At 37.2% G+C, this 125591-nt stretch overlaps 4 protein-coding genes and 1 non-coding gene across 5 annotated transcripts; 2 read left to right on the forward strand and 3 right to left on the reverse strand.

Moving 5' to 3' along the window:
- Window positions 1–36291: 36291 nt before the first annotated feature.
- On the forward strand, window positions 36292–42675 carry LOC116125421 (KH domain-containing protein At1g09660/At1g09670). Its single transcript, XM_031411155.1, has 8 exons — window positions 36292–36428; window positions 36544–36656; window positions 38005–38090; window positions 38766–38902; window positions 40552–40686; window positions 40775–40894; window positions 41852–41995; window positions 42080–42675. Exons 2-8 carry the CDS (start codon window positions 36553–36555, stop codon window positions 42224–42226), a joined length of 873 nt encoding a protein of 290 aa, XP_031267015.1. The 5' UTR covers window positions 36292–36428; window positions 36544–36552; the 3' UTR covers window positions 42227–42675.
- Window positions 42676–43662: 987 nt separating this feature from the next.
- LOC116125395 (receptor-like protein 7) lies at window positions 43663–46020 on the reverse strand. Its single transcript, XM_031411133.1, has one exon. It carries the CDS (start codon window positions 46018–46020, stop codon window positions 43663–43665), a length of 2358 nt encoding a protein of 785 aa, XP_031266993.1.
- A 21730-nt stretch (window positions 46021–67750) lies between these two features.
- Window positions 67751–70624, reverse strand: LOC116125397 (receptor-like protein 7). Its single transcript, XM_031411134.1, has one exon. It carries the CDS (start codon window positions 70622–70624, stop codon window positions 67751–67753), a length of 2874 nt encoding a protein of 957 aa, XP_031266994.1.
- A 34799-nt stretch (window positions 70625–105423) lies between these two features.
- LOC116125398 (primary amine oxidase-like) lies at window positions 105424–121363 on the forward strand. The gene is made up of 5 exons (XM_031411135.1): window positions 105424–106805; window positions 108426–108539; window positions 108605–109054; window positions 109348–109445; window positions 121171–121363. Exons 1-5 carry the CDS (start codon window positions 105504–105506, stop codon window positions 121361–121363), a joined length of 2157 nt encoding a protein of 718 aa, XP_031266995.1. The 5' UTR covers window positions 105424–105503.
- On the reverse strand, window positions 114904–115010 carry LOC116125431. Its single transcript, XR_004127342.1, has one exon. It is a non-coding gene; the product is annotated as a small nucleolar RNA R71 (small nucleolar RNA).
- Window positions 121364–125591: the final 4228 nt, after the last annotated feature.

A 125591-nucleotide genomic window follows, 5' to 3' on the forward strand; every position in this document is an offset into this window, starting at 1 on the left:
TTGGTCTTCATGTGCTTAAGATGATTGGGCATATAGATAGGCTTGAGACTTTGGGATTTGGGTTGGATGTAGAATTAGAAATGGCTTTAATTGTGCAATCCTTACCTAATTCTTTTGCACCATCCATTATGAATTTCAATATGAACACGATGGTGAAATCCCTGTCAGAGCTTCTGTACATACTGAGGACTGCGGAGCAGGACATGTGAAAGTTCAAGCCTGTTTTACTAGTTGTTGCTAGTAAAGAAAAGGGTAAAAGCAAGGGAAAGGCCAAGGCCAATCCCAAAGGATAGGATGCTCTCAAGCCCGAGGGTGGCATTGGGAAAGGTGGGAAGGTAGTCTGCTTCTATTGTGGTAAGCCTGGCTACTGGAGGAAACACTGCAAGGCTTTCCTTGCGAACAAGAAGAAGTCAGATGTTTCGACTTCAGGTATCTACATGATTGAGATTAACTTCTCTCCTTCAACATTTTGGATCATTGACACAAGGTATGGTACTCACATTTGTATTGATGTCTAGGGACTAAGGCAGAGTAGATTGCTCTCCAAGGGAGAAGTGCACCTACTAGTTGGAAATGGAGCACGTGTTGCTACTTAGCTGTAGGGACTTATTGTTTATCTTTGCCTAGGGCTTATTATTGGAACTCAAAGATTGTTATTTTGTACTTGCAATTTCTAGAAAAATTATTTCAGTATCTGCTTTGTATAATATAGGATATCGTTTTGAGATTTCTAATGGATTGTTGTCCTTTAGTTTGAATGGTATTCTATTTGGAATTGCAAGCTCATATAACGGATTATATGTTCTTGATTTAAACAATAAGGATATTCTCAACGTTGAAACTAAGAAAGCTAAACATAGTGATCAAAACCATATATACATCTAGCATTGTAGATTGGGTCATGTTAATCAGACTTGCATTGCAAAACTTCAAAGGGATGGAGTTTTGGACCCTTTTGACTTCCAGTCATTTGAGGTATGCAAGTCATGGCTTTTAGGTAAGATGACCAAGTCACCTTTCATAGGACAAAGTGAAAGGGCTACTGAACTGTTAGACATCATCAATAGTGATGTATGTGGTCCACTAACAGTTAAAGCCAGAGGTGGATATTCCTACTTCATCACATTTACTGATGATTTCAGTAGATATGGTTATGTCTACCTTATGAGACATAAATCTGAAACCTTCGTTAAGTTCAAAGAATTTAGGAATGAAGTACATAATATGTTGGGCAGAAGTATTAAGGCTTTTCAGTTGGATCGAAGAGGTGAATACTTGAGCTCAGGGTTTTCTGAATACCTGAAGAAGTGTGGGATAGTATCACAACTCACCCCTTCGTATACACCCCAACACAATGGAGTGTCTGAAAGGAGGATTAGGACCTTACTTGATATGGTTAGGTCCATGATGAGTTTTAGTGATCTACCCGCATCATTCTAGGGTTATGCACTAGAGACTACGACTCACATACTGAACCGTGTGCCGTCAAAGTCTGTCGATAAGACTCCATTTGAACTATAGAGTGGGCGAAATCCCAACTTGTCTTATCTAAGGATTTGGGGTTGTGAAGCTTATGTCAAGATATTGACTTTGAACAAGTTGGGCCTAAAATCCTATAAGTGTATATTTGTGGGGTATTTGAAGGAGACCAAAGGATACTATTTCTACCACCCAGAAGAGCGCAAAATTTTTGTCGCTCGTACTGGTGTCTTCCTAGAAAATGAATTTTTCCTAAAAAGTACTAGTGGGAGAAAAGTAGAACTCGATAAAGTTCTAAAACCACAACATAAATCAGAACAAGGACGGGAAGATATGCCACAAGAGGTGGTTGAACATCGTGAGGAGGTTACTCTATAATCCATGGATCAAAGTGAACAACCTTAAGTAGCATGGGAGCTGCATAAGTCTGGGAGAGTACGGCATGAGCCTGAGAGATATGGTTTTCTCGTGACTCAACATGGTGACGTACTGGTCTACCAAGACAATGAGCCTAGAACCTATGAAGACACTATTTCATATCCAGATTCTGTTAAATGGCTTAAAGCCATGAAATGTGAGATGGACTCCATGTACCAAAACCAATTATGGTTTCTGGTGGATCCACTTTAAGGAGTAAAACCCATAGGGTGTAAATGGGTCTTCAAGAAGAAGACTAACATGGATGGCAAGATGCATACCCATAAGGCATGACTGGTTGCCAAAGGTTTCAAACAAATTCATGGTATTAACTATGAAGAAACCTTTTCACTGGTTTCCATGATTAAGTCTATCTAGATTATGCTTGCGATTGTTGCATATCACAACTATGAAATTTGGCAAACGGATGTCAAAATGGCTTTCCTGAATGGAAACCTTGAAAATGATGTGTATACGAAACAACCCGATGGTTTTGTTCTTGATGGATAAGCTGATAAGGTATGCAAGTTGCAGAGGTCCATTTATGGACTCAAGCAAGCTTCAAGGAGCTGGAACATTCATTTTGATGAAGCCGTAAAAGAATTCGGTTTTATCAAGAACGAAGATAAGCCCTTTGTTTACAAGAAAGTAAATGGGAGCATAGTGGCATTCTTGGTGTTGTATGTCGACGACATACTTCTCATCGAGAATGATATACCAAACCTGTAGTCAGTAAAGACTTGGTTATCCAAGTGGTTCTCATTTAAAGACTTAGGAGAAACAGCCTACATCCTCGGAATAAAGATCAACCATGATAGATCACGTAGGTTGCTTTGCCTAAGTCAGAGTACATACATTGATAAAGTACTGAAGAGATTCAGTATGGAAGAATCCAAGAAGGGATTTCTTCCGATGTCACATGGTGTCCATCTCTCTAAGGATATGTGTCCTAAAACACACGATGAGAGAGATAGAATGAAAAGGATCCCATATGTGTTAGCAATTGGATCCATCATGTATGCCATGTTGTGTACTCGAATTGATGTCTTGTATGCATTAAGTACTTGTAGTAGATATCAATCAGATCCAGGTGAGCGTCCTGTTTCAATGACCCAATATGTTGAAGGAGAGAAGTTAATCTCAATCATGTATATACCAAAAGTCGAAGCGTCTAACTTCTTCTTGTTTGTGAGGAAATTCTTGCAATGCTTCCTTAAGTGGCCAGGCTTGCCACAATAAAAAACCCCTTCCTACCTTTCCTAATGCCACCTTTAGGCTTAAGAGCATCCCATCCTTTGGGTTTGAGCTTGGGCTTAGGATTGGCCTTGGCCTTGGCCTTTCCCTTTCTCTTACCATTTCCTTTACTGGTAGCAACTAGTAAAACAGGCTTGGACTTCTTCATGTCCTGCTCCACAATCCTAAGCATGTTCAGAAGTTCCGACAGGGATTTCATGTAGTAACTCTTTCTAACTAGTATACTTGGGAAATGTAATATGATGAAAACATATAAGCATATAAGTTAAAGATAATGGGCCCGAAAATTTTTCTTTACTTTATATATTAAATTCTTTACAATAACTAAAGTATCATATACATAAACTCAAAAATAGTAGACAGTGATGCCATTTCCCTCCACTTCTCGACATCCATCCGACCGCTTCTCACCTATTCCCTACAAAAACAAAGAAATCAATGGAGTGAACACTAATTGCTCAGTAAGTAAACCCACTATGCTACCCTTCACTCTCCGTTGCTCAATTTCTGAGTTTCTTTCCTTAGATTACAGTTTTATGTTCTCTCTCCATTCTTTCTCTATTCTAAACTCTCTGTTCTTTCTTTCTTTCTAATTTCTCTCTACTCTTGATAGTAGGCATAGTGCCATGCATAAATATGATGCAAGTGCACAAATGCAAGAAGTATGCATTTTCTTTTCTGTTTTTCTATTCTTGTTCTGTTTTTCTTTCTTTTTCTGTTTTTCTTTCTTTCCTCTATTTCTTTCTATTCTTTCTTTTCTTTTCTTCTCTTATTCTTTCTTTTCTTTTCTTCTCTTATTCTTTCTTTCTTTCTTATTCTCTATTTCTTTCTTATTCTTTTGCCGATCGGACTTGGTTGAGGCATGGATTTGGAACCCTGGTCGTGTGAGTGTATTCTTCTTTCTTGGGTACAGCCCTCATCCACATGCACTCTTAAAGACTGTACCAATTCTTCTTTCTTATTCTTAGGCCACTCACTGAAGGCGGCTTGCATGCGGGGAAATTCTTCTTATCACTCACAAGTTCCCCATCGCAACAACCTTCTTTTCTCTTTTATCTTTTAGAACTTAATGTTCATTTTATTTTCTTTTATTTCTTTTCTTTTCTTTTCTTTTTTTTCCTTTTTTGATGTTCTTAATGTTCTTGAATGCATATATGCATGTCGACGACTCTTCTTAGTATTCTTTCTAAATTCAAATCGTTAAATGCAAAGATGCAATATGGCATGGGAAACATGTCATTCTCTACTTTCTCTACCATCTACCAACTCATATCAAGATAATAAATCAATAAACTCATACATGTACTTCTCTATGAAATTTCATTAAACACTTTATCTACACAAATAAGGCATTGAGGTGATTACACTACCATAATAATCTCTAACCACCAAAATTTTGGAGCAAAGCTCCCTAACTTCAAAATCAAACTTGGCCAGCAAAATACACTCCGTAAATCTACTTAAATTCTTTCTCAACTAACTCAAAATTCCATCAATTTCTATGAACACAACCATCACTTCTCATGGTGGAAATCCAATCATGGATCATCATCAAATTCATCAATGTGGGTGTTACATTTCACCATCGTGTTCATATTGAAATTCAATATGAACAGTGAAAAGGAATTAGGTAGTTACTGCAGAATTAAATCCACTTGCAAGTCTGCATCCACACCAAACCCCAAAGTCTCAAGCCTCTTTATGTACCCAATCATCTTGAACACACAAGGACCAACTTGGGCTCCCTCAGTCACACGACTCCTAAACAATGCGCCTGACACCTTATACCTTTCATGATGAGCATTTCCTTCAAAAAGCTCCTTAAGGTGCAGAATCACGGCAGCAGCATCCATATTCTCATGCTGCTTTTGCAGCTCAGGTGTCATCGATGTTAGCATAATGCATTGAACATTATCAACATCATCAAGGAACTTTTAGTAAGTGTCCTTTACTTCCTGAGTGGCATCAAGATCAGGCTCAGCCATATAAGGCTTGTCAAGGATATACAATCTCTTTTTGGACTTCATTACAATTCAAAGATTTCAATACCAGTCCAAGAAATTATATCCATCCAGCCTTTTTTCTTTCTCAATTATCGATCACAGGTTGGTATTGGTCATTTTGGTGAACCTACAAATGCAGAAATGTAAAAGTCATTATAATGTCTATTATTATTTAGTAAGGTCTTTTATTAAAAACGCTCCCACTATTTTCCTCAAGCCAATAGCCTTCACTACTAACTCGGGAAAGCCCGTTGGCTTTTCTAGTGGATTGAGATCCCATCTAGCTCATTTCAAACCTTTGCTTTGGCGAAAAAGCCAAAATGGGTTGATTAGGTATGCCAACAAACTTAATCCAAATAAGTTGATAGCTCCCACTACCAACCTCAAATGCAAAGTAAGCCAACAAGCCAATCATACAATATAATGACTAAAGCCATTGTCCTCAAGTGTGATTCTCAGTGTCAATAGAGTGGACACTACACGTCACCAACAAGTGTACTTCTCTATTATGCCTATGATATGCTTATCAACCTTCACTTTGGTGAACAAGCAAAACTCTTCATTTAAGTCGACCCATCACCATTAAGGAAAACTCCAATGAGCTTTAACCTCCCACTAGTAAAAGTGTACCCTTTGCTTTGGCGAACAAGGCTCCAACGAACAATGGTTTGATTAAATTCAAGGCGATGGAAGGCGTTTTAATTACTAACTCAATATCCTTTATTTGAGAGTTTTATTTTATGTCTCACCAATTTATTATCTTTGTTAGAATGACATTGATCGGCATGTTATTAAAACATTCAACATTTGCATGCATTCTAAGCAAACGTGCCAGTACATGGCCCACTAAAATCGATTTCCTCGAGCCTAGAGGAATTGGTAGGTCATGTTAGAGTAGGTGCCCTAGAGCCAATCAACTATTGTAGAATTTACTCTTTGAAATAATGTTTATTAATCAATAAAAGGCAATTTTCTTCTATATCATGTAAATCATAGTTGCGTGTAATGATATATGTCCGTAGGATGGTAGAACTGTGACGAGGGTATCAAGTGTTTCAAATCCTGATAGTGAGAACCCTATGATCACATATGGTGGCCATTCTAGAAATTTCCGTAGCCCCAATATTATTTTGACCAAAGACACAGATAATACAGTAAGTCTATCATAGTGTTCCTGTTGAAAGATAGTGACTGATCTCACTTGCCAAGGTTATTTGTCGACAACCTAGTGCGAGACATGGGTGCTTCCTGTAGGCAAGTTCACTGACTGACCCACCAGAAGATTCCATATAGATGGTAACCCCAGTGTTTATGGAATAAATCCTCTAACGAATGGTGGTGCATGTGATCCTTAAACTTAAGATCATCGGAGAGCCTTGTGCACTGATTGGTGTAGTTTGACACCAGCCTAACATAGTTATATTCAGAGCTATCAATACGGTAATGATTGGCTGCATTAAGAAGCGTATCAAGACTATGGTGGATCAACAAAAGATTCATCACTCCCTGGTATGGGAGAAATTATCTCACGACGCAGTTCAGTGAATGGCAATGACAATAAAGTTGTGGCCACAGTGGGATTGAGGTTTTGCTCAATCCAATTTATTATTCTGGTCATTGGTCCAGTAATTGAATACAAAGATATCAAAGATAACTGAGGTTGACACTATTTCTGTACCTTAGCCTCGATGAGATAACATATGGTGAAAGGATCGGTTTGCACGGTAACCATATCGTTGATAGGCAAGCTGTTTCACGGAATCCAAATTTATTGGGTGGCTATGATGTCTTGCTAGAGGCCAATCGTGCTCTGTGTTTAGTGAGACGATTGATTGGTGTCAATCGTGAGACTACTCACTGCCGATATGATGAGGAGCCTTCGGGTCACATACATAAAAGACAAATTAAGGATGAATTGGTGAGAAAGGGTATTTTCGTCATTTGTGATGAAAGGGTATTTTCGTCATTTATGATGGAAAGGATATTTTCATCTTTTGAGATGAAAGGACTTTTTGGTAATCTCACAGTGTAATTAAATTTGCTGAGGTCGTTGCCTACATTTAATTTCATATTGAAATTAAAATTAGTGAGATTATATATTTAAATATATTCATATATTTAAGTATTATTTATATATTATTTAATATTAATATTTGATGATATTAATATTGGTGAAGATAATATTTATGAAATATGAAATTCATATTTGAATTTAAATATATATATATTCAATATTAATATTCGATGATATTTGTTAGAGTAGATGCCCTAGAGCCAATCAATTATTGTAAAATTGACTCTTTGTAATAATGTTCATTGATCAATAAAAGGCATTTTATTCTATATAGCGTAAATCATTATTATTGCAATATGTATTGATATATGTCCTTAGAATGGTAGAACCGTGACAGGGGTATCAAGTGTTTCAAATCTTGATAGTGAGAACCCTATGAGCACATATGGTGGTCATTCTAGAAACATCCGTAGCCCCAGTATTATTCTGAAGTAAGGGCACAGATAATATGGTAAGGCTATCATAGTGTTGAATGACCCTGTCGAAAGGCAGTGACTGATCTCACTTGTCAAGGTTGTTTGGTGACAACCTGGTGCAACACATGGTTGCTTTCTGAGGCTTTACACCACAGCAAGTTCACTGGACTGACCCACCAAGGATTCTATGGATGGTAACCCCCGTGTCTATGGAACAAATCCTCTAACGAATGGTGGTGCATGTGATCCTTAGACTTGAGATCACCAAGAGCCTTGTGCACCGATTGTGTAGTTTGACACTAGCCTAACGCAGTTCTTTTCAGAGCTTCATACGGTGGTGATTGGCTGCATCAAGGAGTGTATCAAGACTAGGGGTGATTGACAGAGGATTCATCACTCCGGGTATGGAGAAAGTTATCTCACGGTACAATTCAGTATATGGCAATGACATTAAAACTGTGGCCACAGTGGGATGAGTTGTTGCTCTATCCAGTTTATAACGGGTCTGGTCTAGAAACTGAATAATAATATCGAGAGTAACCGAAGTTGACACTATGTCCATGCCTTCGTCTCGTCGAGATAATGTATATGAAAGGATTGAATTGCCACGGTAACCATATCGTTGACAGGTAGCTACTTTGCTGATCCGAATCTATCGGGTGGCCATGATGCCTTGCTAGGGGCCAATCTGGTCTGTGTATTAGTGAGACGATTAATTGGTGTTAATCGCGATACTATACACTGCCGATATGAGGGGAGCCATGGGTCACACACATAGAAACAATTTAAGATCCAAGAAGAAAGAAGGGCGTTTTCGTCTTTAAGGTGAAAGGTATTTTGTAATTTCACATGCAATTAAATTTGCTGAGGTCGTAGCCTTATTTAATTTGTTAGAAAAATTAAATAAGTGAAATTACGTTTAAATGTGTGTTCGCACATATTTAAATATATATCATTATTGTTATGTTAATATATATTTAAATATATTATTATTTTTTAATTGAGATAATGATGGAAAATAAATAATCAAATTGGGAGTGTTTGGCAACATGGGGTGTTTGGGTTGGAGCCCAAGCCTATTCCGTATGGATTAGGGCAACTTGATTATTTTATTATAAAAAGAAAAGTGTGTGTTAATTAAAATTGATGAATTGATTTTTCTTTGAAAATAACACATACACGCAGCCCTCTCTTTTCACTCCCACGCGAAACACTCTTAGCCTAAAATCAATTTCAATTGATTTGTTTTTCTTCTTAATCTTGAAGCCAAAGAGGATCTAGCAAATCCCTCTTGGTCTTTTGAGATTGTCTTCGTGTGACTACGCAGGTTCGATCCTACACTTGGATCGGTAGCAAAACGTTCAAAGACAATCATGGTGAGCCTCCAACTGCGTTTGTTTCTCTTAACTCATGTTGATATTCTGCAGATTTATTTTATAAATTGTAAATCATACCTTTGATCTTGGCACGTAAACGATCCTGTTATATTATATTTTTGTTTCCACTGCATATACGGGACCGTTTACTAACTATTAATAAAGATAATATATGAATATGAAAATCATATTTGAATTTGAATAAGATGCCATGTGGATTATTACCTTGTTTGGTAATGAGGATTACTATTCTAGTCCCGGAATAAATTTATTCCTAACTAGATTAGGGTTTTAATTTTTGTTGCATATAAAAGGCAACTTGAAATTAAAAAAAAAAAAATGTGAGAACACATTAATTAAATCCAAGCCACTCACCTCACTCTCTCTCACGTTTTTCTCTTGGTGGAGAAGAGAATTTTTCTTGAAGAAAAATTCGCATCCTTTTTGCTTGTGTGTCTTGCTAGCACTTGAGACCGCAAGTCGATCGCCATCCTATCTTCTGTGGATACTGAGAGTTCACTCTTATCTTAGAGTGGGAGCGTTCGTATCGATTGAAGAAGCCTCCAAACCTGGTATAATTCTGAAATTTTATATTCAATACATTTCATATGTAAATAATCTAAATCGGTAATGATTCTTGGATTCAATGTTGTTGGGGATTTTAGTTTTAATTTCGCTGTGCAAACCCCATCAGCAACTAACAGGTCAACCAAGGGTTTAAAAAATAAAACTTGGGTCTTCGTTATTCATCTCATTGCTCATCGTTTCATCATTACAAAGATTTTACAAATAAAATTCTATTTTAATTTACATTAATAAATAGAAACCTCGTTTACATACGGGAGGATGAGAAAAAGAAATACATGGAAATATTAGAGAAGGTAGGACACACATGTCCTATTTATTTAAAAAAATTACAAACAAGCCCAAAATAAAAATAAATAATAGGTCTAAGGCTCATGCACCGGGCACCATGCAATTATCAAACAAGAACATTGCACACATTCGAAATAATCAATTTTTAATTGGGTGGGTAAAATTATTAAATTACCCTCTTAAATGTGCTAAATAATTATTGGCTTTAAATGTTTTGAAAAACTGTAGTTTTGTCCCTGCGCAAAAAACACAAACTAGTCCAGCAACTATCTAGCCACAGCAGAGAAAAATCTTTGCTGTGGTGAAGTTCAAATACCACACGGTCGCCATAGCAAAGTTTGATTTCACCGTAGCAAGATTCAACCACTAGATAGCTCCAGGATTCCAGAATGCATCTTGTTGCTGCGAGATCTACCTTTTCATTGTTCGCCGCGACGAAGTGTTATTTTGCCACGACCAGAAGCTATGATCTCGCGGTCGCTATGGCGAAGCTTTATTTCACCGCAGCGAGAGCTACAGATCTTTGAATGTACTGTTCACGTTTTGCAGTTTTTTGCGATTCCAAATTGAATCGAATCGAATTGATTGCATCAGCATACGACCAGGATATCAACCAACAAAAAATTCATCCATCAGAACATTGATTATCATTTGATCAATTAAATCATGGAATTAACACAGATTTTAAAAAACAGTTTATACAATAACATGTTATCAACCAAATCTCATGTTATCAAACATCAAATAAAATACTATAATCATTTACTTGAGGCTCTGATACCACTGAAAGTAAATGACCAGATTTGCATAGCAGAAAAACGAACAATTGAAACGAATCGATCATTTACTCTCAACCAAAATCCAGGTAAAGACTTATAGCATTTTGCATGTTAAAACAAATCTGTATAAAACAAAATTAATCCATTCAAGGATTAGAACAGTTACATACGTTTGGAGGCTCCTTCAAATGTCTCTGATTTGATTTCGCTTCCGATTCAATATAGATTTGCATGAACGTTGATCCACACAAAGACAATCTATAGAACTGACAATTGTTTTGCTAGAACAATTTGTAGGCTTCAAGAATCAAGTAAAGAATCAAAGAAAAATTCTTTGAGTAAACGTGAGAGGGAGTGAGGGTGGCTAGGGTTTTTCTTTATTGAATAACGTGTTATTAGTTTTAATTTTAAGTTGCACTTATATAGTGCGTTTTAATTAAAACCCTATTCCGCTAAGGAATGGCCATGGGCTCCAACCCTAATAATCAAGAAAATGACTACCAAATACCATGATTGGCATGAGAGGCTGCCCTATGCACTTCTCAAGACTTGAATTGTCATGTGATCTTTTACCCTTCTCATTGTATGTCCACCCTTTAATTGGTATTTTAAATTTAATTAATTATTATTATTAAAATTAATTAATGTATATATATATTAACATTTAATTAATAATAATTCATTTAAATATATGCACACATATATTTAAATATAATCTCACTAATTTTAATTTCAATATTAAAATTGAATGCAGGCAACAACCTCAGAAAATTTAATTGCATTGTGAGATTACCAAAATACCCTTTTGTCCTAAAAGACGAAAATACCCCTTCCACAAACTGATTCTTAAATTATCTTCTAAGTGTGTGACCTGTAGGCTCCATATCATATCAACAGTGAGTAGTATAGCGATTGACACCAATTAATCATCTTACTACACACAAACCAAGATTGGCCCCTAGCAAGGCATCATGGCCACTTGATAGATTCAGATTCAGCGAAATAGCTACCTATCAATAATATGGTTACCGTGCAATCAAATCCTTTCATCATGCATTGTCTCATCAAGGCTGAGGTACAGAAATAGTGTCAACCTCAGTTATCTCGATATCTTTGTATTTAGTTACTAGACCAATGACCGAATTAATAAATTGGATTAACTAGCAACTCAATCCCACTATGCCTATAGATTTAGTGTTATTGTCATTTACTGAATTGCTTAGTGAGATAACTTCTCCCATACCTAGGAGTGATGAATTCTTTGTCAATCCACCATAGTCTTGATACACTCCTTGATACAGCCAATCACAACTGTATTGATAGCTCTAAATAAAACTACATCGGGCTAATGTCAAACTACACCAATCGATGCAAAAAAGGCGCTCCGATGATCTCAAGTCTAAGGATCACATGCACCACCATTCGTTAAAGGATTTATTCCATAGACACTAGGGTTACCATCCATATGGAATCATTTGATGGGTCTGTCTAGTGAACTTGCCTCTAGCAAGCACCCATGCGTTGCAATAGGCTCTTGGCAAACAACCTTGATAAGTGAGATCAGTCACTGTCTTTCCACAAGGTCGTTCAACACTATGATAGCCTTACCATATTATATATGTCCTTGGTCAGGATAATACTAAGTCTACAGACATTTCTAGAATGGCCACCATACGTGATCATAGGGTTCTCACTATCAAGATTTGAAACACTTGATACCTTCTGTTAGAGTAGATGCCCTAGAGCCAATCAATTATTGTAGAATTGACTCTTTGTGATAATGTTCATTGATCAATAAAAGGCATTTTATTCTATATCGCGTAAATCATTATTATTGCAATATGTATTGATATATGTCCTTAGAATGGTAGAACCGTGACGAGGGTATCAAGTGTTTCAAATCTTGATAGTGAGAACCCTATGAGCACATATGGTGGCCATTCTAGAAACGTCCGTAGCCCCAGTATTATTCTGAACTAAGGGCACAGATAATACGGTAAGGCTATCATAGTGTTGAACGACCCTGTCGAAAGGCAGTGACTGATCTCACTTGTCAAGGTTGTTTGGTGACAACCTGGTGCAACACATGGGTGTTTGTTGTAGGCGATTACACCACAGCAAGTTCACTGGACTGACCCACCAGAGGATTCCATATGGATGGTAACCCCAGTGTCTATGGAACAAATCCTCTAACGAATGGTGGTGCATGTGATCCTTAGACTTGAGATCACCGGAGCGCCTTGTGCACCGATTGGTGTAGTTTGACACTAGCCTAACGCAGTTCTTTTCAGAGCTGTCAATACGGTGGTGATTGGCTGCATCAAGGAGTGTATCAAGACTATGGTGGATTGACAGAGGATTTATCACTCCCGGGTACGGGAGAAAGTTATCTCACGGCGCAATTCAGTATATGGCAATGACACTAAAACTGTGGCCACAGTGGGATTGAGTTGTTGCTCTATCCAGTTTATAATACGGGTCATTGGTCCAGAAACTGAATAAATAATATCGAGAGTAACCGAAGGTTGACACTATTTCTATGCCTTCGTCTCGTCGAGATAACGTATGATGAAAGGATCGAATTGCACGGTAACCATATCGTTGACAGGTAGCTACTTTGCTGAATCCGAATCTATCGGGTGGCCATGATGCCTTGCTAGGGGCCAATCTTGGTCTGTGTATTAGTGAGACGATTAATTGGTGTTAATCGCGATACTATACACTGCCGATATGATGAGGAGCCTATGGGTCACACACATAGAAGACAATTTAAGATCCAAGAAGAAAGAAGGGCGTTTTCGTCTTTTAAGGCGAAAGGGTATTTTGGTAATTTCACAGTGCAATTAAATTTGCTGAGGTCGTAGCCTTTATTTAATTTGTTAGAAAAATTAAATAAGTGAAATTACGTTTAAATGTGTGTTCGCACATATTTAAATATATTATCATTATTGTTAAATGTTAATATATATTTAAATATATATATTAATTGATTTTAATTGAGATAATGATGGAAATTAAAATAAATCAAATTGGGAGTGTTTGGCAACATGGGGCGTTTGGGTTGGAGCCCAAGCCTATTCCGTATGGGATTAGGGCAAATTGTTTTTAAGTATAAAAGGAAAAGTGTGTGATTTTTTAATTAATGATTTTTCTTTGTAAAACACAAAAATACACACAGCAGCCCTTTTGCTTCTCCCACGGCAGTAACATCTTAAGCCTAAAAATCAATTCAATTGATTTTTGTTTTCTTCTTAATCTTGAAGCCAAAGAGGATCTAGCAAATCCCTCTTTGGTTCTTTTAAGATTGTCTTCGTGTGGACTACGCAGGTTCGATCCTACACTTGGATCGGTAGCAAAACGTTCGACGACAAATTTGGAGGAGCCTTCAACGTGCGTTTGTTTCTCTTAACTCATGTTGTATATTTATGCAGATTTTATTTAATATAAATTGTTAAAATCATACCCTTGATCTTGGCTCTTGTAAACGATCCTGTTATATTAATTTTTCGTTTCCGCTGCGTATTCGGGACCGTTTACTAACACCTTCATCACGGTTCTACCATCCTAAGAACATATATCAATACACACAATTATGATTTACATGATATGGAAGAATATGTCTTTTATTGATAAATAAACAATATTAAAAAGAGTGAATTTTATAATAATTGATTGGCTCTAGGGCACCTACTCTAACAGTCAGTAACCACAAGCATGTAGACTTGTTGTCCAAGTATGGTTGGAAGCTTTCCCATTATGTCCATCCCCCACTTCATGAATGCCCAAGGAGTGAGGATGGAGTTGAGTCGTTTTGAGGGAAGGTGTGATACTTGGGAAAAAATGTTGGTAGTTATCAGAATGCTTAGCGAATTTGACCGAGTTGGGGTGCATTGTGGCCAATAATAGCCAGCCGTGAGTGCCCAGTTGGTGAGGTTATGTCCTCTAGTGTGGTTGCCACACTCACCTTCCTGGAGCTTAACGAGCCCATATTTTGCTTTTTCGAGGGTAATGCACTTGAGGTATGGATTCGAGAAGGATCTCTTGAGTAGGCGACCATCATGGATCGTGAACCAAGCTGTTTTGGCTTTTAGTCAAAAGGTCATCATTCTCCAAGTAATAGAGGATGGGAGTCATCCATGAGTTGTCCGAGCCGACTGGAGATACTTCAGTCGAACTCGTCCCAATTGCTGGTGATTGGAGATGGACCAAAGGAATTGATGTTGGTGACGATGTTTGAAGAGTCGAGCCAAGGTTTGACAAAGCATATGCATGTGTGTTCTTGGTCATTAGGGCTTGGGTGATAGTGATCTCTTCAAATGCTGATTGGAGCTTCTTGGCTAGGTTAAGGTATGAGGTCATCTTGGTGTCTCGAGCTTGGTAGGAACCTTGGAGCTAATTCAGGACAAACTGTGAATCATGTTAGAGTAGATGCCCTAGAGCCAATCAATTATTGTAAAATTGACTCTTTGTAATAATGTTCATTAATCAATAAAAGGCATTTTATTCTATATCGCGTAAATCATTATTATTGCAATATGTATTGATATATGTCCTTAGAATGGTAGAACCGTGACGAGGGTATCAAGTGTTTCAAATCTTGATAGTGAGAACCCTATGAGCACATATGGTGGCCATTCTAGAAACGTCCGTAGCCCCAGTATTATTCTGAAGTAAGGGCACAGATAATACGGTAAGGCTATCATAGTGTTGAACGACCCTGTCGAAAGGCAGTGACTGATCTCACTTGTCAAGGTTGTTTGGTGACAACCTGGTGCAACACATGGGTGCTTGTTGTAGGCGATTACACCACAGCAAGTTCACTGGACTGACCCACCAGAGGATTCCATATGGATGGTAACCCCAGTGTCTATGGAACAAATCCTCTAACGAATGGTGGTGCATGTGATCCTTAGACTTGAGATCACCGGAGCGCCTTGTGCACCGATTGGTGTAGTTTGACACTAGCCTAACGCAGTTCTTTTCAGAGCTGTCAATACGGTGGTGATTGGCTGCATCAAGGAGTGTATCAAGACTATGGTGGATTGACAGAGGATTTATCACTCCCGGGTACGGGAGAAAGTTATCTCACGGCGCAATTCAGTATATGGCAATGACACTAAAACTGTGGCCACAGTGGGATTGAGTTGTTGCTCTATCCAGTTTATAATACGGGTCATTGGTCCAGAAACTGAATAAATAATATCGAGAGTAACCGAAGGTTGACACTATTTCTATGCCTTCGTCTCGTCGAGATAACGTATGATGAAAGGATCGAATTGCACGGTAACCATATCGTTGACAGGTAGCTACTTTGCTGAATCCAAATCTATCGGGTGGCCATGATGCCTTGCTAGGGGCCAATCTTGGTCTGTGTATTAGTGAGACGATTAATTGGTGTTAATCGCGATACTATACACTGCCGATATGATGAGGAGCCTATGGGTCACACACATAGAAGACAATTTAAGATCCAAGAAGAAAGAAGGGCGTTTTCGTGTTTTAAGGCAAAAGGGTATTTTGGTAATTTCACAATGCAATTAAATTTGCTGAGGTCGTAGCCTTTATTTAATTTGTTAGAAAAATTAAATAAGTGAAATTACGTTTAAATGTGTGTTCACACTTATTTAAATATATATTATCATTATTGTTAAATGTTAATATATATATATATTAATTGATTTTAATTGAGATAATGATGGAAAAATAAAATATTAAATTGGGAGTGTTTGGCAACATGGGACGTTTGGGTTGGAGCCCAAGCCTATTCCGTATGGGATTAGGGCAAATTAATTAACTATAAAAAGAAAAGTGTGTGTGTTAATTTTTAATTAATTGATTTCTTCTTGAAATTAAAACACATAGCAGCCACTCCAAAACACTCCCACGTCAAAAACATCCTTTGCCTAAAATCAATTCAATTGATTTGCTTTCTTCTTAATCTTGAAGCCAAAGAGGATCTAGCAAATCCCTCTTTGGTTCTTTTTGAGATTGTCTTCGTGTTGATTATTTAGGTTCGATCCTACACTTGGATCGGTAGCAAAACATTCGTCGACAAATTTGGAGGAGCCTCCAACGTGCGTTTGGATTTTTTTTAAACTCAGATTTATTTTTTTTCTGCAGATTTTATTTAATATGAATTGTAAAATTATACCCTTGATCTTGGCTCATGTAAACGATCCCTGAATTATATTTTTGTTTCCGCTCCGTGTATGGGACCGTTTACTAACAATGGTATCAGAGCCTAGGATACTGAATTTTACAATTTTTATTTGGATGGTTGATAACATGTATTCGATGATATAATGTTGCCTTATAAAATCTGCCTTAAATCATGTTTTTGAGAAATTGATTAATCAATTAATCTGATTTGTTGATGAACTGCACGTTTGGTTTAATGCATGATGGGTTTTTGATTGAAAACAGTGTGTTTGATTGATTGAAAATCCGTTTGAGTGTGTATGGTTACTGTATGAACAGATCTATGTGAAAGAGCTACCTTGTTTGTAGTGTGAAAGTCATACTTGAGTAATTTTCTAGGATGTAGAGACCTCTATATCCTTGGAAAATCTACCATTTAGAGGACTACCTATTAGCAAGTGTAAAAGCTACACTTGGTTACCTCTTGAGTGTTATGCCCATTTATCTGTGTTGATATGAAAAAGAATACAAGATGTTGAGATTATGTTCAAAAAGAATTATGAAAAAAAAAGGGGCATGAGGGAAAGGGGAGTTGCTTTTATTTCAAAATTGACCAATGAGTGATACTCATCTCTTTAAGACACTACACACATATATGATAAAGAATGCTTGCTTTTGTTGCTCATATATGACTTAAAGGAGTGATTACTTTAAGTTGTTGAATTTTTATTGGATGAGATACTCCTTATGCATTTCTTTCAAAGGTTGAGAAATGATTTTTTGTGTCTTCTAATCAAATCAGTATGACTTGTCTCTTTAAATCTTGTAAAAATTTTGATTGATCTCATGACCATCTTGTCTTTATTTTTAAATTTTAAGTGTTTATAGTATGCTACCTCTGTGTCTTTGTCACCACCTTGAGTATTCATGTGATAACCTGTTTGTTTCACGATGCTCACATGAGTTTTGATAGTCATCACTCACTAATTTGTTGATTTGATTTGTGAAAATGATCCTCGTATGCTCACACTGACATTTGTGTCACCACCTGATGGATGAGTTTTTTCCAAGCTGAATCTTTCCTTGTTGGTTGTTACTTCTGATGTGATCACTCTAAGTAGAAGTGATCACTTGCTGGATATTTTTTTTTATTGAACTTTTATAATCTGCTTTTGTTGGTACTAATACAGTTTTTGTTCTTATGGTTTATGGTTTTAGCAGTAACGTTTTTTAGTTGTTATATTTTTTAAACTGTATGTTTGATATTGATTAAATTATCATTACTAATGTTGTTCTTTCATGTGCAGAGAACAAAGTCTTTGTTTTTTTAACTAAACTAACCCTTCCTTTTGCCATTAATTGATAAATCATTTGAATGTGACTTGGTTTAGTTACTCAGGAGGAGTATACTAATTGAGGAGGAGTTTTTTAGTTCAATTTTTGATCTTGCAAAACTGTTTTTTAATTGAACCATATTGATTATGTTTTGCTTGTTCTCTTTGGTTCATACTTATCTCTATGCCTTGATGATTAAGTCCTTACGAGATACGTTTTTGTGTTGTTTTTATTCCTGTCTCTTGTTGATTGATTGTTGATATGTATTGAGACAGGTTTATGGATGAAAAGATTGTGCTTTGTTCATAAGTTTGACAAAGGGGGAGAATGTAAGTTATTTTTTCAAACTTATGATTCTAGTGGTGTAACACTAAGTCATGGTATGAACACCTCACCTTGTCTTAGCACAATCGTTTTGTTTAAATTTCTAGTGTGACCACCTTGTGTTAAAGTGACCACCTTCTATTAAGTTGTTTGTTTGCTATATCGGGTGAGCACCTTGGAGTCAAAGTGATCACAATGCATTTGGCAGATTTTTTGGTTAACATGTATTGTATTTCTAAATTTCAATGAGCTGTCTTGTTCTCTTATGAGATATTTATGTGGTTAATAACATTTGTCAAATTGACACTCAATGTGCTGAAAAGTTTATTCTCTTTGATAGGTGGCATCAAGATAATGGAATAAACTTTTTCATAAAGTTAAAATCATAAAGTATCATTTTGGCCACCTGTCCCCTTGCATTGGAGCCCAAGTTTTCTATATATTCATCTTCTCCAATGCAATTCTCCTTAAGCTTGATTATTCCTCTGATATTACTCGAAAAATTCCTTGAGGTTTCTTTTGTTTTGAATCAGGTTTCATATGGCCTAGGTAGGCTTACAAATACCTTTGATAAACTTTGTTTATTTGTTCATGGCTGGAACGTGGGTTTCCATTGGTGTTGCTTGATGGGATTTCAAGCTTTTGGAGCTGAAGTGCATCTTCGTTGTTGTACCTTGAGAGGAGCTAAAGGCTGACCAGGTGGTCTTATGAACATGGAGCTTGCAATGGTAGTTCGAAGTTTGACCAAATGGTGGAGTTTGAAGCATTGCAAAACAGGGAGTGTTCTTGCAACTAATGCTTAACTTTGGCTTTGTAATTGAACTATAAATGTTTACCGTAGTGGATTGGCTTCATCTGGACTTGGTCCCATAGATGTAGGCATTTTATCGAACCATGTAAAACCCTTGGTGTTCTTTATTTTGTTTCATGGTTGGTTGTTTTGTAATGATGAAGAATGAACACTAAAATCAACTTAGCAACCCATTCTGCTTAAGGTTTAATTCACTTGGTAAAGGAATTAAAACTTTCATCTATTGAGCTTCCACACCCAAAATTGAGGCTTAATAGTTCAAGGCCTCTTAAGCGATGTGGAATCCTATCAAGATTACAAAGGTCGCATTTGTCTATCTCTAGTTTTTGCTCAACCTAAGGTATCTATCCCTAGAAGCCCACATGAATCGCCTCTCGGCCTCAACATGTTCAATAGGTCGTTTGAATGAAAAACCAACATCCAAACACAATAAAAACGGAGATAAATACTCACAACAATAGAACTTAAGAACAATAAGAAATTCATAGATAAAGTAAGTAATAACGAAGATCCATCAAAACCCTAACTAAAACAAGTTAGTTCATGATAAAAACGAAATTTAACATAAACAAAATAAAAATATCTAAGTTCAACATAGAAGCAATTGAAAAGAGAGAGAAATCTTCTCTAATTTGAAGCCCAAATCTTGAAAATCCTTTCTTCTCTTCCAAATCCTTACAAAAATGGTGAACTCTCTAACAAAATGACTAACTTTTTCTTATATACTAACCTAAAACCTTAGGGCAAACCGCCACTTAGCCAAAACACGCCGTTCAAAAAAATAGAATTTTTCCAGTTTCGCCACAGCAAAGTTACTTTGCCTGATATTCTAGGAGAAACATTGCCATAGCAAAGGAAAAACCTTGCTACAACGAAGTGTTGTTTTTCTAGCTATATTTACTGAACTATCCTCGGCTTGCTTTTTCGCTCAAATCTTCAATCTTCTTATTTTCTGGTCTAACCAAGAGCCAAGGGTGATTCCAATCAACCTTAGAACTTCTCTAATCTTCTGAATTATGATCAAATCTAGGTCAGCGATCTCATACTTGCTCTGTTTCTCTCCAAAAGCATGTTTAGGCCTGAAACATAAAACACACTGAATTAAGTAACAATTCAGGCCAAAATCCAATGAGAAGTATTCAAAAACCCTAATAAAATCAATTAGAAAACAGTATAATCCTAGGATTATCAGTGCTTCTTCGCAGTGCTGGCGTACTCTATATAGATCGCCTGAGAGTTTCTCAAGTCTCTTGCTGCTAGCGAATTACTCGACGAAAGTGTTCGTGAACTGAGTGTAATAGGCGATATAGTTGTTAGGTAGGTTGGTGTACCATTGTAGGGCTGGTCCCATTAGGCTTGAGCCGAAGCTCTTACACATGCATGCTTAACATTCTCTGTTTTTAAGAGGCTATATGGTCATCCGAGTCGGTGGTTCCATCATAGAGCTTCATGTTGGGAAATGTGACCTTAAGAGGCATCTTTGTAAGGGCTATGGTGTTTACGAAGGGTGAGTCAGCACAGCTTTGGGGTTGACTCCTCTTGAGAGGTGTAGACATGCCTGGGATGTGTTGGATCATGGCTTCCATCTCAGATAGTTTTTTGGTCAAGGCTTGCTCAAGGGGGGTTTCCATGAGGGTGTAGAGGCTAGTGTTTTGTAGGTGGGGGAGCACGTTGGGGTTGATGTGTGTGGCCGAGCCGAGCGGGATTGTTTGATGAGAGGTGTAGGCTACTGAATGCAAGGGATGTGTTTGTGGAAGGGTGAAGGGGGTGTTTAGTTGGTATTGTTGGAGCGAGGTAGTTTGGGTGAGTGCTTCGGTGGCCGAGAGAGTGATGGGTGGAGTGGCATCTACTAGGGTTGCTCGGGTCGGCTAGGGGCATTGTGGTGGTTGGAGCCGAGTAGAAATGGGATTGGTTTGTCAAGGTTTCATCATCTAGTGTGGTGAATAGTTGTCTAGGATGAACAAGGAGGCGAGAGGAGGAAGCATGTTGCTGACTCAATGTCCAATCTAAGTAGTAGAATTGGGTTACCTTGTCTTAAAGGGCTTGGTTCTCCGCACGGATGGTGGCATTTTGAGCTTCCAAGGCTTAGTATTTGTCGTTGCTCTCTTGCACAAGTGCAGTAAGAGCTGCAATCTGAGCCGCGACATTAGGCGTAGGCATTTCCATGCTTTCAGTCATGATGGCTGATAGGAGGGGGTGAGAGCAAAGGGAACACGTCGTTTTGAGTTGAATAATTGTCAAGGCCCCATGGTGGGCGCCAAACTGTAAATGGTAAAATCTACAGTTGATTCGAAAGGGATAAATCTTATGATAAGCAAGCCACTAACAATCTAATGGACCTGCACAAAAAGAGAAAGGAAGCGTGAAGGCTTGGGTGACACTAGTATGGTGTTTGCCATAGGCACTCCGACGCTCAAGTCAGCGAGATTGAAGGTATTTTAGTGAGGGTTGAGAACAGGAAGGGTTTACCGGAATAATGCGGCTACTCAAAGTGGTCGGAGCTTGGCTTTGCGATGGTTGAGGGTGGTAAAGTTAGTCGAAACTAAGCTTTACGGTGGGAGAGATGACGGTTCTTGAAAGCAATAGCTTTAAGAGCTGTGGGTTATTTCTAAATGCTTAATAAAAGGTTTGACCTTTGTTTATATAGTAAACCAAAGGGGTTGGAGTCCTAGTAGAACTTTGAGTCCTACTTGATAGATGAGCCTCAATTAGGAAGGAAGCATTATCACTTGCCTTTATCAGATTAGGCTCACCACTTCAAGTAAAATTCAGGATCTTAACTAAAGTGGAAAGTAAATAGGATTCTGATTCCTATTCTGGACTGTTGTGGGCTCATGGGCTGGAACCCGATTTAGCTTAGCTTGTGGGGTAGCCTAACTCATTGAGTAGTCAGTTCGCAAGATGGATTTAAGCATAGACCCAACTAGAATTAGGCTAAGACACTGGACCGTAATATGTTTATTTCGTTATTAGACCTCGTCAGACCCAATACGATTTTTGCCTCATACAAAAGCTAATGATGTTATAATTTAAAATAAAATATAAGAAAATAAATAGAGTAAAATCATATTAAATAGAAAAATGGCATATTTTTGTTTATTTATGTGTTTTGGATTTTAGTTGAAAATGAAGTTCATTCACCAAAATTGATGATCTGTCTGCCGATGAAAATATTAAAGAAGCAGACATCATTTGAGGCAACAACAAGAATGCCACCAAATTTTCAACTCAACAACAAACTACCGTATTCCTTTTCATTAATTTCCTTTTCATTTTTTCAATATAAATTGAATTATGGCTGTTTTTATAAAATATTTTTTTATATTTTTGACATGAGATATCGTTCAATTTTAATATAAGATACCACGATGAATATAAATAACATTACACTAGTAAAAAATAATGACTCATAATATTTCAGATTTAACCTGACATGTTAACTCCGAATTTTTGGAAACGTTTGAGAGGTGATTGATTTAAATGGTGAATGATTTTTCCTAGGATAAATAAGATGTTATATGTTATAAATATTAGGGGTGTACAGCAAAATTCGATATCTGATATCCTTTTCGTATCCAATCCGAAAAATTTAAATATCCCGATCCAATATCAGATCAAAAGAATGGCTGATCTGAAAATTCAGATCGGATACCGGATCAGATGTGCCAAGAAACTGGATATCCGGATCCGATCTGGATTTAACTTATCAGAGTTAAAACGACGCCATTTTGATTTAAAATACAAAAACCCAAATTTCCAATGTTTACTCACTGTCTCACTCGAACTGTTACTCTCATTTTCTCAAATTTCAAGTCTCCATCAGAGATAAACGCAAAGACTCAGAAACCAGTCACCGTCAACGAAGATTGAATGATTTCTCTTCTTTTGATTTGGTGTTCCAATGAAGATAAAGTGCTCTTTTATTTTTAGCCTTCAATTCACTTTGCTTTGTTATGTTTCTTTGCCCGAACTTTTAATTCTCCTGATCCGCCTAATTTTTCTCTGTTTGTTTCTCCTCAAAATCTTGAAACAATATCTCAAATGGGTTTATTGAATTTATCGAACCAATCAAATCCATTGATTGGGTGCAAGAATCGTACCCATCGTATGAGGATTTCACTCTTCTTCCTTTTTCCTCTATTTTCTTTCCCTCTGTTCGATTTCTCCTCGAAAGATTTGTATTTGAGGTACTGGTTTTCTTTTCTTTAATTCTTTTATTATAATGCTTGTGTATATTTCATTAGGGTTTAACTTTAGCTTATTGGGTCATTGGTGAAGTCGTTATTGAATATTGAGGTATTTAATTGACCCAGATTGAGATAGGGATTTGAGTTTTCCCAAATTTTATATTTATTCATAGTAAATTTTCTATATTTAATTATTTATCACGATTTGGAAATCGGTTTGCTAGTTTTTGGAATATTATTTTTCTTTGGGATTATTATCATTTGCCTCCCTCAGATATTGCTTACTTTATGGCACCCATAATATTTTGGATTTGAAATTCGGATCAAATCTGGTTATCTGGTTTATCCGATTCGAATTTTTGGATTGGATCAAAATCGAATCAAAGAAAATCAGGATCGGATTTGGATCAGGTTTTATCTTTATCTGAATTTTTAAATCGGATCAGAAAAGTGTCAAATGGGATCGGATATCCGATTTTGCACACCCTCATTCACGCTATAAAAGATCCATTATTAATGTTGGAGTTACTAAATTTTACCTTCGATAACATTATTTAGATGTATGATCTCACAATAGTTTAGTAATATGTAGCAATATCCTCTATCATATAATTGTTATTAGCATTCAAAACATTGTTATATGTTATCAAAATTTATTTTTATATTATTATCGAAACAAGACCATGGTCCATGGTATAATGGTAAAAATCATAAATAATGGCGGTGTTTCACTACTTTTCAATAATATTACAGAAAAAAAAACCATATAGCATATAGTTAGTTTTAATAACATTCCAAATATATAATCAAATTTTTTGTTCAATAATGTTTTTATATTGATGTTGTATACACAACGGGTAAAAATCACGACAGATTAAAACAAAATATTGACATTGCTAGAATAAACTAGATATCATACTTTATGTTATGCTTAAAAAATATAAGGGCGGACGTTAGGTCCATTTAGCCCACAAAAGTCAGATCATTAGAACAACCACCGCCTGCTTCCGTCAGGATAGTGGGTGCGTGTCAGGCCAGCCAGGAGCTGTGGTGCTCCCACGTGTCCAATCCCTGCTCTAAATCGCGCAAATCACTCTGGAAGGTGGGCAATGTGACATAAAGAAGGATTTGCATGGATAATCCCACCAACTTACAGATTTAGTGATCATTGCCTCAATGCATCCTAGTATAAATTGGGAGCTCCTCTCTCATTAAAGGGGGTTGTTACATTTTACGCTTGATTAATTATTCTCTCTTTCCCTAGAATTCTTAGCATTTGATACCTTGTAATATTATTGTAAAGTCGGTCAACTAAAAGCGACCTGACCATTGTCATCAATATAAGCATCAGTGGACGTAGGACTTGCTACCTTAGCATCCGAACCACTTTAAAAATTGTCCCCATTGCATTTACTATCTCATTATCCTTCACATTCACGTGTGTCTTCTAGGTCAGCTCAACATTTCACACGTGCGTTTCGTTGGTGTAAAAATCACGCATCAACAGTTTGGCGCTAGAAGGAGGGCTGATTTAGTGATTCACCCTTCATCAGGAGAATCTCCAACTTACCGGTCCTACAACAACAAATGGTCCGTCAACCAGAACCTGAGCAAACCAACCAGGGTGCTGAGGGGCTCCCCCAAGTTCAAGGGGATACTTCTTACAAAAAATCTTCAGCCCCGCAAAATGCTGCAGGAGATATCCCGTCAAGTTCACAGCTTGACCCCGCTATAAGAAGCTACTTGGAAAGATTTGACAATACTTTCTAGACGGTCAACCAGAGGTTGGACCGTTTGGACCAAGGCGTGCCATCCAAGTCAGCTGCGGCGGTGCAACCGCCAAAAATGCCTGCGGGTCACGCGAAAGCGAGACAAAGGGAAATAGCACGTGCCGCGAGCACTGTAGCGCGTAGACGAAAGGGTAAGCAAGTGGCAAAAAGCAAGCCCACGGGCTCCAAAGGGCCAGCAAACACTGACCATGTCTAAAACAGAATACCAGTCTCGTTGAGACTCGGTGAAAAGACGCAGCCCGAGCTATCCCATGCCACGTCGCAGGTACACACCCATAAAAGTGCTGGACAGGGCGATTCTTATCACCGCCAACAAAGCAATCCTGATCGTCACTGTGCGAGAGGGTCCCACACTTCGCAGGGCAGTTCTTACCACCGCAAAGGTTGTGAAAATACCCCGCACCTTTCATCGCCATCACACGCCTCTAGTCAGCGTGTGTCGAGAGTGGCTGAAACCGTCGGCCGAGGCGAAGAGGAACCCGACCTTCGGACATTCCTCAATCTCGCATGGGTGAAAGCAACCCCCAAGCGGCTCCATTGCCGCAAATTGAGGAGCTGCAGCGAGCTCTAGACAGACTAAAAGCTCAACAAAATGAGCAGGAGCAGGTCAGATCTACGTCCCCCTTCTCTCCCGAAGTGTTAGCCACTCCACTCCCACCGGGATTCAGAATGCCCGACATGCGGGCATTTGATAGGAATTCTGATTCGCATGATCATTTATATGAATTTAACGACGTGATGGAGCTTCACCAGGTCTCAGATTTGGCAAAATGCCGCTGTTTGGCAGTAACGTTGACCTCCCATGCCAAACGGTGGTTCAGGTCGCTCCCGGCGGGATCAATCAGTTTGTGGCCTCAGATAAGCGCGACGTTCCTGAGGCATTTTCAAGCGAATCGAAAGTTTTCAATGCCTTTGAGCTACCTCAGCAATATAAGGCAAGAAAAGGATGAATCCCTCTAGTCCTATATTGATCGTTTCCACAGAGAACTCAACAAGGTGGCTCATACTCCCGAAGAGTTTGTTCGGACTCTCATCATAGCTGGAGTTCGCCCACAAATCGACCTGTGGAAAGAATTACAGGCTGAGGACGATATTTCCCTAACAGGATTCTACAACCTTGCGGAGAAGTACCTCCGAATAGAAAATTCATTGGCGGCACTTCGCCGTCGTGACCCTGGCGTTTCGGGCAGCATGTCTGGTCGAGGGGAAAGCAAAAGAGCTAATGGCAGAGGGGACACTGACGATCAGCGAAAAGGAAAGAAACCTCGCTACGAGCACAAAAAGTCTTATGCTCCTGTTCCTCGTCGCGATCGCGACAGAAACCAATATACTCCACTGAATGTGTCTGTATCAGCCATTCTTGATAAATCTGAAGAGGCTAGTCTGCTCGGTGAGCCCAATCCCATGAAAACTCCTACGACAGCCAGAAATAATAAAAAATACTGTCGCTTCCATCGGGACAACGGGCATCATATCGATGAGTGCCTAGCTCTAAAACAAGCAATCGAAGAGCTAATCAAGAAAGGGCACTTCAAGGAGTATATTGATGACTCCGCTCCCGCAAAAGAGAAGAGCCAGTGGGAGCAAGGGAAAAAGCGTCGTGATCGCAAAGGGTTTAGTAGTGTTAACATAATCTTTGGAGGACCGCACCTCACGGGAAACACACGAGGTGCGCAGGAAAGATATGCTCGCGAAGCTCATCACGACCCAATCAGGGTGATGAACACATCGCAGCGACCGCAAAAGGTTCGCAAGGAGGAGCCGATCACCTTCTACGAGAAAGAGGCGGCTCGTTTGCATCATCCCCACGACGACGCCCTTGTGATCACACTCCTCATAGGGCACCATAACGTCCGCAGAATGCTAGTGGACAACGGAAGCGCTGTGAACATCCTGTTCCAGACCGCTTTCGAAAGAATGAACTCGGACGAGGCCAACCTGAAGCCCGCCTCGATCCCTCTTTACGGCTTTACAGGGGACCACTTGATCCCCAAAGGAACGATCCAACTTCCAGTCACTCTGGGTGACTATGACGAAGTGACTAAGGTTACTGAATTCTTGGTCGTGGATTGCCCATCTACCTTCAATGGAATCTTGGGGCAACCTCTACTGAGAAGCTTCAAGGCAGTCACTTCCATATACCATCTCAAGATGAAGTTCCCCACCCCAACGGGGATAGGGGAAGTAAGCGGATCGCAAAGTGCATCTCGCGACTGCTACATAAAAGCGGTGCAGATGGCGTGTAAGGGGAAGGGCATTTCGCGAGGTATTCCCTGACAGGCTATGGCGATTAGCCGAATCGAGCCACAGCCTGGCCCGATAGGGGATAATATGGATCCTCGAATTCAGGAAAGCCTTTCCAACGGCCCAGTTAGGAAATTGTCCGAAGTATCGGTCGACTTGAAGGAGTCGAGTCGAGCCGAGTGTTAAGGATTGGGAGCAGTCTCAACCCCCAACTCGCCTCCGAGCTGATCAACTTCCTGAAAGAAAATATCGATGTGTTCGCCTGGTCGCACGCAGATATGGTCGAGATCAGCCCGGACATAATTTGCCATGCGTTAAACATTGACAACGAAGCCAAACCAGTTCGCCTGAAAAGAAGAGCAATGGATCCGGAGCGATATGCCACCTTGAAATTAGAGGTGGACAACCTCCTCCAAAACGGGTCCATCCGAGAAGCACTCTACCCGACCTGGGTTGCCAACCTGGTTCTAGTAAAGAAGCCTAATGGCAAGTGGCGAACCTGCGTCGACTTCAGCGACCTCAACAAGGCCTATCCTAAAGACAACTTCCCTCTGCCAAGAATTGATCAGCTCGTGGATGCCACCTCGGGGCACGAGCTGCTAAGTTTTATGGACGCGTACTCAAGATACAATCAACTTTTGATGTACGGGCCAGATGAAGAGCATACGTCCTTTATTACAGACCGGGGGCTGTATTGCTACAAAGTTATGCCCTTCGGCCTTAAGAATGCTAGAGTAACCTACCAGCGATTGGTTAACCGAATGTTCTCCGACCAAATCGAAAAAACAATGGAAGTCTATGTGGATGACATGTTGATCAAATCCTAGGTCGTCTCAGATCACATTGTGCATCTTGCTGAGATGTTTGATATCCTCCGGCTGTACAGAATGAAACTGAACTCTCTCAAGTGTTCGTTCAGAGTATCGTCAGGAAAATTCCTAGGGTACATGGTTAACCAGCGAGGGATAGAAATAAACCCCGAGAAAATTCAAGCTCTGCTCGATATGGAAAGCCCAACCAGCAAAAAACAGGTCATGAGTCTTAATGGGCGAATAGCGGCACTAAGTCGCTTCATATCGAGGCTAACAGATTGCTGCTTACCGTTCTTCAATGTCCTAAAGGCCAACAAAAAGTTCAAGTGGACTCCCGAATGTGAACAGGCGTTTCAAAGTGTAAAAGAACACCTTGGGAAACCACCTCTCCTGTCCAAGCCTTTTCCATAAGAGATCCTTCTTCTGTATCTGTCCGTCTCTCAGTTCGCAGTCAATGCAGCTCTAATTCGGGAAGAGGAAAAGGTGTAATGGCTAGTGTACTATGCGAGCAAGTGTCTGACGGATGTCAAGATGCGGTATCCGGAGATGGAGCGATTAGCCTATGGCCTACTGATCGCTTCCAGAAAGCTGCGACCTTACTTCCATGCCCATACTATCAATGTGATGACCAATTACCCACTCAAGCAGGTCCTCCAAAAGCCAGAGGCATCGGGTAAATTGCAATGGGCCATGGAATTGAGTTAGTTCGATCTGAAGTACAAGCCAAGATTGACTATCAAAGGGCAGGCAGTTGCTGACTTCATCTCAGAATTCTCCTATCTTCAAAGTGAGCAACAGCCTAGCGAAGCCATCCAGGAAAATACTCAGAATCTGTCGACCTGGAGCCTCTACGTCGACGGATCATCGAACAGAAAGAGGGCCGGTGTAGGTCTTCTCCTTCTGAGCCCCAAAGGGGCTCGCATTTACGGCATTCTTCGGTTCGGATTTAAGGCAACCAATAATGAGGCTAAGTATGAAGCTCTGCTCGCTGGGTTGCAGTTGGCCAGAGAAATGGGTGCAACCGTGATCAGTGTCCACAGCGACTCCATGCTGGTCGTCAACCAGATTTTGGGATAATACCAAGCCAAGGAAGAAAACATGGTCCGTTATCTGAAAGAAGCTAAGGCCGCACTCGAGCCGTTCAAACACTTTGAAATCACTCAAATTCCTAGAGATAGCAACTCTGTGGCGGACGCCCTAGCAAGGATAACCTCGTCGTTGGATTCAGAAGCATCGGATAGCATTCCTATTCGTTTCGTCAAGGCTCCAAGTATCAGCCCCGATCGAACAGGCTGTGAATGTGACGCAATCAGATTCTTGGATGACTCCCATTTTCCAGTACCTCAAGGATGGGATCTTGCCCGACGACAAGGTCGAGGTAAGGGTTCTGCGAACAAGATCTGCTCGTTACACCCTCATCGGGGAACACTTATATAGGAGAGGATTTAGTGCCCCTCTCCTTTGATATGTAACCAGCGAAGAAGCAGACTACATCATGAGGGAAATTCATGAAGGGATCTGCGGTAATCACATCGTCGCACGATCTCTCGCAAACAAGGTTGTTCGTCAAGGGTACTATTGGCCCCGAATTCAAGATGACGCCTACAACTTTATCAAGATGTGTGATAAGTGTCAGCGGTTCACGAGTATACAGCGAGCTCCCTTCCACGAACTGATAACTATGACTAGCCCTTGGCGTTCTTTCATGTGGGGGATTGATCTCATCGGCCCCATGCCAGTTGGAAAAGGGGGAGTCAAATATGCAGTGGTCGCGGTAGATTACTTCACCAAATAGGTAGAAGCCGAACCGCAATCATGACCAGAAAGCTCAAAAACTTCATTTTTAAAAATATTGTGTGCCACTTCAGAATTCCTCGCACCCTCATCTCAAATAATAGGAAGCAGTTCGACAATGAGGAATTCAAACAGTTTTGCGACGAGCTGGGCATCCATAAAAAATTCGCCTCTGTCGCAAGACCATAAGCAAATGGCTAAGTTGAAGCTATCAACAAAACCATCAAGCACACTCTGAAGGCCAAACTTGGTGCAGCCAAAGGAAATTGGGCCGACGACCTCCCCGAAGTCCTGTGGGCGTACAGAACAACTCCAAGAACCTCCACCTCGGAAACACCCTTTTCGCTGGCATACGGATACGAAGTGATGGTTCCTGTAGAGGTAGGAACTGGTTCACTTCGGAGAGACTTGTACAGTGAGGCCGACAACGAAGCACTTATGAGAGCAAGCCTAGACCTTGTTGAAGAACATCGCAGCAAGGCTTCGCTAAGGATAGCAGCCTATCAGCAACGCGCGAAGAAGTTCTTCGATTCAAAGGTTAGGCGAAGAGACTTCCAAGTCGGCGACCTCGTGTTAAAGGAAGTTCTTCTCGGAACCAGAGAACCAAGTGCGGGAGTTTTAGGACCGAACTAGGAGGGTCCATACCGCATTGATAAAGTAATTAGACCAGGGACTTATCATCTCAAAAGGCTAAATGGTTCTAAAGTACCTCGAGCCTGGAATGCTAAGCACCTTCGGCCATACTATCAGTAATTCCGAACTCAGTTTTCCTTGTAAATTAATTTCTGATTTTTGTAAGTCATTTCCTTGTAAAGTGTTATCTTGCATGTTTGTAAGACATCTTCGCATGTGATCCTTTTTGTGAAAATGAGTTATGTTATCACACTTGTTCAATAAATGTAAGCAATCAGAAAGTACTCATGTATAATGAAGCGAACAGAAATTGTATAAGTAAAAAATGTGAATTTTATTAATGAGGAGTACAGCAAGCAAAAAGATACAGCTAAAAGCCCTAATCTGGATCCTAAAGGAGTGACCTCGACATCTTAGGGTTGGTCGGTTGAGGGTTTGTCCGAACATGTCCCGAACCACCTGCTCGGGAGGTCGCTACTTCATCATCCTCGTGCGCCATTGACATAAGTGTTTCTCGCCAGTCTTCCGGAGGTTGGACATATTGAGTCGCGGATTCCTCGACCGCAGGGCATAGATAGACTCGATCACCCATTCGGTAGCCTTCTCCTTGACCTCTATTGCCTGTTTCTGCATCTCCTCTGTCAAGGAAGCAACTTTTCCTTGACTCGCCTGAAGTTCAGCTTCAAGAGCTTGCCTTAGCTTCTCAAAAGCTTCTCTCTCCTGTTCAGCTCGCAAGACCTGCAGAGAGGTCACTTTGAGTTCCTGGTCCTTCTTCCCGGCCTCCTTGGAGAGTCTGGCTATGGTCCTTTGCAGCTCCTTTATCTCTTCTCCATGCTTCTCGAGCTGCGTCTTCTAGAAGTCAACTGTGCGAAGAGCAACTTCCCTTTCGTTCTGGTACCGGTTCGCTGATTCGGAAGATAAGTTTCTCTCCATTTCGACGGCTTCTAGGCTTCACTTAAGTGTTGCGTTCTCTTCTTTCAGTGTAACCTCCCCCTTTGCAGCTCCCAGTTGAACCTTCTCCAGAGACATTCGCATGGAAAGAAGGGCCTGCGAACAAAAAAAAAAAAAAAAAAAAAAGTGATAAAGTTAGCCAATCAAAAGAAGCTAAGGGTAGTCCTCACCGAGGATAGTTCGTTCACCTTGATTAAGTGCTGGACCGATGTGGACATTAGGTCCACGTCGTTGAAATTTGCAAACTGCTCAAATGATTCCGAGAGTCTGCATTCCAGTAAAGTGTAGACCACCGACTGCAAGTACTCCGGCAGGTTCCCCAACGAGTCCAACACTGGAGTATCCTTCTTCGTGCCTTCAGCAGTAGTCATGTCGACCATCGGTTCCTTGCCCGACCTTCTTTCGACGTCCTTCTGCGACCTCCTTAGCTGCTGGCCCTCAGATTCGGTCTTTGACTCCTCGACCCAAATCTGCTTCCTCTTCTTTCGTTGAGCCATTGTCTTCATCCTCGGGCGAGCAAGCGACGGTTGGGAGACCTTCGTGGTTCGCATGGGCGCGTCTTCTGTCGGCTGTGGTTGAGAAGTTCCAAAAGGTTGCGCCGGTTGGCCCGATGTCACGCCCTCAGTTGAGGGAATGGTTGGAGCAGCTTCGGTCGCCTTAGCTTTCTTCGACCGAGGAAAATTGAACGGCCTTCATCGCGGCTGCTCTGGCTCCTTCGGAGGCATGGTCGTTGCATACAAGACATCGTTAGCAAAGGTATTCTATTTCATGACCAAAAAAAGAATCAGTTAGCAGGACTTACTCGATGGAGGCTCTAACGACGCGTTTACGTTGAAGAACCCGTATTTTCGCAAATTCGTGGTCGTCATGAGTTTCTTCGCATCGCGCTTATCCTCGGGTAGGGAGCCGAAGTGCACGATTCTTCTTCTATCGAAGAGCAGCCCTAGGTCAGTCGTCTTGTTAACTATTAGAAAGAAATCAGGTCCTTAGAGCGAACACACTTCAAACACAATGAGTTCACCAAAACGAAACAAAAAACAAACAAAGAGAAAGAGGCCTACTCGGTTCCTGGAAGCGGCAATGGCCATCGTAGCGAAAGAAGAAAAACTTCGTTTCGTAGGCCCCCGCGTTGCCGGGATAACTGTGTATCCCGTCGGCAATAGTAGGTCGCCTGGACAAGTAATACGAATCCTTGTCTTTGCTCTTTTTCAAAAAATACGAGCAGCCGAGCTCCATAGCGGTCAGCTCGCCTAATCCGTTTTCCTAGCACGCGATGTACGTTGCAACAGCAATGACGTACGCGTTTGGAGTCAGCTGCATCGGCGCGACCCCAAAGTGGTCCAGAAACGACCTGATGAAAGGGTGGAAGGGAATCAGTCCCCCACCATTGATAATCTCCTCGGAGATCGTGGCCAGACCGCTTGACGGATATCGCGACGAATGCGTCAGGTCATGGAAAACATCCACCTCGATACCGTATTGACTTATTACCCTCTCAAGCTCGTCCTCGGTAAGTACTGAGAAGACCTCGAGAGGGATGCTAGGAGCACCCTGCGGGGACGAGCTGGTTCCCTGCTCGGATCTGGTTGCTGAGGGGTCCATTTTGCCAATATGCAAAAGCGACAAGCAGAAGGGTCATTTAGCCTCCGTACGCTATTTCATACGATAACGTGGGAGGAAACAGACTCCCTAAATCCTAAAGAAAACCCTAACAGCATGATTCGAGCCACCATTCATGGCTCGAACCCGACGCAAACGTCTCGTCTTCGATGGGTTACCGAAAGATTGACGCCATTAACTCATGAAAATAATGAAACAATGGCAGATAAGTTCTTACCTCTCAGAGTATGACAACAACTTCTGCTTCAAATGCCGAAAAAATGCAGGTTTGGAAGACAAAGGTCCCAAGTTTACGACAATCTTTTGCTCTCTGTGAAAAAGGCTCTGGTGACATTGCCTGAGAACGATTTGGGGTTTTTATAGCGTGTGAATCGGCCTTTGGATTTCCTGGAATCGAAACGACGTTTGGGCGGCAAAGGTTTCTTACTGTTGATCTTGGCCACGTGTCGCTCATCAGCGTGGAAGGGTGAACGAGACGACTGGATAAAGTCAAACTTTCATCGTTCCAGTTGAAAAGCTCAAACGACGGCCATACCTCTTTCAGAGCATTAATTGTGTCTCAAATCCACATTTAATGCTCTGATAAAGGCGTCGTTCCAACGTATAACGCATTTAATGTTCTGATAAAGTGCACTGTTTCAGCATACAACGCATTTAATGCGATTGGCTGGCATTTATCACGCACAAGACACACTTGTCAATGCAGGGATGGCTTTATTAAATGCATCCCTATCACCAAAACAACAGGTGACGTCAGACGAAACCAGGTCGCTCGTCCTTCGCAAACAATGGACATGCGAGGTCGCGCTCATAAAAATGCCATCCCGACCTACTTTCAAACAGGCCAGAATTTCCAGAAATCATCCCGCCGCGGCATGACTTATAGTTTCCAAGGTTCAATCCTCAAACCTTAAAAACTAAGGGACTTCTGTTATGCCTAAAAAATATAAGGGCTGACGTCAGGTCCATTCAGCCCACAAAAGTCAGATCATTGGAACAACCACCGCCTGCTTCCGTCAGGATAGTGGGTGCGCGTCAGGCCAGCTAGGAGCTGTGGTGCTCCCACGTGTCCAATCCTTGCTCTAAATCGCGCAAATCACTCTGGAAGGTGGGCAATGTGACATAAAGAAGGATTTGCATGGATAATCCCACCAACTTACAGATTTAGTGATCATTGCCTCAATGCATCCCAGTATAAATTGGGAGCTCCTCTCTCATTAAAGGGGGTTGTTACATTTTACGCTTGATTAATTATTCTCTCTTTCCCTAGAATTCTTAGTATTTGATACCTTGTAATATTATTGTAAAGTTAGTCAGCTAAAAGCGACCTGACCATTGTCATCAATATAAGCATCAGTGGACATAGGACTTGCTACCTTAGCATCTGAACCACTTTAAAAACTATCCCCATTGCATTTACTATCTCATTATCCTTTACATTCACGTGTGTCTTCTGGGTCAGCTCAGCATTTCACACATGCGTTTCGTTGGTGTAAAAATCACGCATCAACACTTTAGTTTTATTAACATTCAAATCATATATATAACCGTGTTTTATTCGATAATATTATTATATTAATATTGTAAAAACACGACATCCATAAATCACAATAGGTAAAAATAAAAAAATATTTTTTTTTTGAAATACCTAGAACAAACTGTATGCCGTATTTTAGTTATATTAATAAATTTATAGACTTATATATAATCGAGTTTTTTATTTAACAATATTTTTAGATCCATAATATAGTAAAACCTCTCTATAGTGATACTCTATATAGGAATAAACTCTACATAGTCATAAAAAACTCTAGTCCCAATTTGGGATAGTTATAAATAAGAATAAACTCCACATTGTAATAAGTTATAATTTTTCTAATTCCCGTCTTAAAGAAAGTTATCTCCACATAGTAATAATTATCTGCATATTACTAAAAAATATATGTTATGTTATATTAAAGGTTTAAGATAAAATAAAATATTTATCTAAAGTTGTTTGGGACAATATTTTATATTTTTAGAGTTGTTACCACATCTTTTAACTTGTTAATAGTAATAATTTACTAGCATAGACACCTTCTTGTTGAAGCCAAAATATTTTTAGCTTTTTAAGCATGTTTAGAGCTTTATGACACGAAACTTTTTGTATATCCGTACTATCATCGTTAGGATTATTTCCTTTATCTCATTGTCTAATTGTAGCAATGATTTTTCTTTCGGTTAAAACATACACGATTTGTTGCTCATTTGGATGATTGAGGAAGACATTAATATCCATTCGATTAGTATAGTGAAATTGGCGAATCTGATCACTCAATTTTGCAATGACTCTTTTATTTTTCTCATCCACTTAATTTGTAACTCGCAATTCATCGAAATCAAAGGTCCTAATTTTACAATGCTTAAAACCATTGGCAATTGTCTATGACTTCACATCAATTGACCATACATCAACTGCATTTATAGTTCTATCAATGACACTTATCTTTGCTGGTTCCAAGACACGGTCTTCTATCAATTTTAAAAGTAGGCAATTGAAGTGCTGAATTGAAATCTAATACTACTAAAATATGAATTGAAATTCTAATATTGTACTACTAAAACATGAATTAAAAAATAAGAAATTAAAACTATAATTTTTGTAATTACGCCTCCCTTAAGTTATAACCTCTTTATAATAATAAAATTAGTTAGTCTCACCATTATGACTATAGAGAGATTTTACTGTATTGTATATCCTAAAACTTATAAATTACCATATTATTATAATATCTTTGGATAATATTTGCGAAAGTGAACTATATTTTTTATTTTATAACATTAAAAAACACGTACATAATCAATTTTTTTTATTCAATAACGTTATCAGATTGAAATATGAAGAAAAATTCACAAAGGAAAAAAAAAGGCAAAAAAAAAAAGGGGGCAAATAGTACGGCTTTTGTGTGTCTCCACTCTCCACACAAAAACACCTCCATACACACTTCCACAACACCCCCAAATAAAAAAGAAAGAGCGACCAGATAGACAACAAGACTCTCTCACAGTAACACCACTTCCACCTCCCTCCACTTTGCATCTACTTCCCTCCTCCCGTCTCTCTTTTCATCCCCAAGTAAGTCTTTTTATTCTTCTTTTTCATGTTTTCTTATCTGGGTATTTGCTTTTTTTCTTGTTCTTGTTCTTGTGTTTTTGTTTTTGATGTGTGTTGTTTGTTTGACTTCGAATAGTCATCTTCTATGGGAGAGAGAATCACTCCTGGAAGTTACTTCCAGTACCCTCCTTCTGGAGTCCATGCTTCTCCTCATAGACCCTCTTCTTCTCTGCCTTTAGATCGTGAAAGGTTGGTTTTTTACTCCCTTTGAGTTGGATAATTGCTTCATGTTTGAGTCTTTGAATCTTGTGTTGTTTTGTCTGTGTTTTTGTTTATCTGGGTTGGCTTTGTTTTGGTGGTGTGATTGTTCGGTTGAGACTTTTGATTGTGTAGTATGATTTGTGGTTTTTGATGGGTTGAATTTGCTTATTTTTGGGTATTTATTAATTGAATTTTGTAAATGAGGGCGTGGACTTAAGAGGAAGATGAACTGAATAGTAGTTTCGAATTGGTGATTGTTTTGGGGACTGAAATCGTGTAATTGGGATTAAAGCAAATGTTATTTGTGCATCTATGTTCTCCTTAGACAGTTGCAGTTAACTTTTGGGAGAATTCAAGATCAAGCTTAGATATGTGATTGTAGAAGAGCATAGACTGCCGGCTTCTTTTATAGGGTATTGTTTTGCTTATGATTTTATACTCGTTGATGGTGCTAGATGCGCTATATTCCTTTTAGCTTGGCTACAATTGTATCACCTTTTTTGCGTTAGTGGTTCAACTGTTGCTAATGTTACAATTGAAAACTAGAGTATAACTCCCTTGTTTGAAGAGAAATTCTCCCTTGTAGAAAGCTGTTTCATGGGAACTTTTAAAGTTTAATTTTCATTTCTGCTGTTATTTTAAGTTCATTGTTGTGAAAGCTTGGAAGTTGAACATCATTTTTTAAGAGAATGGAAACTCTTGGCAACTGACCAAATAGTTGTGTTACACTTAGTAGAGTTGACTTTCAGTTAATTCTACTGCTTTCATAATCCCATTTTCTTTCGATCATTTTTTTCTGATTCTGCTGAGGAACCAAATGGAGTATTATACGTTAGTGGACAATGTGCTTTTATTATTGTTTTCTCCTTCTTCTTTCTATCTTTCTTTTTTCTTTTTGGTGGGCATACTTGATGCAATTATTAACTTAATGGGTTACTGAAGAGATTAATACTGTGCATCTAACATTTGGAAAGAGCAAGGAGTGGTTTAGCTAAATAACTAGAAGCATCATAGAAAGGAAACCTTTTTTAGCCTCTTTTTCATTTCAATCTTTCTTGCATCATTTTTAAATTGAATTGGGAGACTATGGTTGTATGATTTTACTTTCAATCATTTTATGTGCTTCTACTTGAGTTTAATTTACATCAAATACTTTGATTATAGTGTCCACTCACTGATAAATTTGTAATGTTCTAGTTTCAAACTAATGTTGAGCAAAATATTCTTGTTATTTTCAAAATTCGAATCCTATGAGAAATCAGATAATTACTCGTGTTACTGTTGTTGTTTAGAGTAGTATGGTTTGTCATATGATTTGATTAATTGATGATGACAGATATTTGGGTGAATTATTGGCGGAGAGGCAAAAATTAGTGCCATTTATGCAAGTTTTGCCACTATGCACCAGGCTTCTAAGTCAAGGTTTGAATCTTTAATCTATTCTTTGTTGTAGTATTTATGTGGCTTTTGTTAATATTACATGGATTCTGTTGCCTGTGCCTTGAAAAACAGCTTCACAAATTTTAATGGTATATGTGCAGTACACTCAGAGTCAAAGGCTTTTGCTTAGGTACATACACATTGGTAGGAGACTACTGAGCCACATGCATTTGATTCTTAAATATATTATTTACACACTTGTTTTAAATTTTCTAGGTTAGAAGTTTCTTGAACTGGATTTTGTAATGTCTGCATCATTGTATATGAACTGTTATGTCATTTCAATTCTTGGTATTGTTAGATGCATTGTGAAGTGGCTATTTTGGTTTTACACGTTTGTAATTTCTGTCCAGTTGCAAAGATACTGATATGTAGAACAATTTTGTAGCGATGCCAGTGATGGCTCTGCTAAAATTTTCTAAAAACATTGTGTAGACGTTATCACCAATTGTCTCACTGAATACAACATGTAATTGGTTGATACCTTGTAATTATTTGTAACACTGGGCAATAAGAGTTGATTATATTCGATATCTTCTTTGAGGAGGATCTTAGAAGTTGGTATTTATAGTTCCTAGTGATTCTGATATGCATTATAGATCACTGGTTCTGGTAATTTGTAATAAATAGTTTATTTGTTATCTTGTGTCACTGCAGAAATCAGACGGGTAACAGGTTACAATCCAAGTTTTGTTGATCATGAAAGGTTTGAACCTGATAGTCCATTTAGGTCATTAGGTCAGCCAAATGGAAGACCGATGGAATTGGAGGGATTGTCAGCGATGCAAACAGAGGTACTGCCAGTTCTGGTTTTTCATGCTTGCCATGGATTTTTATTTAGCAATTTGTTTGAATCTCACTGAATCTATTTTTATTTTTTAATTCTTTGAAGCCTGGACCATATATTTTATTGCTCTGGAACTGAACATGGATATACTAGTATTTTAGATGCGCAGAAAATTTTCTATTGTAGACAGGGTACATTAATGTTTGTTCCTGTTAACTAGTTTTGTCATTGATTAGTTCTAATGTAGTTAAGGTACAAAATTGTTAATTTATCTAAGAATAACATGTGACCCTGGATTTGATGTGGTCTTTCACAAATCAATCTTCTAATAGCTTCTTTTTCAATGTATTCAGCTGCAAATAAAAGATGGCTCTTTGAACGTGCCTTATTTATTGAAAGGCCACTGTATGATCTACTGTAATTGTAGTTAAACTGAGTCAGATAGATATAGTAATTTTCCTGGTTATGTCCATATGTAAGACAATTCTTTTATGCTCATACCTGTAACGTGGTTCAAATGCCTGAGCTCTTATTAGATTGTGGGGGAGAAGATAATTTGGTGAGTGATTTTTCTTGGTGAAATTTAAGCTTGGTAGGTGGGTACTCTAAAAGTATGATGGGATAAGGTTGGAGCCACCGGGTGGTGACTGAAGAAGAAGGTTATCAAATAATTTGTGAGTTTCTTTGTGAAATCTTTTGTGCTGACATTGGTGGACAGCCATGGAGATTTTTATTTTATTTTATTTTATTTAAAGAAAAAGTACAAAAGGAGAAAAAATTAAAAACCCTCTGCAAGTGAAGAGTTAACAAAGCTATGTAAAGTGGTAAGAGGGAATACTCGATGTAGATATTTTCCTGATAAATTGTTTTTGAAAAGCTTATGCAGCATCTTAGATTTGCCTCTATTGTAAGTCTTGTCGTGTTTGATTAACTTATAACTTTTCACAAACATATTTAAACTAATTTTCCTGAAAAAGTTATATTTCGAAAGTCCCTGTACCTTCATAGCTGTAATTCATAAAAAAATAAAAATAAATAAATAAATAAATAAATTATGTTGGTGGGTTGAATTTGACTAAGTTCTAACTGATGATAGATTTTTTTTCTAGGAGACGTACTATTTCAAATCAAAGTGCCTAATCTAAGGTGTGAGGAAATGGGGCGCTTTTGTTTCTGTTTCCAAGTTAGATCAGCTTCTGCTTTTTAAAAGGGTTTTGGATTGCTTGGATGTTGTCTTTCTATTTGGCAAATGGTGGATTGTAGGAACCACTGGGTAGCCTTCTCTTGCTCGTATCTGTCCACTCCTAATCCAATGACATATTTCTTAATTGGATTAGGTGTAGATAGGTTTTGGAGAGGATTTTGGTTTTGGCATATGGCTTTTAGGATTGTTCTATATTGCTGTTTTGTTTAGAGTTTGGGCCTCATTTTGTGTCTAGGCAAGTTTATTTATTATTTATTCTTTCTTTTTAATGGATCTTTTGTGGACTTCTCTTTTTGATATTAATAGACTAAATTGCTTTCTTTCGTGTTTAAGTATTTCCTGTTTTCCTTGCTTTACTATTGTTAGTTAATGCTTCAGTAAAATGGAAAAAAATTTATTAATCTTTTTTATCAAAAGTAAAGATTGATTTTCTTAATGATGTCTTGCTCCAGGAAAATGGGCATCTCCAAAGAATGGCCTCTTTTCAAAATCCTCCAATGGGCTGGACAGGGGTGCCGGGAATTCCGACCACACCTATTGTAAAGAGAGTTGTTAGACTTGATGTTCCTGTTGACAAATATCCAAATGTAAGTTAAGATGTGTATATAGATATGAAGTGCTTTTTGATTTTTTTTCGTTCCCATTCTAATCATAGCTTCTAGCTTAAAATCATAGCAGTATAATTTTGTTGGTCGAATTTTGGGACCACGTGGGAACTCTCTGAAAAGAGTTGAAGCCATGACAGAATGTAGGGTGTTCATAAGAGGCCGGGGCTCCATAAAGGATTCTATAAAGGTATGACCCATCAGAAAATGATTTTCTGCTTTCAAAATCTAATTTGGTGAAGTACTATACATAGAAGTGACTTAGAAGTTAAGTTGCAACTCATTTAAGCTGTGATGGATTTGAACTCATATGGCATGATAATATGAAAATTTTATGCTATAAAGCTGTTTTGCTCATTGTTTATATATATATTGCTTGCATGTTAATTGCATACTTGCCGGATTTATGGATAAGGTGGATTATATAACTCTTGATTCTCCATTTTCCCTCCTTACTTCAACCATGCTGAAGTAGGAACATGTAAATATCTGGTGATACCGATAATATAACTTCTCTTATTTATCAGGTGGCTGTTTCAATAAAAAAATGTTGATTTCTTTGATTTGAACTGGGGATAATTCTGATTTAAGTAATCAGGATAAAGTTAGTGCATTGTCCATTTGAAGTGTGGTGATAAAGCTCAAGTAATTAGGTAAGGGCCCATTAGAAACATGGGAGTTAGAACTAGAAACTTTTGGCTCTAATACTGTTTGAAGTTAACACTTGGCCCAAAAGCTTAAGCTATTAGGTAAGGTCCGAAGATTGGTCAGGTAGCTTAATAATATTTGATATTGCTCATCTTATGACCATAGAGGTTTTTTTTTTTTTTTTTTTTTTTGGGTTACAAAAGGAGTTCCTTGACAATCAATCAAAGCTACTGATAACCTTCCATTGTTGTGTTTGTCTTGAATGAATATATTTATTTCTAATCCATCATTTTGTTAAGCTCTATGTATTGGATGATGAATCTGTATTTAAGTAATATTTGTCTTCGCACTTTGGTTTGAAGTGTAAGTGACATGTCTAATATGCAAAAGTTCAACATATATTTGCAAACTATTGATGGAAATATACATGGTTTCTTCTTTGGTTGCATGTTTTCACCATCTTGAATTCGCTTGATGATTTCTGGTTTTATTTTTTCAGGAAGAGAAACTAAAAGATAAACCTGGTTATGAGCATCTAAATGAGCCGCTGCATGTGTTAGTGGAGGCCGAATTTCCAGAGGATATAATAAATGCCCGCCTGGATCATGCGGTGGCGATATTAGAAAATCTTCTGAAGCCAGTGGTATGAACCGGAATGCATTCATTTGTTCTCTGTTTGCTTTGTCCACTGGGATCTAAACTTGTTCAAACTCATTTTTTAATGCAGGATGAATCCTTGGATCACTATAAGAAGCAACAATTAAGGGAATTGGCTATGCTAAATGGTACTCTAAGAGAAGAAAGCCCCAGCATGAGCCCGAGTATGTCACCCTTTAACAGTGCAGGATTGAAGCGTGCAAAGACAGGAAGATAACCCCCATTTAGTGATGATGGATCATAATTATTAAACATGCTGGACCACTGCAGCTGATGGACTGCAGTCCTGACGACTTCAACTATATTGTTCTTCGGAACCTTGGGAGACTTGGTGATTGAGAAGAGTTAAGTTGAAACCAAGAGTAAGTTATGCGCGTGAAATGTTGGCATGCCAGATGGGTTATCTGTTTCGATAGTTGTGTTCTATATGGCTAACATCTTGATCTACAATCTCAATTCTTTTCATGTATAATTCCTTTGAAAGTCGAATTTGTTATTTGATTGGTTAAAAAAGTAGCTCATTCCCTAATCAATTTATTTGTTATTCCAGCTAGCTGTTGATTGAATGTGAACTTTATATGTACTTTGGCAGATACTTTGCCTTAACAATCTTATGCCTATTGACATGAAACAAATGAATAATAAATTGCATCGTAATTTCTGTTATCTTCCATGTTCTGTTGTTGTAACCTATGTTTGTCAAAACTTTGGATCTTATTGTAGAGATTCAAGTGCAGACTTCATCCTTATCATATATAGATACAAGGAAAACTTAAATATTGTAACTTAAATTTTTTATTTCATAAGGCCCAAATACCAATCAGTTATAACTACAGCAAAAGATTGGAAAATAAAAACTAAAGACCAAAGTAAAACATGCTTTCAGTCTATAAGTCAAGAAAGGGCAAAAACCCAAGTTTTGTGACTTAGATTTGTTTCCTTCCTTTGCAAACCCCTTTTCTGAAATGGTAGCCTCCTAAAAGTCTTCACAAACCAATTCCTTAGGAAGATCTTATTGCATTCAATGATAATTCCAACGACTAACCCACTGCCATACCCCATTGCAGCTACTATCTTCCATAAAAATTCATCTTGAGACCTCTGAAGTTTTGATCCTTTTCAAAAGTTGAAGGTGCTGTGGAGGAAGTCTAGATATTCTCACAGGACTTTGAGAGAGGAATTCCACACAACCCTATATTTCCTTCATATGAATCATTTTGAAATGTATCAAATTTTGCCCCTCGTGGTATAGGTCCTATGAGATGGTAATGAGAGACATTCAAGAATTCTAGAAAGTTGAGCTGTTTTAGTTCTTGGAGAATGTGTCCCAAAAGTTTGTTGTAGGACAATTCTAATGATTCAAGCTTCTTCTATTCCTTCAACGAAGATGGAATCTGGCCCGAGAGATTGTTGTTTGAAAAATCGAGCAAATGCAGCCCCTTTAAGTTCCCAATGGATGTTGGAATCTCTCCTTGAAAGTTATTGTATGAAAAATCAATGGCTTTCAAGGCTTTTGAAATCTTTGAGTATATCGTTTTCATTCCTTTGTTATGTATTGTCAATGAATAGTGATAGTCTATGTCATCATACATGCCAAAGAAGTAGTTAATGCGAGCCAAGCTTTCTTGCATATATGCTGCCTGCTGGTCAACATCAATGACTTTTAATGCTTTCCAGGATTGGAANGGCTTTCAAGGCTTTTGAAATCTTCGAGTATATCCTTTCCATTCCTTTGTTATGTATTGCCAACGAATAGTGATAGCCGGCGTCATCATACATGCCCAAGAAGTAGGAAATGCGAACCATGCTTTCTTGCATATATTCTGCATGCTGGTTAACATCAATGACTTTCAATGCTTTCCAGGATCGGAAGTATTCATATGGTAGCCTACCTTGAAAACTATTGTGGGAGAGATCAATGACATGAATGTTGGGAAACTCAAATCCAAACGCAGGACCTCTTATTACTCCATGAAATTTGTTCGAGCTTAGACTGAGAACTCTCAACTCTGGAAGATTTCCCAACCAAGATGGAAAAATCTCGTATATATGGTTGTTCTCCAAATCAAGAAACTCGAGCATTTTACAATTGGCCAATGATCTTGCCACTTGCCCGTGTAATTGATTATGACCAATATCAATCGACTTCAACTGGCATTCATTTGTAAATGTTTGAGGAATGTGGCCATGAAAGGAGTTGTTTCTGAGATTCAAAACAACCAAAGAATTACTTAAGTTGCCTAAACCTTGAGGAAGTACTCCACTCAGATTGTTATTAGATAGATCAAGGACTTGAAGCGAACTTTGACTACAAATCAATGGTGAAATTTCGCCAACGAATTTGTTGTTGGAGGCCAAATAAAAAAGAGTATACATAGATTTTGCTGGAATTGGGAGTGATCCTTCGAGCATGTTAAACCTTAGGTCTAACGTGCGTAGGTGTTCCCACGGAAGAACAACTGAATGCCGATCAAAGCCTGTTAAGGAATTAAAAGAAAGGTTGAGATAGTCGAGAGTGTTTACACTTGTACTCCAAAACCATTGAGGTATTTGACCACTGATATGGTTGTGAGACAGGTCTAGCCACTCCAAACTTTCTTGGTTTTTCAGGAAATTTGGGAACTTATCTAAGTTGCATGAAGCTAATCCTAACAATTCAAGAGAAGCATTACTGCTGACATTCGAAGTGAGTACTGTTAAATTGTTATATGATAACAGTAATCTCTTCAACTTTTTTAGCATTAAAAACATTGCTAGCTCCATTGGACCACTCAAGTTATTGCGATAGAAGCTGAGAAATTCAACATTCTTGAGTTTAGAGATTGAGCTTGGAATAAGGCCGTTCAACTTATTGGATGAAAGGTCCAATGTTTGCAACTGGGTGAGATTGAATAGCTCAGATGGAATTTCACCATGTAAATTGATTGCTCCAAGCCGCAAGACAGTGAGTTCGGTAAGCTTTCCAACCACAGGCAAGGAAGAAAGAGTTTGGGCAGTGAAGTTGTTGTTTGAAAGGTCTAAAAACTTGAGCTGGGTAAGGTTTTCAAGTGAAGATGGAATGAATCCCTGGAAATTACACAGGGAAATATGAAGTTCCTCTAAAGAATCAAGGTTTCCTATTGAAAAAGGTACCTCACCAGAGAAACTTGTGTTTGCGATATCAAGTACCTTAAGAGGACTGTAGAAATGAAATTCAGGAAGCTTACCTCTCAGATCCTTGTTCCAGGCTAGCTTAAGTCTTGTCAGATTTGGGAAATGGAAAATTCTTTCTGGGAATTCCCCCTGTAATGAACAAGATTCAAGACCAATAGATGTCAAAGAAGTCATATTTGCCAAGGTTTGAAGGGCATCAATTGAATTCATTTCGACAAAGCCGAGATCAAGTTCTTTTAGGTGAGTTAAGTTATGAACTAAACTTTTCAGATCAGGCTTACGGAGCTTCAATGGAGCTTCTAATGCAGGCGGCATATTAAGAGATAAAAAGACCAAGTTGGATAATTGAGATATTTCTGATGGGATTTGGCCAGAAAATACAGAATGTGAGAGATCAAGATATGTCAACTCTGTAAGGTGCCCAAAACCTGATGGGATTTCTGAGTTATTGAAATTATTACCAGAAAGATCAAGTTTTTGAAGGTGGGAAAGGAGGAAAAGAGTGCTATTGGAGTGGAAAGAACCGAAAAGACAACTGCTGTTGAGTTTTAGGCCAATTACATGACCAGTATTTTCATCACACTCGACGCCATCCCATGAACAACAATCATCATTCTCTCCTTGGAGCCTCCATGAAGACACTTTTGGATAAGCAGAAAGTTCATTAGAAGCAGACCTGTTAATGATAAAGCTATCCTTGAACTGCAACAAGGCATAGCTTTCATCATTATGGCACAACGGCTGCACTGAAGAAGAAGAAGAATAGGTGACGTGCAGATGAAAGAGCGAGATAACAAAGAACAAATGAATGAAAAACAAATGAATGAAAAACAAGACTAGATTGAAGAAGGATCTCATGATGAAGCTTCAAAATATTAGTCTTAGAAAAGCAAGTAAGAGTATATAGAAAGCCTAAAAGGCCCTTGAAAGTTTGATATTTTAGTTTTTTTAAATTTAAAATTTTCTTAAAAAGACCCCTAGGTTTGCTAATTTGACTAAATCTACCCAATTTTAAAACTTTTATAATAAATAACAAAACCACCCCCGCCAACCTCCGCTCTGTTGCCGATTCCGACCACCACACACGCCAAATGATTTAGATCGAAAAATTCTTCACGCACAGACTCGTCGGATCTGTGTCGTAACGCATTAGGAAATGGCTCATGTTTTCCGGCAACGATCAGCGGGCTGATACCTGCCGCAAAATTCAGACTCTACACGCCCAGATCGGTTCATAGGCCTTGTTTCCTCTGAGTCCAGTCGGATTGGGGTCTAATCGTGCCATCGGGTCGTGGTGTGCGGTGAGCGTGTTTAGTGTGAGTGTATAAAACGGATTTATGATTTTTGGCCGGTATTGAGGAAATGCAACCGTATGGTAGGTTCGACATGCTAACGAAAGGGGTCGTGAAATCGTGAAAAATACACCAAGAGATTGCAAAGCTTCAAGGGATGGGAGGCGTGTGCACTGACGTTAGATTCAAACGAAAATCAGAACATGCACACTACGCCGGAAGGTATATACCTAATTGGAGGGCCTGGATGCAAAACCCGGGGGGAAGACACAAGTCTCGGAGCGGGCTTGAGCCGCGAGAACCTGGGGGAGTAGAGGCGTAAGGCGGGGGGGCCGGGGGGGAGTGTCAGCAGGCCGAGATTGAGGGGCGGGGACATACGGGGGGGAGCGACATAGACTGGAAGAGGGGGGGGGGCGGGCAGTGGGGGCGGTAGTGGTGGGGCACGACAACATGAGAGAGGGGGGGAACGGGACGGGGGGGATAACAATGATGAATAGGCGGGACCCCGCAGCGCAGGGCAGTTTGAATGGATGCGCGTGGTGCTCTAAAGTGGTCGGGCAGAGGGGTCAAAGATACTTCTGGAAGGGTGGTAGCCAGGGGAGCAAGGCGTAGGGGGGAGCCAGGACGGTGGGGCGAAGGAGGCATAGGTTACCAAGGACAAGCAGAGCGCCGGTCGGGAGGAGCGAGCAAGAGCGGGACAGGGAGGGCAACGAGAGGCGGAGGCAGGCAGGAGGGGGAAGGGAGGAGGGGAAAGAGACTAGAAGGTGATAGTCGATGGGGGAACGCAAGGGGGGTGTGCGAGGAAACCACAGGCGAGGGAGCACAGGGAGGGTAAACGACGCAGTTACTACCAAAAAACGGGGGGGGGGGGGGGTGTGGGGGGGCGGTTTTCAGACTGCAGTGCTGGTGAGTGGTGGGAAAGATTTACTCACTACGAGAAAAGTAAAGATGAGTTAAGGATGAGATGAAATTTAGCGTATCTCCACGACTTAGAATTCCGGACCCCGGGCTGGTGACCGGGTGCCGGGGAGCGAGGAGGGAGTTCAAGGCACGTGCGGGGAGAGGAAAGATACGGGGGGGCGCGGCACCACCTGGACCCTAGGCAGGTAGCCACGAGTCAGGGAGACGAGCGGGCAACGTCCAGAGGGGAATCAGTACACAGTGACGTCAGCGGGCACTGATGGGGGGAAAGGGCCAGGGGGGTAATAGCCAGCTCCAGGGTGCTGCATGTGCTTCAAGGCAGAGGAGCATAGGGCGGGAGGTGGCGGCAGCACCGCTATGCGGCAAGGGGGCGGAAAGTTGGCAGAGGTCAAAGAAAGCAGATTAGGGATACAAGTGGACACGTGTGAGTGCCTAAATTGACGAGCTAGGACATGAGTGGCAGGAATATGGGGACTATACAATAGGGTGAACAGGCGGTGCGGCCAACGAAGGGAGTGCGAGTGAAGAAAAAGGGAGGCAATACGGGCCAAGACAATGGGGGGTGGCTGCTCCAGGAACTAGTTCATTTGCTTCGTCTCCTGGGGCGGACGGAGTAGAGGTCAGCAAGGCGGTGAAGAAGGAGGCGTTAAGATCCAGGATGTACAATGTTGGGGAGCAAACCGGAACTGTAGGGAGGGGGTATGGGGTTGACAAGGAGGGGTCTACAAACTGTAGTTCGCATCGGGGAAGCGGGAGGTGCTATTAGGTGATTCCAAAAAGAGATAAAACCCGTGGGGACCGCTCGTAAGGATGCAGCCAGGCGAGCAGAAAAGGGAGGGAGGGGCAGAGCACTGAGAGGACGGACGTAGTGGTGGGGGGGGCACACGGTGGAGCGGAAAGGGTGAGCAAGGAAGCGCGGAAGAAGTACGGCCGAGAGGAGGTCACAAAAAGCACGCGGAGAGACAGCAGAGCGGAGAGAGAGAATCTTGAGGGAGGCCAACCCAAAACCAAATAAAATAATAATAAAAGAATAATGAGGGAAAAAAAGGTGTGTGACGAGAAAGGTAGTGGAAAGCGGGGTGAAATGGGTGCGATATGGGGGTTGGGGGAAAGGGGGGGGGAACAGGGGACTAGAGCTCCCATTGGAAAGGAGAAGACGAAAAAAACCGAGGCCACAGCGGGAATAGGACACGAAACCGCTAAGAGGGTGGCGTGAATTGAGCGGGCATCTGGCGAGCACAAGTGGGGCAAGCCAACGGCGGATGACAGCAGAAATATGGGCTAATAGTATATGTAAATGAGGGGCCAGAGGGCCTAGCTCACTAGATCTAGTGGTTTGGGTGTTCCTGCAGTTCGGCGTTCAGGTCTGGATTGATTTCTCACTTTTTAGAATCTTGTAACTAGGTAGATCGATAGCGAGGTAAATCGAGGGTAGTTTTACTCTTGTGGCTTGAGGATTCCAGTGAAGTTCTTGGAGTTACGGTTAATTCGGGTAGAAATAGAGAGGATTAATCTGGGTTTGTTGGATCTTGTACTGTATTGATATTATCAGATTATAGGCTGTGAGCTCTCCATTTCCGGCCAACGGGACGTAGATTATCCAAATAGGAAATTTGAACCACGGTAAAAATCTTGCGTTTCTGTGTTGGATGTTTGTTAATCGGGGTGGATTTAAATCTGGTTTATGTGTGTTGTTGGCTCAGTAACATGGTATCAGAGCATTAGACAAAGGCTTGATAGATTTAGAGTGGTTCGGTGATTAGGGTTTCTGAAAATTAGGGTTTGTCTAAAATTTGGGTTTTCAAATTAAGGCTTCCCTTAGCAATCTTGAGTCTTAGTTACAGATTCGAGTGGTAAATTCACTGATTGAGGAAATCTTGGTGAAGATTCAGGTTTGAGTCTTAGATATTCATCAAGATTTACGTGTCATGGTCTGTATGGTTCTGAGTCAAGTACAAATTGTCAAACACAAAGATGTCAACTACACGATTAGAAATCATCAGTATGATGGCAAGATAGATTTCGGATGGTGGAAAAAGAAAATGAAGGCACTGCTGCCCCACACAGGTGGGAATTGCCCTGGAGAAAGACGAAGCCAAATGGCCAGAAGAGAAGCTGAAGAATAAGGATGAAATCAATGAGCGTACAACCTCATAGTGATGAACTGTCAGATAACGTTCCTGCGGAAGGGATGGCTAGAAACCCTCTAACCCTATGGGGTAACTCGAAATTTTTTTTTTTACAGTCAGCACACACCTTGCATTTTAAGGGTGTTATTCGTACAAATGGAGGGTTCAAATCAGTTGAGGATAATTTAGATGATTCCTTAAGATGACTTTAATTCAAAGGTATGACAGGAACTAGTGACACCAGTTAGCAATGATCTTATTAAACCTTAACTGAAGACTCATAGTTGTAAGATCCCTTCAGTATCAGGACTGTACCTAGTCTGGATTAATAGTTGCGGTCTTAAGCTAGGGAATTAGAGCTTAAGGTTCAAAAAGATCTAGAGTAACCGTGTTGTAAAGGGAGGGCAGATCTATCAAACAGAAAGTCTATCTAAAAACCAGCAGGGTCAAAACCAGAAAAAATGGAAGGGACAGTTAAATAAAATCAGACACTAGGAAGTGCTCTTCTTTGCAATAAACCTGGTCATATCAAGAAAACTGTTTTGAATGGTTGAAGAAACATAAACAGGTAATACTGATAGTAACCTTGCTTCTAGTGATAACCAATGGGGGGGCCTAAGGTCGACAGTATCAACATCTGACTGCTAAGGAATGGGTCCTGGACTTAGGCTGTTCCTTCCATATGAGTCCACACAAAAACTGGTTTCAGAACCTAGAATCTCAGGAAACAAAACTGTTTATATGGGAAAACCAGCTTGTAGGGTAAGGGTATGGCATATACCAGCTTTACTAATGGAAAATTTGTAACAACTAAGTTAGTAACCCTGAGTTAAAAAAGGAACTCGATCCTTTAGGTACCTTAGTAAGCTGAGGGTTCAGAGCACAATATATGGTTGTTAATGGTATAAAAACCAACACTAGTTCTCAAAGGGAAAAGAGGAAGGGCCTTTACATTTATGTTGTGATTCGACCCAAGCGGTAGCACAGTTTGTCACCCACCAAACTTACGCAACTGAAAAATGGTACCTTAGGTTAGGACACATGATCAGAAAGGTGTGCACATCCTTAGCAGTCAGGGAGGGTTTGGGAAGGACACCATAGCAACCTAGAATCTAGAAATCGGTGTGTTAGGAAAACACACCAGACAAAGTCAAAGGGACTCACCTACCAAGGACTGCCAGATACTACCCTCTGACCTCGGGGACCAAAAAAACCCAGGTGGGACAACTATTTCTATCCATTGTGAGATGACTACAGAAAGGTCTGGACCTTCCTCCTAAGACCAAAGATCGAGCTTTGACCAAGTTAGGGTTTGGAAACACTGGTAGAAAATCAATCAGGAAAGAAAGTTAAGGTACTTCGCATAGACAATGGTCTGGAATTCTGCAATTCTGAATTTGACAACTCTGAAAGACACATGGTATTTTGAGACATAAACTGTACTAGGAACCCCCAACAGAATGGTGTGACAGAAAGAGAGAACCGTACCTACTAAAAAGGTTAGGGTCTCTTGTTTCTTCAGGGACCAAACACTTTGGGGGAAGCCCTAGCCACACAACCATACTTGTGAATGGAGTCCTTCCTGCTATTATGAAAATGTCCCGAGAAATATGTCTGGTAGAAGACCACTTAAGCCTGGAGGTATTTAGTTTTTATGTTTTTAGAAAAGGGTTTGGCTGCTATGCACACACTAGGGAATTGACCCAGTCTACCAAGCAATTTAGTTCACAAGAAGGACAAAGTATAGATTGGGGATGGGAGACACCAGGGTAATTTGATTGTAGAAGAGATTGGTTTAATGAATGGAACCCTTGCAAAGGGTTTGCCACTGATCTAGGAAGCATAAAAACACTGAACCAGTCCAACCCAAGAGGATACTCCAATTGAGGTGGAGCAACCTTCACATCAGCCCACTCCACCCAAACTAAAACTGAAACCCAAATAGAATCTAAAACTGAACCTGTACAACCAGCAAAAAAGATATTAATGAGATCTTAGAACCCCAACTAGTTGACCACAGCAGTACCAACTGGCCAGAGACAATCAGGAGAGAGGTAAGGCCCACTGCTGTTTATTCTTATGTTGAACGAATTTTTTGCTTTGCTTGCAGGTACAAAAGTTCAGAGGACAGAACCTGAAACATATCGAGGCTTTGAGACCAAGATAAGAAAAGGGAAGCAACATGAGGCAAAGATGCACTCCCTAGAGGTAAACAGAACTTGGACTGGGTACCCAAACCCAAATATCAGAAGCTAATCCAAGTAAGTGGCTCTAAAACTTAAGGATGGCATTCATTTTTCTGACCCACCTAGTATAAGCCAGGCTAGTGCCAAAGCTACACCCAAAGAGAGGGAATAGACTTCAATGAAGACTTTTTCCCTGTGGTGAAAATAAAACCATCAGATTAATGTATGCTATTGCTGCTCACACAAATCTAGAATTAGAACAACTAGATGTGACTACTGCTTTTCTGCATGGAATTTGGTGAGAAAATTTATATGAGTCAGCCTAAGGATTCATTAGTTGAGGCCCCGACCTTGTATGCTGCTCCATAAGTCACTATATGGCTCAAATGCCCCCAGGCAATGTACAAAAGGTTTGACACCTTATGATAGTGGGGATTAGGAGAGCAAGTATGACGATTGCTTCTACTTTGCTGATAAAAATCTGCCCATTTATCTTTTGCTGTATGTGATGATATGCTGTTAATCAGTAGATCCAAGCCTAGGATACAAGATCTAAAAAAAGATAAATTAGAATTTGACATGAAGATTGGGAAATGCAAGAAAATATTAGGGATGGTAATATCAGAGAATAAGGAACAACGCTTAAAACTAGACAGGTGCTATTTGCAGAAAGTAAAACAAATTTGGTAAGACTCAAACACCTCACAATGCCCTCGGCAAATCATTTCATACTTAGTAAGAACAGGTCCAAACTAAAGCTGAGCTGTAAAAATGAGATATCCCCTATCAAATGTGATTGGCTCCTTAATGATGCTATGATAAGCACTAGACCTGATCTGTCATTTGCTATATCACTTCTAGTAGATTCATGTCTAACCCTGGTAGTGAACATTGACTGCCCTTAAATGGGTTTAAGATACATTAACAGTTCTTTGAATGTTGGTTTAAAGTATAGTAAGAACAATACTGTGCTTGATCTTGTTGGGTTGTAGATCAGATTTTGCAGGTGATAAAGACACCAAATCCACAACTCTTACTGCTTACCTTGGAGGAAACTGCATAGGCTGGAATCTAGTTGCAGCCTAAGTTGCACTTTCATCAACTGAGGCAGAGTACATAGCCATTACGATGTGTATAAGGAGGCTGTGTGTTACGGGTGTTACTGACAGAAGCAAATCTTACAGGGAAGGTCACAATTTACTCAGATAGCCAAAGTGCTATGCATCTGAGTAAGACCCCAGTTTATCACGAGAGGACCAACTGTTGACGTAAGATTTCACTTTGTAAGAAACTTGTAGCCCAAGGATTAATTGAGCTGAAGAAATCCCCACTGAAGAAAATCCAGCCGATATAGGGACCAAGATCTCACACCAGCAAAATTCAAGCACTGCTGGAAGTTCTGTCCATGGAGTAATTCAATACCAACTGGAGCTATGAGGAATGGTTAGAGTTTACTGCACTACTGTTAGTTTTCAAGTCTTCAAGTGAGATTGTTGAAGTGAAGACTGAAAAACGATGCCGCTTTTATTAATGAAACGCAGAGTTTTTGGCTTGAATTTATCTGTGCGTCCTGTCCATCCAAGCTGTGTAGATCCAACGGCTGAGACATGTCAAAGTCAGCAATATAAAGAAGGGAATAGTTCACTGTACAGCAATTTGATTTTTTCATTTTTCTGCAGTTCGTTCTTTAGTTCTTGATTGATTTTTCTGCATTTTTTAGAATCAGTGTAACTAGGTAGATTGATTAGCGATTGTTAGTCAATCTGAGGGTAGTTTTACTCTTGTGGCTTGAGGATTCCAAGAGAGTTCTTGGGTGATTTACGGTTGATTCTTGGGTAGAATAGAGAGGATTTGATCTGGTTGTGTGTTGGTACTACTGTATTGATTATTACAGATTAGTAGTGTTGTAGCTCTCCATTTCCGGCTCAACGTGGACTAGATTATCCAAATAGGATAATCGAACCACGGTAAAAATCTTGCGTTTCTTGTGTAGATTTTTTGTAATCTTGGAGTTTAAACTGGTATGTGTTGGTTGTTGGCTCTATACAGATCATGTAAAAGCTTAGGTCTAATGATAGATTTTTCTATGGAAGAACCTAAATGTTAGCTAGGCCTCCTAAAAATTATACAGTTATTCAACATGGAGGTGGGTATTAGGCCTCAATTGTGTGTGGAGCAATCTGGCCACTGCAAATGGTCTTGGTTTTCAAGAAGAGTTACTCACTTACAAAAAATTTTACAAAGATCTCCATACAAAATAATGTGATAAAAAATGAATAAAGAGTGACTTTTCTATTTATTTTTTTTTTTTACTTTAAATAAAATTTTGTAAGATTTTTATTAGAGTTAGTATTTTGTTTCAAACGACAGCTTATCTAGCTGCATAAAAATTGGTAAAACACTATCATTAGAAACTTGGTACGGGCCCTCGTCTATTTTTGGGCTGACCTTCCCGGGGCTTTTAAGAAGCAAGAAGAAATAAGATTGGGCTTTTGGAGCAAATCTTGATTTGGGTTCTTGGACCTCGGCTGGAATATTGTTAGGAAAGTTTAGCCTTGGAGTGGATGTATTATGCATAATAGGAGCCGAAAGCATTGACATGCTCTAACTGGGAAGTGTAATGGCTAATGGCTATAGGATATATTGGTAGGGGAAAAGCTTTATGTTCCTGTAAGATGGTATAAGAAATGTTGAAGACTTCGCAATTGAGCTGTGTAAGCTCCTTGTGGTATACGTGATTAGGCCAGACGATCTACATCCAAGGGTGATGACAGTTTCACTATATGAAGAAGAAATTTTACAACACCTCTCATGCTTCCCTTAATAGCCATTTATAAATCTCAAGCCAAATTCGGTCGAGATCCATTACCACTATACAAGTCTAGATGATTAAATATAGACATACAGGGCTTATGTCCAAATAAAGGACAATTGATAAATCTCTCTAAGTTGATCCAATTAATATATTTACTATTTTTTTGTATTGTTTGTTTCGAAAGGAAATTTGAAAATGAAAGTGTGAGTTTGCTTACGTGATCTCATCAAATTTAATTCTTTATAAAATTACCCTTTTTTGTCTTTTAATATGTTTGAATAAGACTTAAATATAACTGAGTGATTTTAATGACATCATTATTTTAGGAGATAATTATTTTTTTAGAGGATTAATTCAAAAGTTAATATATGTTGAATAATTCAAAACAAAGCCTACAAGTATACAAAATCGGTGTGCAGACCTTCCTGAACCCCCCTATTTTGTTCTCTGTTTCTAGCAACACTGTCTCCCTCTTTTCTCTGTGAATTTGTGAGCCTGAAATCAAAGTAAGTTGTACTTTGCCGAATCCTTATCATGATGCTATTTAAAATTCAACTTCTCATAAATAATGTATAGATGGAAGATTGAATATTGTAACTAAATTTTTTATTTAATTGGGCACAAAACAAAATTTAAATTGCATAACTAGAACGAAAAACATGGAAGAACTCAACACCACAGAAACGGCAACCCATCTTTGAGAAAGCAAACAGACAATACATAACAGAATTCCCAAATTTTGTGACTGCAATTCTATTTACCTTTACGGCTATCCTTTTTCTAAATGGTTGCCTCCTGAAAGTCTCACAAACCAATTTTGATGAATATCTGTTGCATCAATTATAAATCCAACTACTAACCCACTGCCGAACCCCATTGCAACATAATCTTCCAACAATCCATCTTGAGACCTCACATTTTGATCCTTTCCAAAGTAGTTGAAGGTGCTTTTGAGGAGTTTGTATTACCACATGGCTTTGAGAGAGGAGTTCCACACAACCCCACGTTTCCCTCGTACGATCATTCTGAAATGTGTCAAACGGCACTCCTCGTGGTAAGGTCCTATAAGATGATTATGAGAGACATTGAGAATTCCAGAAATTTGAGCTGTTTTAGTTCTGAGGAATGTGTCCTGAAAGCTTGTTGAGGACAATTCCAATGATCAAGATTCTTCAATTCCTTCAAGGATGATGGAATCTGACCCGAGAGATTGTTGTTTGAAAATCGAGCAAAGCAGCCCCTTAAGTTCCCAATGAGATTGGGAATCTCCCTTCAAAGATGTATAAAATCATGGCTTTCAGGCTTTTGAAACTTCGAGTATTATCCTTTCCTTCCTATACATGTGAGAGATCAAGATATGTCAACTCTGTAAGGTGTCCAAAACCTGATGGGATTTCGGAGCTATTAAAATGATTATCAGAAAGATCAAGTTTTTGAAGGTGGGAAAGGAGGAAAAGAGTGCTATTAGAGTTGAAAGAGCCAAAAAGACAACTGCTGTTGAGTTTTAGGCCAATTACATGACCAGTATTTTCATCACACTCGATGCCATCCCATGAACAACAATCACCATTTTCTCCTTTGAGCCTCCATGAAGACACTTTTGGATAAGCAGAAGATTCATCAGAAGCAGACCTGTCAATGATAAAGCTATCCTTGAACTGCAACAAGGCATAGCTTTCATCGTTGTGGCACAACCGCTGCACTAAAGAAGAAGAAGAATGGGTGACATGCAAATGAAAGAACGAGATAACAAAGAACAAGTAAATGAAAAACAAGAGCGGATTGAAGAAGGATCTCATGATGAAGCTTCAGAATATTACTCTTAGAAAAGATTATAAGAGTTAGAAAGATAGATGAAATTTAGTGTATCTCTTACAACAATATATTGAAGTTCCTTATCCGTGCGTTAACTATTTTCCATTGTCGTTAGTGGAGTTCAATTTTTTCCCTGGAAAAATAATTTTTTTCCCCTGTACCTAGTGAAGTCCATAGTGGAGACATTAAAAAATTCATTTGTTTGGCTTAATTATGTCTTGTCAATGATATGCTTAGTTTTCAGTCAAACCAATATTATCAAATTGGCCGACAAATTAAAGATCAGTGTTTATTTTCTCAGTCAATTGTATCAAATGTCTACATTTTGGCCTCCTCATTCTTCAAGGGTGATAGAAACTTTAAGATGTCAAAATAAATAAGATTAGGGATGACAATTTGGACAATTTAGTTCCTAAATTGACGGATCTAGGACAAAGATTTGTAAATTAGAATATGGGATATACAATAATTGTGAACATTTCTCTTCCAAGTTAACGTATGTATGGAAGAAAAGTATAGGCATACTTGGTCCAATACATTTTTTTCCCATGAACTAGTTCTACTTGTTTTCTTGTAGTTAGTTAAGTTCAACATTTTTTAAGGAGCACTAAGATCAAGGATGACAATTTTGAGCAAACCTTAACTTAGGGGTGTGTATGGGTTGATAATTTGGTTTGAGTTTCTTCATTGAATCTGAGTTCTTCATTGGATTCCAAAAAGAGAGAAGAAAAGTTTTGCTTTTTCTAAGATTCAATCCATTCTAGTATAATAATTGAGATTTTCAGTATCAATTTATATACTTAATTTTTTTTTTTTATTTGCATAAACGATGTATATTAAATTTATAAGATAATTCTCTAATAAGAAATATTAATTTCATTAAAATCATAAAAATTGCATAAAAATTGTTTTTAAACACATCTAAATAACGAAAAGCCCAACTTGGTTACGGGCCCTCATCTATTTTTCGGCTGAGCTTCCCTGGGCTTTTAATGAAGACAGAAGAAAAAAGATTATGGGCCTTTTTGGAGCCAATCTTTGATTTGGGTCAGTCTTGGACTCTCGGCTGGAGCAAGTTGTGGAGGTGGGCTTTGAATGACGGGCTCTCCCTTCTCCTTGACCATGGGCTGAACATGGAGGATTCCTTTTGGGCTTGTTACTTCTAGCTTGTACAGCTTTTTGACTTTCTGTTTGCCAAGGCCTGGGTTTTGTTATGGGCTTTGATTGTAAAGGATTGTTATTTGAAAGAGTAAACGAACTTTTCCCACCCAAGGTTTTCCTCAATGACATTTTTCACCAAAAAAGTTTCAAAATACCATTTTTCCACCCAAAGTTTATATTCCGTTACTACCCAAAGCCGATTCTGACCGATTGCAACATCAAAAAATCTCGTTGTCACCACAATTTGAACCTTTGGTCTTCTCTCTACAAAACTCTTCTTACTCCGATACTTGATTTCTTTGTTTTTAGCTAATTTTCGGCTAATTCTAATAGCGAATATTCAATCGATTACCACCATTCGATTGCTAGCCTCCACTCTAAAAAACCTCTCTCCCCCTATCTCCTAGTAGCTTGTCAAAGGTCGTTGAGAAACTGAAGTGTATTTTGGGTATTAACAAAATATAAACTTTAGGTGGGAAAGTGGTATTTTGAAACTTTTTCCATAGGAAAAGTCATTAAGGCAAACCTCGGGTGGGTACTTGAAAAATTTAGAGTCATAAATACCTAATACCACTAAAGAATCAAGGTTTCCAATTGAATGGAGAAATTTATTAAATGGGTACGGAAAAGATCATGATGTAGCATCAGAGCAACTATATACTTTGTTAACCACTCCAACTTACCCACAGGTTCAAAATTTTCTTGTTTGTATCCTACACTCTTCTAGCTTTACCTTGTAGTTTTGGCCGAATGAGTTACGCATACTCAAGGTTTGTTGAAATGATAAGTTGATACCCAAAAGGTTTTGAAACGACAAATAGGTGCCTTCCGTCATGTTCTGTTAGTGATTTTCGTTTGATAATAGTGAAAAGACTAAAATGCCCTTGAAAGTTTGATATTTTAGTTTTTTATAAATTTAAAATTTTCTTAAAAAGCCCCTAGGTTTGCTAATTTGACTAAATACCCCAATATTTAAAATTTTTATAAAATAACAAAAACACCCCCGCCACCCGCTGTGCCAGATTCCGACCACCACCGCCGGAATTTGATCGAAAAATTACGTTACGACACAGACTCGTCGGATCTGTGTCGTAACGCATAGATCTGGCATTTTTCGGCAAGATCCGTGGCTGATCTGGCCGGAAAATGCCAGATCTACAGCCAGATCTGGTCATAATGCAATTTTTCGGCTAGATTCCAGCGGTTGTGGTCGGAATCTTGCACTGCGGGTGGCGGGGGCGTTTTTGTTATTTTATAAAATTTTTATATATTGGGGTATTTAGTCAAATTAGCAAACCTATGGGGTTTTTTAGAAATTTTTAAATTTATAAAAAACTAAAATATCAAACTTTCAAGGGTATTTTAGTCTTTTCACTATTATCAAACGAAAATCATTAACAGAACATGACGGAAGGTACCTATTTGTCGTTTCAAAACCTTTTGGATACCAACTTATCGTTTCGCTAAACCTTGGGTATGTGTAAGTCGTTTTGCCTGTAGTTTTAGTTCATCATAATCCTATGTGATTTGGCTTGACAACTTGGGGAGCTACAATAAGTGAAGGAATGTTGTGCTTCCATTTTTCTTTTGTTGTCAACATACAACATGATATGAGTTTTTTACTTGACTTTGTTATAACTAATGGATTAAATAAATTTTTACCCGCAATCGCATGGCAGGGATTTATCTCTGTTCTCTAAATGTATGCATTGTTTTCAAATAATTTTTAAGGTGTATCCATGTATATCAATTCTTATTTGTGATCAGATGACTTTTGTCTAATTATTCAATATTTACCAAATGAACAAGCATATCTCCTGTCTGTAGTAGCTGAGCAATATCTGGTACATTGGACAACTAATATTCTGAGTCATTCATATATTTTAATTGGAGGATGTAAAGGACTAGAATTTGATATGATGTTTAACTTCAGATGGTTGGTTCTAGGAACCACATTCATTGTAGCACAGGAGTTTAAACTAGCTAATATTAATAACAAAAAACGTGCTTTTCATATGCAGTTCGGTGGATTTGAAAATATTACTCTTAGAAAAGAAAATAAGAGTTAGGATAGATGAAATTTAGCGTATCTCCAATATATTGAAGTTCCTTACCCGTGCGTTAACTTTTTTCCGTTGTCGTTAGTGGAGTTCAATTTTTTCGTAGGAAAAGTACTTTTTTTCCCCTGTACCTAGTCAAGTCCAACTATTTAATTTATACGTAGTGGTCAAGTCCATAGTGGAGACATTAAAAAATTCATTTGTTTGGTTTAAATATGCCTTGTTAATGACATGCTCTGTTTATTTTCTCAATCAATTGTATCAAATGTCTGTATTTTGGTCACCTCATTCTTCAAAGGTGATGGAAATTTTAAGATGTCAAAATAAATAAGATTAGGGATAACAATTTGGACACTTTAGTTCCTAAATTGACGGATCTAGGACAAAGATTTGTCAATAAGAATATGGGATATACAATAATTGTGAACATTTCTTTTCCAAGCTAATGTATGTATGGAAGAAAAGTGTAGGCATACTTGGTCCAATACAATTTTTTTTTCCATGAACTAGTTCTATTTGTTTTCTTGTAGTTAGTTAAGTTCAACATTTTATAATGAGCGTTAAGATCAAGGATGACAATTTTGAGCAAACCTTAACTTAGGGATGTGTATGGGTTGACAATTTGGTTCGAGTTTCATTATTGAATCTGAGTTCTTTAGTGGATTCCAAAAAGAGAGAAGAAAAGTTTTGCCTCTCTTAAGATTCAGTCCATTCTAGCATAATAATTGAGATTTTCAGTATCAATTTATATACTTAATTTTTTTTTATTTGTGCAAACGATGTATATTAAATTTATAAGATAATTCTCTAATAAGAACGTCCTGATATTAGTTTCATTAAAATCATGCTTATATAACATCATATTTGAGATATTAAATCTTATTTTATTCCAACCAAAAAAATAATAATAATAATAATAATAATAATGAATTTAAGAACAAGGGTTTGACGATAAAAAGGTATATGTAAAGGGTGGTAAAATTGGGGATATTGGTTTATGTGAATGGTGGTAAAATTGGGATATATCCCCATGTTGAAGTGAAGACTAAAAACCGATGCCGCTTTAATATTAAATGAAACGCAAAGTTTTTGGCTTGAATTTATCTGTGCATCTTGTCTATCCAAGCTGTGCAGATCCAACGGCTGAAGACATGTCAAAAAGTCAATAGTATAAAATAGGGGAATAGTTCACTGTACAGCAGATCTGATTTTTTTGTTTTTCTGCAGTTCGTTCTTCAGTTCTTGATTGATTTTTCTGCACTTTTTAGAATCATTGTAACTAGGTAGATCGATTAGCGATTGTTAGTTAATCTGAGGGTAGTTTTACTCTTGTGGCTTGAGGATTCCAGGTGAGAGTTCTTGGGTGAGTTACGGGTTAATTCTTGGGTAGAAATAGAGAGGATTTAATCTGGTTGTGTTGGATCTTGTACTGTATTGATATTATTCAGATTAATAGTGCTGTGAGCTCTCCATTTCCGGAGCTCAACGTGGACGTAGATTATCCAAATAGGATAATTGAACCACGGTAAAAATCTTGCGTTTCTTGTGTGGATGTTTTGTGTAATCTGTGTGGAGTTTAAATCTGGTTTATGTTTGTGTTTGTTGGCTCAGTATAACAATGGTATCAGAGCTATTAGACAATAGGCTTGATAGATTTAGAGGCTGTTCGGTGATTTAGGGTTTCTGAAAAATTAGGGTTTGTCTAAAATTTGGGGGTTTTTCAAATTAAGGCTTCCCTTAGCAATCTTGAGTCTTAGTTTACAGATTCGAGTGGTAAATTCACTGATTGAGGAAATCTTGGTGAAGATTCAGGTTTGAGTCTTAGTAATTCATTCAAGATTTACGTTGTCAGTTCGGTCTAGGGTTTCTTGAGTCAGTATCAAATTGTTCAAACACAAAGATGTCAACTACACGATTAGAAATCACTCAGTATGATGGCAAGATAGATTTTCGGAGTTGGAAAAAGAAAATGAAGGCACTGCTGTCCCACAACAAGGTGGGAATTGCCCTGGAGAAAGACGAAGCCAAATGGCCAGAAGAGAAGCTGAAGAATAAGGATGAAATCAATGAGGAAGCGTACAACCTCATAGTGATGAATCTGTCAGATAACGTCCTGCGGAAGGTAGATGGGCTAGAAACACCTCTAACCCTATGGGGTAAACTCGAAATTTTATATTTTTTACAGTCAGCACCTAACCTTGCATTTTTAAAGGGTGCTTTATTTTCGTACAAAATGGATGGTTCTAAATCAGTTGAGGATAATTTAGATGAATTCCTTAAGATGACTTTAATTCTTAAAGGTATTGATCAGGAACTAGGTGACACCAGTTTAGCAATGATCTTATTAAATTCCTTAACTGAAGACTACATAGTTGTAAAGAATGCCCTTCAGTATTCAGGGACTGTACCTAGTCTGGATTTAATAGTTGCTGGTCTTAAAGCTAGGGAATTAGAGCTTAAGGTTCAGAAAAGATCTAGGAGTAACCTGTTTGTAAAGGGTAGGGCAGAATCTAGTCAAACAAGAAAGTCTATTCAAAACCAGCATGGGTCTAAAAACAGGAAAAAATGGAAGGGAAACAGTAATAAAAAATCAGACACTAGGAAGTGCTTCTTTTGCAATAAACCTGGTCATATCAAGAAAAACTGTTTTGAATGGTTGAAGAAACATAAACAGAGTAATACTGATAGTAACCTTGCTTCTAGTGATAACCAATGGGGGGAGCCTAAGGTCTTGACAGTATCAACATCTGATACTGCTAAGGAATGGGTCCTGGACTTAGGCTGTTCCTTCCATATGAGTCCACACAAAAACTGGTTTCAGAACCTAGAATCTCAGGAAACAGAAACTGTTTATATGGGGAATAACCAAGCTTGTAGGGTAAAGGGTATAGGCAGTATAATCCTTAAGCTTACTAATGGAAAAATTGTAAAGCTAACTAATGTTAGGTATATCCCTGAGTTAAAAAGGAATCTTATTTCTTTAGGAACTCTTGATGAGGCTGGGTGTTCCTATGAGGCTAACAATATATGGTTGTTTATATGTGTATAAAAACCAAAACTTAGTTCTCAAAGGGGAAAAGAGGAATGGCCTTTACATTTTATGTTGTGATTCTGACCCAGAATGCTGTAGCACAGTTTTGTCACCCACCAAACTTACTGCAACTGAAAAATGGTACCTTAGGTTAGGACACATGAGTCAGAAAGGTTTGCACATCCTTAGCAGTCAGGGAGGGTTTGGGAAGGACACCATTAGCAACCTAGAATTCTATGAAATCTGTGTGTTAGGAAAACAACACAGACTAAAGTTTTCAAAAGGGACTCACCTAGCCAAGGACTGCCTAGAGTACTTACACTCTGACCTCTGGGGACCTGAAAAAATTAAATCCCATGGTGGGAACAACTATTTCTTATCCATTGTAGATGACTACAGTAGAAAGGTCTGGACCTTCCTCCTAAAGACCAAAGATCAGGCTTTGACCAAGTTTAGGGTTTGGAAAACACTGGTAGAAAATCAATCAGGAAAGAAAGTTAAGGTACTTCGCATAGACAATGGTCTGGAATTCTGCAATTCTGAATTTGACAACTTCTGTAAAGAACATGGTATTTTGAGACATAGAACTGTAGCTAGGAAACCCCAACAGAATGGTGTGACAGAAAGGATGAACCGTACCTTACTAGAAAAGGTTAGGTGTCTCTTGTTTACTTCAGGGTTACCAAACACTTTTGGGGGGGAAGCCCTAGCCACCACAACCTATCTTGTGAATAGGAGTCCTTCTACTGCTATTAATGGAAAGTGTCCCGAAGAAATATGGTCTGGTAGAAGACCAGACTTAAGCCATTTGAGGATTTTTGGGTTTGCTGCCTATGCACACACTGTAGGAGGAAAACTTGAACCCAGGTCTACCAAGTACATATTTTTAGTTTACCAAGAAGGCACAAAAGGGTATAGATTGTGGGATAGGGAGACACCAGGGGTAAATATTATTGTAAGCAGAGATGTTGTGTTTAATGAATGTGAATTCCCTTGCAAAGGGTTTGCCACTGATCTAGGAAGCATAAAAAACACTGAACCAGATCCTAACCCAATTGAGAGTACTCCAATTGAGGTGGAGCAACCTTCACATCAGCCTCACTCCACCCAAACTAAAACTGAAACCCAAATAGAATCTAAAACTGAACCTGTACAACCAGCAAAAAAAGATATTAATGAGATCTTAGAACCCCAACTAGTTGACCTACAGCAGTACCAACTGGCCAGAGACAGAATCAGGAGAGAGGTAAGGCCCACTGCTTGTTATTCTTATGTTGAACTGATATTTTTTGCTTTGCTTGCAGGTACAAAAGTTCAGAGGACAGAACCTGAAACATATCAGGAGGCTTTGAGATCCAAGGATAAAGAAAAGTGGGAAGCAACAATGAGGGCAAAGATGCACTCCCTAGAGGTAAACAGAACTTGGACTTTGGTACCCAAACCCAAATATCAGAAGCTAATCCAATGTAAGTGGCTCTATAAACTTAAGGATGGCATTTCAATTTCTGACCCACCTAGGTATAAAGCCAGGCTAGTTGCCAAAGGCTACACCCAAAGAGAGGGAATAGACTTCAATGAAGACTTTTTCCCTGTGGTGAAATATAAAACCATCAGATTAATGTTAGCTATTGCTGCTCACCATAATCTAGAATTAGAACAACTAGATGTGACTACTGCTTTTCTGCATGGAAATTTGGATGAGAAAATTTATATGAGTCAGCCTATAGGATTCATTGATGTTAGGGCCCCTGACCATGTATGCTTGCTCCATAAGTCACTATATGGCCTCAAATAGGCCCCCAGGCAATGGTACAAAAGGTTTGACACCTTTATGATAGGCTTGGGATTTAGGAGAAGCAAGTATGACAGTTGCTTCTACTTTGACCTTGATAAAAATCTGCCCATTTATCTTTTGCTGTATGTTGATGATATGCTGTTAATCAGTAGATCCAAGCCTAGGATACAAGATCTAAAAAAGAAATTAAATTTAGAATTTGACATGAAAGATTTGGGAAATGCTAAGAAAATATTAGGGATGGTAATATCTAGAGATAAGAGGAACAACTGCTTAAAACTAGGACAGAGTGCTTATTTGCAGAAAGTAATAAACAAATTTGGTATGAATGACTCAAAACCTGTCACAATGCCCTTGGCAAATCATTTCATACTTAGTAAAGAACAGTGTCCTAAATCTGAAGCTGAGTTGATAAAAATGAATGATATCCCCTACTCAAATGTGATTGGCTCCTTAATGTATACATGATAAGCACTAGACCTGATCTGTCGTTTGCTATATCACTTCTTAGTAGATTCATGTCTAACCCTGGCAGTGAACATTGGACTGCCCTTAAATGGGTTCTAAGATACATTAACAGTTCTTTGAATGTTGGTTTAAAGTATAGTAAGAACAATACTGTGCTTGATCTTGTTGGGTTTGTAGATTCAGATTTTGCAGGTGATAAAGACACCAGAAAATCCACAACTGCTTACTGCTTTACACTTGGAGGAAACTGCATATGCTGGAAATCTTAGTTGCAGCCTATAGTTGCACTTTCATCAACTGAGGCAGAGTACATAGCCATTACTGATGTGATTAAGGAGGCTGTGTGGTTACAGGGGTTACTGACAGAAGCAAATCTTACTGAAGGGAAGGTCACAATTTACTCAGATAGCCAAAGTGCTATGCATCTGAGTAAGAACCCAGTTTATCACGAGAGGACCAAACATGTTGACGTAAGATTTCACTTTGTAAGAGACGTGGTAGCCCAAGGATTAATTGAGCTGAAGAAAGTCCCCACTGAAGAAAATCCAGCCGATATAGGGACCAAGATCATCACACCAGCAAAATTCAAGCACTGCTTGAAGTTGCTGTCCATGGAGTAATTCAATACCAACTGGAGCTATGAGGGATATGGTTAGAGTTTACTGCACTACTGATTAGTTTTCAAGTCTTCAAGGTGGAGATTGTTGAAGTGAAGACTGAAAAACGATGCCGCTTTTATATTAAATGAAACGCAGAGTTTTTGGCTTGAATTTATCTGTGCGTCCTGTCCATCCAAGCTGTGTAGATCCAACGGCTGAAGACATGTCAAAAAGTCAGCAATATAAAAGAAGGGAATAGTTCACTGTACAGCAGATTTGATTTTTTCATTTTTCTGCAGTTCGTTCTTTAGTTCTTGATTGATTTTTCTGCATTTTTTAGAATCAGTGTAACTAGGTAGATTGATTAGCGATTGTTAGTCAATCTGAGGGTAGTTTTACTCTTGTGGCTTGAGGATTCCAAGTGAGAGTTCTTGGGTGAGTTACGGGTTGATTCTTGGGTAGAAATAGAGAGGATTTGATCTGGTTGTGTTGGATCTTGTACTGTATTGATATTATTCAGATTAGTAGTGTTGTGAGCTCTCCATTTCCGGAGCTCAACGTGGACGTAGATTATCCAAATAGGATAATCGAACCACGGTAAAAATCTTGCGTTTCTTGTGTAGATGTTTTGTGTAATCTGTGGAGTTTAAATCTGGTTATGTTTGTGTTTGTTGGCTCAGTATAACAGATCATGTTAAAGCTTAGGTCTAAAGTGAGTAGATTTTTCTATGGAAGAACCTCAAAATGTTAGTCATGGCCTCCTAAAAAATTATACAGTTATATTCAACATGGAGGTGGGTATTAGGCCCTCAATATTGTTGTGAGACAAGTCTGGCCACTGCAAATGGTCTTGGTTTTTCAAGAAGAGTAATACTACACTTACAAAAAAATTTTACAAAGATCTCCATACAAAATAATGTGATAAAAAATGAATGAAAGAGTGACTTTTCTATTTATTTTTTGTTACTTTACTTTATATAAAAAATTTTGTAAGATTTTTTTATAGGTATAGTATTATTGTTTCAGAAACTTGACAGCTTATCTAAGCTGCATAAAAATTGTTGTTAAACACATCTAAATAGTGAAAACTTGGTTACGGGCCCTCGTCTATTTTTTTGGCTGACCTTCCCTGGGCTTTTAATGAAGGCAGAAGAAATAAGATTTATGGGCCTTTTTGGAGCAAATCTTTGATTTGGGTCAGTCTTGGACTCTCGGCTGGAATATTGTTTAGGAGAGTTTAGCCTTGGAGTGGATGTATTGTATGCATAATAGGAGCCGAAAGCATTTTGACAATGCTCTAACTGGGAAGTGTAATGGCTAATGGCTATAGGATATATTGGTAGGGGAAAAGCTTTATGTTCCTGTAAGATGGTTATAAGAAATGTTGAAGACTTCCAGCAATTTGAGCTGTGTAAGCTCCTTGTGGTATACGTGATTAGGCCAGACGATCTACATCCAAGGGTGATAATGACAGTTTCACTATATGAAGAAGAAATTTTACAACACACTCTCATGCTTCCCTTAATAGCCAATTATTACGAAATCTCAAGCCAAATTCGGTCGAGAATTACCACGTATAAGTCTCTCAAGATGATTAAAATATAGAACATACAGGGCTTATGTACAAATAAAAAGGACAAATGATAAATTCGCTCTAAGTTTGATCCAATATATAATATATTTTACTATTGTGTTTAGTATTTTGTTTTCGAAAGGAAATTTGAAAATGAAAAGTTGGAGTTTGCTTACGTGATCTCATACAAATTTAATTCTTTATTAAAAAATTTACCCTTTTTTTGTCTTTTAATATGTTTGAATAAGACTTAAATATAACTGAGTGATTTTAATATTGACATCATTATTTTAGGAGATAATTATTTTTTTTTAGAGGATTAATTCAAAAGTTAATATATGGTTGAATAATTCAAAACAAAAGCCTACAAGTATACAAAATCGGTGTGCAGAACCCTTCCTGAACCCCCCTATTTTTGTTCTCTGTTTCTAGCAACACTGTCTCCCTCTTTTCTCTGTGAATTTGTGAGCCATGAAATCAAAGTAAGTTGTACTTTGCCTGAAATCCTTATCATGATGCTATTTAAAAATTCAACATTCTCATAAATAATGTATAGATGGAAGATTTGAATATTGTAACTAAAATTTTTATTTAATTGGGCACAAACAAAAATTTAAATTGCATTTAACTAGAACGAAAAACATGGGAAGAACTCAACACCACAGTAAAACGTGCAACCACAATCTTGAGAAAGCAAACAGACAAGATACATAACAGAATTCCCAAATTTTGTGACTGCAATTCTATTTACCTTTACTGCTAATCCTTTTTCTAAATGGTTGCCTCCTGAAAGTCTTCACAAACCAATTTTTGATGAATATCTTGTTGCATTCAATGATAAATCCAACTACTAACCCACTGCCGAACCCCATTGCAACTATAATCTTCCATACAAATCCATCTTGAGACCTCACATTTTGATCCTTTCCAAAGGTAGTTGAAGGTGCTTTTGAGGAGGTCTTTGTATTACCACATGGCTTTGAGAGAGGAGTTCCACACAAACCCACGTTTCCCTCGTACGAATCATTCTGAAATGTATCAAACTGCACCCCTCGTGGTATAGGTCCTATAAGATGGTTATGAGAGACATTGAAGAATTCCAGAAATTTGAGCTGTTTTAGTTCTTGAGGAATGTGTCCTGAAAGCTTGTTGGAGGACAATTCCAATGATTCAAGATTCTTCAATTCCTTCAAGGATGATGGAATCTGACCCGAGAGATTGTTGTTTGAAAAATCGAGCAAATGCAGCCCCTTTAAGTTCCCAATAGATGTTGGAATCTCTCCTTCAAAGTTATTGTATGAAAAATCAATGGCTTTCAAGGCTTTTGAAATCTTCGAGTATATCCTTTCCATTCCTTTGTTATGTATTGCCAACGAATAGTGATAGCCGGCGTCATCATACATGCCCAAGAAGTAGGAAATGCGAACCATGCTTTCTTGCATATATTCTGCATGCTGGTTAACATCAATGACTTTCAATGCTTTCCAGGATCGGAAGTATTCATATGGTAGCCTACCTTGAAAACTATTGTGGGAGAGATCAATGACATGAATGTTGGGAAACTCAAATCCAAACGCAGGATCTCCTATTACTCCATGAAATTTGTTCGAGCTTAGACTGAGAACTCTCAACTCTGGAAGATTTCCCAACCAAGATGGAAAAATCTCGTATATATGGTTGTTCTCCAAATCAAGAAACTCGAGCATTTTACAATTGGCCAATGATCTTGCCACTTGCCCGTGTAATTGATTATGACCAATATCAATCGACTTCAACTGGCATTCATTTGTAAATGTTTGAGGAATGTGGCCATGAAAGGAGTTGTTTCTGAGATTCAAAACAACCAAAGAATTACTTAAGTTGCCTAAACCTTGAGGAAGTACTCCACTCAGATTGTTATTAGATAGATCAAGGACTTGAAGCGAACTTTGACTACAAATCAATGGTGGAATTTCGCCAACGAATTTGTTGTTGGAGGCCAAATAAAAAAGAGTATACATAGATTTTGCTGGAATTGGGAGTGATCCTTCGAGCATGTTAAACCTTAGGTCTAACGTGCGTAGGTGTTCCCATGGAAGAACAACTGAATGCTGATCAAAGCCTGTTAAGGAATTAAAAGAAAGGTTGAGATAGTCGAGAGTGTTTACACTTGTATTCCAAAACCATTGAGGTATTTGACCACTGATATGGTTGTGAGACAGGTCTAGCCACTCCAAACTTTCTTGGTTTTTTAGGAAATCTGGGAACTTATCTAAGTTGCATGAAGCCAATCCTAGCAATTCAAGAGAAGCATTAGCACTGATATTCGAAGTGAGTACTGTTAAATTGTTATATGATAACAGTAATCTCTTCAACTTTTTTAGCATTAAAAACATTTCTAGCTCCATTGGACCACTCAATTTATTGCTATAGAAGCTGAGATATTCAATATTCTTGAGTTTAGAGATTGAGCTTGGAATAAGGCCGTCCAACTTATTGGAAGAAAGGTCCAATGTTTGCAACTGGGTGAGTTTGAATAGTTCAGATGGAATTTCACCATACAAATTGATTGCTTTAAGCTCTAAGACAGTGAGTTTGGTAAGCTTTCCAACCACAGGCAAGGAAGAAAGAGTTCGGGCAGTGAAGTTGTTGTTTGAAAGGTCTAAATACTTGAGCTGGGTAAGGTTTTCAAATGAAGATGGAATGAATCCCTGGAAATTACACAGGGAAATATCAAGTTGCTCTAAAGAATCAAGATTTCCAATTGAAAAAGGTACCTCACCAAAGAAACTTGTGTTTGAAACATCAATTACCTTAAGAGGACTGCAGAAATGAAATTCAGGAAGCTTACCTCTCAGATCCTTGTTCCAGGCTAGTTTAAGTCTTGTGAGATTTGGGAAATGGAAAATTCTTTCTGGGAATTCCCCCTGCAATGAACAAGATTCAAGACCAATAGATGTCAAAGAAGTCATATTTGACAAGGTTTGGAGGGCATTAATTGAATTCATGACGACATAGCCGAGATCAAGTTCTTTTAGGTGAGTTAAGTTATGAACTAAACTTTTCAGATCAGGCTTACAGAGCTTCAATGGATCTTCTAAAGGTGGCATATTCAGAGATAAAAAGACCAAGTTGGATAATTGAGATATTTCTGATGGGATTTGGCCAGACAATACAGAATGTGAGAGATCAAGATATGTCAACTCTGTAAGGTGTCCAAAACCTGATGGGATTTCGGAGCTATTAAAATGATTATCAGAAAGATCAAGTTTTTGAAGGTGGGAAAGGAGGAAAAGAGTGCTATTAGAGTTGAAAGAGCCAAAAAGACAACTGCTGTTGAGTTTTAGGCCAATTACATGACCAGTATTTTCATCACACTCGATGCCATCCCATGAACAACAATCACCATTTTCTCCTTGGAGCCTCCATGAAGACACTTTTGGATAAGCAGAAGATTCATCAGAAGCAGACCTGTCAATGATAAAGCTATCCTTGAACTGCAACAAGGCATTGCTTTCATCGTTGTGGCACAACCGCTGCACTAAAGAAGAAGAAGAATCGGTGACATGCAAATGAAAGAACGAGATAACAAAGAACAAGTAAATGAAAAACAAGAGCGGATTGAAGAAGGATCTCATGGTGAAGCTTCAAAATATTACTCTTAGAAAAGATAATAAGAGTTAGGAGGATAGATGAAATTTAGCTTATCTCTTACAACAATATATTGAAGCTCCATATCCGTGCGTTAGCTTTTTTTCCATTGTCGTTACTCGTTAGTGGAGTTCAATTTTTTCCTAGGAAAAATAATTTTTTTTCCCCAGTACCTAGTCAAGTCCTACTAGTCCATAGTGGAGACATTAAAAAATTCATTTGTTTGGTTTAAGTATGTCTTGTCAATGATATGCTCTGTTTTCAGTCAAACCAATATTATCAAATTGGCCGACAAATTAAAGATCAGTGTTTATTTTCTCAGTCAATTGTATCAAATGTCTACATTTTGGCCTCCTCATTCTTCAAGGGTGATAGAAACTTTAAGATGTCAAAATAAATAAGATTAGGGATGACAATTTGGACAATTTAGTTCCTAAATTGATGGATCTAGGACAAAGATTTGTAAATTAGAATATGGGGTATACAATAATTGTGAACATTTCTTTTCCAAGTTAACGTATGTATGGAAGAAAAGTATAGGCATACTTGGTCCAATACAATTTTTTTTCCATGAACTAGTTCTACTTGTTTTCTTGTAGTTGGTTAAGTTCAACATTTTCTAAGGACAGTTAAGATCAAGGATGACAATTTTGAGCAAACCTTGACTTGAGGGTGTGTATGGGTTGATAATTTGGTTCGGGTTTCTTCATTGAATTTGAGTTCTTCATTGGATTCCAAAAAGAGAGAAGCAAAGTTTTGCCTCTTCTAAGATTCAGTCCATTCTAGCATAATAATTGAGATTTTCAGTATCAATTTATATACTTAATTTTTTCTTTTATTTGAACAAACAATGTATATTAAATTTATAGGATAATTCTCTAATGAAAACGTCCTGATATTAGTTTTATTAAAATCATGCTTATATAACATCATATTTGAGATATTAAATCTCATTTTATTCCAATAAAAAAAAAAAATGAATTCAAGAACAAGGATTTGAAGATAAAAATGTATATGTAAATGGTGGTAAAATTGGGATATATGTAAAGGATAGGTTACTTCTAGCTTGTACGGCTTTTTGACTTTCTGTTTGCCAAGGCCTGGTTTTTGTTATGGGCTTTGATTGTGAAGGATTATTACTTGAAAGAGTAAACGAATTTTTCCCACCCAAGGTTTTCCTTAATGGCACACCTAATGACAAATATTTAATCAGTTACCATCATTCGATCATCAGCCTTTATTTTATAAAATTCCTCTTATCCTATCTCTTAGGGCATCTCCAACCCACGCCAAACACCATGCCATTTTAGCGTGGTGCTACAGTGCTGCGCCAAATTTGGCGTGGCATTATAGCACCACGCCAAAATGGTACAACATTGTAGAGCGAATAAAATATATATACATATTTTTTTTTAATTTTGTTAAGTTAATTTGAGTATTAAATTTTACACCAAATTTGAGTATTTGTATTTAATTTAATTTGATTATTATTTATAATAATGATATAATTTAAAAATTGATGAAAAATTAAAAATAGAACTTTATTCAATGCAAATATTAAACTACAATAACTCAAAATAAAAATTAACACTAATTTAAAAACACTAAAATTAAAAGAAAATACAACATAAACTCAAATAACAATTTAGTATTCTGGTAGATTAGTTCTGGATCCAGTAAGATCATCAAAATATTGAAAAGAACTATAGTTATTTTTAGATCATTGACCTTGTTGTTGAGCTCTTTTTTACATAATTCTTAATTGCTCATTTTGAAAAAACTCATGTAGGCTTGGATCGGTTATAGAATTCAAATCCTTGAATAAAATTTTGTTATCTTCTCGATATTTTGCCAAAGCCAATTTTTTCAATTGGATTTCATAATTTTGTGCCCTAGCTGAGTTGCCCCGATTGAAAATAGCAGCAAGCTGTCGATTTTCTTCTTGAATAGTTTCAAAACTGTTTAAAACCTCTTTATCATTTTTCCTTTTAAATTTTGCTTTCTTCACCCCAATGGGTCGTTCAGCTGAACTACCCCCAATATTTTCATCACTTATGTTTAGAGAATTTGACGATATGTCACAAGACATCGATTGGGGAGACTTTGAAGTGGGAGTCTCTGATTCTTGTGATTCAAACCTATCGGTTTGCCTTTGAAATACTTCTGCGGCGTTAACATTATTTGTAAATTTTTCAATATCCTTAAGTATAGGCCACACATGATCAAATTTGAAACCTTTCTCGTAACTTTTATCTTGTGCTAGTAACATTTTGGCTTGAATCATCTACAAAACAATATACATATAACGTTAAAATCAATTAGATAAAAAAAAAAATGCTTGAATGAAATGTAACAAATACTCACAATATCTTGCTCGACATAAACAAATCAAGGATATAGAGACTCACCATACTCTTCGAAATGCATTAATTGATCATTTGTGGGAAGAACATACTAATTCGAAAAATTCAATTACTATGAATATGGAATTTTACCTTTGTGTTGCTGTAGTTGTTTTTTTTTTTTTTTTAATCATTTTATATTAGATGTAATGTTTTTCTATATTAAATGTAATGTTTATTTGATTAAATAAATGCTTAATTTTATTAAATTAATATAATTTTCAAAATAATTATTATTTAATAAAAATATCATTCCCAATATTTAATTAATATATACAAAAATAATGAGTGAAATAGATTAATTGTTGATTATTACAATAAAAGAAAAAAAGAATATTCTAAGGAATATTCTTTTTGGTGTAATATTTGGTGTTGTGGGTTGGAGATGGAATAGTATTTTGCACCAAAATTTGCATTAATTTGGTGCAATTTTGTACCAAATTGGTGCAATGGGTTGGAGATAGTCTTAGTAGCTCATCGAACCTCGGTTGAGAAAATGAAGTATATTTTGGATATGAACGGAATATAAACTTTAGGTCGGAAAGTGGTATTTTGAAACTTTTTCCATAGGAAAATAACATTAAGGCAAACCTTGGGCGGGTACTTGAAATATTTAGAGTCATAAATACCTAATACCACTAAAGAATCAAGGTTTCCAATTGAATGGAGAAATTTATTAAATGGGTACAGAAAAGGTCATGATGTAGCATCAGAGCAACTATATACTCTGTTAACGGCTCCAACTTACCCACAGGTTCAAAATATTTCTTTCTGTATCCTGCACTCTTCTAGATATACCTTGCAGTTTTAGTTCATCATAATCCTATGTGATTTGTCTTGACAACGTGGGGAGCTACAATAAGTGAAGGAATGTTGTGCTTCCATTTTTCTAATGGATTAAATAAATCTTTACCTGCATGGCAGGGATCTGTCTCTGTTCTCTAAATGTACACATTGTGTTCGAATAATTTTTAAAGTGTGTCCATGTACATCAATTCTTATTTGTGATCAGATGACTTTTGTCTAATTGTTCAATATTTACCAAATGAATGAACAGATCTTCTGTCTGTAGTAGCTGTCAATATCTGACACATTGGACAACTAATTTCCATTTTCAGTGTAGCTATAAAAACCATAATGTTCTGGGTCATTCATATATTTTAATTGGAGGATGTAAAGGACTAGAATTTGATATGATGTTTAACTTCAGTTGGTTGGTTCTAGGAACCTCATTCATTGTAGCACAGGAATTTAAACTAGCTTATATTAAGAACAAAAAACGTGTTTTCCCTTGTAACTTCCAAATATGTAAGTATCATTTTAAATCTTGAGAAGAAACTATATTTGATACAGTTGATTCCTTTTCATATGCAGTTTGGCGGATTTGATAATGTACGAGCATATGCAGTCATAAAGCCTCCTAAGTTTGATTCTCCTATGTTCCTGCCGCTCAAAGCTGCAAAAAGACCCGAGGTAGGAATCTATCTTTGTTTCCTTTGTCTCTGATGTGGATGAATTTCAGCATGGTCAAGATATCTGGATGTAGACAAGAGATTATTTATAATCTTGTTAAAAGTTTCCTTTGTTATCTGATTCTATTTGTTTCGTAGGTACCTCTTTATGATAGTTTTCTATAAGAAGACTTTGATTCAGATGGAGCAGAAGACTTTGTATCGAAGGATTCAGAGGAAGAACATGACTTGACATTGACTGATGCAATTGAAGGACGAGACATGACTTTGAATGAATTCTGGGTTGAGAATGTTTTTCTTGAAATTTAATATGCTGAAGTTTTGAAGTATCTTCTGGATTTTCTCTCTCTCTTTCTCTTAATCTTCGAATAAATAGGAGACCAACATAGAACTGAACAAAAAGATGCTAGCTCAAGGAGAAAAAATTAAACAACTAGAGAGCCTTGTTGAAGAGTTACGAAAAGAGCAGGGTGATTGCTCCAAGAGGATGGAAGACATGTTAAGTACTCTTTTACAGCAATCATCTCGCAAAGGTCATGGCAAAGGTACTGCTTAGAATATATTTTTGAAAAGTTGATGTTCACTTGCAAGTCTTCTTTTGTTTGAGAGTGTAATATTGTTTAGGAGAGTTTAGCCTAGGATTGAACGTATTGTATGCATAACAGAGGCCGAAAGCATTTTGACAATGCTCTAACTGGGAAGTGTAATGGCTAATGGCTATAGGATAAATTGGTAGGGGAAAAGCTTTATGTTCCTGTAAGATGGTTATAAGAAATGTCGAAGACTTCCAGCAAGTTGAGCTGTGTAAGCTCCTTGTGGTATACGTGATTCGGCCAGACGGTCTAGGTCCAAGGGTGACAATGACAGTTTCACTATATGAAGAAGAAATTTTACAAAACACTCTCATGCTTCCCTTAATAGCCAATTATTACGAAATCTCAAGCAAAATTCGGTCGAGAATTACCACGTATAAGTCTCTCAAGATGATTAAAATATAGAACATACTGTTGGAGTTGTCGACTACTTCAGCATTAATGGGTAACGGAGACGCACTCGGGGGTCCCGCTGGGATAGCGCCCCCGAGCCCGTAGGCTGTTTTGGGCTTTTCCATGTATAACCGCTGTAGGATTCCTTTTAAGTTATTAATTCCTTTTTTGGGTTGGGCTTAGGAATAGGAATTCTTGTAAAACTAGGTTTAATCTCTTAAGCCTAGTATAAAAACATAATTTTCTCTTGTTATGGGTGTGAGAACAATTCATTCATTGTAAACGAGAGAGGTGAGGCATATTGCAATAATATTGACTCAGCTAGACGTAGCCTACATTGGGTGAACTAGGGTAAATCACGCGTATTACATTCTTTGTTTACTGTTTGTTTTGTTTAACTATTATTATTTTGTTCCTGTTGCTTCTCTATTTCGTTCACATACAAGGCTTATGTACAAATAAAAAGGACAAATGATAAATTCGCTCTAAGTTTGATCCAATATAAAATATATTTTAATATTGTGTTTAGTATTTTGTTTTCAAAAGGAAATTTGAAAATGAAAAGTTGGAGTTTGCTTAAGTATCTCATACAAATTTAATTATTTATTAAAAAATTTACCCTTTTTTTGTATTTTAATATGTTTGAATAAGACTTAAATATGACTGAGTGATTTTAATATTGACATTATTATCTTAGGAGATAATTATTTTTTTTAGAGGATTAATTCAAAAGTTAATATATGGTTGAATAATTCAAAACAAAAGCCTACAAGTATACCAAATCGGTGTGCAGAACCCTTCCTCAACTCCCCTATTTTTGTTCTCTGTTTCTAGCAACACTGTCTCCCTCTTTTCTCTGTGAATTTGTGAGCCATGAAATCAAAGTAAGTTGTGTTATATATGGGGCCAACATGTTGTACTTTGCCTGAAATCCTTATCATGATGCTATTTAAAAATTCAACATTCTCATAAATAACGTATAGATGGAAGATTTGAATACTGTAACTTAAATTTTTATTTAATTAGGCACAAACAAAAATTTAAATTGCATTTAACTAGAAAGAAAAACATGGGAAGAACTCAACACCACAGTAAAACGTGCAACCACAATCTTGAGAAAGCAAACAGACAAGCGACATAACAGAATTCCCAAATTTTGTGACTTCAATTCTATTTACCTTTACTGCTAATCCTTTTTCTAAAATGGTTGCCTCCTGAAAGTCTTCACAAACCAATTTTTGATGAATATCTTGTTGCATTCAATGATAAATCCAACTACTAACCCACTGCCGAACCCCATTGCAACTATAATCTTCCATACAAATCCATCTTGAGACCTCACATTTTGATCCTTTCCAAAGGTAGTTGAAGGTGCTTTTGAGGAGGTCTTTGCATTACCACATGGCTTTGAGAGAGGAGTTCCACACAAACCCACGTTTCCCTCGTACGAATCATTCTGAAATGTATCAAACTGCACCCCTTTCCAAATTTTTTTCTTAATTTCCTCAGCTAATTCGACTTCTTAACATGTATATATCCATGGGGACGTCTAGTTCTAGCTATGGCGATTATTTTGCTGCTTTGTGTTGAATAATTGACGGCTGGTTTTAATTCAACATCCATTGCCAAATCATTTTAGCTAATTTTGACTTACAGTTACCAATTATTCAAAGAGAAAAGTGGAGCATATATACCAAACTTTAGGGTTTGTTAACAGCCATCGCTTGCTTCCTGTCTTATCGCTTTCTTGTTCTTCCTAATTCGTACGTTCTTTTCGTAAGGAGAACCACTCTTCACTGTCTGGTTTTGATTAGGCGTGGCACTAATAATGTGAAAAAAGATACTCCGCCGCTTCTTTTAAGCCTCTCACTTTTTAATAAATTAATTTTATCTCTCTTCAAACTGACCTTTTTGTGGGAAAATTTTGTTTTTGGCGCGACATACACATGTGTGAAAGAGAGAGGGAAGATGTGGGCCATCGAGAAAAAGTGGAGAGAGAAGATGAGCGGCAGAGTAGAGAAAGAGAGAAAAGAGCGGTGGGTAAAAGAAACAATGGAAGAGAAAAGACGGGTAAATGTCGAGCAAGAGAGAAGATTGAGATGTAACGTAATTTATTTTGGAAAAAGCTAAATATTTTTAGGATGTATTTGGTTTAGGAAATATTAGATTACTGGAAAATTAGGGGTGTATTTGGTTCAATATTTCTACCCACATTTTTAATCCTATTCTCCAAATATTGTTTGACACATTATTTCAGAAATAACCATCTTTGATCGAAAACGACGATCATATCTTTGGTCATCTTGGCCTTTTCCAGCCGTCGACGGCCACATTTGGCTGTAGATCTGACATTTTCTGGTCAGATCCATGGTGGATCCGGCCGAAAAAGGCCATAACGACACGTTACGACACAGATCCGACCGGTCTGTGTCGTAACGCAATTTTCCGGCCAGATTTCGGCGGTGGTGGCTGGAATCTGGCACTGCGGGTGGTGGGGGTGTTTTTGTTATTTTATATGTTGGGGTGGTGGGGTTTAGTAAACCTAGGGGTTTTTTTATAAATTTTTAAATTTTAACTCGTAATGCTCCCCTATTCAACTACCCAATATTATTTCCAAAATCCTATCCAAAATAATAAACCAAACGCACTATAGATTACCTTGAAGATTACTGAGAATTTTTAGGAAAATGTGTTTGGTTAGTTGATGGGTGTTATGCCTAAAAAGTCACGCTTATGTCAGCTCAATAAATGTCTTTTTGTACTAACTGCCAAGCTCATACCTCCTTAAAGATATTCATACCAACCCTATCTCATTTCAAGAGATGAATGGACGAGAGCCTTCCATGTGTCAAGGTAACTTGCAAAACACTCATTACATTGACTTTAAAGGTGTATAAATTGGCACTTCTCTTCTTGAAAGGGGGGGCTGGGCATATGAGAGCGAGGCATAGATTTGAGCTCAATTCTTTCTCTCTGTAAACATTGTATTTCTTTATCTTTGTATGTCTTATGGGAAAAATCATAGAAATAGTCAGAGATCAATAAAATAACAGTGAATGTAGGATTTGCTTTAAGCATCCAAACCACTATAAAAACCTCTCTTGTCAGTCTATTATTTATGTTTTCTGCAACATATATAATCTCAACTCCATATTCGAATCTCATGGATCCATCACGTTTAATTTCTAAGACTTTCTTAGCACTTTGCACATGCGAGTTGTTGATGTCCAAAATCAAGCGTCAACAGTTTGGTGGCCCATGCAGGTCTCAAACCTGTGATAGAGTTCCCCGATGGCTTGGTCAGATCCCAGATCGCACGCATCAGAGTTATCTGATCGCGTGGCCAGATCGCAGATCACACGCATCAAAGTTCTTCGATGACGTGTTCAGATCGCTGATCGCACGCTCAGATCGCTGATCTTCAGCTTTAGATCGCTGATCTTCAGCTTTAGATTGCGTGTTCAAGATCGTTGAGATCACGTGTTCAGATCGCTGATCGCACACTCAAGTCATTCTGATCCTTGGCTTCAGATCGCTGATCTTTTGCTTCAAATAGCGTGGCCAGATCGCTGATCGCACGCTCAAATCGCTGATCTCCAGCTTTAGATCGCTGATCTTTAGCTTCAAATTGCACGTTCAAGATTGTTGAGATCACACGTTCGGATCGCCCAGATCGCTGATCGTACGCTCAAGTAATTCTGATCCTCGGCTTCAGATCGCTGATCTTTAGCTTCAAATCACGCGTTCAAGATCGTTGAGATCACGCATTCAAATCGCTCAGATTGTGTGGCCATATTGCTGATCGCATGCTAAGGTCATTCTGATATTCGGTTTCAGATTGTTGATCTTTAACTTCAAATCTGGTGGCCAGATCGCTGATCGCACACTCTGGTCGTTCTGATCTTCGGCTTCAGATTTGTTGATCTTTAGCTTCAAATCGCGTGTTTAGATCACTGATCGCACGCTGAGATCGCTAATCTCTTACTTTTTGATCAAGCTCGTTATGATCTTAGGTCGAGCTCGTTATGCTCTCAGCTCAAGCTCGTTATGCTCTCTGATCGAGCTCCTTATGATCTTAGATTGAGGTCTTTATGCTCTATGATCGAGCTCCTTATGATCTTAGATCGAGCTCGTTGTGCACTCTGATCGAGCTCGTTATGCTCTCAGATGGAGCTCGTTATGATCTCAGATCGAGCTCTTTATGCTCTCTGATCGAGCTCGTTATGCTCTCAGATTGAGCTCCTTATGATCTTAGATTGAGCTCTTTATGCTCTCTGATCGAGCTTGTTATGCTCTCAGATTGAGCTCCTTATGATCTTAGATCGAGCTTGTTATGCTCTCTGATCGAGCTCTTTGTAATCTCAGATCGAGCTCGTTATGCTCTCTGATTGAGCTCTTTGTAATCTTAGATAGAGCTCGTTATACTTTCTGATCGAGCTCCTTATGATCTTAGATGGAGCTCTTTATGTTCTCTGATCGAGCTCCTTATGATCTTAGATCGAGCTCGTTATGCTCTCAGATCGAGCTCTTTATGCTTTATGATCGAGCTCCTTATGATCTGAGATTGAGCTCGTTATGCTCTCTAATCAAGCTCATTATGCTCTCAGATCGAGCTCCTTATGCTATCAGATAGAGCTCCTTATGCTCTCAACTCGAGCTCCTTATGCTCTCAGATCGAGCTCGTTATACTCTTAGATGGAGCTTCTTATGATCTTAGATCGAGCTCGTTATGCTCTCAGATCGAGCTCGTAATGCTTTCTGATCGAGCTTCTTGTAATCTCAGATCGAACTCGTTATGCTCTTTGATTGAACTCCTTGTAATCTCAGATCGAGCTCGTAATGCTTTCTGATTGAGCTCCTTGTAATCTCAGATTGAACTCGNACAAAATGATAGGAGGTTTGTGGATTCTCTATTAATTATTATCATAAAATGTATGTACAAATTCTATCGGCATATTACATCAAATTGACGCATGTAATGTACGGATATACAACTCTAAGGGCATCTCCAACCCACGCCAAAATGGTGCAAAAAACACCAAATTGGTGTGGGTTGGCACTCCAACCCACGCTAAACACTGCACCATTTTGGTGCAGTGCTACAGTACTGCGCCAAATTTGGCGCAGCGCTACCGTGCCAAAATGGCGCGGTACTGTAGCAAAAAAAAAATATATTTTTTTATTTTGGTTTTTTTTTTTTTTAATTTTGTTAAGTTAATTTGGGTATTAAATTTTACACCAAAAATCACACCAAATTTGAGTATTTGTATTTAATTTAATTTGATTATTATTTATAATAATAATATAATTTAAAAAATAATGAAAAATTAAAAATAGAACTTTATTCAATGCAAATATTAAACTACAATAACTCAAAATAAAAATTAATACTAAAATTAAAAGAAAATACAACATAAACTAAAATAACAATTTAGTATTCCGGTAGATTAGTTCCGGATCCAGTAAGATCATCAAAATATTGAAAAAAACTTGAATAGACAACACATTTTTTTTTTTGTATCATTTTATATTAGATGTAATGTTTTTCTATATTAAATGTAATGTTTATTTGATTAAATAAATGCTTAATTCTATTAAATTAGTATAATTTTCAAAATAATTATTATTTAATAAAAATATCATTCNCTCAGATCGAGCTCGTTATGCTCTCAGATCGAGCTCTTTATGATCTCAGATCAAGCTCATTATGCTCTCAGATCGAGCTCGTTATGCTCTCTGATCGAGCTCCTTATGATCTTAGATTGAGCTCCTTATGCTCTTAGATCAAGCTCGTTATGCTCTCAGATCGAGCTCGTAATGCTTTCTGATCGAGCTCCTTGTAATCTCAGATCGAACTCGTTATGCTCTTTGATTGAGCTCCTTGTAATCTCAGATCGAGCTCGTTATGCTCTCTGATCGAGTTCCTTGTAACCTCAGATCGAGCTCGTTATGCTCTCTAATCGAGCTCCTTATGATCTCAGATTGAGCTCTTTATACTTTCTGATCGAGCTCCTTATTATCTTAGATCGAGCTCGTTATGCTCTCTTATCCAACTCCTTATGATATGAGATCGAGCTCGTTATGCTCTCTGATCAAGCTCGTTATGCTTTCAGATCGAGCTCCTTATGATCTTAGATTGAGCTCTTTATGCTCTCTGATCGAGCTCCTTATGATCTCAGATCGAGCTCGTTATTCTTTCAGCTTGAGCTCGTTATGCTCTCAGATCGAGCTCATTATGCTATCAGATCGAGCTCATTATGCTCTCAGATCAAGCTCGTTATGCTCTCTGATCGCGCTTGTTATGCTCTCTGATAGAGCTCTTTATGCTCTCTAATCGAGCTCTTTATGCTCTCAGGTCGAGCTCGTTATGATCTTAGATCGAGCTCGTTATGCTCTCTGACCGAGCTCGTTATGATCTCAGATCGAGCTCATTATGATCTCAGATCAAGCTCCTTATGATCTTAGATCGAGCTCCTATCAAATCGCGATCAGGTTCTAGCTCTCAGATCGCGATCAGCTCCTAGCTCTCAGCACTTGATCGCGCCAGGAATAGTTCGAGCTCTTCAGTTTGAGACTGCAGTCTATAGTGCAACAACCATTCAGATCAAAGATCTGAGTTTCTGAAGTGCGATTAGGCACTCTAAAAACTGGGGGGCTTCTGTTATGCCTAAAAAGTCATGCTTATGTCAGCTCAATAAATGTCTTTTTGTATTAACTGCCAAGCTCATACCTCCTCAAAGATATTCATACCAACCCTATCTCATTTCAAGAGATGAATGGACGAGAGCCTTCCATGTGTCAAGGTAACTTGCAAAACACTCATTACATTGATCTCAAAGGTATATAAATTGACACTTCTCTTTCCGAAAAGGGGGGCTGGGCATATGAGAGCTAGGCATAGATTTGAGCTCAATTCTTTCTCTCTGTAAACATTGTATTTCTTCATCTTTGTATGTCTTATGGGAAAAATCATAGAAATAGTTACAGATCAATAAAATAACAGTGGATGTAGGATTTGCTTTAAGCATTCGAACCACTATAGAAACCTCTCTTGTCAGTCTATTATTTATGTTTTCTGCAACATATATAATCTCAGCTCAATATTCGAATCTCATGAATCCATCACGTGTAATTTCTAAGACTCTCTTAGCACTTTGCACGTGCAAGTCGTTGATGACCAAAATCAAGCGTCGACAATGGGTATGTTATATTAATATGTTTGGTTGAGATGAATAAATTTGTGGATATGTTATTTAAATTACTGAATTGTCTTCTAATTAAATATTATTATCAATTATTTTTTAATATTGATTATTATTTGGATTATTATAACCCCTCTGCATTTAAAAACTTAGCAAAAACAACCCTATAATAAAAAGTTTGGAAAATCAACAAAGCACCCTCACTAACTCAGCCACTGCCAACCGTCGACAACCACCGCAGGCCGTCGGCAGTCGGCAACCTAACGGCAAATAGAAGGTAGGAAATGGCCTCCGTGCGCCGTATGGTCATTTTCGGCTAGAGATCTGGCTGTCGACGGCCAGATCGATGACGGATATGGCCTTTGACGGCCAGATATCTGGCCTAAAATGGGCATATTGGTGCACGACGACTATTTTCGGCATTTCGTGCCCCATTCTGGTGGCGACAGCGGCTGGCCGCAACGGTGGTTGTCGGCGACAGGTGGGTGGGGGTGGTGGCTTGGGTGGGCTACATTTTGTTTTGAATTCAAGGGTAATTTTGTCCAACAAGTTAATTAATTGGGGTAAAATAGTAAAAACCATATTCATGTAAATAAATTTAAAAATAAGGGCATTATTGTCCTACAATTTTGTTAATAAATAATAGAATTGTAACAAAAAACGATTACCTTAATAATCTTAAAATACCTAAGAAAATAGAGGTAATCAAATTACCTCCAATATTACTAATAGTAATTATTATTGGTATTTGAAGATTACTAGAATCTTATATTACTTGACAACTAAACGTGGTAATCAAGTAATATAAGATGATATAACTCTAGTAATCTCACATTACCCCCAACCAAATGCCCCCTTAAAGTTTCATACTATTAAATAATTCTTCATTTGATTAAATCTAACTGTTGAAATAGTTTTGAGTTAACACTAAAATAATTACCTCTTAACTATTGGATTTGGCTAAACGGAGGGTTATCAAATTATGTAAAAAAATTAAATAGAAAAGGTAAGTTACAGTATTTTCGACCCAATAAATAATTGTAATTAGTTAAATATCCATTAATAATAATATAAAAAAAAAGAAGGCAAACTCTTTCTCATAAAGGTCATTAATTAACATTTGGGAATTTACACAAGCTTATATAATAATAATAATAATAATAATAAGAGCACATGATAGTTGAAAGACGGTTTTTTTCAAAAACAGAGAAAAAAACTGTTATCTTTTTGTTTTTTCTAAACCTTTTACGCAAAACGTTTCTTGGCAACAGGCTCCGAAACGCATCCTTATTCTCTACTCTGCCTATAAATGGAGCTCAAGCTTCAATGAGAATTCCTGATGAATTTATCTATTTCTCTTCTTGTTCTCCTCTTAATTTCTCTTTCATATAGAAAATCCTCAATGAAGAATCCATATATGGATCTCACTCTATCTTTCACTATAAGATCATATGAGCATTTCAAAACAACAACATGGTGAAGAAGGAGGTAACAGTGACCATGCCAGAAAAAGATGTTCTAAAGATGAAGAAGAAGCAGGTAATGTTATTATATTTCTTTCAGAGGGTGTTCTTGAAATTGTGAAGAGTGTTATATATCGTAATTGGTGGAAATTAGAGCTAATTAATACAGCATATTTCTTACAGATTTTCACTGTTGTTATATATATTAAGTGAGAACCTCTATTTACTTAAGGTTTTGCAAGACAATTTTGAATATTTTAATTTTCTTTTTCTTCCATTTTCTTTGCTTGCAAAATGCGAAAAAGTATCATTTGGATTATACTCACATTCACCACAACTGTGTTTAGTGATTCCTTTTAATATTGAAAACCTAAAATTATGTACTTCTCACTCTAACGTTTCTTTTTCCTCTCTTATTAGCAGGCAAGGGATGCGCAAAGGTACACATGAAAATTTGTTTGGAGTACTCATTGAGCAAGATATAAAAGTAGCTTGTGTGTTTGAAGGACCACGGGGTTAATTGGTAAGAGACCCGACCTCGATCTTCACTAAGCTTATTTTTGAGGACCAAGAAGTTAAAAGGTTAAATAACCTCGACTCGGACCTTCACCAAACTCAATTTTTAAGGATCAGGGGGTTAAAGTTTAATAACTCAACCTTGAACTTCGTCAAGCTTCATGTTGAAGATGGAGATTAAATAATTAGAAAACCTCAACCTCGTACCTTCATTAAACTAATGAAATAGTTTCTTGTAACTCTTTTTACTACGTTAATACTTAATAGTATTCTAGTAGATTTAATGTTTTACTATAAATGTAAATCTGCTTAATATATCTTAATTTAGTTTTTTATGTCTTATCTTTAGTGAGTGATTAATTTGAACGTCAATGATAGTGAATTCATTTTTGCTCTAAGTTGTTGTTGCCCATTGTACATATATAACTACATGTTTTTAATTGTTTCCTCAAAAGTGGGATTTGTGATGGGGTAATTACTTTTTACGTGCTTTCAGTTCAGTAGCCTTTATATTAGGGATGGGAGTTTGAACCGCCCGGCGGGCCCCACCCCATTAGGGCGGGGTTTACCCAAAAAAAGTCAAGTGCGGGTCCAAAAAAGTATGGGGATGGCCAGAATAATTAAATAGCTTATCAAGTATCAAACAACTACCTAGGACCGGGGTTTCGCACAACACCACAGAAAAGAGCTATAGTTTGAAGAGAATGAGAAAAAAATTCGTATATTGACAAAAAATTTAAATTATAGAAGCTATTTAGATCTATGAGGTTGTGCCTAAGTAACCCTTCCAGTAGTATAGGAAAGTCACTTGGCCCGTCTATTAACGGAACTTGCAATTAAAGGTACTATGGTTACTGATAGGGATCGTATTGTTACCTTTTCATTCTACTTGACGTAACTGTTACTTAAGCGAAATTTTGAGACCTTAATGATTTACTCTAAGTTATATAGTTCAAATTTTCAATGTCCCCCGTTGGCTCAGTGGGGTCAGCAGCCCCTACTGGGGCAAAACTGAGATTCATGGTGAAACGTATAAATAATATTTTAATTCTTAAAAAAAAAAAAAAAAAAAAAAAAATAAAGAAAGGAAAATACTGAGCAATGGAGACGGTTGGCAATTGAGTGTAGTCAAAAAAAAATGTCCAAGAAGATATGATTCTCATTTACCAGAGGAATCCGTTAGCTCAAAAGGAAACCACCGATCCAGTGATTTCGTTCTTTCGCTAAATGGCTGGCCTTACATCTTGTGGCTGATTCATATAAAAAAGAGTCACACACCCATAATAAAGCTCCATAATATATGTATTTTTTTCTTTTCTAAATAACTAATCATAATATGGTAATTAGATAACACAGAACAAATACATGCTATCTGACATAATTTTGTAGAATGAATATTTACCCAATAATGTGGATATAATCAAAGATTTAATTACCTTGATTGCCTATAACTTAAAATTTGGTTCAAACTCAAGCATGGTTCTTTCAGAGCTCAAATCCCTCACATCTGTAAAACTCTGACCATTAGAGAATTTAGAAAATATATGTGTGAGAATTATTTTATCCTACCGTAATTTTTTTAGGTGCAAAATATCTTTAACTGCTCTGAGACATAAAAAATGTTATCATATCATTTTATATCTTTGTTTTTTGTTGTTTGTTTTCTTCATCATATACTCGATCTTTTCGTGAGTTTCTCAATATTAACCAAGGAGTTAGATTTTCAAAATGTTTTGGTGTTGAATTTGATTTATTGCCATGGCCAATGGCCCGATAGAACATATAAAGTCATCCATGTAATTCTTCTAGGATATAGACATTTTTACTCTAAATTTGATACAAACACAGTCTTCTGGTAGTGAAAGATGCTTCTTTACCACAATTCTTATTCTTCTGTTTCTTTGCATTTATCATGATAATCCCTTCTCTCTTGATTTCTTCTCATATAGCACGAATTAACCGGCTTTAATCTACTTTTTCAAATTAAATATATCTATAAGAACTTTACACTTAGATACGTATGTACGTGTATGGATGATAATTTTTGGAACTCTTAATTTATTCAAGGTTAATACTGACTTTTCCTTGTTAATTATAGAATATATAGTGAACAAATCAATATATTTCATTTCATGAATAGGTTTGGTAATGCCTACAAATTGATTTTTGATTTTCACAAATTTAATAATCTATATTATTGAAATAGATATCTCTACAATATACATATAATAACTTGCGAGAAGAATATTTTTTTATTATTTTTTTTTTTTCTGCACCGGGCCCGCAAAATTTTTAAGGGTTGTGATATTCAGTATGAGAAGGACATCCTCGTCCCCGTTCAGATAGGCTTAAAGACTTACACAAATCCCAAGCTAACATGAAAAGAAAGATGGTTGATATTTGTGGATCTCGCTGTTTGGCTCTCTGATATCAAACAAGTAGCGTATCTCTTTTTCTTATTACTAGAGATACTATTCTCATTATTTTGTAAAGGCAAATATTCCTAGTCCTAGCTACCTGAGATGGACACTATAATTCATGTCATCTCGATAATTAAGAATTTCTATCCACAACTGACATGAAACTACAAGATAGGAGGTTTGTGGATTCTCTATTAATTATATCATAAAAGTATGTACAATTCATCGGCATTACATCAAATGACGCATGTAATGTACGGATATACAACCTAAGGGCATCCAACCACGCCAAAATGGTGCAAAAACACCAAATGGTGTGGGTTGGCACTCCAACCCACGCCAAACACTGCACATTTGGTTGCAGTGCTACAGTACTGCGCCAAATTTGGCGCAGCGCTACCGTGCCAAAATGGCGCGGTACTGTAGCAAAAAAAAAATATATTTTTTATTGGTTTTTTTTTTTTTTTAATTGTTAAGTTAATTTGGGTATTAAATTTTACACCAAAAATCACACCAATTTGAGTATTTGTATTTAATTTAATTTGATTATTATTTATAATAATATAATTTAAAAAATAATGAAAAAATTAAAAATAGAACTATTCAATGCAAAAATTAAACTACAATAACTCAAAATAAAAATTAATACTAAAATTAAAAGAAACAACATAAACTAAAATAACAATTTAGTATTCCGGTTGATTAGTTCGGATCCAGTAGATCATCAAAATATTGAAAAAAACTTGAATAGACAACACATTTTTTTTTGTATCATTTTATATTAGATGTAATGTTATATTAAATGTAATGTTTATTTGATTAAATAAATGCTTAATTCTATTAATTGTATAATTTTCAAAATTAATTATATGTAAAAAATATCATTCCCAATATTTAATTAATATATACAAAAATAATGAGTGAAATAGATTAATTGTTGATTATTACAATAAAAGAAAAAAAAAGAATATTCTAAAGAATATTCTAGGAAATATTCTTTTTGGTGCAATATTTGGTGTTGTGGGTTGGAGATGGAATAGTGTTTTGCACCAAATTGGTGCAATGGGTTGGAGATGGTCTAAGGGGTTAGCTTTGCGCAGGGGCGGATCCAGCCCTTGAGAGTAGGCCCAGATTTAAAAAAAAAAAAATTACCAGTATATAATCCCTCAAAATATATACTTAGGTCTATCCTTAGATTTTAAAAAAATGAGAACTATTATACATATAATCAAACCCGTAAAAAATTTACTATTAATATATATATTCCAAGCCCATATCATATTAAAAGTTTAAAACTCTCTTTACTCTTCTTCTCCACGGCTTTACTTGTTTTTTTATAATTTTATCCTCAAAATTCTTTACTCTCTCATTTTCTTTCTTATGCTACTTGCTCTTAAAACTTTTGAAGACTGAAATTGTTGAAGCTTTCACTATTCAAGTTGTCACAATTAGCTCCGTTTTCAGTTTTATTTGTTTTAGGTATGTGTATTGCTCATTTCAATTTAGTTTATTTTATAGTTGAATCATACTTGTTTTTTGGAGGTTTTTTATTCTAATTTGAGGGGAAAAAACATGGATCTTGTGAGTTTATTTTGTGTTTTGTGTCTAAAAATGTTCCTGCTTTTCCAAATTAAAACCTTTACTATGTTTTAAGGATGTTATTCTTCACCTTTCACCCACTGCTTTCCTACATTTTAAACGTTTCCGTTCAGTTGCTCAAAATTATTAAAGAAATTTGAGTTACAAATATGTTTATACAAAGAAAATTCCCTCTTTTTTTATTAATTCATATTAAAAGTCAACGTAACATTGACTTGATTTAAGTTTTAGTTGACTTTAGCTTAGGCTAGATCTGATTAAAGTCATGAAAATTTATAGGCTGTGTTTGTTTTACTATTATGAATACTATCTTATCCAATCCTATCCAAAATACATATTTGTTTCAATATTCTCAAAATCTAATCTTATTTTATTTAACTCAAAATATTAAAGATTTTTTCAACCCATAAAGTTTGTTAATTTAACTAAACACCCGTAACAATATGTTGGAATAGGTGCCCTAGAGCCAATTAATTATTAGAGAATTGACTATTTGTAATAATGTTTATTAATCAATAAAAGACATTTTCTACTATATCATGTAAATCACATTTGTATGTATTGCTATATGTCCTTAGGATGGTAGAACTGTGACGAGAGTATCAAGTGTTTCAAATCTTGATAGTGAGAACCTTATGATCACATATGGTAGCCATTCTAGAAATGTCCATAGCCTCAGTATTATTCTGACCAAGGACACAGATAATACGGTAAGATTATCATAGTGTATAACAACCCTGTCAAAAGACAGTGATTGATCTCACTTGTTAAGGTTGTTTGCCAAGAACCCGATGCAACACATGGGTGCTTGCTAAAGGCAAGTTCACTAGACTTATCCACTAGAGGATTCCATATAGATGACAACCCCAATGTTTATAAAATAAATTCTCTAACGAATGGTGGTGCATGTGATCCTTAGATTTGAGATCACTGGAGCGTCTTGTGCACCGATTGGTATAGTTTGACACTAAACCAACATAGTTCTATTCAGAGCTATCAATACAGTAGTGATTGGTTGCATCGAGGAATGTATCAAGACTATGGTGGATCGATAGAGGATTAATCACTCCCAGGTATGGGAGAAGTTATCTCACAGTGCAGTTCAGTGTATGACAATGACATTAAAGTTGTGGCCATAGTGGGATTGAGTTGTTGCTCAATCCAATTTATTTATCCGGTCATTGCATCAGTATTTGAATACAAAGATATCAAAAGTAATTGAGGTTGACACTATTTTTGTACCTCAATCTCGATGAGATAATAGATGACGAAAGGATTTGATTGCACGGTAACCATATCGTTGATAGGTAGCTATTTCGCTGAATCCGAATCTATCGGGTGGCCATGATGCCTTGCTAAGAGCTAATTTGGTATGTGTATAGTGAGATGATTAATCAGTGTTAATCGCGATACTACACAGTACACACTGCCAGTATGATGAGGAGCCTACGGGTCACACATGTGTTGTTGCCTATATTTAATTTAATATTAAATTAAATTAGAAGATAATTTAAGGATCGTTTTGTTCAAGGGGTATTTTTGTCTTTTAGGACGAAATGGTATTTTGGTAATCTCACAGTATAATTAAATTTGCTAAGGTTGTTGCCTATATTTAATTTAATATTAAAATTAAATTAGTGAGATTACATTTAAATATATATATACATACAATGTTTTGAAAACCGGACCGGGAGCTGACTCTGCCAAATGGCCGATTCCCGGTTCGAATAGTTTGACCGGTCAGACCGACTGGTCCGACCGGTGACGTTAACATGCTGACGTCAGCATAATATCATGCTGACATCAACATGCTGAAATAAGCAAAAACGTAAAAAAGGCAAAAAATTCAAACTCCCCATCTAATTAAAGTTTAAAAACCATCAAAAGCAACCCTACAACATAATTTTCTCCATTTAATTAAAGTTTAAAAACCATCAAACCAACCCTACAACAATAATAAAACCATCAAAGTTTGATAGTTAAAGTTTACAAATTCAATCCTCAAGTCTAAAGTAAACTCTAAAGTTTTAAACAACATTAAAGGCATTACAAAGTAATATCAATGGCGATGGTGATGATTGAAGAGTTCACGTTGAAGACTGGAAGTTGAAGAATGAAGAGTTGCAGGTAGCAGACGAGCCACGGCAAGGAAGAAGCACTAAAGCAGAGTAGAGTAGACTGCAGACTGAAGACTTGAAGATTGAAGTGAAGAGTGAAGACGTGAGGCTGAATCGTTGAAGCTTAGCTAAAAGCTTGAAGGAGATCTGACTTCTGAGTTCTGAGATCGCGAATGGAGGACACGAAGAGGAGGACTAGACTGGAGTGTGGAGGAGATTGCAAATGGCAGTAGCAACTAACAAACCAAGATGAAAAAGTGATAGACTGAAGAGTGGAGGAGATCGCGAATGGTAGACTGGCAGTAGCAATCCAAGATGAAAAAGTGAGAAACCGAAGAAGGGGCAAGACGACTCTGTATCTGTAGCTCAAAAGCAAATTGAAAATTTGTTACAAATTTTGAGAGTTTAGTTTGACACTTTGACTTTGTGTGTGTGGCTGTGAGCAACTCTGCAACTGTGGTTTTTAATTTTTAAATTTTTTTTTTCTTATTTCATGTGTTAAATCGGATGGGGGTGTGGACCGAAAATCTGTTTAATACCGGTTGGACCGTCGGTTTGCTACAGTGCGACGGTCCAACCACGGTTTGAAACGGTTTGAAGGTATATCCCGGTTATTTGCTCTCTTTAAACCGGAAATACAAGCGGGTGGCGGTCGGACCGGTTCGACCGCCTGGTCCAGTTCGTGTTTCAGAACCTTGTACACATATATTTAAATGAATTATTATTATTAATTAAATGTTAATATATTTTATAAATATATTAATTGATTTTAATTATAATAATAATTAATTAAAATAAAATACCATGAGAAGGGTGTTTGGATACAAGGGTGGATTAGAGTTGGAACCCATGTGTATTCCTTATAGGAATAGGGTTTTAACAACTTGCACTTTTTGTGTTAAAGAAATCATTCATTCCTTTATGATTGAAAGAAAAGAGGCAGCCCTTTCACCCTTCTCCCTTTGGTTTTGAATTAAAGATTTTCTTTGATTCAAACTTGATTCTTGAAGATAATTAGTGGATCTAGGAAATCCCTTTTTGGTTCTTCGAATTGTCTTCGTGTGGATCACTGTTCGTTTAGTTCTACATTGAATATGTAGAGAAGTAGATTCAAAGACATTTGAAAGAGCCTCCAAACGTGCGTAACATCTCTGATCCTTGTCTGGACTGATGTTATTTTGCACAGAATTTTGATTTAACATGTAAACTATATAATCCATACTTGGATCTTGGCATAAAAGGAATCAATTCATCCTTTTAATTTTTGTTTTTCCGCTACGTTGGGTAGATCGATTCCTATCACAATAAAAGTTTATAAACTGACAAAATCGCCCCCACCACCCACCCACCCACCCACCCACCCACCCACATATTCTCAGTAGCCGACCACCGCTGTCAGAAGGAGGTTGGAATCTGCTAGAATGGCGCACGACCGGCTGGATGTGGTCGGTGTGCATCAATTTGGCCTTTTCCAGCCAGATCCAGGGGCTTTTGATTAAAAGACCATGTAAAGTTCAAATTTAATTGAAAGGCTATGAAATTTTAAAGTCTTAACTAACTAACCTTATTATTGATTAAGAGCAATTAAACATGATTAGTGCTTAATTAGGATTAATGAAATATTGTGTAATCTTTTAAAATTATACTATCTCCCAAAAAACTCGAATTTGTTGCAAACAAACCCAAACCCAAAACAAATTTATTTGCCTCCTCACTCTCACCATTAACATGTCGGAACTGCCCTCCCTTGGTTTCTGTTTCTTTTTAGCTTCGTCTACAACTTCTTCTTCCTCTGCGTCTTCTTCTTCGTCTACATCTTATTCTTCCTCCGCCATTAACACCTTTTTCTTCCTTCGCCATTAACATCTTTTTTGCCAAAGATCTGGCTCCTCCATCTGACATTTCGTCTAGGTATGTATATCTCCTCTTTTCATTTTATATTTCGATTTACAAAGATTTAATGATGGATTGGGTTTGAGTCACGATTTTGATTTACTTGTTTAGGTTGTTGGGTTGTGTTTGATGTAATGCAAGTTGAAAGGAGTGAAATTTGTTGATTATTTTCTTGCATTGTAGGTGGCTGGGGGTGGTAGTATCGATTATAGGTGGAGATGACTGAAAATGTGTTTTGGATCTGATGGATCGCTTAAATAATCTGATATATTGCTTAAGCGATATGGTTTGTCTAGTATAATACAGCAGATCACTCAAGCGATCAAGTATATGACATAAGATCGCTTAAGCAATCTGCTATAAGTATGGTATATGATAGCAGATCGCTTAAACGATCAGGTATATGGCAGAAGATCACTTAAGCGATTAGACTTATTTATACCAGATCGCTTAATCGATACACCACATTGTTTAAGCAACTCTGAATATGTTTTTTAAAATCTGTTAACCCTTAATATATCGGTTAATAATTTTTTTTCTTGCATTATAGGTACTTGGCTATTATTAGACATGGGACAAGTTGTTTAGGGTGTTGAATATTTTGGTGAGTGGGTGGAGGAAGAAAGTTGTTGGAAGTGGATTGGGAAGATCAAAGAAGTTATACCAATTGATGTAAGCACATCGGTTAGTTTTGATGAGTTGAATGATGAAATAATTAGAAGAGATGATTTGAGTTGTTTATGTAGTGATATAGTTATGAACTATGTTTTAAGCAGAGTTCCTAAACATTATAAGGTACCCCTTGCTGTATTAAGGTTGAATGAAGGTGTGAAGTTATATATGCTTGATGTGGATGATAATGGTTCGAGGCCTATCTTAAGGGTTTCTTTTGTGGATAAACCATTGGAAGGTGGTTTAAAGGAAGGGGATAATAAGGAAGTTGGTGGAGAGAATGCTAGTTTTAATTTTAACTACGAGGACATTGATTTGTTTGTTGAAAAATCAAGAGTAGGCGGTGATTTGGATAGTGAGGAGGACACTGTAGAAGAGGTTAGTCATGTGGGGCAGAATGAAAATCTGGACAAAGAGGACCTCGTACATGTTCCCGCAGATGTAGAGATTCCTATAAATACAAATTATGTAGAAGTTTTAGTTTGTGAGGAAGAGAACACTATGGTCGTTTATATAGGTTCAGAGACGGCAATTACGGGTAGTAGTGAATCACCTCATGTTTTTACTGATGGATCAGACTTACGCATAGGGTATTTATTTGACAACAAGAAGAAAGTGGTGAGGAAGCTAAAACTTGTTGTCGTGAGAGGTTATTTTGAGTTTATCATCAAAAAGTCTAATTTATCGGTAGTAACGGTTGTATCTCGTGACTGAAAGTGCAAGTGGCGGGTTTATTGTAGAAGGTTGACAGAGTCTGAAAAATTTATTGTTAATACATATATTCGTGAGCACACATATGGGTTGAGACATATTTCAAGCGAGCATCGACAAGCCTTTGCCAAAGTTATTGGACATGTCAAAAGTCAGTTTGTTGAAGGGAAAGGTCCATCTCCTAAGGACATTTAGAGATTTGTGCGCACAGAGTTGGGATGCGATGTTAGTTACTGAAAATGCTAGAAAGGGAAACAACATGCACAAGATTTTGTAAGGGGCATGCTAGAACATGGGTACGCAGTATTAGAAGCATATTGTTATATGCTTAAGTTGAAACCAAGGTAGCAAGATGGCTTTGAAGTGGGACAAAAATATGAGGTTTAAATATTTTTTTGTTGCTTACGGTGTTGCTATAGGGGATTTTGTAAACATGAGAAAGGTGTTGGCTATTTATGGTTGCTTTTTGACAGGAAAGTATGGAGGTACATTGTTGGTGCCCACTGCACAGGACTGCGAGAATCACATATATCTCGTTGCATGGTGTGTGGTTGACTCTGAGAACAACAAGTCGTGGACTTGGTTTTTTCAACAATTACTTGTGATAGTGCCTGACAGTGGCGAGTTGTACATAATATCCGATAGGCACAACTCTATAATGAAGGGGGTTGCCACTATTTAGCCTCAAGCACATCACGGATTCTGTATGAGGCACCTTGGCAAGAACATAAAACAAAAGTTTAAGTATGCTGGCCTTCTTCAGACATACTACCAACAGCAAAATCTTATTGAGTTGATGAGTTCGAGGAGCACTTCTAGTAAATTCGAATCAAAGATGATAGAATTGCTAAGTATCTTAGGCATGATGTTGGTTTCGAGCGATGGAGTAGAGCTTACTTTCTTAGAAGAAGGTTCAATGTTATGACCACAAATATAGCCGAGTCCATAAATTCGAAGTTATTAATAGAAAGAGAGTTTCCAATTGTTGCCCTTTTTGATGCAATCCAGATGACATTGTCAAGGTGGTTCCATGAGCATCATACGGAGTCAAATAATTTTACCATAACCCTTGTTTCGTTAGCTGAAAACTTATTGCGAGAACGTATGAAACTATCGAATGCACTGTTTGTCTATCCTCTCAATGCTCAAGAGTTCACCGTGCGGGACTATGGTCCGGATGCCCTAGTTAACATTCTTAGTAAAACTTGAAGTTGTAAAGCGCTTGACATTCAATGTTTACCTTGTCGTCATACACTAGCAGCATTGAAACACCAACGCAAACCGGATTTTGGTTCAAGAATTTATATGGAATTTTGCTCCCCTTTCTATATGGCAAACCACTACATGCTGGCTTATTCAGAAATGATATACCCAATTCCTCTAGAAGAGAAGTGGGTGGTGCCGCTAAAGTTGCTTGACATTATCATTCATCTGCCATTTAAGAAGACAGAAGAGGGCAGAAAAAGAGTTAAGCGTATTCTATCAGCCTGTGAGGTTCCTCGGAGGATGAATAAGTACTCAATTTGCAAGTAATCTGGCCACAAGAAAAGTAGTTGCCTGAATCGATCACCAACAGATCAAGAAAATTAGGTTCGAATCGATTAGAAGCAAGCAACCTGCAGATCTTCAAATAATAGCAGATCGCTTATCAACAGCAAATTTGAATAGCAGATCGCTTAAGCGACAGAAGATCACTTAAGCGATCTGATGCTCAGATTAGATCTGGTGAACACTAGATTGCTTAAGCGACAAAAGATCGCTTAAGTGATCTGTTGCTCAAATCAGATCTGGTGAACAGTAGATCACTTAAGCGACACCAGATTGCTTAAGCGATCTGATGAGCTTATTATGCTTCTCTTGGTTGTATGTCAATCTTTTGTGGTGCATTAAACTGATTTTATGTCCTTGTATTTCCAGCTATGCCATCAAGAAGAAGGATGAAATCGAGAGAGTTGCAAAGACAAACCATTGAAGACTTGTTGTTTTCAATTTTTTATGTTGACAATTGGATATGAACAATGACTCCTGCCATCACAATAATTTTTTTAGCACAACAGCTATAACCTATAAATGTGCAAGACTTTCTGCACAAATAGTATTCTTCTGTGTGGTTATTCAAGCACATATTAGAAGAGAGTGCTGATTTTTCCACTGCCTTTGCTCACTCACTCTCCTCTTCTTTCTCCATCTCCAAAACATGGTCTAATTCAACACTGCACGAGTTCATTCAAATTTATTAAAAAATGTGACCTAAAATTAATTTATGTTTTTTTAATTAAATCGTATTTTTTTTAGAAAATGAGTAACGATTAAACTAAAACTAATTGCATTAATTAATTAAACACCCAAAATCACTTAAAAATCAAACAAAAAGTTTAAATCTAAAATTTAAAGTTACAAAAGTGTGAGGACATTACATTTGTGTTTTGAGAAGTTTGAATAAATCATCATTTATACCGTATTAAATAAATTAATTATTTTTTACTTTCATCCATTTTAATAAGGGTTTAAGTAAAATTTCTCATATTACCTCTATAAGGCAATGACTGCTGTCCAAAAAAGTAAGATAGGCAAAATAAATATTATCAAAATAATTTTCATGTCAAATCAATCAATTTACTGAATTAGTCATGAGTGAGCTGTAAAAAGCGGCACCAAGCCTAAGCTTACTGCAATTTTCAATTTCATTTGAACTTTTGACAAAAGTAAATCTTCAAAAAGCTTTTTAATATTTTATAGAAGATTTTATGACAATTTTTAAAAGGGTTTTTATAATTTAATATAGGTATCATGCTTCTGAGATCGTTAGGGCATTTGTATAGGATCGCTTAAGCGAGAGCTAACATCACTTAAGCAATCTTGAATTTGAGATGGAACAGTCAAGTACAAAGAAAATGGCCTTGGTCACTCAAGCGATGTAGTCTATCGCTTAAGCGATAACGACTTATCTAGATAGGATTGCTTAAGCTAGAGATGACATCGCTTAAGCGTTCTTAAATTTGAGAAGGAACAGTCAAGTACAAAGAAAATGACATTGGTCGCTTAAGCGACGTCGTCTATCACTTAAGCGATCATGGCTTATCTATATAGGATCACTTAACTGAGAGCTGACATCGCTTAAACGATCTTGAATTTAAAAAGGAGCAGTCAAGTACAAAGAAAATGGCCTTGGTTGCTTAAACGACATTGTCTATCGCTTAAGCGATCACGACTTATCTGTATTGGGTCGCTTAAGTTAGATCTGACATTGCTTAAGGGATCATGAATTTGAGAAGGAACAATCAAGTACAAAGAAAATAGCCTTGGTCGCTTAAGTGATGTCGTCTATCGCTTAAGTGATCACAACTTATTTGTACAGGATCGCTTAAGCAAGATATGATATTGCTTAAGTGATCAAAGTTGATTTCTTTTTGTACTTAGAATAATCATTCTCAAATACACAATTGCTTAAGCAATTTCAAATCTTGCTTAAGCGATCCACTATAGATAAGTCGTGATTGCTTAAGCGATAGCCTATGTCACTTAAGTGACGAAGGTCAATTTGCTTTTTCTCTCCCCAATCTTTTGATATTGTGCACGTTTGAGTGAGAAATTATATTCCGTATTGTGGGTCAGCTCTATATTCAATCATAATCATTCATATTTGTGAAATAAGGTACGTTTCTACTAATGTGTCATAGTAGTGTACTATGACATTCATCCATGTATCATACAGTTGTTCATTACTTACGTAGTTGTTATATTTTGATGTTGTGAACGCCCAAGGTTTAAATTAATGTTAATAATCTTCTTACATGGCCTTAATATGTGTTGATGGAATTAGGTTGTCAAATAATCCTTCTTAATTGGCCTTAATATGTGTTAATAATGGATGTCGCTTAAGCGATCAAGGCTAATTTGCTTATTTTCTCCTGAATCTTGTGATGTTGTGAACGTTTGAAATTAACATTAACGTTACTTAATATGGGATTGTAAAATAATCCAAAAAAAAAAAGAAAAAAAAAGGATTGCTTAAGCGATACAGCTATCGCTTAAGCAATCCAATATATATAAGCCTTTGTCGCTTAAGCGATACCCTGAATCGCTTAAGCAACCAAAGCAAATTATTGTCAAAATCATCCTCAAGTGCATGATCGCTTAAGCGATTCAGTATACATAAGCCTTTGTCGCTTAAGCGATACCATATATCGCTTAAGCGATGAAGTCCAAGGCAGTATCAAGATCATCCCAAATGCATGATCGCTTAAGCGATTCCAGGTCTTGTTTAAGAGATCCAGTATATTTAACCTTCGTCGCTTAAGCAATACCAAACATCGCTTAAGCGATCAAGTCCAAGGCAAAATCAAGACATCCCCAAGTGCACGATCGCTTAATTGATTTTAGGTCTCGCTTAAGCGATCTAGTATATTTAGCCTTTGTCACTTAAGTGATACCATACATCACTTAAGCGATCGAGTCAAAGGCAAAATCAAGATCATCCCAAGTGTATGATCCGTTTAAGCCATTCCAGGTCTCGCTTAAGAGATTCAGTATATTTAGCCTTTGTCGCTTAAGCGGTACCAGACATCGCTTAAGCGATTCCAGGTCTTATTTAAGCAATCGTATAGTTTTAGCCTTTGTTGCTTAAGTGATACCAGACATCGCTTAAGCGATCAAGTCCAAGAAAGAATCAAGATCATCCCCAAGTGCACGATCGCTTAAGCGATGTCAGGTCTCGCTTAACCAATCTTGCACTTTTAGCCTTCGTTGCTTAAGCGATACCATACATCGCTTAAGCAAGCATGGCCAAGGCATTGTCAAAATATCCTGAAGTCCATTATCACTTAAGCGATGTCATATCTTGCTTAAGCGATCCAGTATAGGAAACCTTTGATCGCTTAAGCGATATCATCTGTCGCTTAAGTGATTATGCCCAACACATATTAATTCCATCTTTTTTCCTCAATTTAACAACCTAATTGCACCAACACATATTAATTCCATTTTTTCCCCTCAATTTGACAACCTAATTGCATCAACACATATTAATTCCATATTTTTTCCTCAATTTGACAACCTACTTGCATAAACACATATTAATTCCATATTTTCTCCTCAATTTGACAACCTATTTGCATCAACATATATAAATTCTATTTAACAAGATACTAAATAACCTCAAAGTCAAAAAAGGGAAAGAAACACTTAATTGTTCATTTATAAATTTGAAATGTGTCAATTACATGAAAATACAACATTATACACAAGAAATAAATGTCCTAAAGCAACCCAAAATAACAGCAGCCTCGGCAACCTCTATCCTCCCTATTCATCATTGTCTTCAACCACTTCCCCATCCTCCAAAATTATCCAACACCCCTTCAGCATCAGCAGCGGCCTCTTCTTCTTCTTCTACAACACCCCTTCCAACAATATCAGTTTAATGCACTATAACCCAATTATCCAATTTAAGACAACCCAATCATCCAATTCAAAACAACCCAATTGTCCATATAATTAATGCAATTCACATAAACTACAAAACTCTAAGTCCAACTTCCATACCTGTTGGTGACAGCATCAACAATGTCTTAGATTGGGTTCTGGTTAGTAAAAAGGTTGATAATTTCCATGGCGTGCTTCACAATCCTAACAACCATCAGCATAATTTGTATTAATAATGAAAACAACATTACACTTGGCTGATGACTCAATGATCCATGCCTACAACATCACCAACAAACACAAAATAAAAGAATTGGTACAGATTACTAATCACAAGCATACCTTCCATAGTAGCTAAGGGATCCATATGACTGTGGAAATCAACATCCAAGCGCTCCTAAAAGTCAATCATTGTATCGTCATTCAAGCTGTCCATTGGGGTGTTGGTCATGTCGAACTCAAGAAATTTTATTGCATATATCCCGCAATCAACACTACAATATGAGGAAGACATTAGTATTAGAATCAGCTTATAGAACAATTGTATTATGTAAGTTTTATACAAAATTTACCTCATGTTATTTGTCGGGATGGGAACGTGCTTGTGTGGCCATTTTCTCGTCCGTAGTTCATCGCCCAAGTGCTGAAACATCCTACTCTCTCGTAAAAATCGCGGGAACAATGTACATAGCGATTGCACCTCCTTGTCCAATTGCCTCTCCCGACAAATACTTGGGTTGCAATCAAGGATCTTGAGCAAACCCTCCTCTAGTAGTCAGACAATGGTTATCCAATGCATATCCTTGATGTTCATAATGCAGTATACTCGTTTCACGTTTGCCCAACTGTTGCCATATTTGGGCCTTTCCTCCCTTAGATACTACATCATCCTCTCATCAAACTGAAAATCAGCAAGGACACCGTCAAAGTTCTCTATGACCATTCTTTTTTGCTTGCCTCCTCTTATTGCACCTCCATCATTGGCCTTTTTGATTAACATCTTATATGTACTTACTAGGCTTTGACCAAAGGACACATTAGTGATGGCATAGTGTGTATACAAAATATCACCATTAGTGCTTTGTCGCAACCTCATAAGTGCCAACACCTCATTAATGTGCTGCATTAAAACAAAAAAACATGATAAGTGTCAATACCTTATCAACATGTTAAGCAATCTGTTTTAAAGCAACCTCCTAAAAAAAAAAAATTACTGAAGTGATCTGTTAAAAAAAAACAGATCACTTAAGCGATCACACAATATCTCATGGAAAACATAAGCAAAAATAAGGAAAAATACGGGAAAATAACTTACCAAGTCATCGAGCCACCTGCCTATTGTTAAGATCTTTTCAAACCAGTCTCGGGGATAATCCCTGGTCTTGCACCTCACACAACCATCACTTCATTTCTCATTGTAATAGGCATAGAATAGATTTTTCTTTTCCTCATCTATTGGCCTATACAAATCAACCTTTAACTCTTCTGTTTTCACTTCCTCTGCCTTCATTCTTACCCTCCTCCATTTTAACTTTCCCACTTCCTTCACCTTCCTCCTCCACTTCTCCACTTTCATGGACTTTCTCCTTTTTCTCCTTAGTTCTCCTCTTCTTTCCATACATTACTACCGTGTAAGGAAATTTTACGTGCTTTACTCTTTCAACTCTCTTTTCTATGCTGAGGTTGCACTTCAACCACTTTCAATACCCCATCAACTTTCTCTTCCATCCTACCAGCTTTCTCCTCCACCTTTTTCATCCAGTTTTCCATCTTCTCAAACCTCTCATAAACAGTGGTTGTAAAACTATCAAAGAGACTGTTTATGAGGTTAACCACCTCATTCTCCCGATGCCTCGGCAAATTGATACTTGTTGTACTGGTCTGCCAATTGGGTAGAGGCATATGAACCTCTTCATCTTCCTCCTCCTCTTCCCTCCCACCGACTGAAGCTTCATCCTCCTCGGCCTCAACCACATGCTCAAGCAGTGACCCCGCAACTGCCCTCAAATGCATGACCCCTTCTAGGTCCCGCATTAGGCGGTCTATCCCGTGATATGTTATATTGTCCAGTGGTACGAACAATGTAATATACTCCGCTGTCGATTCACCCCTAGTAGGAGTGATGAAGGGACGAACGACTCTCTACAATAAGAAAAAAACAAATCAAATTTAAGCCACATTTAAAAGCAAGTGCATATTCAAAATATTAATCCTTTAATCTTACCCAAGCTGCTTGAATTTCTATTTTTATTTTGTCATAGTCCAAATGGGCACACTTCTCGGTGTGCCATCGCAACATTCTAGGAAATTGCAGTGTCTCATTCGAAGTCTCCTTTTGTCCCCCTCGCCTTAGCTAGGACATGGATGACCTCATACATCAAAGTCTACATTGTAACAAAACAATCCATATCATAATTAAAACACATATAATACAAAAAATATAACAAAAAGCTATTAATATTTACCTGCATTGTCCATGGGAAGTCAAACAAATTGTAAGTGCTCGGTCTCTCCTTCTCGACATATTGGCGGTGCTTTATCGCCATGTCTTTTCCACGTAAGGAATCAATGTTTAGCTGAAATGATAACCTTCCCCACTTATAAACATTAAAGAACTCTTTGTTGCTTGCAAACCACACCCAATCTAGATTAATGGCTTTTGTTGAGTCACAAGCTATTAGGATGGAATGTAAAAACCATACTAGGCACATCTTAAACTCCTCTGAAGAGGTATACCCTTCTTCTCCTAACCTATCTTCTAAATCACGTGCCATAATAGATGCTTGCCCCGCCAAAACCAATCTAACAAAGGTTTCAGCTGCCCTACTCTTCTTTATTCTCTCTTCCTCTTCTGCTTCCAGAAATGCCCCACATCTTAAACCTATCATCAAGGCAAATTCCATCATCCCAGAATGTAATGGCTTCCCATCCACCACGAACCACATTTCATTTCCTTTTTTTTTTTTTTTTTTAATTGAGTGCAGCAACATAAAATGTGTTGCCTGCCTCCAGAACACCTTCTTCCAATTCTCTCCTATGTCCATAAAATGATCGAAATAACTATCTTTGAATCGGTCCATACCTCTCTTTTGTTCACCTAAAATCTCCCTTATTCTTGTAAACACTTACCAACTCGACCTAATCGTCACCCTTACGGGGAAGTATGGTATCCTATCGATTACAATCTCCAACTCATCATCTTTATAATTTGTGCTTCGATAACACTGCACAATCGATATAAACTAAATATCAGGAAAAAAAAAAAGAAACCAAAACAACCAATAGGCTGCCAATTTGGAGGATATGGGCTTCGAGGGCATCAGAGAATAGGTGTTTTTGGCTTTGAGAGGACTGGGGAAGCCAATATAGGCCCTAGAGAGGTTATTGTGGTAGGTTCGATGGCTGGGGATGGCAAGAGGGGCTGGAAAAGGGGGGGCTAGGGGTTGTCCTGCATATTGCAAGGCTGGCTATAGGCAACGTGTGCCCAGCCCTACAATATGTAGGGCAGCCCCCAGCCACCCCTATTCCACCCCCTCTTGCCATCCCTAACCCTCCAACCTCTCAAAAACAACCTCTTTACGGCCTCTCTTGCCTTCCCCCATCCTCTGGAACCCAAACAAAGGCACTCCCCTGATGTCCGCCAACTGCTCGACAAAATGCCACAACCACCCTAACAATCAAAACCAACTAAATATCCCCCAAATTCACACCAACAAAGAATTTTTTCATAAAATGGTAAGAAATGTACTTGTTCTTCATCTTCTTCCTCCTCCTCGCCTGAATTTGCATTAGCGTCCTCGTATTCAAAACCATTTACTAAGCCTACTGTCTGTTCTTGTACTGCCATCGTGTCCTCTGTCGCTAGACCAACTTCACTCATAAGAAGATCCACTGAAACCTCTTCTTCAACAATCTTTGAACAATCGCCGTCGCTGGACTCTAGAATTTGGAGTGGGGCTGGGTTTTCCTCCGATTTGTTAATGTCAGCCATTGTTTCTTTGTGTAATTAACAGGGAAACGAAATCTAAATGGCAAAGATTTGCTAGAAATTGGGAACTTTAATCGCCAAAAATCGCAAGAGAGATGGGATGTTTTTGCTAGTCGCTTTTTTTGGGTGGCCTCCCTCAATCTATTCCGTTGCGCGTTTTGATTGAATTGGGCAATATAACACCTAATAAGTTTTATGCTCCAGTCAATTAAAGTAGTAGTGATAGTAATATTCTACTTCATTCGTTCAAAATCGATATGCATATCTATTGAATGTTTTATACTATTTAAAAATTCAAATCAATCTCTAAATTAATATTATTTAAATAGAGAGATAATCTTATCTATATATTATATATTTCTAGTGAGAATAGATTCCTTTTATTTATTTATTTTAATCTTAGGGGATAAGATCCCAAATAGAAAAACTATCCATCAATTTGGCTGGTTAAAATTCGACTGGTTTTGTCGGATATTATGGTATTATTAGATCTAGGGGCAGGCCCAACCGATATATATATAACTTGTTATCAATACAATATATATATTTCAGGTCCGCATTATATTAAAAGTTTAAAACTCTCTTCACAACTTCATCTGTTTTTTATAATTTTATCTCTAAAATTCTTTACTCTCTCTCTCTCTCTCTCTCTCTCTCTCTCTCTCTCTCTCTCTCTATATATATATATATATATATATATATATATATATTGTTATCAATACAGTATATATATTTCAGGTCCGCATTATATTAAAAGTTTAAAACTCTCTTCACGACTCCATCTGTTTTTTATAATTTTATCTCCAAAATTCTTTACTCTCTCATTCTTTTTCTCATGTTATTGGCTCTTAAGACTTTTGAAGATTGAAATTGTTGAAGCTTTCATTACTTCGTTTTCTGTTTTATTAGTTTTAGATATATGTATCATTTCAATTTAGTTTATTTTAGGTTGAATTATGCTTGTTTTTTTGGAGGTTTTTTATTATAATTTGATGGAAAAAAAAATAGATCTTATGAGTTTGTTTTGTGTCTAAGAATGTTTTCGTTTTCCCAAATTAAACCTTAACTATATTTTACTGGAGGTTATTCTTCACCCTTCGCCCACAACTTTCCTACATTTCAAACGTCGCTGTTTAATTGCTTAAAATTATTAAAGAAATTTGAGTTATTATCTATATTTATACCAAGAAAATTCTTTTTTTTTATTTAATTCATATTAAAAGTCAACATAATGTTGACTTGATTTAAGCTTTGATTAACTTTAGCTTAGACTAGGTTTAATTAAAGTCATAAAAATTTATATTATAACTTTTGGAAGCCAAGAAAAAAAAATAAGAAATTTGTGTGGAATATGTTTTGGTAGATTGTAGTTGTTGTAAACTCTTTTGATTATATTGGATTTAAGTGGATAATTAGATTCTCGTAATTTTTTGTTCTCTTCACATTGAAGAGATTTTTCCATACAAATTTTTTTTTTGTGTTTCCTTGTGAATTGGATGTTATTTTCAATACATTTGTTCAAAGTTTTACTTCTCATAGATTTATTTAAGTACGAAAATATTATGTTATTATACTTTTTCTTTTTAGGTTTTAATATTGTATTATTTTTTTTTGTTTAAAGTTTAATTATTTTATTAAAATTTTTACTAGTTATTTGATAAATAATGACGGAGGCGTAGAGTTCCTTAGACAAAAGCTCTGTGCCGCCACTAATTAAATCCCAATAATTTTTAAACCAACAAGATCTGTGAAACGAAGAGAGGTTAAAATTTGGAAGAGCATCATCAGATATGTCAGCAGACAGCAACACACTCTTCTTTATTGTATCAGTATCTGTTTTCATGCAGGATATTTTTAATTCACCAATAGGACATGGGAGAAACTAATTGCTGTCTTGCTGATAGAGATATATGCATGGATTTATTGTTTATTGTGGAAATTTTTTACTGTCTAATATTTATACCCCTCCTACTCTTCCATATCCCAATACAATTAGCAGCCATGGAGAAATCTTCAATTCTTCGTTTCACCTTCATCTTTGCTATAATCTTTTTCCTTTTTGCTTGTTCATTTTACCCTTCAAGCAAATCAGAATTCCTTGGTTCTTCACCTTGCTTCCCATGGTGCACCTCCAAGAACCGGATTTACTCCAACTTCGACTCAATTTTAGAGAACCCTGTTCACAATGGCACTCACCACCATCACAGTACTCCTCTCCACCCACTAGATCCACTTTCAGTAAAGGAAATCAATAAGGTCCGAACCATCCTGTCATCCTATGCACACTTTGCCTCTTCCTTCCCAACCATTCACTCTTTAGTCCTTGATGAACCTAATAAGACTCAAGTCTTGGCCTGGAACAAAGGCGACCCCCTTCCTCCAAGAAGAGCTTTCGGAATTGTGTTACTAAACGGACAATCTCATATGCTCACAGTAGACTTAAATTTGGGTCAAGTCATTAACCACGCAATCAATTCGGGCTCCGGTTACCCAGCACTGACCATGGATGACATTTCATCGGCATTGAAAGTAACACTAGCCGACGCTGAGTTCAATAAATCAATCATATCAAGAGGTATTAAATTATCTGATGTGATTTGCTTACCGCCATCAGCGGGCTGGTATGGGCCAAATGAAGAAAACAGGAGAGTTATAAAGGTTCAATGCTTTTCAAGCGAAGGTACACCCAACTTTTACATGAGACCCATTGAAGGGCTGACTGTAACAGTGGACCTCGACCAGAAAAAGATTGTGAAATTTTCCAACACAGGAAGAGGTATCCCAATTCCAAAAAGTAGTAATACAGATTATAGATACACGGCCCAAGTGAAGCCACCAGAACTGAAGCCACTAAATCCAATATCCATGGAGCAGCCTAAAGGGCCTAGTTTTATAGTAGAAGATGGGCACGTGGTGAAATGGTCGAACTGGGTATTCCACCTGAAAGCTGACCAACGAGCGGGGATGGTGATTTCACGAGCCACGGTTCAAGACTCAGAGAGTGGTGAGCTAAGAAGTGTGATGTACAAGGGGTTTTCTTCGGAATTATTTGTGCCTTACATGGACCCTGATGAGCATTGGTACTTTAAGACATATTTGGATGGTGGTGAATATGGTTTAGGGGCAACTTCATTATCACTTGTGCCATTAAATGATTGTCCTAGATACTCTTACTACATGGATGGGGTCTTTGTGACATCCGATGGTAAGCCATTTGTTCAGTCTAATATTATTTGCCTGTTCGAGCGTTATTCTGGCGACATCAGTTGGCGGCATTCTGAGATCCCAATAAATGGTTTCCAGGTAATATACTCAAATTACACCTGTGGATACTCTTTGGTAAATCAATTAGAATAAATATAATAAATTATAGATAGAATTACAAGATAAATTACCATTTATTTAAATTCCTATCCCAATATTTAAAAAAACTTCCTTTTTCCTTAATTAAATAATTTACATTTAAAGCTATAAATAAGAATATTAATGATTGGATTTTAAAATTTATAATTAATGAGTTTTAAATTCTTTTTAATTTTATTTTTTATGATTCCTTAATTATTTTACCTTTTTTTTCTTCTTTCTTTAGCCATGTAATGTCTAAAACATTCTATTTTAATATGAACTGATTTCTCAAGAAAGCAAGAATAATAATATATTTTCTTAATAAATAATAGAAAAGATTGTTCTACAGTTCTAGGGTTGGGTATTTTGTACTTTTTATTTTTTTTATTTATGATTTAAAATTGTAATTTTAGTCTAATTTTATCTCATTTTCTTTTCATATGTAAAACTTATGTATTAGATAGAAATAGTGGAAATTAAATTAATTTTCTCTTACCTAAAAAGTACAAACAAAGACAAAGAAGAATGATAAAGATTGGACACCTTTTAATTTGTTTAAAAAACATTTTTATTTTTATTTATTAGGTGTTTATTCCAAGGCCCAATAATTCGAATCCTACTCTACGATTGTAACAGGGTATATTCAGCTTGAAACTTTTATGTGATGGATACTAGATTCCCAATTTGATATGCATGAGTGTGCCGTGCCCAAGTGCATAACTTCCTTTTCCACTATTAAATAATTTATCTTTACATTTAAAGTTATTTTTAAGAATATTTATTAATGGATTTTAAAATTTATATTTAGTGAATTTTAAATTCTCTATTTTATATATTTTAAGACCCTCTTTTTTGTTTTAGTTTTTTGCTGGCAAAAGAAAAAAAAAATATCATCCAAATTCATTAATCATTTTATGCTTCATTAATCATTTAACGCTTTTTTATTCTTCTTTCTATACTTAATCTCTAAAACATTTTATTTTAATATGAATTGATTTATCAAGAAAGCAAAAAAATCTTATATAGATTTTTATAGAAAGTGATATGATATAAAATGAATAGAGAAGTGAATATAATGAGTTTGACTTTTTGTATTAACTATACCATTCATCATTTTGTATATAAATCTTTAAAGATTTATTTGCATGTCTAGTATTATTGTTTAAATAAAAAATAGAAGAAAAAAAACTGTCCTATAGGGTTGGGTTTTTTGTATTTTGTATTTTTCTATATAAATTTTAAATTGTAATTTTAGTATACTTAAGTATTGGATAGAAATATTGAAAATTAGTATATATTTTTATATAAAAAATAAAAACAAAGATTGATACTTCTTAAATTGTTCTAAAAATTTATTTTATTTATATTTATTAGGGTATATTCCACAGCCTCATATTCAAATCCTACTCTACTTGTAATATTTATACGATTGCAACAATGAATATTCTGGTTAAAACTTTTATGGGATAGAGACTAGATTCCCAATTTGATATGATATATGAATGTGATGTTGCCCAAGTGAATGGGTGAAAGTGAAACACGATACAACTGAAAGAGACTGAATTAAATGTTGAATAGATAAAGGAAGCCAGACCAAAGTTGACGCTTGTGGCGCGGATGACAGCATCAGTCGGAAACTACGACTACATATTTGATTGGGAATTTCAAACCGACGGTTTGATTCGCATCAAGGTTAGCATCGTATATTGAATTAATTTGATAGGTTATATATAAAATTCATGAATAACACGCAACAGGTGGGACTCTCGGGGATGTTGATGGTGAAAGGGACTCCACATGAAAATATAAATCAGGGTTTTGACGAAGATGACATATCGGGTCCCTTAGTTTCTGAAAATGCTATCGGTGTTGTCCATGATCACTTTATTACCTTCCACTTGGACATGGACATTGATGGGGTTAATAATTCGTTTGTTGAGGTTAATCTTGTGAAAAAAAAGACTTCGAAAGGTGAATCGCCAAGGAAGAGTTACTTAAAAGTTAAGCGGCGCATAGCTAAAACAGAAAAGGATGCTCAAATTAAGCTCAAGCTCTATGATCCATCAGAATTTCATGTAATTAATCCTTCAAGTCGCTCTAGGTTGGGAAACCCGGCAGGGTATAAAGTTGTCCCAGGAGCAAACGCCGCCAGTTTGCTTGCTCATGATGATCCTCCACAGCTACGAGGTGCTTTCACTAACAATCAGGTACATGCCCCTATAAAATCCATTTACAGTTTTACAAGTTATATAAAACGGATTAGGTATTCACATTATTTAATAGGGATCTCTAAAATGGAAAAAGTTAATGGTATTAATATTATTGATATGGTATCACGCATCAATATAATTAATTTAAAAGACATAAGAGAAAGAGAAAATTTACAAGTCACTCAAATATCTATCCCTGTTGTATTCTCGATTTTTTCAAATAGAATAATGTACATCACATAAAAGAGATAGTATTAGTATGTACTTTAATTTTTTGTTACGTCACATAGATATGGACGACCCCGTATAATCGAACTGAACAATGGGCTGGTGGACTTTTCGTGTACCAGAGCAAAGGAGATGACACACTTGCAGTTTGGTCCGAAAGGTATAAATTTNCTTACTTTTCTTAACTTTTTGTACGTCAGTCCGCTTCGCGACCTGACCCACACTAAAATCAATACAACGCAGTGGACGTAGGACTTGCTACCTTAGCATCCGAACCACTTTAAAAGTTTTCCCTGCATTTATTTCATTTGATATATCCATTATCACGTGCATTAATTCTTCAAAGAGCAAAACCCACGTGACAATTGGTTGGTGCCGAAAACGAGCATCAACAGTAGAGAAGAAAGATACTGGCTCTGGTTTGATCCCAGTAAAGAGTATCATCGATATAGCATTCTTTGGACGGCTAACAATATCATGTACGTTAATTTGATATCAAGATTTCCTTCTCTTTACCAGTTCCCTGTCTTAGTCTTTCTTAGGTCCTTTTGTAGTTACTATAGAAGAGGATAAGCAGCTGTAAACAGAGCATGGGAAGAAGTTGAAGTAAAGAGTCGTCCAACAATCTTGTTGCAGAAGGAGGTTAAATTATCAAAAGCAAAATAATGGACCAGCGTCCATTACTTACGAACGCCCGTCCACAGTGAAAAGACGGCCAAAAAGTTTCTTTTTTTATTTGTAAAAGCAAAATGATGGACGAGCGTCCATTTCTTACGGACGCCCGTGAAAGAGTAAGGGACGGCCGTCCATAATTGGTGGACGGGCGTCCCCAAAGTTTTTTTCTTTTGCTTTTTTTTTTCATATTTGGGTCAAGGACGGGCGTCCATTATTAATGGACGCCCGTCCAAAAGTAATGGATGACCGTCCATAATGGATGGACGACCGTCCCTAATATTTAACAAATTTTTTATTATATTTTATTCAGGGACGGGTGTCCCCATTGACCCCGTCCATATAATATGGATGGGAGTCTATGTGAGTGAATGGCCGTCCAAATTTGATGGACGGCCGTTCACTAAAAAAAAATTGATAAAAAAATCAAGCGCTTGATACACGTAGGCCAGTACACATTTTCGGTGCAGATTTATCAGTGTCCGTAGCTTTGTTGTTACCTTAACTCCCCACGTTTCTCAAATATATATATATATATATCATTAGAAATTTTTGTTACTTTTAATAGAATGAATGGCAAAGAGGTAAATGAACCGCACTTTTATAATTATTAATACATAATGAAAATATAACCCAAACAACACCCTCAAATCTAAAACATATCTTGTAGCCTGTTAGGATCCAACATCCACTAAGTATAAGATTGGTGGGTGGTTTATTAACCCATAGGCTCACTCCCTCTACAAGTTGGTGTTTAATAATTTGTGTCAATATTATTATTTCCTTTAATATTAATATATATATCCAATTTCACTAATTTTAATTTTTGTTTTATGAAATTAAACATAGACAACAACCTTAGCAAATTTAATTGTACTGTGAGATTACCAAAACACAATTTCATCTTAAAAGACGAAAATATCTCTTTCACTAATTTTTATTCTTGATCTATCTTTTATGTGTGTGACCCAAAGACTCCTCATCATATCAATAGTGAATAGTATCACAATTGACAATCAATCAATCGTCCCACTAGACACAAACCAAGATTGACCTCTAGCCAGGTATCATACACCCAATAGATTTGGATTCAGGGAAACCGCTACGTATCAACAATATGATTACCATGCAATCAAAATCCTTTCATCATCTATTATCTTATCAGGGCTGAGGTATAGAAATAATGTCAACCTCAATGAATATCTTTGATCTCTTTGTATTCGGTTTTCCAGACCAATGACCTTAATAAATTGGATCGAGCGATAACTCAATCCTACAGTGGCCACAACTTTAGTTTCGTTGTCCTTCATTGAATTGCCTAGTGAGATAATTTCTCTTGTACCCGGGAGTGGTGAGTCCTTTATTGATCCACCATAGCCTCAATACACTTTTCAATGTAGTCAACCACTATCATTCGAATAGTCCTAAATAAGATTACATTGGGCTAGTGTCAAACTACACCAATTGGTGCACAAGGCACTCTAGTGATCTCAAGTCTAAAGATCACAGGCACCACTACTCGTTGGAGGACTCATTCCACGGACACTAGGGTTACCATCTATGTGGAATCCTCTAGTGGGTCAGTCTGGTGAACTTGCCTATAGCAAGCACCCATGTGTTGTACCAGGTCGTCACCAAACACCTTGAAAAGTGAGATTTGTCACTATCTCTCGACAGAGTCATTCAACACTATGATAGTCTTACCGTATTATTTGTGCCCTAGGTTAGGATAATATGAGCTATGGACGTTTCTAGAATGGCTACCACATGTGCTCATATGGTTCTCATTATGAAGATTTCAAACACTCAATACCCTCGTCACGATTCTACCATCCTAAGGACATATATCACTTTCTTGTACGAATCTAATCAGGTCACATGATATAGATAAATGCCTTTTATTGATAATAAAACATGATTTACAAAGAGTTAATTTACAATATATGATTGGCTCTAGGGCACCTACTCTAATAGCACGTAACACGTGGTGTGTCTAGCCCACCTTAGGATATGTGAAGTCATCTAGCTATGAAAGTGGGTCACAATAGACATAGTATTCGAAAGCATTGTAGAATGTTAGGATTCCACATCCACTAAGTATGAAATTACTAGGTGGTTTATTAACCATTTGACTCCCTACCCTTAAAAGTCAATTTGAAGGGTGTATTCTACCTAGTGGGTGCATAACACAACCATCTTAGCTCAATGTCAATCACATGTAACACGTTGTGTCTCTAGCCCACCCTTATTGCCAATCATTCCACACTCTCCCACATAGATTCTTAATTGCATAATATCCACAATGGTCATGGTTGGTAGAGGTTCTGTACCAACCTAGTCCATTGAAAAGATGTTGTGTATTTTATGAGTGCTCCTTTTGATTCAAACCTAGGATTTTGTCCTTTGAAATGTATCTTGAGTACTAATTGAGCTACATAGTGTCAGTAACAGATGGTATCCCATCCGAAATTGTGTGGATAATCCACCATTCAGGATTTGTAGCAAGGTTGGATCATAGCCCCAGGACGGCCAACGAAAATGCTAGGTTGAAAAGGTTAATGATTCTTTTTTTTTTTTTCTTCCATTTTCTTTCTTTTTTTTATCCTTTTCCTAAAAATTATTTAAGAAAAAAAAGTTAGGGTGAGGTTGATTTGGAATTTATTAATTTGGTTTGTTACTAATGATCATTGTTGTGCGGGTATGGATTATGGAAGAACAATATGATAGGAGGAAGCGCTGATAGGGTGAATTTGTTGGTTTTTGTTGACCTCTTATGTGTTTTAATGTGCCAAAACTATCCAAAAAGTTGATTCATTACTAAACAAAACATGCTAAGGTATGACACAAGTCATAACCAAACCAAAATAGATTTATCAGGTGGTATGATCATGCGTAAGCAGATTTTTCAAGTGGTATGATCGTGCGTGATAAAGGCACGACCGTTCAATAAAAGAAAACTGCCTAGATGAATGTGTGATAATCCTAGGATTATACTATATTTTCTATACTTTTTGGTAGGATTTTGGATACTTCTTATGTCGTTTTGTGCCTGAATTGCAACTTAAATTCATATATTTTACGTTTCAGGCCAAAACATGCAGTTGGAGCAAAACCGAGCGAAATTGAGTTTCTAGACCCGGAATCAAGAGAAATTAAGGAATTAAGGAAATTCTGATGCGGAGTGGAAGCACTATGAAGCTTGTTCCTATCGAGGATCACGAAGATCAAAGATTTAAGCAAAGAAGCAAGCTGAGGGAAATTTCATAATTTCAGAAAAGATCAGCAAAGTTCACCGTGGTGAAGATAATTCTCTGCCGCGGCAAGCTAGCCTCGGGTCAGATGGTTCAATGAGATTTCAACTCTATGCCGCGGCGAAATTTATTCTTCGTCGCGGCAAAAACTACAATTCTTCTGTTTTTAAAACGTTGCATTTTAATTGTATTATATTAGAATCCTAGGGTTGTGGCCGACTATTTAAGAGAGCCATAGCTCATTTTGTTGGGGAGTTTGGATTTTGAGAGAAGAAAAGGGAGAAATTGGAGATTGGAGCACTTTTGGGTCTTCATTTAGGGAAGATTTCATCCTTTTCTACTGTTTTAGCATGTTGAATTCTTTACTTACAGTTTATTTTACAAATTTCTTTAATTTGAATATGAACTAACCCACTTTTGGGTTAGGGTTTTGACCTAACTTTGATTACAATGGTTTAATCTTTAATAGATGTTGTTTTTAAGTTCTATTGCTTGGATTTTGTATTTATTCTTGTTCTTAATGCAATTGAATGCTGAGTTTTCCTTATTTCAATTAAATGTTGAGCATGATGATACTGAGAAGTGTTTCATGTGTTAGCCTCTTAGAGTAAATACCATAGATTAATGAATGCTAGAGATAGGTTCGGAGATTTATGAAATCACTTTAGAGTTCCTTTTAGCTTAAAAGACTTTGAACTACTAATCTTCGTACTGTTGGGTGTGGAAGCTTAATAGGGATAAGTAGGAAAATATAGCCTGAGAAGGTATGTTTTACAACTTAGGGAATTCGATTTATAATCCTTGCATGTGAGTTTAAAAGCAACATCAACAGTAGATTGAATCAGAGTAACTTAGTGAAGTCAAACCCTAACCTCTTTGTCTTGAATTGATATTTTCATAATTAGTTGATATTTTCTTAATTAGTTAGAGTTTAATTTACATTATTGATTTTGTGTTAATTTATGTTTTTGTCTCCCGCAAATCCAACAATCTTTGTGTTCTTCAACTAGTTACAATCCTAGGAAAATTTAGTACTTAACACGCAATCCTCGTGGGAACGATATTCTTCTCATCATTTTATTACTTTTTGCGACTAATGCACTTGCTACACATTGCATGTTGTAAAATCAACGCATCAAGTTTTTGGCGCCGTTGTCAAGAATTGATTTTGTGTTAATATTGAAGTTTCCTAGTTTTCACTAGATTGGAGTTTTATTTTTGCTTTAATTAGTCTTAGTTTAATTTTGTGTTTCTTTTCATTCACTTGTGCTCTTGTGTAGTTTATGTGAAGAGCAAGACATCATCCAGTGGTTCCCATTGATCCAGAGATTGAAAGAATCGCAAGTAGACTTATTAGAGAGAGAAGAGAACAAGAAGCAATAGTTATTGAAATGGCTGAAAACAGAACTTTGAGGGAATTCTCAGTACCCTCCGTTGATGGTAGTGGTCTAAGTATCACTAGACCACTAGTGCAAGCCAACAATTTTGAAATAAAGCTGTCAATCATCCAAATGATCCAATAGTCAGTACAATTTCTTAGAGATATGCAACACATTAAAAGCAAATGGAGTGTTAGAAGATGCCATCAAGATTTTCCCCTTTTCACTGAGAGATAAAGCAAAGGGATGTTTAATGGAACTACCAGTAGGAACAATCACAACCTGGAATGAATACTTCCTACCAGCGAAATCTGCAAAGATGAGAAACGATATCACATCATTTATGTAGGAAAAGAACGAGTCACTTTATGAAGCGTGGGAGAGATATAAGGAACTATTGAGAAAGTGTCCACACCATGGTTTTCCTGTTTGGATGCAAGTCCAAACCTTCTATAATGGGTTGTTGACAAATGTGCAAATAATGGTGGATGCAGCATCTCGAGGAGCATTGCAAAACAAGACACCTGAAGAATCGTATGAGTTACTTGAAGTCCTGGCAAGTAACAACTATCAGAGACCCAATGAAAGAATTCATTTGAAGAAGTCTATGGGTATTCATGAAGTTGATGCTTACACGGCCATTTCAGCCTAACTAACAGCACTTCAAAAACAACTAAGAGGTATGCAAGTAAATTCAATTCAAACACCTCAAGTAACATGTGATTTTTGTGCAGGTAATCATGTGAGTATTGAATGCCAAGTGGGGAACAATTTTGCTTCAGTGTCTTCATCATTAGAACAAGTCAACTATTTGGCTGGGAATCAGAGACAACAAACAATCTTTTTTCCAATACATACAATCCGAGTTGGAGAAATCATCCAAACTTATCTTTGGGCAATCAGAATAATCAATGGTATCAAAGAACAGTGCCAAATAATCAAGTAGGGTTGAATCATCAACTATGGGAATAAAGAGTTTTGAAATTGGAGGATATGTTTGGACAGTTCATGCAAGAGACCACATGTTTTATGAGTGAGACGAGGGTGAATTTCAGAAACCAAGGGGCATCGATTCGAAACTTGGAAGTACAAATGGGTCAAATAGCCAAAAAGTTGAATGAGCGACCTCAAGGTTCCCCACCAAGTAACACAGTAACGAATCCATGTGAACAAGCAAATGCAATAACTTTAAGAAGTGGAGCAGTCTTGGAAGAGGTTGAACAAAATGGGAAAGAAGAGAACCCTCCAAAAGAAAGGGAAGAGTCCAATGAAGAAGTCAAGGAAGAAATCATTGTTGAGGAAAAGTCAAAGAATCTCAGCGAAGAAGAACCAAAGAGGGAAGAGATGCCCAAGCAAAAGAAGGAAAAATTGTCATTTCCTGAGATATCGCAAGAGTTGGCACATCAGACCCCTCATGTGCCTTTTCCTCAGAGGCTCAGAAAGCAAAATCAGGATAAGCAGTTCACGAAATTCCTTGAGGTATTTAAAAAATTGCACATTAACGTTCCTTTTGTAGATGCCTTGTAGTAGATGCCAAGCAACGCTAAGTTCCTCAAGGAAATTCTAGCAAACAAGAGAAAGTTGGAAAGGAGGAAACAGTGATGCTTATAGAGGAGTGCAGTGCCATTCTACAGAAGAAACTACCTCTAAAACTCAAAGATCCAGGGAGTTTCACTATCCCTTGTGTTATAAGAAATATTGCATTTGATAGAGTTTTGTGTGATCTAGGTGCGAATATTAATCTAATGCCTTTTTCTATTTTTAGGAGATTAGGGATTGGTGAAGTGAAGCCTACAACTGTATCTTTCTAGCTTGCAAATCAATCCATCAAGCATCCAAGGGGCATTGTTGAAGATGTACTAGTTAAGGTTGACAATGTAACATCTACTGAAAACTAGTACAATGCATGCATAATAACAATGAAAAATTGGGCCCAAAGTTTTCTTTTCATTAATAATACATATGTCTTTTATACACAAATAGTACTGTTTACAAAAATGCATTTTAAAAGACAAAACAGGGGAAACAGTGTAGCTATTCCTCTTCGCTTGCCGACGCCCCTCCGACNTGTAATGCCAACCGTGTCATCCAGCTTTGATCTAAAGCCTGTCAATTTCTTCCAAAGCAATCCAATTCTTCGAGCAGCGCCCACCTTCGAAGATGACCTACCTGTATGCCAGCCCAGTGCTTCATAGTAATCAGATTTTTATCACTTACAATATGTTTGACGCATTATATCGTATATTTAATTTGCACATGTTTGATATGTCATATTCTGTTGTACTACATTGCATTGTATATCGTTGTCTTGTATTGGACAATATCATATAAGATAATATGTAGTTTATGAAGGCGTTTAGCGGATGACTATATTGTGTCGGATGATTACTTTAAATCCCCATGTTTCTCATATATATATATCCTTAGAAATTTTTGTTAGTTTTAATAGAATGAATGGCAAAGAGGTAAATGAACCTCACTTTTATAATTATTAATTCATAATGAAAATATAACCCAAACACCCTCAAATCTAAAACATATCTTGTAGCCTGCTAGGATCCAACATCCACTAAGTATAAGATTGGTGGGTGGTTTATTAACCCATAGGCTCACTCCCTCCACAAGTTGGTTTTTAATAATTTGTATCAATATTATTATTTCCTTTAATATATATATATATATCACTAATTTTAATTTTTTTATGAAATTAAACATAGGCAACAACCTCAACAAATTTAATTGCACTATGAGATTACCAAAATACCATTTCATCTTAAAAGACGAAAATATCCCTTTCACTTATTTTTATTCTTGATCTATATTTTATGTGTGTGACCCGAAGGCTCATCATCATATCAGTAGTGAATAGTATTGCAATTGACAATCAATCAATCGTCCCATTAGACATAGACCAAGATTTGCCTCTAGTCAGGTATCATACACCCAATAGATTTGGATTCAGGGAAACTGCTATCTATCAACAATATGGTTACCTTGCAATCAAAATCCTTTCATCATCTATTATCGTATCAGGGCTGAGGTATAGAAATAATGTTAACCTTAATTAATATCCTTGATCTCTTTATATTCGGTTTTCCAGACCAACGACCTTAATAAATTGGATCAAGCGACAACTCAATCCTACAGTGGCCATAACTTTAGTTTCGTTGTCCTTCACCGAATTGCGTAGTGAGATAGTTTCTCTTATACTGGGAGTGGTGAGTCTTTTATTGATCCACCATAGCCTCGATACACTTTTCAATGTAGTCAACCACTATTGTTCTGATAGTCCTAAATAAGACTACGTTAGGCTAGTGTCAAACTACACCAATTGGTGCACAAGACACTTCGGTGATTTCAAGTCTATGGATCACAAGCACCACCAATTGTAAGAGGACTCGCTCCACAAACACTAAGGTTACCATCTATGTGGAATCCTCCAGTGGGTCGGTCTGGTGAACTTGCCTACAACACGTACCCATGTGTTGCACGAAGTCGTCACCAAACAACCTTGAAACGTGAGACATGTCACTATTTCTCGATAGAGTCATTCAACACTATGATAGTCTTACTGTATTATCTGTGCTCTACGTTAGGATAATACTGAGCTATGGACGTTTCTAGAATGACCACCATATGTGCTCATAAGGTTCTCATTATGGAGATTTCAAACATTCGATACCCTTTTATGTTCTACCATTCTAAGGACATATATCACTTTCTTGTACGAATATAATTAGGTCACATGATATAGATAAATGACTTTTATTGATAATAAAACATGATTTACAAAGAGTCAATTTATAATATATGATTGGCTCTAGGGCACCTACTCTAACAGCATGTAACAAATGGTGTGTTTAGCCCACCTTAGGATATGTGAAGTCATCTAGCTATGAAAGTGGGCCGCAATAGACATAGTATCTGAAAGCATTGTGGAACGTTAGGATTCGACATCCACTAAGTATGAAATTACTGGGTGGTTTATTAACCATTTGACTCCCTACCCTTAAAAGTCAATTTGAAGGGTGTATTCTACCTAATGGGTCCATAACGCAACCATCCTAGCTCAATGTCAATCGCATGTAACATGTTGTGTCTCTAGCCCACCCTTATTGCCAATCATTCCACACTATCCCACATAGATTCTTAGTTGCATCATATCCACAATGGTCATGGTTGGTAGAGGTTATGTACCAACCTAGTCCATTGAAAAGATGTTGTGTATTTTATGAGTGCCCCTTTTGATTCAAACCTAGGATTTTGTCCTTTGAAATGAATCTTAAGTACTAATTGAACTACATAGTGTCAGTAACATATGGTATCCCATCCGAAATTGTGTGGATAATCCATCATTTAGGATTTTTAGCAAGGTTGTATCATGGCCCCAGGACGGCCAACGAGAACGCTAGGTTGAAAAGGTTAATGATTCTTTTTTTTTTTTTTTTTCCTTCCATTTTTTTTTTTTTTAATCCTTTTCCTAAAAATTATTTAAGAAGAAAAAGTTAGGGTGAGGTTGATTTGGAATTTATTAATTTGGTTTGTTACTAATGATCATTGTTGTGTGGGTATGGATTATGGAAGAACAATATGATGGGAGGAAGCGCTGATGGGGTGAATTTGTTGGTTTTTGTTGACCTCTTATGTGTTTTAATATGCCAAAACTATCCAAAAAGTTGATTCATTACTAACCAAAACATGGTAAGGTATGACACAAGTTATAACCAAACCAAAATAGATTTAGTGGTATGATCATGCGTAAGTAATTTTTCAAGTGGTATGACCGTGCACGATCAAGGCACAACTGTTCAGTAAAAGAAAACTACCAAGATGAATGTGTCGCATTGCACGACATTGTTCCTCATGGTCGTTCATCATCTTGCCAAAATGTGTGGCACATACACAACCATCCTGCACGACTATTCCATTCAAGTCAAAAGTCAAGATATTCAAATTTAGAATCCTTCACACTCTTGACTATTTTCCAAAGTCAATCAAGTCAAAATTCATGTATCAAAAGAGGCATGACCTTTCTAAATGGTGGAACAACCATTCCTTTCTGAAGAGTTTTGTACAACAATGTTCCAAAAAGTCATGCATGCCTCTGGAAAATCTTGTGGATTTGAAAGAACAATTTTGGTGAGACCGTTCTGTGTGGTGGAATGAACATGCGATGTCTTTGCACCATCATATGGCATGGTGGAACATTCATTCTAGAAACCCTAGATTTGAGAAAATTTATTCGTTGTGTCAAGAATGACTGTTTGCGATTATGAATGACCGTTCTTTTGGGTTCTTCAGGCTTTATCAGAGCTACATTAAATGAAGCAATGGCTAACTCTTCAAGAGATATAAAAACTCAAGATTTTTATGCTAAAGGGTGGAAAAGAGTCTTATCAAATTAGAGAACATTCTCACAAGCGATCATTCCACCATGTGGAACAATCAATTCATTGGCCCCTTAAAATCCATAAAAAATTCAATGTGGTGAACAACTTTCTAGAATGATGTTGTTCTCCCAAGAACGATCTTTGAGTGGGAACGATCATGTGACATGATCATTCCGCTTGAAAAACTTGTTCTTCAACTTGATCTTTAAAGCTTGATCTTTAAGACTTGTCAAAGGCATGAAAACATTTGAATTTGAAACGTCTTGACTCTTGACTTGAGTGGAACGGTCATACATCTTGGTCATGCCATTGCAAGTGACTTGGCACAATCTTGGCAGAAGAATGCACGATCATCTAGAATGCAGTCGTGCTATGTAGAATGTTCAACTGGGCAACTCTATGAAACTAGGAACAGTCGTTCCTTTGTCCTGTACGGTCATACCAACTTGAAAAACTGCATTTTTGTTTTGGTTATGATTCTTGTCATACTTTTGCATGTTTGTTAGACAATAATCAACTTTTTGATTAGTTTTGGCATATCAAAACACGAGGGCTCAAAAATCTCCCTTTTTGTTATTGATGACAAAACTAAACAAAAATTGATTTTCGCATGAAAGTGCAAATTCATAATCAATATGCAAAAACAAAAACAAAAAATTTTCCCCTTCAAAAATGCATATCTCACATACATAGAGTAAGGAAACACGCTCCCCCTTACTCCAAGCATACTTCTACAACAAACACAACCATTTTTCTTCTCATTATCAAAGTATAAAACTCACTTTGAAGAACAAAAAAGAATTACACCAATCAATCAACAAACAACAAATACACTCAATTTCATCCATCTTTCTCCCTTTTTTTGTCATTAATAAAAAAGATATCAATCATCAACACATCAACACAATGACAGGTAAGCGTGATGAAAAGAAATTCATTATAGATATAACATTAAATGACAATCACAAAATAAAACAAACAATAACAACAAAAGTAAAGAACAATAACATAAGTTCAAGTGTCCAAATGGACACGAATGTTTCCCATGTGCACAAAAATGGAGATCAAAATATAAAAACGCAAAAAAGACTCGAAGGAAGTTTGGACTATGGTTAAGGAGATTGAGGAAAGGATGGCATAGAGTCTTGGAGGATTTGGAGGTTGTTTGAGACTTTAGATGTTTGATTGCTCAGGAGGAGGAATTTTTCTGTTATTGCCTTGTCCAATCTATCAAACTTTGCTTCAAAATGCAATGCTACTCTCTCAAATATCTCATCAGCCAGTCGTGGAGGCATCGAACTAGACCCAGGCTCCATTCTTATCCTCTTTTCAGTGTCCAAAGGGTCTTCACTTGATGATTCAGTTGTATCCTCATCTCTTAATTGACCTTAAGAAGTGATTAACTCCCACTTCTTGTTTTTCTTTCCTCGAATCATTCCCATCCTCTGTAGAGCATTCTCAATAAACAGGTTCAAAATATCAAACTTAACCTTCTATTCACCATTAATTGCAGGTTTAGTTTATCACAAAAGTAAGTGATCAGCATTCCCATTGGGATTTCACCTTAATCCTTCTGAATCTCTTCAAGTTTTCTTATCAAGAGAATTGTTGTATTTACTTCTTTTTCTTTTATTGCTGCTTCCATTAATAGCACATTTTTTGTCGTAATTTGACCATTTGATCTCTTTCGCGCATTGAAGGAATATGTGATGTATCTATGCAACAGCCTCATCTCCGGATCACTCAATTTAATGGATTTTGACTTGTGAGGGTTATAAGGCTCTCTTCCCCCAACAACGTTCCATGCAATCTTAGAACTCCATCCTCTATGAGGATCAACTAACCCGTCAGAGTCACATTCCAGCCATTGTACTAATGTTCTTGAAGTTATAGAATGCTCCACATTTTTTAGCCTAAAGAGCATTGTGTACAGAGGATATCCTTTCGTTTTTACTCCAATTATCTCTAAATTGCTATAAAACTCATTTATCAAATGTCTATACCCCGACTATCTAAGACTTATTAGTTTTCTCCAGTTCAAGTTATCAACCCATTCTAACAGTCTATCTTGCAATCATAATTCACAAATAATAGCCCAATCAAAGGTTCTACGAAGGTGCATACTTCTTTCCTTTATTCGTTTGTATTCATTTTTCTAGATAGGATTTCTGAACTGGACTCTATATAGACCTTGCAAGTCTCCATGTCTCGGGATACAACTGCCTCTTGCCATATTATTTGTTCTAGGCTTGATGTTTGGGTAAAAAAAGGTGTTTGGGATGAGTTCGCATTGATTTTGAGAAGTTTTGAGTGAAAACGTTTTAGAGAGGAAATGATTTTGAGCATGACATTCTTGAGAAAATGAACGGTTATTATTGATAGAAATCATGAGGCACAGTCGTGCAGTTATCAAGCATGATCGTTCTCAAAACTCTAAATGATTAGGGTTAGGTTAACTCAACTCTAAACAGTCATACGCGAAAGAGGTATGACTGTGCTTAGGTTTTTAAACCTGAATAGATGGCGGTTATGAGGCACGAACGTTCTAAGGGTTTGAACACTTATACAACATGGAATGACCATGGAGCACGATCGTTCCAACTAGATCAAATTTAAAGATTTTGACTCTTCTGCACACTGATAAAAAAATATCATCAAACAAATATGTCCTAGATATTTCAATCACTTGGGGAATTTTAATTTATAAGAAAATGTATCAAATTGATGGACATCACAAGATTGTATAAACTTGACTTTTCTTCAGCCAATTTAAGCACAATATCATACATGCATGATTTCACCTAAGTATGTCCCATATATGCCAAGTTGCAAACAATTCTTACACATGATCTGTATAAGTTCTCCATCTTCGTGAGAAGACTTTGCACTTGGTGGTTGTTAAGTCCATCTAATGTCCTTATTGGATTCCTTTGGGCCTGTATAGATTTCTCTATACGGATTATTGTAAAAGCAAATTTTGAGTACCTAGTTCATAATCCCAAACTTTTTACCCTTGTGATCCCATGGATCCAATCACTAATGGGGTTATGTAAGAATTATTGCACTTTGATTTATGTAAAGACAATCAAACAATCAATGTTCAAAGCAAGTTATCACAATCAACTCAAACATATTCTCAATATGCACATAAAAACACATCATCTCAATCAATTTCACATATAAAACAATCACATAAGATGATGAGTTATACCTAGTTTGTTTCAATCATTCCTTACTCTCTTTGAATATTGTAGAATACATCCTTATCAAGAGACTTGGTGATTAGTATCAACAAATTCAAGCACAAATCACCCTTGCTAACATGATCATGTAGGAAATGATGTCTAATGTCTATATGTTTTTTCCTAGAATGATGTACAAGATTTTTGAACAAATTAATAGCACTTGTATTATCATAATGAATAGGAATGTTATGCATGTCGAGCAACTTGGTAATGTCATTATGAGAGACTTGATACAATCTTGGCAGAAGAGTGCACAATCATCTGGAATGAGGTCGTGCTGTGTGGAACATTCATCTGGGCAACTCTATGAAACAAGGAATGGTCGTTCCTTTGTCTTGCATGGTCATACCAACTGGAAAAATTGCATTTTTTTTATGACTCTTGCTTGTTATGCCTTTGCATGTTTGTCAGATAACATTCAACTTTTTGATTATTTTTGGCATATCAAAACACATGAGAGCTCAACAGAAGTGTTTTGGCTGATTCTTTCTTACATGAACTTCATGTCACACTTCCTGAACCCCTTTTTTTCTATTGTGATAATGTTGGCACTGCATATCTTTGTGCCTATCTAGTGTTCCATTCTCGCATGAAGCCTATTACAATTAATTTTAGGGGTGTAGAAATCCATTTAATTGAACCGGATTACCCATTTTTCAAATTGAACTGGTTTTTCGGTTCAAGGAATAATCCAAACCAAAATTAGACCAGATTATCTCTTGAATCAATTACTAACCAAACCAAATTATCAGTTCAGTTACTGGTTAACCGGATTATTATTTAATATTTTTTTGTTAAAAAAAAAATTTGAACCACAGACCCAACCCTCAAGCTGCCCCATCAACATTGCTCCCACCTTCCTCTTGTCTTCTTCCTCCCCCACTGTCACCCTCAACCTCACACCTGTGCCACTCTTACTTATAAAAAATCATATATTCTATCATTGGCTTTGAACATTTCAACAAAATCATATATTTTATTTTGTTAAGTTGGGCTCTCAAAATCCCAAATCAAATCGAATTACCCAATCCAAATAAACCCTAAAAATCAAAATCAAACCATAACCCAAAATCAAACAATCCCACAAACCAAAATAATCATCAATGGCGTCGCTATTGCTATCCAAGGCCACAAATCGCAACCTGGTGGTGGTGGCCTGGCGAAGCTTAGCAAAACTGCAAGCAAAAGGCCATGGATGGCTGCCAATGCCGCAAGTTGTAGCATTGTGTAACCAGCCTTGAATCACCAATGCCCCATGTCATGACTTTAAGATTTGGGTGAGATTTGAGAAGAGGCGTGTTTGACTTTGAAAAGATGAGTAGATGAGAAGAGGCGTGTTTGAGAAGATGAGTAGATTAGGTTTAGCCATTTAGAAGATAAGAGGCCAAAATGAAGGGTTTAATTTTCAAAATAGATTTATTGAAGATATTGTTTTTAAATTTTTTGGGCAAAACCAATAGTAGATTTATTGAAGATAGAGTTTTAAATATTTTAGGAAAATCGGTTTCGGTTAACCGGTTCAAATTAGACTTGAGTCGTTAACCGAACCAGTTTTCCGGTTTTCTTAATTTTGCAAACCAAGACCGAACTAGTTATTTAGAAAAACCAATTTTTTAGACCGATTTCTGTCCGGTTTCCCGGTTCGGTTTGGTTTTTGGACTTTTTTTTTTAAGCCCTAATTAATTTCAATTTGTCCTTGACAAATTGTCCAATGGTGAGCCTTAAGCATCTCATGTTTCTAGCCAATATCAACTTGTTGATTCTTGCTCGTACTCTGCATTGTCTTCATCACCTTCAAGCCAACATTTGTGTCTTTGATGGGAGTAGCATCTTGCTGGGGCATGTTAGAGATATGTAATCTTGTTGAGAGTTATTCACACTTTCATCCTTAAGGTTACAAGTATATTGCACTTATTTCTAATACTATGGGATATGAACAGTTTAGTCCTGTCAAGTGAAATTATTTAATAAAAAGTCTAGTTACCCTTGTTATATATACTAATGGGCTATTCATATTTTACTCTTATAAAAAATTTACTTTTTCTTTTAGGTGTACAGTATATTTTCTATTGTTTTATATACATAGTATTCATTTTTAATAACAGTGTATAAGTTAACAGGGTATTATAGACTTTTTATTGAAAAATGCACTTGATTGGACTAAATTATTCATATCTTATAGTATTGGAAGTTACTGCGACATGCTCCAGATCTAAGGACAAAAGGGCAAATAACGCTCTTTTTGATACCCTTTTAAATTTCTTGTATAACTAAGATATATTAGTTTTTCCTACTTTAGAAAATTTTATTTTAACTGCTTTCTCTTGCAGGAGTACATATACTTGTATATAAACAGATCAACTAATGGA

Source organism: Pistacia vera, unplaced genomic scaffold (genome assembly GCF_008641045.1).
Source record: "Pistacia vera cultivar Batoury unplaced genomic scaffold, PisVer_v2 Contig164, whole genome shotgun sequence".
Classification (NCBI taxonomy): Eukaryota; Viridiplantae; Streptophyta; class Magnoliopsida; order Sapindales; family Anacardiaceae; genus Pistacia; species Pistacia vera.

Coding starts and splice junctions, on each gene's coding strand:
- LOC116125421 (XM_031411155.1), top strand. CDS start 36,553: ATGGGAGAGAGAATCACTCCTGGAAGTTACTTCCAGTACCCTCCTTCT. Junction 40,687..40,774: donor CTGTTGACAAATATCCAAAT/GTAAGTTAAGAT, acceptor TTAAAATCATAG/CAGTATAATTTTGTTGGTCG. Junction 41,996..42,079: donor AAAATCTTCTGAAGCCAGTG/GTATGAACCGGA, acceptor TTTTTAATGCAG/GATGAATCCTTGGATCACTA.
- LOC116125397 (XM_031411134.1), bottom strand. CDS start 70,624: ATGAGATCCTTCTTCAATCCGCTCTTGTTTTTCATTTACTTGTTCTTT.
- LOC116125398 (XM_031411135.1), top strand. CDS start 105,504: ATGGAGAAATCTTCAATTCTTCGTTTCACCTTCATCTTTGCTATAATC. Junction 108,540..108,604: donor ACGGTTTGATTCGCATCAAG/GTTAGCATCGTA, acceptor AACACGCAACAG/GTGGGACTCTCGGGGATGTT. Junction 109,055..109,347: donor GTGCTTTCACTAACAATCAG/GTACATGCCCCT, acceptor TACGTCACATAG/ATATGGACGACCCCGTATAA.